This window comes from Cervus canadensis, chromosome 13 (genome assembly GCF_019320065.1).
Source record: "Cervus canadensis isolate Bull #8, Minnesota chromosome 13, ASM1932006v1, whole genome shotgun sequence".
Lineage (NCBI taxonomy): Eukaryota > Metazoa > Chordata > Mammalia > Artiodactyla > Cervidae > Cervus > Cervus canadensis.
In genome coordinates, this window is record NC_057398.1 from 59,857,640 (window position 1) to 60,001,818 (window position 144,179).

Genomic DNA, 144,179 nt, shown 5'->3' on the forward strand with positions numbered 1-144,179 from the left:
TCATGTAGTGCATGCTACAAAATTGTAACCACTGTTTTCTTCTGGTCTATTTTCTCCCACTCTTTTCCAAGAAAATATGACAAAGTAATTTATTAGACTCTAAGGTGGGAATAGCAAAGTAGCTATGCACCAGCAGAGGGAAAAGATAAAAGCTTACTGAACCATTCCCATTGCTTTAAGAGCATTAAATATTTTCATTGTTGTTTAATCCTTGCTATTTTGATAGAGAAAATACAGTATCTTGATATTTTTGAAAATATTAAAAGAAAAGATGTTCTGTTTATTCAGGTTTAACCTGTATCTGGGCAACAGGCTGAGGATGTATTTATAATAGGTCATATGATAATAATAGTAATATCAAATGCGTATACCAATGGTTATTCTAAGCACTGTATAAATTTTAATTCATTTAATCCTTAGGAAAGACAATGGTACATAGACTATTATGATTCTGATGTTACAGAAGATGAAACTGAGAAAATGAAATGTTAGGTAGCTGGCCTGTAATCACAGAACTACTAAAAGGCACAGACAGCATGCAAACCCTCTCCTAACTTCTTGTTGCTGGTGTTTAGTCGCTAAGTTGTGTTGGACTCTGCGACCCCATTGACTAAAGCCTGCCAGGCTCCTCTGTCCATGGGATTCTCCACACAAGAATACTGGAGTGAGTTGCCAGGCCCTCCTACAAGGGGTTTTCCTGACCAGGGATCAAACCTATGTCGCCTGGTTGACTGGCAGGTTCCTTACCGTTGTGCCACCTGGGAAGCTCTGTTTTTCTTTAAAAGCTCTGACTCAGCACCAATGGGCTTCTTATCACATTTGGGCACAGTTAGGACTTTATAAAGCTCAGAATATCAGTGGCAGTTCCTCTCCAGCTTAGAAAGTTGAGTTTAAAATTTCCTTTGAGGCATTTTACCAGGCAGGCATGTGTTATTTTGCAGATGAATAATTTTTGACAATAATTTGAGTTTGGAATTTTGATGCTTTGGGGGTACCTTGGAACCATAGTCAGTGTGGTATTTCGTTGATTATTTTTTGTTCTCCCTTCACAGTAGATCTGAGCCCAAACACCTTCTAAGAATAAAGTTTTATAAAGGAGATTTTTACTTACTGAAAAATGTTTTACTTACTGAAAAATGCATCTGATGTTCAGTGAACATTAGTACATAAGATGTATGAAGAAGTAGACAGTTCAGCAATATCTTAAAGCCAAGATGGCAGGTGTTTCATCGTAACAATTACTGGAGAAAATTCTTTTGCTTGTACATTCCTAAACTGGCTTGGAGACTTTCATATTTCTGGCTTTGTTTATCGCTTCTTGGAATAAAAATTATTCTGCTGTTCTTAACAGATTTGGAAAACTCATTGTGTTGAATTATTAAACACGTTTAGTAAAAACAAGGGGAATGCTGGGGAGACTGGAAGATCTCAGGAGGCTTCCTTGTAATTCTTTGGCACCCCCCCCCGCCCCCAACGTGAAAGGAAACTAAAGAAGCCTGGTAGACTGACTCAGAAGAGCTATTCACAAGGCAACATCTGTCTGGGTGATAGTAATACATTCCATATTTCACCTACTAACTTCTCGAGAAGTCCTCTCTTCCCTCCAGGGTGTCATCTCTTATGACACGTGGGTCAGTCACACTCCTCCTTTGTATTCTAGCAGCCTGTCTTTTATTACCATATGCTCCAGCAGAGCACCTCCCTCTTTACCCCACCAGGACATCTTTCCCGTCTACATGTCTGGTGCGTGGCAGTCTTTCCCATTTAATGTTGTTCAAGGAGGGATGTCTCTTTCCAGCATGCATTCAATTTGTGACATTTTTCTGTCCCTGGGGCATCTACATTTCAACTATATTTCCCCAGAACGGATTACTCTTACTGTGAATGTTTTGAACTTTTGTTTGGTAGAACAAAAGTTCCAGTGTTGTTTTGCTACTATAATGTTTGTTTTGTTACTATATGATTTATCATCGAATTTATCATTTTATTTTGATAAAGATACATGATAAGATATTTTGATAAAGATAAATGATAAGAGTTTTCATTTTATTTTGGTATGTTGTATTAGGATGCTAGATAAAAATTCCCTTTGCATATCTTGGGGGCGGGGCGTGCTGGAGGAGATTGGCAGGGGAGGTGGGTTATCTCCTTTTCACATTAGGTAGAGATTTTGTTGCAGGAAGGAGGAGCCCTTCCAGAGCCTGAGTGGGCCCTCGGAAATTTAACACTCGGAAATGAATTGTCCAAGGAGACACATGATAAAGCAAGAGTGCCAGGGGAGCCCCTTTAATGAGAAGGGGTGCCCATGTGGAGGGCAGCGGGGTCAGGGAACCCAGGAGGACGGCTCCACCACGTGGCTGGCAGTCTCTGGTTTTATGGTAATAAGGTTAGTTTCCAGGTTGTTTCAGGCCAATCATTCTGACTCTGGGTCCGTCTGGTGGCATGCTCATTGGTCAGCCAAGAAGGATTCCAGCGAGGATTCTGGGAAGCTGGTAGGATGTATGAACTGGTGTCTCCTCTCTCCTTTCCAACTTTCCTGAATTATTCCAGTTGGTGGGAGCTTGTTAGTTTTAAGTTCCTTACCAGGACCTACTGTTTAAGGTAACTCATGCAAGTGATTACTGTGGTGTCTGGCCAGGCCAGGCGGTTTCAGTCAGTGGTTCCCCTAACAATTTGATGTTCCTAAGTGGTAAAGAACCCAGCTGCTAATGCAGGAGACATAAGAGATGGGGGTTTGATCCCAGGGTTGGAAAGATCCCCTGGGGGTATTCTTGCCTAGAGAATCCCATGGACAGGGGAGCCTGGTGGGCTATAGTCTATAGAGTCACACAGAGTCATGATGAAGGGACTGCCCAGGCTAAAGGAACTTTCCGTCATTGCCTTTTGAGTTTTCACCTCGTTATCATTCTCTGGAAGCGTCCTGTTTACTGTAAGTAATCTCATGGCCAAAAAGGGAAAAAAAAATTGTGTGTGTGTGTTTGTGTGTGTCTGTGTATTTAGTGGGGATTAGAAGAAGGAGAGAAGGAGAAAGGACTTGGTTATGCCTACTATGTGATAAACATGCTAATATGTGCTTTCATAGATTAATTCTCATTTCATTGATCCTCTGATAAAAGCACAGACTCTGAAGCTAAAATGTTTGCTTAGTTTCCCAGCTTCACCATTTACTAGCTGTGTAACCTTGGGGACTTCTCTCAATCTCTCTGGGATCCAATTTCTTTTGTTTGTAAAATGTGAACATTATTATATGTGAAAAGTGTTGTTGTGGAGTTTAGTCAAGTTAAATTCAAACCAGAGTATTCAATGTTGGTTCACTTAGCTTAGTACCTGATGTTTGCTCCAGAATCTTTAGCTGTTATAACTCCTTAAATGGGTATGAAATGTGTAACTGCACCCATCTTAAAAGATGAAATAGCTCAGTGGAAGAGTGTAAAGGAATTTCTCTGTTATTGAATACCCTATAAGTGACAGTGATGGAATCAAGATCAAAGTATGTGTTTGAGTGAAGATACAGATTGGGCTAGTGTGAGAGAAACATGAAATATTACGCTAGAAAATGACAGCCATTTTAGATCATCTATAAAAGTCTAAGCCAGTAGATTTCAGGGACCCACAATTCTTCATTTTTGAGGTCTGCCCTTGTTTGCACAGTCTAAGAGGGCAAAGGTCAAGAGGGAGGGCATGCCCTGCCCTTAACAGGGTAGTTCTTAAGTCCAGGTTTGCACATTAGAATCACTGGGGGAAGTGTTTACCAAACATTGATCCTCAGTCCTCTCCTCCTTAGAGATTCTGACTCAGTTGATCTGATAGAAGGTTGTTTTTTCTTTTCTTTTTTTAAGCAGATTTTAAAAAAAAATTAATTGAAGGATACTTGCTTTACAGAATTTTGCTGTTTTCTGTCAAACCTCAACATGAATCAGCCATAGGTGTACATATATCCCCTCCCTTCTGAACCTCCCTCCATTTCCCTCCCCACCCCACCCCTCTAGGCTGATACAGAGCCCCTGCTTGAGTTTCCTGAGCCAGACAGCACATTCCCGTTGGCTGTCTGCTCTACAGACGGTAAGGTAAGTTTCCATGCTATTCTTTCCATACATCTACCCTCTCCCCTTCTCTCCCCATGTCCATAGTCTATTCTCTATGTCTGTTTCTCTATTGCTGCCCTGTAAGTAAATTCTTCACTACCATATTTCTGTATTCCAAATATGTGTGTTAGAATACGATTTTTATCTTTCTCTTTCTGACTCACTTCACTCTGTATAATAGGTTCTAGGTTCATCCACCTCATCAGAACTGACTCAAATGCATTCCTTTTTATGACTAATATTCCATTGTGTATGTGTACCACCACTTTTTTTAATCCACTCATCTGTTGATGGACATTTAGGTTGCTTTCATGTTCTAGCTATTGTAAATAGTGCTGCAATGAACAACGAGATACATGTGTCTTTTTCAACCCTGGTTTCCTCAGGGCGTATACCTAGGAGTGGGATTACTGGGTCATATGGTGGTTTTATTCCTAATTTTTTAAGGAATCTCCATACTGTCTTCCATAGTGGCTGTGTCAATTTACATTGTCACCAACAGTGCAAGAGTGTTCCCTTTTCTCCACACCCTCTCCAGCGTTTATTGTTTGTAGACTTTTTGATGATGACCATTCTGACCAGTGTGAGGTGATGTCTCATTGTGGTTTTGATTTGTGTTTCTCTAACAATGAGTGATGTTGAGCATCTTTTCATGTGTTTGTTAGCCATCTGTATGTCTTCTTTGGAGAAATGTCTGTTTAGGAATTTTTCCCACTTTTTGATAGGGTTATTTGTTTTTCTAGCACTGAGTTGTATGAGCTGCTTGTATATTTTGGAAATTAACCCTTTGTCAGTTGTTTCATTTGCTATTATTTTCTCCCATTCTGAGGTTTGTCTTTTCACCTTGCTTATAGTTTCCTTTCCTGTACAGAAGCTTTAAAGTTTAATCAGGTCCCACTTGTTTACTTTTGTTTTTATTTCTGTTACTCTAGGAGGCGGGTCATAGAGGGTCTTGCTTTGATTTATGTCATCAAGTGTTCTGCCTATGTTTTCCTCTAAGAGTTCTATAGTTTCTGGTCTTACATTTAGGTCTTTAATCCATTTTGAGTTTATCTTTGTGTATGGTGTTAGGGAGTGTTCTAATTTCATTCTTTTACATGTAGCTGTCCAGTTTTCCCAGCACCATTTATTGAAGAGGCTGTCTTCACCCCATCGTATATTCTTGCCTCCTTTGTCAAAAATAAGGTACCCATAAATGCATGGGTTTATTTCTGGGCTTTCTATCTTGTTCCATTGGTCTGTATTTCCGTTTTTGTTCCAGTATCATACTGTCTTGATGACTATAGCTTTGTGGTATAATCCAAAGTCAGGAAGGTTGAATCCTCCAGCTCCATTCTTCTTTCTCAAGACTGCTTTGGCTATTCAGAGTCTTTTGTGTTTCCATATAAACTGTGAAATTTTTTGTTCTAATTCTGTGAAAAGTGCCATTGGTAATTTGGTAGGGATCGCATTGAATCTGCAGATTGTAAACAGATGTTTTAATAGCTCCCTATTCACTGTATTAGCAAGGCAGGGATTCTTGAACATTGGACTTTAACTTGAGACCTTCACTATGATGGTCCAGGAAGGACTTTCCAGCTTTGTTCCTTGTGGTGACTCAGGCATTCAAGCTCATTCTGTCTTGTGGCTCTTTCATCCACTCTGATGGCTTGTCATCCTTTACTTCAGTCAGCACAGAGCAGGCACATCTGTTTTGTAAATGCCTCAGGCTTAAGAATCAAATGTCACCCAGTTCTCAGACCATAGCAAGAAGATCTGGGAAAACAGATCTTGATTTTGTAGCTTCCCCCAGTGAACCTGAATCACTCTAGAAGAGGGAGAGGGGTTTGAATCAATAACAATCCCCCCTTACCTTAACATCTCATTTATAGTCTAGAGAAGTACTTATTTATTAATATTTTTCTCTTAATATTATGCAGAATTTAACCCTTTATTTGTGCTTTATTTTCAGTGTTTCTGTCCTCAGAATCCATAATCCTTGTTTCTTCCCCACCCCACCCCACCCAATGTAATTAAATAATGTTTTCCTTCCAGATTCAGCTAATTGGACTTTCTTATAAAATCTTTTTAGGTTACTTGAGAAATTCTGTTCTAAATCCATCTACTCTCCCTTTGAATTACTTGATAAAAATTATCACAAGAAATTGCTACATTTCTAACATTGCCTTGTGACTATAAATCATTTAATTCCTTTGTTAGTGTTCCTTTTTCATGTCTTTTTCATGATTTAATTAGGTACTAAATGCCTAAAACTTACAGTAGCTTGTGCTTAGTTTTTTTCTTCTCTGGCACTTAGGTTTTAGCCTTTCTACAAAATAGGTGGGCAGGTTCATTTGATATACATATACAAACACATATCCATGGACACTCACACCAGTAATGAACAGCTTTAACTGGTATATTTAATATATACTACTTTAGGGAAATAATTGAAATCTAATATTGGTGTCCTACTCTCCATTTAAATTGTATTCAGCAGGAAAATTGTTTCCCTGCTACTAAATAAAAACTATGGCAGGCCTCATGGTTTTTATTTATTTTTTTACTTTGGGACTCTATGGGAGAAGGTGAGGGTGGGATATTCTGAGAGAATAGCATTGAAACAAGTATACTATCAAGGGTGAAACAGATCACCAGCCCAGGTTGGATGCATGAGACAAGTGCTCGGGGTTGGTGCACTGGGAAGACCCAGAGGGATCGGATGGGGAGGGAGGTGGGAGGGGGGATCGGGATGGGGAACACATGTAAATCCATGGCTGATTCATGTCAATGTATGGCAAAAACCACTACAATATTGTAAAGTAATTAGCCTCCAACTAATAAAAAAAAAAATTCATTTTGGCCACTCTGTGCTGCATGTGAGATCTTACTTGTCTGACCAGGCATTGAACTCATGTCTCTGCAGTGGGAGCACTGAGTCTTAATCACTAGACCACGAGGGAACCCCCTCATGAATTTTATGATCAAACTTAAGAGAAAAACTTCATGTTCTTTTTATTCACAAAACACTCAGATTTAAAAAAAAAATTCAGTTTCTTATTCAGTATATTAATCTTCTTTTATCTTCATTTGAGGATGTTGTAGCTTTCTTGTCTCCCAGGACGTGGTTATAAGAGGATGAGATGAAGGGGAGGGATGAAGGGCTAGTGTCTTTCTCTTCCTCTGGGTACCGTGCCTCTGTGTACCATCATTGCCTCTCATTTCCCATCCAGGGAAAAGAAACCTGATTTTGAGAACTCTCACACTTATAGATCACTCTCTATAGGCATTAATTATTTCCTATTTTGCTCTATTATATTTCATAGTGATTTTCCCTTTATACTCTCTTGTTACTTACTTATATTTCCATCTTCCTAATGTGCTCTCAGAACGCTCCTTTAAAAATTTTACTCCTTTTCTCAGAAAAGCATGGAGTTTCCTGAGCTTAAAAAAGTTTCTTTCCCCCTTCCCAGTAGACAGTCAAGAAGAATGATGTTTTCTTTCTTATTTTTGTACATCTGGTGCATCAGAGTTTCTTATACCTTTATCATTGGATTTCTCTCACAGTGTCTAAGATCAAAGTGTTCCCTTTTATATACCTGGTGTTTTCTTTGCTCTCTACACTATGTACCTTGCATTCTTTGAAACTTTCTTTTAACCGACAGTCTATGTTGTTTTTGAATGAGGCCAGCAGGTTTCTACTCTGCTCCTCTGTCTAGGGTCTCTTCTTTCATTGTAGGTGGCCAGCTCTTTCTACCTGGCCATCCTGTCTTTGGCTCCAAAGTAGCAGCACCCTTCGCTTTGTGAGGCTATTCCATTGTATCCCCAAAACCAGTCCTGGCATTATGGCCCCACAGGCAAATTCCTACTCTTGTCTTTCAACCTAGGATTCTCTATTTAAGTCTCTTCAAGTTCAGAAAATTCTTTTTTCTTCTTCATGTATGAAACCATCACTCTTTCTCTCATCCCAAGTTTTTAAACCTCTTGTTCAGCAGATGGATTGCTATTTCTCTTCTCTTGCTAAATAAACTTTATCATCACTTCTACCTATTATTCATCAATTTCATATTTCATGTGATGTTTATGGTTTGGGACTCTTCCTACAACTTGAGCCTGCTGTATATACTGTTGCGTGATTAAGAGTTTCAGAGCATCTTATTTCTTGTGCTGCCTTATAAAACTTCCTTTTTATTTGGCACATCAGGCAGAAAGCACTATATTCTCCCATTCAGACAGTCAGTAATCACTTTTCTATTCTTTATTATCTTAACAATATTTCACTGTTTCTCTTTCCATAACACAGAGGTATTTTATTTTACTGAGGGTAAATCTATACAGCCATCATTTTCTAAAAGTCTTCAAGATTTTGTGCATAATTTTTAGATATTTTTTGTCTATATTTAAACAGATGGATTCCTGTTTTTTTATGTTACTCTTTTTTTTTTTTTTTTTTAATTTTTGCCTTTTTTTTTTTTCCGGCCATGTCACATAACCTGTGGAATCTTAGTTCCCTGACCAGGGATTGAATCCTTGCCTCCTGCATTGGAAGCATGGAATCTTAACCACAGGACCACCAGGGGAATCCCCTCTGGTTTTGATGCAATACTCAGATATCATAGGTAATAATTGCATTTTGACTTCCCTAGTGGCTCTGGAGAAGGCAATGGCACCCCACTCCAGTACTCTCGCCTGGAAAATCCCATGGACGGAGCAGCCTGGTAGGCTGCAGTCCATGGGGTCGCGAAGAGTCGGACACGACTGAGTGACTTCACTTTCACTTTTCACTTTCATGCATTGGAGAAGGAAATGGCAACCCACTCCAGTGTTCTTGCCTGGAGAATCCCCGGGACGGGGGAGCCTGGTGGGCTGCCATCTATGGGGTCGCACAGAGTCAGACACGACTGAAGCGACTTAGCAGCGGCAGCAGCAGCGGCTCAGTGGTAAGGAATCCACCTGCAGTGCGGGAGAGGCAGGTCCGACTTCTGGCTTCGGAAGGTCCCCTGCAGGAGGAAATGGAAACCACTCCAGTATGCTTGCCTGGGAAATCCCGTGGACAGAGAAGCCTGGTGGGCTACAGTCCACGAGGTCACAAGAATCAGATAAGACTTAGCGACTAAACCTACCACCAGCAATTGCATTTTATTATTTTTGTCCCAGGCCACATTAGCTTCTATAATTTTTCTTTTAATGTCTGCTCTATTATTTTTCTTCCCTTTTTTTTTAAAGTGCATCCCCAAGTTCCCCAGGTTGTTTTTATCCAATTAGTCTGGGCTGTATAGATGCAAAAACGAAAACTGTCAGCTGACTATACATGGCATTTTACAAAATGTTGAAATTTGAAAGCTACATAAGGAATAGTCTTTGCTCTCAGAGGGGGAAAAGAATCACAAGAAAGAAGGGAAGGCATATGCTTAAACCATGAATTAAATTCCAGTGTGGTTTGCACAGAGCCAAAGGTTTATAAGTGGACAGAGGGGAAAATTGACACTGAAGATGTGAGGAAATGCTTCCCAGAGACAGGCGGCCCTGAGTAGCACTGATAATGCAAATATCAGGTGCTCAGATGAACAAGGAAGCAGGGAACTCCTGAAGGATGGAGTGGTCTGGGCCCTGAGGTCTCTGCTGGCTCACAGGGAATTCGGCGTTCCTGGAGCTTTCACCAGGATGGGTAAATGGATGCCGGTAAGCTGTGAGAGACGGGAGTGGAAAAGCACTGGGTGGAGGTCATGAAATTTCTTGCCTGTTGCTGTATGTAGGCCTATGGACTTCATTCTTTTTGTGAGAAGAAACTATTAAAGGCAGATAGACAGGGGAACGATTTTGTCAGATAGGATAAGTGGTTGCTGTGAAGGATGCTTATGAGGGCAGCAGTAGCGATGAAGAGTCAGCCAGGTGCGTTATGAAGCTCTTGTCTGGAAGAGAGGCTTGGAGGGTCAGAGCAATGGTAGTGGCTGATGGAAAGGAAAAGGCTTGTTCCTGCCGGGATGTGGACCCAAACAGAAGAGAGTGTAGGACCACGGGCAGATTTCTGGCTCCCAGAAGGAGCTACCAATCGAGGCAGGTAACCCTGGAGAAAGACTCGTTCGCTCCTGAATGTCAGCTTCTTTCTTCTTTATACTGTAAATGAAGAGTTCTATTCTATCAGAAAGCATGACCTCTTAAATTCTCTGCCTTCCCAGGTGGCGCAGTGGTAAAGAATCTGCCTGCCAGCGCAGGAGAAGCAAGAGATGTGGGTTCGATCCCTGGGTTGGGAAGATCTCCTGCAGTAGGAAATAGCAATCCACTCCAGTATTCTTGCCTGGAAAATTCCATAGATAGAGCAGCCTGGCGGGCTACAGTCCATGGGGTCGCAGAGTTGGACAGGACTGAGCACAGCGCACACCCACTCCTCAGTCCATTCATTTCTGTTTTGTAGCTCAACAAGGTATTTTCTATACAGGAAACGCAGGCTCACACTCTATAGAGGCAGCCAGGGACAATTACAGGGCAACGGTAAGTGATGCATCCTGGAATTACAGTAGCTATATTTCACAGCCATAGCTCATGAAATGAATTACACATATCCAAGGATTCACCCACAGAATCAAATTTTTGGTGACATATGGAGAGAGCATGATTTGTTATATTTGTACCCTCAAAGCTGAATCAGTGCTGTTTCATACTAAGCAAGTTGATTAACACTCTAGGTGATTGTGTCTGTGTTTCAGGCATGCCTAAGCGTGCTGTCAGGGTAAGTGCTATGCCATCCCAGCAATATTTCATAAATTCCCTGTTGAAACTCCTATATGAATGCAGTGACAGTCTTATATTTTTTTCCATTCAAAATCCTTAAATATAATCCTAAAAAAAAGTAGGATTGGTGTTACAGTGTCCTAAAAGTGCCAAACAGCTTTCATGTTTAGTTGAGATGTACCATCTGTTCACTCACAGGGCTCATATTTTTATTTTTTTCCTCACTAAATCTGATGGGTATTGTTTTTTTTCCCTACCTAGACCCTGGAAGTACTTTAGTTATCTGCCAAAGTTCTGTAGAAGTTTTAAACTGACTTCTAGTACATTCCAGAATTTTCCTTTATCTTTGATAGACTTTTTTTTTTTTAAATTATGTTTCCCATGGTTATCTTATCATTCCTTTTGTGGGCTTGAAACACTCAGCTGGAATGGGGCCCCTATTACACACCAGTCACCAATGCACAACCTATGGCAGCTTCCCTTTGCTTTATAATTAGCATTTCCATTCTTGACATATTCCTCAAGTGTATCCCGGCTTCCCTAACAGGGTTTGCATCTGTCAGTGAGCACAAAATCCCTCACGTTCCTCTAATGAGACTCAGGAATATTAACTTTTCCTTCAGTGTTCCCATGAGGACCATCCTTGCTCAAAACACTTAACCAGCTGCACCCCTTCCTCTCCTTCATTCTTCACTCCTGCCCCCTCCCACCTCTGTGGACTCCAGATTCACCTCCTCTCCCCAACCCCCACCCCATATGTTTCATCTGTTTTCAGTGTCATGCAGATACTGTGTATTTCCTTCCCAGGAAATGTGGGATCTTTATAAGCCATCCCCCTTGAGTCATCTTTCTGCTTCTGCACCCAAGCCTGTTGTATTTTCCCCACATGTCACAGGTGCATATGTCTCCTCTCTTTCCCAGCACAGACTTGACAGACCTCCACCATCTGTTCTCTTAGCAGTGCAGTTCTCTGCACCCTGGTATACCTTTCACCTCACACACTACCCGGCTTGGTTATCTTTTTTCATTGCAAGCATCCACCAGTATTTCTTGCATTGAGATTAGAGCAAGTCGCTTCTCTTGCTTTAGAAGAGCAAGAGATGTTTCTGTTTGTCCCAGGTGGGCGTCATATGACTTTATTCTAACGTGTATCTCTTGGCACTGCACATCTTTCTTGTAACCTCCACCATACCAATAAGACTGTATGTGGTATTGTGCCTTTCTTAAACTCTGGTCATTATTTGCCTTTTCACTGATATTCATTATTGCATAAAGTAAACACTTGTTCAGAGTTTGCTAAGAGCAAGGCCTAGTGCCAAGTTCTGTGCTCCTCAAAATGAAGAAGACATGGCTAATGTGCTCTTGTGTACAGTATAATCTTGGCCCTAAGCTTTTGGAGACTTGGGTGAACGATAGTTCTGTGACTATCGAAACATAGGAAACAGAACTCTGTATGTCTCTGATTCGCATAACTTATATGACTGTTCCTCATAAACTAGTTACTCTGTTTTTTTCTTGAAGTGCCTCGATTTGGTGGAGTTGGGTTAGTTCCGTCCCTTGTTCCACAATGACCTGGCCCTTCAAGTTCCTTAATTCAGTCTGCTCATCCATCCGTCTAACCGAGCAGTACGTTAGTGATGTAGACTCTCCTCCATCTTCAGCATATTTAATTGGTTTTCTCAGAGTCTTGCTTAGAATTTTTCCTTAGATAGCCAAACTTCATACATTTCATTCTCTGTGGGGTGCCTTATGCGTCTCTGCTTCCATAACATTTAAAAATATAAACTGTGCTCATTAATTTTTCTGTCTCCTATTGATGTGCGTGACAGTTCTGCCCGGGAACACTGCAGCTCCTCTCACTCGTGCAGAAAATATCTCTAAACAGTTGTCATCATTTCCTTTAGTACCGTCAGGGGACTTGTTTCTCTTCTTCAGTATTAAGTCTTTATGGAAACTTGCCTCGACGTCAGGTTTTATCCATTTGTTTGGTTTTCAGCCAGCTAAAAAAACTGTACAACTAAATTAACCTTTTCTATTCAGTACTTAATTCTCCTTTGTGGTTTTTTGTTTTTTTTTTAGGGCATGAAACCTCCATACTATTTGCAGAATAAACCAGTACACTGTTCATATTTTTAAGAAATATCCATTCCCCAAGTATTTATAGAGCACATATTTGTGTCAGGGCTTCCCTGGTGGCTCAGACAGTCAAGAATCTGTCTGCAATGCGGGAGACCTGGGTTCAGTCCCTGGATTGGGAAGATCCCCTGGAAGAGGGCACTGCAACCCACTCCAGTGTTCCTGTCTGGAAAATCTCCATCGACAAAGGAGCCTGGCAGGCTACAGTTCTTGGGGTCACAAAGAGTCAGACATAACTGAGCGACTAAGAACCTATTTGTGTCAGGCAGTCTTCTAGGCTGGATAACACAGAAGTGCACAAAAATTCCTGCCTTCATAATTCATATTATCTTAGGGGAGACAGAAAATGACTGGATGACTAAGCAAAATCCAGTTTACAGTACTGAGTGCTATAAGTGCTTATGAGGAAAAAAAACATAACGAATCATGATAAGAAATGTGTGTGTTTTAAGATTTTGCAATTTTGGTAGGTGTCTAGGGAAGGTTTCAGCTGAGAGGTGGGGGGTGGGAGGTGAGTTATGTTGGCATCCAGATGAAGATTATTTCAGGTGACAGGGACAGGAACTCAAATGCCCCAACCTGGTTGTATGGTCTGCCATGCGTGGGAAACCTGGGGAATGCCATGGAAGGGCAAGGGAAGTTAGGGGGTGAGGTTAGAGAGATGGTCAGATTCAGGTGGGGTAGGGCCTTGTAACGTGTTTGAAATTTCATAGCGTCTGTATTGGGAAGCCTTTCGCTAAGTGTGCACTTTAGTTCTCACGCCCCCAGGAACATTTCTGATGTGTTCTTTTTCTCACGGCTGCTGCTGTTAGTTGCTCAGTCCTGTCCGAATCTTTGCAACCCCGTGGACTGCAGTCTGCTGATGACTTCCTCCTAATGGGCTCTGTCTCCTTCCATCCTGCTTTTCTCCTTCCCTCCTATTCTTCTTTCTTTTTGCCATGCGATATCCCTGTTTGTTCTTTCACAATTTATCTCAACAGAGTCTCTTATCCTCACTTATTAATATCCTCACTTTTTCCTCCTGCCCACGAAGACCCCAGTATATTGTTTTTTTCTGAAAACATCATATTTCTTCCTCATTCTCAGGTCACAAGAGAACATGGGCATTTGGGAAATATTTGCAGCAGAAATGACAAGCATGGGGCTTTTCTCTTATGTATTTCAGCCCAGCGTCTGATTTCCTTATTGCAAAATTCAGACTTAAATTGAAGAAAGTAGGGAAAACCACTAGACCATTCAAATCCCTTACAGTTATACAGTGGAAGTGACAAATAGATTCAAGGGATTAGATCTGATAGAGTGTCTGAAGATCTATGGATAGAGGTTTGTAAGGTTGTACAGGAGGCCTCAATCAAAACCATCCCCAAGAAAAGAAATGCAAAAAGGCCAAATGGTTGTCTGAGGAGGCCTTACAAATAGCTGAGTAAAGAAGAGAAGTGAAAGGCAAAGGAGAAAAGGAAAGATATATCCATCTGAATGCAGAGTTCCAAAGAATAGCAAGGAGAGATAAGAAAGACTTAGTGATCCATGCAAAGAAATAGAGGAAAACAATAGAATGGGAAAGACTAGAGATCTCTTCAAGAAAATTAGAGATACCAAGGGAACATTTCAGGGAAAGATGGACACAATAAAGGACAGAAACAGTATGGACTTAACAAAGCAGAAGATATTAAGAAGAGATGACAAGAATACACAGATCTATACAACAGAAGATCTTAATGACCCTGATAACCATGATGGTGTGATCACTCACCTAGAGCCAGATATCCTGGAGTGTGAAATCGAGTGGGCCTTTGGAAGCATCACAATGGACGAAGCTAGTGGAGGTGATGGAATTCCAGTTGAGGTAATTCAAATCCTAAAAGATGATGCTGTTAAAGTGCCACACTCAGTATGTCAGCAAATTTGGAAAACTTGGCAGTTGCCATGGTACTGGAAGAGGTCAGTTTTCATTCCAATCCCAAAGAAAGGCAATGGCAAAGAATGCTCAAACTACCACACAACTGCACTCATTTCACAATGCTAGCAAAGTAATGCTCAAAATTCTCCAAGCTAGGCTACAACAGTACGTGAACTATGAACATCCAGAAGTTCAAGCTGGATTTAGAAAAGGCAGAGGAATCAGAGATCAAATTGCCAACATCCGTTGGATCATAGAAAAAGCAAGAGAATTCCAGAAAAACATCTACCTCTGCTTCATTAACTATGCTAAAACCTTTGACGGTGTGGGTCACAGCAAACTGTGGACAATTCTTCAAGAGATGGGGATACCAGACCATCTTACCTGCCTCATAAGAAATCTGTATGCAGGTCAAGAAGCAATAGTTAGAACTGTTTCAAAATTGGGACAGGTGTATGTCAAGGCTGTTTATTGTCACCCTACTTATTTAACTTAAATGCAGAGTACGTCATGTGAAATGAAGGTCTGGATGAAGCACAACTGGAATTAAAATTGCTGGGAGAAATATCAGTAACCTCAGATATGCAGCTGACACCACCCTTATGGCAGAAGAGGAACTGAAGAACCTCTTGATGAAAAGAAAAGAGGAGAGTGAAAAAGCTGGCTTAAAACTTAACATCCAAAAAATGAAGATCATGGCATACAGTCCCATCACTTCATGGCAAATAGATGAGGAAACAATGGAAACAGTGACACACTTTATTTTCTTGGGTTCCGAAATCACTGATGACAGTAACTGCAGCCAGGAAATAAAAAGATGGTTGCTCATTGGTAGAAAAGCTATGACAAACCTAGACAGCATATTAAAAGGTAGAGACATTACTTTGCCTACAGATGTCCATTTAGTCAAAGCTATGGTTTTTCCAGTAGTCATGTATGGATGCGAGAGTTGGACTATAAAGAAAGCTGGGCACTGAAAAATTGATGCTTTTCAACTGTGATGTTGGAAAAGAGTCTTGAGAATCCCTTGGACTGCAAGGAGATCTAACCAGTCAATCCTAAATGAAATCAACCCTGAATATTCATTAGAAGGACTGATGCTGAAGTGCTAATACTTTGCCCACCTAATATGAAGAACTGACTCATTGGAAAAGACCCTGACACTTGGAAAGATTGAAGGCAGGAGGAGAAGGGGACTACAAAGGGTGAGGTGGTTGGATGGCATCACCACCGCAATGGACATGAGTTTGAGCAAGCTTGGGGAGATGGTGAAGGACACAGAAGCCTGTCTGGGTGCAGTCCATGGGGTCACAGAGAGTCAGCATGACTAAGTGACTGAACAACTCTTATTTCCATTTGCTTTCCTTCTCCCTTGGCACCTTCTTTGCTTTCAAAGCACGGCAGAAACCCGACTCTTGCCTTGTGACCTCCTCCTCTGCATCTTTGTCAGCTGGCTTCTGCATACAGGGACGTATACCTTTTGGCTCACTCTTCTCAGAGAGTCAAGTCTGAGACTGTCGGAGGCACCCTGTCTTGGCTTGCTTAGCACCCTCCCTTTGTCTTTGCTTGCCTCTGGCAACCCTGTTTCTGTCTAATTTTGTGTTTGTCAGCAATTTTGGGGGGTTGGCTCTCTAGGCAGGTGTTCCCAACCTCTGGGCTGTGGACCATGTGTGTGTCGCTGAGTCCTGTCTGACTTTTTGCTGCCCCATGGACTGTAGCCTGCCAGGCTCCTCTGTCCATGGGATTTCCCAGGCAAGAATACTGGAGTGGGTTGCCATTTCCTTCTCCAGGGGTTCTTCCCCACCTGGGAATCGAACCTGGGTCTCTTGCATTGGCAGGCCGATTCTCCACCACTGAGCCACCGATACCTCCTGTCAGGTCAGTGGCAGCGTTGGATTAGAAATAAAGTGTGTGATAAATGTAATGTGCGTGAATCATCCCGAAACCATACCCCGACCCTGGTCTGTGGAAATATTGTCTTCCACGAAACCAGTCCCTGGGACGAAATAGTTTGGGGACTGCTGCACGGTGATTAGAGGGTCCTGGATTTGTGGAGCTAGCGATGATTCTGGCTGCTCCAGCATTACCGAATACATGCAGATCTAGTGCCTTCCTTGTTTTCCCGTGTACATGAAGGCAGAGTGCCTGGGCTCCTAGCTGTGCTGTTATTTCTCTCAGGTGCATTTGCTTTAGATGATGTTTCTTCCTCAGTGGAGAAGCAATAGCGATGTGATCCTTCAAGTAACCCTGGGTGCCTCGTCATGGTGCTTTTCCTATGTTCTGCTGTCCAAGTGGTATTCAGAATTCCACTTTCTCTGGGAAAACTTTTTGGATTATTCCAGCCCTTTGCAGCTTGCTCTTAGCTCCTTTATCCCTCGTGGTTGATACTGCTTATTTGATATGAACCATATTGTCTAAGTATGTGCATATTTATTTATGCATTTATATTTGCATTTATTTGCATTTCCTGTTTCTTCAGTTAGATTGATGGATCTTTAAGGACAGAATATCTCTTTCTCTCTCTCAAAATCTTTTTATTTTTTGTACCCACTATGACACTTAAAACAATGATATTTTTAGAAGTAAGAGCTCAGTAGTATATTTTTTAAATGATCCCAGAACGTGATCATTTAATCAACTTTAAAATTCTTTTATTTACTGCTCCCCTATTGATGCTCTTGTTTTTTTAGGGGGGTTATGTTTGCTTTACAGTGTCGTGTTTCTGCTGTACAATGAAGTCAATCAGCTATGTATGTGTGTGTGTATATATATATGTATATATTTCCTCCATCTTGGGCCTGTCTCCCATTCCTGTTCACCATTGGCACTCTTGATGTGTCATATTTATGCCTAGGTCAAGCATGGATTCCTATCCCCTATTATTGCAGGAAAGGCTATTCATCATTATTGACTCAGGAAATTAAACTTTTCTTTCTCCTTTCATTTTCTGTGTTTACTTTTCCTGAAATATTCCCAAGGGTGTTGTTTCTCTTCTTAACCAAATTAAACCAACTTGTTTCTTCATTGTTTTTCCTTTCCCCAAGTTACCTTTCTTATTCCATACTGTTATTTCCATCCTTCACACACAAAGACAGCTTTTGCAGCTTATGTGTCTTGATTTTCTACAAATAACAATTTATTAATAGTTATACCTTAAAAACAAGTGTACTACTTATTCAGCAGTGTTCTTTCTTTACATCAAATTTTTTAAAATTAGAGGATAATTACTTTACGATATTGTGATGACTTTTGTCATACATCAATATGAATTGGTATTGATATCTATTTCTTACGAAGAGTTTAGAGAAAACACTCATTAAAGTAGCCTGGAATACAATATGGTTGCCCAGAGTTAACTAGGGAGTGTGTATAGTCTGTTTTTTTTCATCAGTTTGGTTCTGTCTCTGAGTCTCGTGTCCAACTCTTTGCGACCCCATAGACTGCAACACACCAGACTTCCCTGTCCACCATAACTCCTGGAGCTTGCTCAGACTCATGTCCATCGAGTTAGTGATGCCATCCAACCATCTCATCCTCTGTCATCCCGTTCACCTCCTGCCTTCAATCTTTCCCAGCATCAGGATCTTTCCTAAGGAGTTAGTTCTTTGCATCAGGTGGTCAAAATATTGGAGTTTCAGCTTCAGGATCAGTCCTTCTAATGAATATTCAGGACTGATTTCCTGTAGGATTGACTGGTTGGATCTCCTTGCAGTCCAAGAGACTTTCACAAGTCTTCTCCGACAACACAGTTCAAAAGCATCAGTTCTTCAGTGCTCAGCTTTGTTTATGGTCCAGCATAATCTTTTAGGATTTGAATTAGTTCAACTGGAATTCCATCACTTCCACTAGCTTTGTCCATAGTGATGCTTCCTAAGGCCCACTTGACTTCACATTCCAGGATGTCTGGCTCTAGGTCAGTGATCACACCATCGTGATTATCTTTTGAAGATCTTTTTTGAACAGTTCTTCTGTGTATTCCTGTCACTTCTTAATATCTTCTGCTTCTGTTAGGTCCATACCATTTCTGTCCATTATTGTGCCCATCTTTGCATGAAAAGTTCCCTTGGTATCTCTAATTTTCTTGAAGAGATCTCTAGTCTTTCCCATTCTGTTGTTTTCCTCTATTTCTTTGCATGGATCACTAAGAAGTCTTTCTTATCTCTCCTTGCTATTCTTTGGAACTCTGCATTCAGATGAATATATCTTTCCTTTCCTTCTTTGCCTTTAGCTTCTCTTCTCTCAGCTATTTGTAAGGCCTTCTCAAACAACCATTTTGCCTTTTTGCATTTCTTTTTCTTGGGGATGGTTTTGATCATGGCTTCCTGTACAATGTTATGGACCTCCATCCACAGTTCTTCAGGCACTTTGTCTATCAAATCTAATCCCTTGAGTCTATTTGTCACTTCTACTGTATAATCGTAAGGGATTTGATTTAGGTCATACCTGAATGGTCTAGTGGTTTTCCCTACTTTCTTCAATTTAACTCTGAATTTGGCAATAAGGAGTTCATGATCTGAGCCATAGTCAGCTCCTGGCCTTTTTTTTTTTTTGCTGACTTCATAGAGCTGCTCCATCTTTGGCTGCAATGAGTATAATCAATCTGATTTCAGTATTGACCATCCAGTGACGTCCACGTGTAGAGCTGTCTCTAAGAGGATGTTTGTTATGACCAGTGCATTCTCTTGGCAAAACTCTGTTAGCCTCTGCCCGGCTTCATTTTGTACTCCGGGGCCTAACTTGCCTGTTATTCCAGGTGTTTCTTGACTTTCTACTTTTGTATTTCAGTCCCCTATGATGAAAAGAACATTGTTTTTTTGGTGTTGGGGCTTCCCTTGTGGCTCAGCTAGTGAAGAATCCTCCTGCAATGTGGTAGACCTGGGTTCAGTCCCTGAGTTGGAAAGATTCCCTGGAGAAGGGAAAGGGTTCCTACTCCAGTATTCTGGCCTGGAGAATTCCTTAAACTGTGCAGTCCATGGGGTCACAAAGAGTCAGACATGACTGAGCAACTTTCACTTCACGTTTTGGTGTTAATTCTAGAAGGTCTTTTAGGTCCTCATAGAACCGTTCAACCTCAGCTTCTTCAGCATTTGTGGTTGGGGCACAGACTTGGATTACTGTGATATGAATGGTTTTCCTTGGAAATGAAGAGGTCATTCTGTCATTTTTGAGATTGCACCCGAGCACTGCATTTCAGATTCTTTTGTTGACTATGAGGGCTACTCCATTTCTTCTAAGGGATTCTTGCCCACAGTGGTAGATATAATGGTCATCTGAGTTAAATTCGCCCATTCCAGTCCGTTGTAGTTCACTGATTCCTAAAATTTCAATGTTGACTCTTGCCGTCTCCTGTTTGACCACTTCCAATTTACCTTGATTCATGGACCTAACATTCCAGGCTCTTAGGCGGTATTATTCTTTACAGCATCGGACTTTACTTCTATCACCAGTCACATCCACAACTGGGTGGTGTTTTTACTTTGCCTCTGTCTCTTCATGTTTTCTGGAGTTACTTCTCCTCTCTTCTCAGTAGTATATTGGACACCTGCTGACTTAGGGAGTTCATCTTTCAGTGTCATATCTTTTTGCCTTTTCATACTGTTCATGAGGTTCTCAAGACAAGAGTACTGAAGTGGTTGCCATTCCCTTCTCCGGTGGACCATGTATTAGCTTCTAATATTTTTTCTTACAATTCTGCAGTTAGCCTTACTGGAGAAACTTTTTATTTCACATTCCTGATTTTTTTTTCATTTTTTTTTTAACTCTAGTTAAATTATCTTGAATTCAATTGAATTGAATTGCTAGACTATGATACATGTTGCTGTCTTCCAGATATAGTTTATATTAGCTTACATGTGACTCACGGTATATGGGAATGCCTGTTTACATGAGATCGTAATGTTACAGAGTTTTACTGTATTTTTATTTTTATTTTATTGTTTAATTTTCCAAATTGTAGTCATAACAAGCTATGGTGTTATTTTATATTTCCTGAAATAATTGAATTAAACTTTTAAAAGTGGTTCTAGGTTCAGTTTCCTTCTTTTCTGAGCTGCTCCTTTTCATTGATTAAGGTATTTTTTTCTTATTTACTTTTTAAAAGAGATCCCTCTGTATTAAAATTGGTCACTCTTTGTCATATAGGTTGTAAGTGGTTTTCCTAGTTTGCTATAAACTTACCTTTGTATCTCTTCATGATGATTCTTGGCATGCAAACACTTTTTAAGCCAGTTAATGGGTTTACTTTCACATATGTGCATAGGAAGATTATTTTATACCTGAAACCAGATAAACATTCACCTTATTTTATATTGAATTATTTATTATTTAAATATCTACCATATTTGACAGTGAATGTGGGTATTCAGTGTATACCTCAGGGTATACAATGTATATCTCAGGGTATTCAATGAGAATTATGGAGTGTTTTGTTTTTTCAGACTGAACGCCTCTTTGCCTGTAATCTGTTGTTCTTCACAGACTTGAAGTTTATTTTGTGTCATACATGTACAAAATACTTTTTCAGGTTTACACAGTCTCACCCTCATTTTCCATTTATTTATTTGCATTGCTTATTTAATTTAACTTTCTTCATTTAATTCTATGCTGAATTTATTTTTCCCTATCCAAGATCATGTTGCATTATGCTTTTGGCATTTGCATAGGGAAATCCTTTTTTCCTACCTCCCCCCCCTCCCCAACACCACTTCAACCTTCTCGCTTCATCCCTAAATTACAGAGGGTCATTCGCTGTCTCTTTCTGAATTTTGAAACACCTTGACTTTCTACCATGGTAATCTAATGAAGACTTTTGCATTCATTGTGACTTTTGTTATTTCAACTTAAAGCTCTTCCTTTTCTCCTTAAAAAGACCCTTCCTTTTCCCGCTCAAATGTCGTAAGATGCTTTTTCTTAAATTTATTTTGTCTCAACCACATCCCTTTTGGTCTTTGCTTTTAACACTGAAGCTTTCTTTTGGCTTCTCAATCTCGGGTTGTGTTTTGCTTTGCTGGGTTTCGGTGATTACCTCAGCCCTCTTTTCTCTGTCTATGCCGTGGGTGTCATCTTCACTATCTTTAAGACCAATGCACTGTGTCCCCTCTCAGGGTCTCTTAGGCAGGCACAGCTTCCAGCCTCATCCACGTTACACTTCCTGTGATCACTTCTCATTCCGAATGCATTATATTTTCTCGAACCTCGGCTTCATAGTAACTGAGCTTTCTCCTTTTGCACAGTACAAGTGCTTTATTTTTCTCTGCAGACCATTGATTGATTCCCTTTGTGTCTCTCCTACTTTTGTTTAAGTCTTTTAATTTATCCCAAGGTTATCTTTAATCTCTTCTCCGCATCTCGGCTACTTCACTTGATCTCAGCATCTACCTTGTCTGTGTCAATAATATTCTGTTCCTTTGTTCCAGGTAGTTCACCAGATTTAAGACATTTAGTGTTGTCTCTTCAGGTAAGTCAGCTTTTATTCTTTGACACTCTTGAGAGATGTGGCTGTTTTTCTCCTTTATACAATTGTCCTTATTTTCTATCCTACCCTTCAATAGATGATTTACTTTCGTCTTTGCTTTCTTTTTCTTTCCATTTAATTTCTCTCTGTATTGTGAACTCTTGTATTTCCCATCTCAATTCCTTTTTATTCTGCGTCTCTTGTCACCTTTCTATCTGAGAAACATTACATTGCGTCTTAATCCTTCACATGTTGTTGCAGCCAAGTTAAATCATCTTGGCTCTCAACGGATGGTTCACTTTTCCTTTTAAAAATCACAGTAGATAGTTTTTTTTCCTACTCATTTTTTAAAGTGGTGGTTCATCTGATCTTTTTGTACCTCGTGTGTTTTTAGTTTGCTTAAGTTTAGTGTCGGGCATCTGTACGCTTTTGCACTTTTCAGTGATTTAGGGGTTCTGTGTTTCTTTTAAATGTTTGAAATGTATTGGTCTTCTAATTGATTCAAAGTATATGATTTTCTTACTCTTGAAATACTAAATTGCTTTAGTGATTAAAAAGTAATCTATTCAATAAATACTTAAGCATAGTAACTTACCAGTGTAGCAGAGACTAAGAGGGATACATGAGAAGTGTTAGAGGACGCTCAGTCTGGACCAAATCAACTAGTGAAAACTTTAGGGGAAGTCAGAATTTGAGCACATCTAAAGAATTTGTAGGTTTGGGATAAGGTAAGAGGAAGAGCCAATGCCAGGTATAATCTTTCTTTTATAGTTTAGAACAATGCACAGTTTTGGAGAAAAACTAAACTAAGGTGATTAAATGACAGTCACATGCTAACAGTCGTGAGCATAATAAGTCCATTTGTTTTTTCAGTGGGAAGATTGAGGAAAAAATAAAACTGAACTGAAAAATGACCTCATTTGACCACTCAAAGCCTTGCTGTGATTTGTCCCAGCAAATGGTTAGAGAGCTATACTTTTTTCTTCTCTTTTTCTTAGATTTCTTGTTTTTTTTTTTTGATGTGGACCATTTTTAAAGTCTTTTTTTAAAAAATTTGTTATAATATTGCTTTTGTTTTATGTTTTGGTTTTTTGGCCCTGAGGTATATGGTATCTTAGCTCCTTGACCAGGATCAAATCCACACCCCGTGTGTTGGAAGGCAGTTTTAACCACTGGATCACCAGGAAAGTCCCTTTTATCACTTTTTTTCTTAATTTGTAAATTATTATTGTCATGTTTCCACTTTTAATCTGTTATGTTTAATTCATCATCCACTAATTTGCAAATCAATGAATATTGCCCAGTAAAATGTGGTGTACAAAAAAAAAATGTGGTGTGCATTAGCAGATATGAAAAGGACAGCTTTTAGGGAGTTTGTAGTCTGAACTGTGCAAGCCAATAGTTTAAATTTTAAGTTGATAAAGAATATACAGTGAAATGATGCACTATATGAAGAATTTCTCAGGCTGTATGAATTCAGAAAATACAAAAATTAGTGATGATGGAATTAGTCAAGAAAGTCATTAGGTAGGTCCCAAAATACAATTGGGCCTTGAGGGGCGGGATGGATAGGTAGAAGACAGGAAGAAAGCATTCTAAGGAAATCTTTCCAAGTATCAATATCTAAAGATAATTACATGTCTTGGCATATGAAGTCAGTGGTTTGTATGACCTGTATATCCATCCGTTTGTTCATTTATTAAACCATCAAATATTGAGCATGTATCATATGCCAGGTGTTCTTTTAGACTCTGAGATATGGTAATGAACAGGACAGACAAAATCTTTGCACAAATAGGTTGTGATGCTTGGGGCCAGCAACTCAATAAAGGAAAATCTAGTTAATAATAATGGACTTCCTTATGGCTCAGATGGTAAATAATCTGCCTGTAATGTGGGAGACCTGGGTTCAATCCCTGGGTTGGGAAGATCCTCTGGAGAAGAGAAAGGCTACCCACTCCAGTATTCTGGCCTGGAGAATTCCATGAACTGAATAGTCCATGGGGTCAGAAAGAGTCGGACACGACTGAGTGACTTTCACTTTCACTTTCATAGTTAGTAATATTGTATTGCATATTGGAAAATTACTAAGAGAGTAAATCTTAAAAGATCTCATCACAAGAGAAAAAATTTTAACTGTGTATGAAGATGGTGTTGACTAGGTTTATTGTGGTGATCATTTTGTGATATGTACACATAACAAATTAATATGTTGCATACTTGAAACTAATATAAAGTTATATGTCATACATCAATTAAATAAAAATTTCACATCCCAAAGCCAACAGTGAGTAGGCGGGTTCCCTTCTCTCCACACCCACTCTAGCGTATATTATTATTATTTGGCTGTGCAGTAGATCATGTGATATCTTAGTTCCCTGACCAGGGATGGAGCCTGCACCCTCTGCATTGGAAACATGGAGTCTTAACCACTGAACAGCCAGGGAAGTCTCCCAAAATTTATTATTTGTGGTCTTTTTAACTTTGGCCATTCTGCCTGGTATGAGGTGATACCTCATGGTAGCTTTGATTTGCATTTCTCTAACTATTAATGATGCCTGTTGGCCATCTGTAAGGACATGAGACTTGAGTCAGAGCCAAAGGACTTAATTGTGGCTGAGAAGGCCACTTGAAGTTCATACCTGTGTCTGTTCTCCTTGCCTGCCCCCCACCCCCATACTCCATGGTAGGTGGTGAAAGGTGGGCCTGGGTGTGCACCACACACAGTGAGTTTGCTTGACAGCTGTGGGTCTCTGATCTTAGGAAACCTCAGTCTTTTAATGTGGACCGTAAGCAAGATTGCCCGTTTGCTCAGGAGACATTATCTTTTCTGTGTGAGTTTAATGACTCTGTTGTTTTAATTCTTTGTGACCCTTTGGACTATGGCTCACCAGACTCCTCTGTCCATGGGATTTTTTCAGTGGGTTGCAACTGGAACTCACTGGAGTGGGTTGCCATTTCATCCTCTAGAGGATCTTCCAGACCCAGGGATGGATCCTGCGTCTCCTTCACTGCAGGCAGATTCTTTACCTGCTGAGCTATCCGGGCTGCTGGGCAGCAAATAATCTGCCCTCTGTCTGGAGAAAGTCTTTGTCTTCCAAGAAGATAACTAACATGTACAAAAACCTTTGAGAAGGGATTTCAGCACAGAAGGCTGTCCGTGCCTCTGCTCTCATGATATGCAACAATGTGAGGAATCTGGAGATTTGTCGCCCATCAAGGGGACAAATAAAAATAATTACAAACCAAAACTAATGGATATTTGACATATGTTTTGAGCTCTACACTGTACTGAGTATTAGTTCTCTCATTTACTAATCAAAACCACTCTTTTAGGTAAGTTTCCTTCTTGTCTCCGTTTTACAGATAAAAGTAGATAGTAACGAACTTGCCCAGCATCTCACAGTTAGCAAGTGGCAAAGTCATGATTTGAACTCAGATCTGACTTTTGAGGCCTACCATGACCTGACTCACAGTTTAGTAAAAAGAGTATAAAACAGGTTCATTGGCACCAGTCACGTGGCAGGGCTGGGTGACCTCACTGAGTGTCATTTCAGTGGAGCCACAGGGGCAGAGTCCAGCTTGGGCTAAGTTGTAGAATGATTGGGAAGGGTATAAATGAGAGATGGTGACCATAAACAACTGATTTCATGCATTTGATTATAAAGAGAGGGTGGGAACAAAAGAATCAAGAAAATTTTTTTTTTTAATTTGGAGAGTTTTTTTTTTTTGCCTGCTTGTGGAAAAAAAGGAAAAAAAAAAAATAGCATGGAGTGCAGGAGAGGGCGGTTAACAAGAAAAAGAAAGAAACACCAAAGAAAGAGAGTTCAGTGCACTCCTGGGGAGATAGGAAAGCCACCTCCTCTCTTACAGCAGGGAGATTTTGTCGCTGTGCTGGGGTTGAAGCCGTTCCTAGCTGATGGCTTCTCTTTGATCTGCAAGGTAGAAGGGGAGATGGTCTGCTGAGTTTAAAATGCAGGGGACTGCAGAAAGTGGCCTGACTTTTGAGAATCAAGTAGTTTTCTGTGAAGGATGGGTGAGAGACTCCCCATTGAGAGACAGAGAAGATAATGTGAGTTTCACTAGCAGCACTTGAGTGCTATTCAGCTGAGATGGACACGCTAGGCTGCTGGGTTTATCAAGGTGGAGATTTGCCAGGGGGAGCAGAGGGGAAAGAAGGGTATTGGACAAAAGCGTGGTTGATGTGATGGGCCACGACCTCTAAGCTGGAGAGGAAAAGAAGCAAAGGCCGTGGGATGCTGGTACATAAGGAGAAAGCATCGGGATAGCGGATGGACTTCAAATCCTGAGAAGATCACCTCTGTGTGGTGAAGTAATTGAGTGAGCGAGCTGGAATAAGTAGGAAGTGGGGGGTCCTGTTTTTTCACAATGGAGTTATGTTTTAGTTTGTCATCAAAACCCGTAACCTCTGCCTCTTTACATCATGTCCAGAATCTTCTGATCATACTCAGGAGAGCTTAGGAATGAAGCCCCTGAACCTTCCTCTTTCACTGAACAGATGTTGATAGTGGGCAGTGCCTACTGCAGGCATAAAATACTTTGTGAGGTTGCCAGGAAGCCAAAGGCAGTCAGGATGGAACGCCTAAATTACAGGAAGTTCTCTGTCAGAAGAAACAAGGTTTCCAGGCCAAGAAAGTGTGTGTGTGCTCAGAGTACTGAAATACTAGTGTATTTCCACTAGGGTGACTGTGGAGCATACCTGGGATGATTCCAGGGCTTGGCTAGCGCAGATGAAGTGGAAATGAGCCTGGGCGTGCGGATCCGTCTTCAGGATCTCATTTCATTTCCTATTCCAGGCTATACTCAGAAGTGAAAGTGCTGGGTCATATGGTAGTTCTATTTTTAATCTTTTGAGAAACTTAAATTTCCACACTGTACTCCCAAGTGGCTGAACCAGTTTATATCCCTGAAACAGAGCTTGGGCTTTACAGGTGGCGTTAGTGGTAAAGAATCCACCTGCCAACGCAGGAGATGCAAGAGACGCAGGCTCGATCCCTGGGTCAGGAAGATCCCCTGGAGAAGGAAATGGCAACCCACTCTAGTATTGTTGCCTGTTGTATCCCGTGGACAGAGGAGCCTGACGGGCTATTGTGCATGGGGTCGCAAAGAGTAGGACACAGCTGAGCACACATACTAGAGTGCGTGAAGGTTCCTTTTCCTCCACACCCTTGCCAGTCCTCGTTATCTCTTGTGTTTTGGAAAAGAGCCATCCTAATGGGTGTGAGGCGATAGCTCAGTGGGTGAATGTGGTCAAAGGGGACAGTCTTTCAGTTATAAAATCAATAGGATGAATAAGTTCTCGGGGTGTAATGTGCACCATAGTGGCTATAGGTAACCACACGGTTGTGGATATTTGAAAGCTGCTAAGAGTAGATCATCTTAAAAGTCCTCATCACACACACGCACACATTGTGGCTTTGTGAGGTCGTGGATGGCTTAGCCTCACTGTGGTAATACTTTGGCAGTGTATGCAGCAAATCATTATGTTGCTCACCTGAAACTTGTACAGTGTTATATTTCAGTTGTAGCTCAGTGAAGCTGAGAAAAAAGTGAAGTCCACTTGCTCTCTGGATTGGCATTAGATACAAATGGATAAATAGGTAAAGTTTTGATGGAAGTGGGGTTCCTTTTCATTTGCCTCTTACCCTCCTCTTCCCACTTCTTTCCAGTTTTGGGTAACCTTTCTCTTGATAGATACCCAGAGCACACTTACCCCAACTTTAGGGCTGTATTACTTTCCAGCTATAACTCAGCTGGGGGATATTTTTCAGGTTTTATCTGTAACATTTGATTATATGGTGAAATCTTCCTCTTAAAATTTGCTCTTTCCTTGTAATTTTTTGTTGTTGGTGTTGTTGGCTTAGTACGCTCTTCAATGATAAAGATGATGGTAAAGATAGTTGTTTAAAATGTTAGCTTCAGTGGCATATAGTTGATTTATGATGTTAGTATGAGGTGCACAGCAAAGTGATTTGATTATACATATACCCATTCTTTTTCAGATTCTTTTCTCACATAGTTCATCACAGAAAATTGAATAGAGCTCCCTCTGCTATATAGTAGGTCCTTGTTGGTTATCTATCTTATATGTAGTAGTGTGTGTATATTAATCCCAAGCTCCTGATTTATCCCTCCCCCCAACATTTTCCCTTTGGTAACCATAGAGATATCACTTTGCTGACAAAGGTCCATATAGTCAAAGCTGTGCTTTTTCCAGTAGTCATGTACAGATATGAAGTTGGACTATAAAGACGCTGAGCACCAAAAAATCGATTCTTCCAAACTGTGGTGCTGGAGAAGACTCTTGAGAGTCCTATGGACAGCAAAGAGATCAAACTAGTCAATCCTAAATGACATCAACTCTGAATATTCATTACAAGGACTGGTGCTGAAGTCGAAGCTCTGATATTTGGCCACCTGATGCAATGAACTGACTCACTGGAAAAGACCTTGATGCTGGGAGAAACTGAAGGCAGGAGGAGAAGGGGACGACAGAGGATGAGATGGTTGGATGGCATCACCAACTCAATGGACGTGAGTTTAAGCAAACTCTGGGAGATAGTGAAGGACAGGGAAGCCTGGTGTGCTGCAGTTCCTGAGATCGTAAAGAATTGGACGTGACTTTTAGCAACTAAACAACAGCCATAAATTTGATTTGGTATCTGTAAGTCTGTTTCTGTCTTGTAAATAAGTTCATTTGTATCATTTAAAAAATTAAATTCTACATATGAGTGATATCATATAGTATTTGTCTTTTGCTGTCTGACTTACTCAGTATGCTAGCCTCTGGGTCCATCAGCGTTGCTGAAAATGACCTCATTTCATTCTTTTTTAAGGCTGAGCATGCTGCAGTCCATGGAGCCGCAAAGAGTCAGACACGACTGAGCGACTGAACTGAACTGACTGAATATTCCATTGCATATATGTACTGTGTCCTCTTTATCCATTTATCTGTCAATGGACATTTAGGTTGCTTCCATGTCTTAGCTATTGTAAATAGTGCTGCAATGAACATTGGATTCATATACCTTTTTAGATTGTGGTTTTCTCTAGATATAGGCCCACGAGAGACTTGGTTGGATCACATGGTAGTTCTATTTTTAGTTTTTTAGGAAACCTCCATACCATTCCCATAGTGGTTATACCAATTTATAATCCCACTTCCAGTGTAGGGAGTTCCCTGCCCTTCATACCTTCTTCAGCATTTAGTGCTTGTAGACTTCTGGATGATGTCCGTCCTGCCTGGTGTGAGGTGACACCTCATTGTCTTGATTTGCATCTCTCTGGTAGTTAATGATGTTGAACATCTTTTCATGTGATTTTTGGTCATCCGTATGTTTTCTTTGGAGAAATGTCTGTTGAGAACTTCTGCCATTTTTTGATTGGGTTATTTGCTTTTTTGATATTGAGCTACTTGAGCTGTTTGTATATTTTGTAATAGTGTCTTCTTATAATGACACTGTTATAATGACAAATGTAGTGTCTTCTGATAATGATTAGAGTTGTAATTTCTGTCATTTGATGTTGTTTTCCATTTCAAATGGTACTTTTTTCAATCTTCCTAATGACCTTTTCTTTCTCCATTTGTCTCATAAGTACTGATGAGCTCCAAGTCTTGAACGCTGATCACCATTATAGAAGACAGTGCTGGTTGCTTACCCATATCTATTGCATTTCCCGTATGCTGGTGAAATGTTCATTTTTCCTTTTTTTTTCTTTAGCAGGAAAACCCATTTACGCTGAGTTTGTTGGTCAATAGCTTAAAAACTGCTTGTTTTAGCCTCTGTTGCCCTGGGGTGTGATCATGTGACTAGGGTGACCAACCGTGTCACATGGGGCATAGCTTTCTCTTTAAAGAGTGTGGGCATGCTCCCTTTCTCTTTCTGCCTGATGAGATTATTGGAGCTCCCACCACCATTTGGAGCTTGGGTTGACCTTGAGGAAACAGAAACGAGATGCTCGAGTCCCTGATGATGGTGTGAAGTCATCCCAGTATTACACTACGACCATTCTTCTGAAATTTTTTTCTTTTGCCCAGTCCCATGGATCAAACCCAATCCTGGGGGTTAGGCCTTCCTTCCCTTCCCACTTCCAAAGTGGAAGGGTAACATCTTCCACTCAAATGACATAAAATAGCACTTGGTCTTACATGGAGCTCCAGATCCTTGTGTATAGCTCTATTAGACAGCTCTACTTAAATACTCCATGTGCCAAAGCAAAACTCGACGTCTCTGTGTGAAAGCATGTTCCTTTACTGCATTCCTTTTCTTGTTATGTAGACTGATCTTCAAGGTGTACGAGACAAAAGTCTGCTAGTCATTTTTGCATTTCTCTCTTCTTTATGACTCATATCAAATTGATAACTGGTCTTTCTTCATTATATATCAAAAATCTGACCTTTCTACTCTACCTGAATGTGTGTTGGTTTATTTCTTTATGTCTCTCCTGGGCCATTAAATCATCTGAAACACTTCCAAAGTACTATACTGTTATTAACAGTGATGCCAGAATTACCTTTTTAGAACACAACTCAGGCCATATCTCACCCCTGTGTTAAAACCCTTGCTATTGTCTTCAGAGAATAATATCAAACTAATAGGTCTGCAATGTGTTTCAGAACTGGCCAGCTCTCTCTCTGCCATATCCTCTTGTGCCAATCCACCCCATGAATAGCAGTGTCTTCTTATAATGAACAGACACGTTGGTCTAAATATGTCAGACACTCCCTCACTTCAGGGCTGTTGAACATGTAGCTTCTTCCTCTTGGAACATCCTTCTCCCAACTGTGATTGAATGTTAGTCAAGATTTCCCAAAGCTGCTGGGTTCATGATGCTTTTAATGATTCAGTACATTTTTTATAGTGCCTGTAGGTACTGATGCATATTTATGTCCTAACAACTCAGTAGCCATTTAAAAAAAGTAATATGTTTACGTTGGAAGAAAGATAATATTTTACATTTCTTTTTAAACATTTTTGAGTATAGTTGCTTTAGAATGGTGTGTTTCTGCTCTACTGCAAAGTGAATCAGCCATCAGTTCAGTTCAGTTCAGTTTCTCAGTCATGTCCGACTCTTTGCAACCCCATGAATTGCAGCACGCCAGGCCTCCCTGTCCATCACCACCTCCCGGAGTTTACTCAAACTCATGCCCATCGAGTCGGGGATGCCATCCAGCCATCTCGTCCTCTGTCGTCCCCTTCTCCTCCTGCCCCCAATCCCTCCCAGCCTCAGGGTCTTTTCCAGTGAGTCAACTCTTCGCATGAGGTGGCCAAAGTACTGGAGTTTCAGCTTCAGCATCAGTCCTTCCAATGAACACCCAGGACTTATCTCCTTTAGGATGGACTGGTTGGATCTCCATGCAGTCCAAGGGACTCTCAAGAGTCTTCTCCAATACCACAGTTCAAAAGCATCAATTCTTCGGCACTCAGCTTTCTTCACAGTCCAACTCTCACATCCATACATGACCACTGGAGAAACCATAGCCTTGACTAGATGGACCATTGTTGGCAGAGTAATGTCTCTGCTTTTTAATATGCTGTCTAGGTTGGTCATAGCTTTCCTTCCAAGGAGTAAGCGTCTTTTAATTTCATGGCTGCAGTCACCATCTGCAGTGATTTTGGAGCCCCAAAAAATAAAGTCTGACACTGTTTCCACTGTTTCCCCGTCTATTTCCCATGAAGTGATGGGACCAGATGCCATGATCTTAGTTCTCTGAATGTTGAGCTTTAAGCCATATGTGTATATATATATGTACCCCCTTTTTTAATTTCCTGCCAATTGAGGTCACCACAGAGCATTGAGTAGAGTTCCCTGGGTTGTATAGTAGGTTCTCATTTGTTATCTATTTTATACACAGTTGTGCATTTTACATTTCTTTATTCACCACAGTTACTTATTTTTTATTTTAATTGGAGGAGAGGGTGTGATGAATTGAGAGATAGCATTTGAAATACATGCATTACCATGTGTAAAGTAGCTAGCTAGAGGGAAGTTGCTGTGATGGCCTGTATGAGTGGGATGATGCGGGGAAGAGGCTCAAGAGGGAGGGAATATGTGTCTGCTTGTGGCTGATTCATGTTTTTGTGCAGCAGGAACCAAAAGAGCATTGTGAAGCAGTTATTCCCCACGGTTACTTCTCAGGGGGATGTGCGCTTCTGCTGGGTACCTCCCTTCTCAAACCTTATAATTAGACCGGATCTGGCCACCCTCCTTTGTCTTTCCACATGGATATTTTCACACTCTTAGCTTTTCCACTGAGAAATCACAGGTCTACAAACATACATCTTCAAAAAGAATATGCAGTTCTTAAACCTGATGTTAAAACCGTGAACAACCTTGAGGTAGCGTTTCACATTCTGTCTGACACTGCTGCGTTTCCTTGGGATTTTAAAAATAGGTTTCTCTAGTGAGTTTGCTTCAGTGCCCGGAGTGCCTTGGCACATAGTTTGGAAACCGTGATGCTAAGAGCCTGGCATTGGAAACTACCGTGATAATCCATTCTTTTATTTAAAAATGTAGTGATCTGTTCAAGACATGGTAACCAGTAAGTCACTGTGAGCTAAGAGCCTGTAAGTCTAACATTCTTACCTTAGACTTCACTGTAAGTCTAAACATTTCTACATAAAATGGTATTTGAGTTGACAGGATGGACTGGATATATCGAATTAGTGAGGAAGTCTAGAATTACAACTAAACAACAGGGCACTCTCACTTATCTTGCTATTGTGATGCAAGGGGCGCTGAAGGGCATCCCCTACCTTGCCCCCCAGATGAGAAACATTCCGCAGCAGCTTGGAGTGCTGACTGCTGGTTCCTGGGACTTGCATGTGGTTCAAATGAGCTGCCTTGCTCAAGGTTATATCCTCTCCCTTGGGGCAAAACCCACATCCAGTGACTGCTGAGCACACCCATACAAGGGCTCGGGTCCCTTGCCTAAATTGGGCACATCTCTGAGGAGCCATGGCCCTCAGATGCCCCAAAGATGCCCCAGATGCCCCAAAGAATTGGTTTGGACTTCTGTTTCCCTCTGTCTAATCCTCCTTCCCCCATCCGCTCAGAGGTCTGGCTACCAGTTGTGTTCCTCAGTAAAGTCAGTGCATTCAGATCTCCATCTCAAGAGTGGAGCCGGAGATCGTAAGCTGACACACCAGTAAGGTGATCATATGCAATGCCTTCACATCAAAATATTTTTACTTGAGAGTGTACCCTTGGGCAGCAGTATTGGACTCGTGCTGTTCTGTTAATGCCATTATGCAATATTACATAGAACCTCGTAGGAAAAATAGATTGAGCATGTCTTATTTCCCTAATACACTTTCAATTTTTTTCCTTCATATTGTGAGGAGGGGGAGAGTGAGGAAGGGAAGGACTGACTTAGTATCTCATATTCTTCCCTTTCCATTAAAAATCAACATGTATTCCGAGATATGGGAACATTTTGTACTACTGAAAATGATGGTCCACACATTTAGTACCTATAATATTTTAGCATTAAAAATTATAAATGTTAAGTTCTTGTTTTCGGTGAACAAATAATCTTCAATATACTTTACTACATGCAAGCACAGGTATAAATAAGAGTTTAACATGGAAGGTTTTTCCCCCTCTTTTTATTTCCTCTCTAAAGACATGAACACTCCCCAGACTCACCTGGTAAAGAACCTGCCTGCCAATGCAGGAGACTCAAGAGACTTGGGTTCGATCCCTGGGTTGGGAAGATCCTCTGGAGAAGGAAATGGCAACCCACTCCAGTATTCTTGCCTGGAAACTCCCATGGACAGAGGAGGCAGGCAGGCTACAGTCCATGGGGTCCCAAAGAGTCGGACATGACTGAGTGTGCAAGTACACACACACACATAAAATACAGTGACTTTATTGTATTTGTGCAACTCAGGGTCCTCTTAGAAGTTGAATAAGTGTAAATTTAGTATTTTCTGTAGATGGATTTTAAAAATATTAAATAGTGGTATAGTCAGAACAAGGCCTTTCACAACGTTACAGTGGAAAAGTGTCAGTGGTACGCACTGTGGAAAGGGGCAGAGGGCTGGAACCCATGCAGCTTGAGGATGGAGTTATTCCAGCCTAGGAACATCAGGGGTTAGTGGAGCATCTTCTGGGGATACTGGCAGGATCTCATGGAATTCTGGGAAAAGATCTGGGCATGCATGACATAGCGCTAACACAGGCAGTTTGTGCTCTTCTGTGAGTCTTCCATTTCTGGATGGATGTGTTTTGTGAACAGAATGGTAATGAGATTTCTGGATCCACAAAATTTACTATTAAACTTTATCACTGTTATTTATCTTTAGAGCTATCATAGGGGAAGTTAAAGAAGTTGCTTGATTCATTCTTTCAAAGCTGAAGTCACTTTGAAGAAAAATTGACACTGAAACTATTTCAGTGTCATCTACGTTTGAGTCCATTTTAGAATGACCACCTACAAGATAGGAATTGAAGGAGCTGTTAGGAAAAAAATTAAGATCATGATTCGTGTTTGCCAAAAGATGGTGCTCATGTATCTGTTAAGACTGTTTAGGCAGCAATGAAGCTGAAAAACAACATCCTTTCCAGGAATGGGAAGGCATGGCTCCTAAGGCTGTGGCATGACAACAATATACTTGCATTTTTCCATATTGCATTTGAAATGTAAACAACTTAATTTAAGAGATAGGCTTTCTTGCAAATGTACAATTAAACAGCAGCCGCCCACAAGACAGTTAACATACCAAATTAAAGCACTTTCAAAGATACAGGATTCTGCAAACATTTTACCATCTTCCTTTCCAACAACAAAGCTGGAATGAAGGTATGAGAATGTCAAAAAAGGAAATAGTAAAACAATATATCAAAGACATATGTGCTAGTCTGATGCTCAGAATTTCATTGTTTTGCCATGTAAGATGAATACGGGCTTTCTATGTCTGCATTAAACGTGTCATTTAGCATTTCCAGTAACCATCATTATGCATCTACTGTGTATCTGGCGTGCATTCAGGATTTCACTTCATCCTCAAAAAGCTCTAAGACGTAGGTATTACTCTCATCAAATCCATCTTACAGAGAGCTGAAGCTAGTTTAAAGATGGCAAATATTGGGAGCTGGATCCATGCCAGCTTCCCAGGTGGCTCCATGGGAAAGAATCCGGCTGCAATGCAGGAGACCTGGGTTTGAGCCCTGGGTCGCCAAGATCCCCTGGAGAAGGAAATGGCAACCCACTCCAGTATTCTTTTCTGGGAAATGCCATGGACAGAGTACCCTGGCGGGCTCCAGTTCATGGGGTTGCAGAGTGTCAGACACGAGTGAGCGACTAAACAACAACAGCTAATTTCAAAACTCATACTCTTAACCGCTAGGCTCTATCAGCTCTGTAAAGATTTTACTTAAAATTTGAATCCTAGGTTAGTGTTAGTCACTCGGTTATGCCCAACTCTTTGAGACCCCAAGGACTGTAGCCCACCAGGCTCCTCTGTGCATGGAATCCTCCAGGCAGGTTTATTGGAGTGGGTTGCCATTTACTTCTCCAGGGCATCGTCCTGAGGCTGAGATCGAATTCCAGTCTCCTGCTCTGTGGGTGGATTCTTTACCATCTGAGCTACCAGGGAAGCCCGAATCCCAGGGTGATAGAATACACTGTTTATACACCCCGTGTTTACTGTTACTCTGGTGGGTAGCCAATTATTTTTCATAAACATTTGAAAGTAGTAGGTATATATATTCTAGAGTCCTACATCTTTGGACGGAATGCCACTGATGCCACCACAAGTGCTTTCATCTGAGACAAGTTTCTCTATCTGGAAAGTAACTGCAGGAGTGCTTACTTGAAGGAGTGTTTTGAGATATCGAAGTGATTCACACACGGTGCTTCCATTCAGTACTCAGTTTATGAGAGCAATTATTTTAAAAACATGCCTAGTAAAACGTGATTTCATTCTACATGCAAACTCTAAATCATCTGCGAGAAAAGAAATTCTAATGAAGAAAGTTACTAAGGCAAACATTCCATCCTTTGAGTAAAATTAGAACATGTATTTCGACCATAGGTCTGCTGCACTCTAAAACATTAGTAAAACATGTAGTTTCAGAATTATCCATTTGGGGATTAAGTTGCAAAATAATTCTTTAGTAAGAGATTCATAAAATGATACATGTTGAAGTTGTAGTTTGTTTTCATGCATTCATAATATGCTACAATTGACATGTTCTGTCAATTACATAAAGTGAGATGAAAATTAGGATGATTATTCTAAATCATCAAGTTCTAGTACTTTCAGTAGTGAAACAAGATGTGAAATGTTATTTTACCAATTTCTTTTACCCATAAAGTTCTAGATTAGTTTATTTGCTAGGGAGAAACTCTGTGATGAATCAGAACTAAATCAAAACGTTATTGAATTTAAATTATCTTGGAAATAATGAATGTACCACAGATGTATTAAGTGAGGACTGTATATACATTTGGGCTTCCCAGGTGGCTCTAGTGGTAAAGAATCTGCCTGCCAGTGCAGGAGATACAAGAGACTCAGGTTCAATCCCTGGGTGGGAAAGATCCCCTGGAGGAGGGCAGGGCAACCCACTCCACTATTCTTGCCTGGAGAATCCCATGGACAGAGGAGCCTGGCAGGCTACAGTCCACAGGGCCTCAAAGAGTCAGACTTGACTGAAGCGACTTAGCACTCACATATACAATTAAGGTGTTCAGGTTTGTTTGTATACTTTGTGTTTTGACTTAATATAAACCCACATACGTATTCCCAAATACCTCATTATGGCTATTTTATTTGTGGCTTTTTTCAACTGAAATTCTCTTCTATAATTTAAAATTCAAGAGTTCCCCAAAGTCATAACATAAATGTATGTTTGAAAAATCCTCAGTCCCTTGGTGAATTTACTTTAACACATCACCTCCTGCATTTCATTACATGGATTAGTCTCTAAAAATGGAGAACAGCTGGCCTTCGCCTGCTGCGTAACCTCCTCCCATATTCTTCTCCAGGCTAAATAACCCCCAATTCCCTTAGCCTCTCATCCTAAATCCTATTTTCTAACATTTAAATCACTCTGCTGATCAACCTGGCCCTCTTCAAATTTACTCACCTCTCCGTTATGCTAAGCAGTCATAATTCATTAACCAGTGCTCAATCAGTAATAAAGCAACTGCCACTCACCGTGGTGCCTGCTGGATAAGAAGTGGCCTGTTCAGAACAGTCACTGACACATAAAGTGGAGTTGTTTCCAACTACTGTTTGGACTCATGCATTTGTTTATATTCATACCTATCAAATTACAGGTTTACGTAGTATGCACTGTGAGCCAGGCCTGACTTACTCTGGTGTCTGCAGCATTCCTGGCTGCGCTGGTGACAGAGTGAGCAATACAGACCCGTCCACCTGGGGCTCGTATTCTCATGGGGGAGTCAAGTTCAGTTCAGTTTAGTCACTCAGCCGTGTCCAACTCTTTGCAACCGCATGGACTGCAGCACACCAAGCTTCCCTGTCCTTCACCATCTCCTGGAGCTTGCTCAAACTCATGTCCATTGAGTCAGTGATGCCATCCAACCATCTCACCCTCTGTTACCCCCTTCTCCTCCTGCCCTCATTCTTTCCCAGCATCAGGGTCTTTTCCAGTGAGTTGGCTCTTCCCATCAGGTGGTCAAAGTATTGGAGCTTCAGCTTCAGCATCAATTCTTCCAATGAATATCCTGGGTTGATTTCCTTTAGGATTAAATAAACTGTAGTTATTACGAAAAAGAAAATGAAGTATGAACACTGAGAAGAAAAAATAAAGCACTTGTGAAATAGAAGGATGTTTAGGCATAGGGCCCAATAAGTAAGAAGTGTGGTTATTTCTTTACTTTATTGCCTGGGAGCTAGAAGTCTGGAGCTCTAATAGTATAATAACAAGGATGCTGATAAAAGCTGATATTCATTGGGTGCTCATAGACAATCACCCGTTATATAGGCCATTTATATGAATTATTTCATTGATTTATTTGAGTCCAGGCTCGTACTGCTCACTGCAAAACAGGCCAACAAAATGGGAGATGAACTATTGGGGCAAAAAACAGCGACTCTATTCAGAAAGCTAGCAGACCTAGAAGATGGTGGACTTGTGCCCCAAAGAATTATCATGCTTGAATTAGAATTAAATTTAGTATAAATTAAAATTATTTTATACTAAAAGGGGAGGGAGTAAAGTCAAACAATTCCTGGTTTCAGTCATCCTCTGGAGTAGATACGTTACTTTCTTCCTCCCAGTAGTCCTTCACAGGGAGGCCTGGTCAGGATGTCTCTTGGGAGTTAAACAAAGGTTTGTTTTTTTTTTTTGTTTGTTTGTTTTTTTAGTTTAATGCTCATTACCTGGGAGCCAGGGTTCCTAGAGATGAGCCATTATGTATAATTTAGTCTTATAGGCAACATCCCTCTAGTGATTAACTTGTAATAGAATACAAAAGATTCTTCTGTACTATATCATTACAAAAACTTCACAAAGCAGATACAATTACTAGTCCCATTTCCTAGTGATAAAACTAGGGAAGAGTTTCAGTAACTTTCTGAAGTTATTCAGTCATTACATAGCAGAGCCTGGAAGCAGAATGAAGTCTTTATGAGCCTAGAGCTTAAATTTTTAACCCTCATGTGGTACTGTTGGTATAAGTATGGGAAAATAAATTCTCTGCTTTTTCTGTAGCTTTGTCCTCCTAAGATAAGACGCACTCTTTCCAGAAGGCTATTTCATGACTATCTTTTATTCTCAAGTATTCCCTTGGGGGAGAATCTCACACTATCACCCTACTCCAAATAGCTTTGTAAGATATTCCTTCCAACTTGGACAGTATTCTCTCTGAGGTTTTAAAAAAAAACTACTCATTTGTATTTATTTGACTGTTCTGGGTCTTAGTTGCAGCATGCAAACTCTTAGTTGTGGCGTGTGGGATCCAGTTCCCTGACCAGGGATTGAACCTGGGTCTCCTACATTGGGAGCGTGGAGTCTTAGCCACTGGACCACCAGGGATGTCCCCTCCTTGAGGTTATTAAACAAGATTTTCTAGTTAGGGAGTTAAATTGGCTCAATCAATGCAGTTTTTCTCTCTATCATAGAGTCAGTTGATATGGGCAATCTGACTGGATGGTCTGCAACTTAGACCAGATGCTTCAGGGACCACTGTGGTAGAGTGATTACACCAGGGTGACCCAGGATCAGTCACCCAGGGCTTAGGACCTCAAGTCTGATGAGGTCTTTTGTTTACTCAGGGCATATGAACGCCAGCAAACAGACTCCAGTGCTCTGGAGAATTTGCATCTGGGTTGTCCAGGGTCCTAGCTAGATGTCCCCCCATGGCCCCCCCACCCCCATACAAATAATGAAATTCTCCACAGGTGGGAATTTTTCTTAATTTAGGAGACTGTAGTCTTAACCATATGATCCAGTTAATTTGTTTATAACACCTACGTCTGGAACAAAGCTGGTGTGTAGAAATAAAAGAAGGCAGTTTATCCTCTTGGCCATTGATGGCTGTATTTGAACCACAGATGATGGCAGGATTTATGTCAAGGTCAGGATTTCTCACAGTCCCCTGCTTCCTGGTTCCCTGTGAAAGGTATGACGTCACTCACCTTCCTCTCTTGCTTCTCTTCTGTTTGTCGTCTTTACTGAATGTCCATTCTAGTGTTCTTGCCTGAAAAATCCCATGGACAGAGGAGCCTCGTGGGCTACGGTCCGTGGGGTTGCAAAGAGTCAGACATGACTCTGAGCAGCTGAGCGCGCACACACACACACACACAGAATGGCCACTCCCCCCACACCACTGTTTCTGCGGTCTTCACGCCCCCATCCATTCCCACCCCTTCCCACCACGGGGCCTCATCCACACTCTTTCCTGTGTTCATGGCAACACACGAGCTCCTGGGGAAGGAGGGCTGGTGCTTCTCTTTCACAGAAAGCTGGTGCTTCCTCTGCCTTTTGGTGCAGACTTTCCCCTCTGGCTCTGCTCCGAGTCCTATGCTTGTTCTCACTGGCAATGCCCTTCTTTGGGCATTTTGCCTTTATAAATTGGGCTTGGCTTGTTACAGGTCAGCGATCCTTTTCTGGCTAAGCTTATGATGATATTCTGCTTTCTGTAGGAGATAGAGTCAGGCTCATTATGTTGAAATAATGTTTGCTACTTAAAAGTTCTCTCGTAGAACCTGGAGCTCTTCAGGGGAAAGATAACTGTATAAATCCAATAAAAAATGAATACATAAGTAGTAAGAGTCTGGCCAGTGCAGAGTACAGTAAGATTTTTTTTTTTGCTACTGTGTAAGAGACACTATAAATTACAATGTTTCAAAAATGTGGCACTCTTATTAAAAGAATGAAGATTATGAGATAGTTCCCGTTTCTCCTGAGGATAAAGAGAATACATGGGCTTAAATTGTAGTAGAAGGAATTTGGGTTAGGCATAGATTGTTTCCACAGGGCTATTTTATTTAAGTAGATCTGATCAGTATGTGAGGGTCATTAAAAATACACTGATGACATTTAACCTGCAAATGATGGATGCCAATCCTTTCCTCAAGCTGATTGCCATGCTGTGGGGACATCCTTCATGTGCTGGGTGATTCTGTGTGTGTGTCAGGGGAAGACAACTCTAGCACATTGGGTTTTGTTTCTGACTCAGGAGCTGAGGTGGTATTGTGTTACAGGTGTAAGCTTGGGGATCAGAAAAATCAGTATATTCCAAAATGAGTTTAACTTTGTGAGCTCAGGCCACTTATCCTTCCAGAGGCTTGGTTTTCTCACCTTGAACTTGAAGAGGCTGTCTTCTACCTACTAGTATTGTCAAGCAAGCAATTTACAATAGGATATACGTAAAGTGCATAGCATAGGGATTGGCACATAGCAAACCTCCAATAACTGAGTTAAATCAAACTTGCAGTCTCATTATTCACACATCCCTAGATCTTAATAAGTTACTGAGAGCAAGTATTCCCTTCCCTCCTCACTCCTCTTTGACCAAAATTTATTGCCAAAAAAAACCCCACAAAAAAACAAAAAACAACCCACAAAAAACTGGCTTTCCACTTGGTATCATATTCTGTACTACACACTCCAAAAAAAAAAAAAAAAAAAAAAAAAACCTGAGGAATCCACAGTTTAGTCTGGGGCAAACATTGAAAAGAATATCTTCAGTCAATGATTCATGAAATAGTCTTCTCATTTTCAGCCTGAAGAATGACCAGCCCTGGGCATAGTAAACACATGTGCTAATATTATTGGAACTACAGCTGTAAAATCTTTTCCTGTGGCTTAAATACAGGTGAAATATCAGCAGGATTTCTTAAAATGACTTGCTATCATCTTTCATGTTTTGATATTATTTTGTGGCTTATGGGTTCATGTTCTTTTTAAAAAATACTTATTTATTTGACTGCCCTGGGTCTTAGTTGTAGCATATGGGATCTAGTTCCCTGACCAGGGATTGAACCCAGGCCGTCTGCATCAGGAGCACAGAGTCTTGGCCACTGGACCACCAGGGGACTCCCTAGGTTCCTGTTCTTTATCAGTCATCCCCAGCTGAAATTAGCACCAGTAAGAGGGAGATTTAAGATTAAGCAATTAGATTTCATCTAAAACCTTTCAAAATTAGAGAGTAAAGAAAGAGCACAAATACACAAGACAACAGACGGGCAAAGAGAGATCAGCTAACAAAAAGAATCTGTCCTTTAGAAGCTGAAAAGCAAGTGATACATACTGGTTCAGTCATCACAGAAATCTACTGTGTTGTAGTGCATGGGGCAAGCCTAGAAACAAGAAAATTTCTTCTGATGTACAAAATTCCAGGGAGACTGAATTATAGTTTTGTCTGGATATATGCCTAGGAGTGGGATTGCTGTATCATATGACATGGAGTTTAATTCTCTGGAGATGTGACATTAGAAGGTTTTTGCACTTGGGACATCTGACACACTCTAGGGTGGAGGTGGGACTTGCTATTAAAAGTAGAGATTTAATAAGTGTACTCACATAATGATTAGCCACTATCTCACTGCTTTACCATCTTCATTGCTTGGATGTGCACAGTTTATTTTGTCAACCTCACCCGATTCCCCACTCCACAGGGATTGTAAAAATCCCTCCCATGCATAAAATGACTAGCCCAAGATAATGTCAAGAACCCCTCCAAGATTAGTGATTTTCAAATTTGTGTGTTAGAATCTGTTAGGGGAGATTTAAAAAATTCCAGTGCCTGTGTCTTGCCTCAAATTAGTTGAATCAAAATATCTGGGTTGATATTTTGGCATTGAAGTATAAGTACTTAAAGCGACCAGCAGCCGGGATTGGGAACCACGCCCTGGAGTGATGCCCATCAGTCAGCAGTGGTGTCCTTACACCAGAGCTGCCGCTTTGCCCTTTAGTGTTTCCCTCGCTATCACTGAGCCTTTGGAGGAAATTTTAATATGGAACAGATGAAAACAAAAAGAAAAAAAAGAATATTAGATTCAGAGAAACAATGTGTAAAGGAGGCAGACACTCCCAAACCTGAAAGTTCCAAAAAATATATTGCACATATGAAAAAAGAACACATCACTACACAAAAGATAAAATTATAAAGCAGGAGAGAAATTTTTGAAATTAATACAACTTTATAGCAGAAAAAATAACCCCTGAAAACTTATCAAGCTGCTCATAGAAGTTTCTCCCCAATGAGGAAAAATGATTAAGAGGCTGGCTCTGCTATTTTCTATACTTTAGGCTAATTATTATAATTATTAGTATCTACTGTTTCTCCTCAGTTTCCTTATATGTACAATGAGTTAATGGTAAACACTTTTATAGTATTATTTATAGAGTTATTGCGAGAACTAAATGATTTAATAAATGTGACTTAGAACATAGTGGTGTTATTTGTAATAAGAGGAAAGATGAAATTTCCCTGGTGATCTGGTGATTAAGCCTTTGCCTTCCAGGGCAGGCAGTGTGGGTTTGACCCCTGGCTGGGGAGCTAAGACCCCACATGTCTTGTGGCCAAAAAACCAAAACATAAAGCAGAAGCAATATTGTAACAAATGCAATAAAGATTTTAAAAGAATGATCCATGTAAAAAAAAAAAATCCTTTTTTAAAGAAAGTAAAGGACTGACTGAATACTGACGTAGGAAATAAAAGCAGTGTAGCACATCACTGTGAAATTCCTCCAGAATTGAAGGAGCAAAAGAGAAGAGATTTTGAAGCTTTTTAGAAGAGAAAAACAGATATACAAAGCTTTAAGCTTCTCAGTTTTAACCCTGGGAGCTGGAAGGCAGGACAGTTATCCCCAGCTTAAAATTCTATACCCAGCTAAACTGATATAGTTGTGAAAGTGGTATAAAGACATTTGAAACATATAAGGAATCAAAACGATTATTCTGGCTATCTTAGGAGTAAACAGGAGGTTTTGCCACAACTAGATGAGAGAATAAAAAAAGCAGCAGAAGAATCCAGAAAGCCAGGGATTGAACCCAGAGCAAAGAGAAAATCGTGATTCAATGAGAGAGTGAAGATTTTTGAACACACATTTGAGTATAACTGCAGAACAACTTTTTAGAAGTAGAATTACTGGGTCAGAGGATATATGAATTTTAAATATTGACAGATTTTGTCAAATTGGCATGTCTTTCTGACTTATAACCATCTGTTAGGACAAAGGGGTATTCCACTTCACTTTTAGTTTGTATTTCTATTTCTCTTAATATGAATGAGGTTAAGTGTATTTTCATATATTTATGAACATTTGTTTCCTTTTCTGAAAAATGACCTGTTCAAATATGTTCAAGAGTTAGTATTTTTACTAAATGTCCAGCCAACATATCCTATAATATGCCAATTATTAAGCTAGCCATAGGAAAATTTAGGGAAAGGAGTCAGATGGGAGTGGCAAATAATGAAACTGCTCAATAACAAATGATACGACGTGATCATATAAGTGATACATAAAATGTGCTTTATGGAACCATATTTCAGTGTTTTCATCTCTGATACCAAATTCTAATTATTATGACTCCTAAGTTATGTTACTTTATTTGGAACAGCATTTTAGCTGTTTTATTTTCCAGGGCTGAGGTCTTTAGTTCATATATCTATTTTAAAATGTTTAAAGCTCACAGTATTTCACATGCTGTAAAATAGACTCCCAACCCCATGTCGTCAGCCTTAGTCCTTTAACCCTACCTCTCCCCCAGTGACGCTCAGCTCCAGCAACATGAATACTGGACAACACCTCCCCTGCCCTAGGTGCCAGGCTGTGACCTTCCTTGGAGCTTGCTTCCTGCTGTCCCTTTTGTTGGAGTCTCCTGTCCCCGCCTTAGTAGCCCTGTCCTCATCTTAAAGACTGGGCACAGAGGTCACCTTTTCCAGCATATTTCTATTCTCTTCCAAAGTCAGAATAAAATAAACCTTTTGTATAATAACTTCCCAGTAAAAATGTGTGCCTCCCTCTTATGATTTGCTTCTAAATACCATACAGGTTATAAAAGCACTTTTGTGGAATCAGGTCTAGGTCTGCCTTTTACCTATACTGAATTCTGTGTATTCTTGAGTAAGCAAGTGGCATCATTTAATGATGTCACTTTTCCCTGAACAAGGCTACTGTTACTAATGCCTACACTCTAGGGTGGCAGTAAGTATAAGAAGCAGTACATACCCACTGCCTGGCACACAGTAAGCACACACATTGTTCAGTTCCATGAGGAAGCTAGGAAGTCCCACTAGGATCATGAGGCTTTTCCATGCCCTCTTGGATGATCCACTGCCCTGCATGTTAAAGAGATCCATCCTCTTTTTTTTTTTCTCTTAAATTCATTTGTTTGTTTTGGTAGTGGTATAGTGATTTTGGGTCATTAAAAAGGAAAATGTCAGCATGTTGCTGAGACAAACTGAGGGTGACTCACAGGCAGCTGTTGATGGAGGTGTTCACAGCCAACAGTCACTGGGGGACCAGCTTCTTGGCTGTTCCGCTGGTTTCAGATTCCCTTCAGCTGCTAGGGGTTGAAAGGAATGGTGTTCTCAGATTCTTATGCTACCTGCCCCCCTCTTCCTTGCTGTCTCCCATCCAGACCTCTTATCTCAGTCTCCCTGAGGTTACAAACCTATCTCCTTACTCCTTGCCACCTGGAAAGGAAAGACTTTTGGATCCACCCTTAATCTCCCTCTTCTCTGTTCGGTCAGTTGAGTGAGAGGTATCCACTATGATCTTCTTTCTTTCCACCTCTCATTTTCCCTCTCTGCAGTCTAATTGGAAGATCAAACAACAAATAACAATGGTAAGAACAATGACCTTCTTTATGCTGTTTGTTTGCCATCTTGATATAATAGTCTGAATACACCCTGATATCAGCTGGATGGAAATGTTGGAGAAATGATTAGTATTTCAGAATAATGTATCTCACTATATACACTCCAACTGTCTGTGATAATTTTTTATTGCACAATTGCTTATTGGTCCATATCTGCAACAGAATATGATCTCCCTGAGGTTGGTAACTGTATCTTAGACATTTTTGCTTTTCTGGAGAAGGGGACAACAGTAGATGAGATGGTTGGATGGCATCACTATGGACGTGAGTTTGAGCAAGCTCCTGATGGACAGGGAAGCCTGGCATGCTGCAGTCCATGAGGTTGCAAAGAGTCGGACACGACTGAGCGACTGAACTGTCCTTTACCAGTCTGAGGACCTGGTGCTGTTGATTGTTGAAGATCCTGCCAAATACTATTATATAAGTGGCATTTAGAGTAAGAATTTTGATGCTGCACTAGCCTTAGCATTGTTTTATTCACTTATATATTATTTATTGCAAGAAACATTTAAGGGATGTAAGTTTGCCAGCATCAACATAACTTTTTTAAGTGAACACAATAATTTTGGTACAATTCTTTTCTTTCAATATAAAAATTCAGTTGCAACAGTTCCCAGGTTCAATATTAAGTGTTCACATTACAAATTCCAATAATATGCACACACAGTTATTGCTTTAGGGTAGTGGTTCTTCAGTGTGCTTTCAAGTCACCAGGGGATCTTGTTAAAGAACAGATTCTGATCCAGTGGGCCTGAGGTTTTGTGTCTCTCAGAAGCATTCGGGTTATGCTTATCCTTCTGGCTCATGGAGTATACTTTGAAGAGCAAGGCTCTGGATTAAAAACAAAGTGCCTTATGGAATATAAGAACAAGGCAAATGGATTATAAATTCTATTATATGATGTCAATATGCCATCAAAGCATAAAGAAAAAAACGACAATGGCAAAAAAAACCCCATAAAGTTTTCAGTAACATTTACTGAAATTTTATGCAAATAATAATCACAACATAAGCAGGACTTCTCTCTCTTAATAACTAGTAGCAAGCTTCAAGGTAACTTTATTCATTGATGATTGTTGAGATGTCTGCTGATTTTTTAAATAATTTATTCAGGTGTTATAGTAAAATTTAGATGACTAGTTTTTTGCTAATATAAGTGTTGACAAATACACATCTGATTTTCAAAGAAATTCTGCTTTATTACAAGTGGCAATTATAAAACTGTTGTAATGAAACATCAAGTCCTGAAGACTGATATCTGCTTGCATTATGAATTACTTACAGTTAAACTACCAAAAGTAAATTAATTCCTTATTGTATTAATGAGAAATAGCAATGTCTGCCATTGGCAGAGCAGAATTTAATTTTAGTTCTAGAGAAAATCTCAACATAGATTAGTTCCTATTAAAAAATTTAGTATATGCAAAATCAGGCACAAAAATATTAGTTAATCTTTGTAAAGTACTCTGCAAACAGTAAATAACCCTTATCATGCTGTGTCTTGATTTTTATGTGTACTATACAGTGGTGAAAGCTAGAATGTGTTTGCCAGACAATAAAGTGATATTGTTTTGTATTAGGAAACATCTATGGGAAAGCATCTGAGCATTTGCTCCTTGAAAGTTGAGTTAATTTCATAGGAATTAAGAAAATTTAATAAGCTTAAATGTCTCATAGAGGTTGTTCAACAGATCATGAAACAAATGTCTCCTCTGATGTAAAGAGATAATTTCCAATAATGTTTAATGAATTGAAGAAAAATGATACTATATCCTCCAGCAAGGATACTGCTAAATTTCTAGGCATACATGCTCTGTACTCACCCTCAGTATTTCCCACATCTGTTCTTTCTCTCTAATTCCTGTCTCAATAAAGCAGAAGTTTTGCCTGATTACAGATGTGTACTTGCTACTTGAGAGTATGTGTGTACACACATATGCACACACAGCACTGAAATGTTACTATTTTAAGTGCAAATTAATTGAATAAATTCAGGCCAAAAGATGTAAGGCTATAAAAGGATTATATCTATTACTAAAACTTCCAAGAGTTAACAGTTTTTCTAAGCAGTTATATTGGTGAGAATTTGGGGGCTAGTTTTTAGTGTTTATTTGTCTGTTTATAATTTATACTTTTGTTGACTACTGCATTTAGGTCCACAGTGTTTCTTTGTGGGTTTCACTTGTTGGAAGGACTTCACTCATCCAGAATAGACTTGGAGACTTGAGATTGAAGAATAATTATTCTTTTCCTTTACAAGTTTTAGAATAGCAAAGATGCAAGTTAATATCATGTCACTTACTTATCAGAAAGTCCCCTCTCACTCCAAAGTTTGTATTTATTTCGGCATCCCCCAGTGACTTTTTCTAGATTCATAAGCTGGAGTAGAAAAGCCGCAGCACATTGAAACCTGAGGATGGGCACTGTCCTGAGAACAGGTATACTGACAATAATAGAAAGATCAGACTCATGGCAAAGCAAAAGAGAAATAAGTGTAAAAGTGATTGTAAAACATGCAAGAAAGCATGATCCCACACTTCGATAGACTTCAGAGATACATCTGTAGTTCTAAATAATGGTCATGAATCAAAAAGACATGTAAAATTAACTTCAGTGTACTCTGGTTGAAAAGATAGGATGGTTGTAATTGGGAATGAAAACCTGCTTCTAATTATGTCAGGTATTAGGTTTACATTCTAATCTGGAGCAAAGCCTCCCCCAGCAAAGCCAGACCAATGCCATGGCCCTGTTCTAGTAGGACTGTGTGACGTGGGGAAACCTATAGGTATACAAGCTGCAGTCCTTAGCTGCCTCCATCCAGTGGGGCTTGTGAAAAATAATTGTGTGATAACTGCAACTGTAATTGTATACAAAATACAGTTTTATCATAGAGGAGGGAAGAATCAAGTCACTTGGGAGTCAGGAGGACTTTATAGAGATTACTAAATTGGGTCTTAAAGAAGTAATAGACACTCATCAGGGAAGAAGCGTACATGAAACAAGAGGTTTTAATAAAAGTACATGTACATGTCCTCCATTAACATCCTCTTTGCATCTCACCAGTTATGCATTGTCCTAGAAATAATTGGGGCTATTCTAACAGAAGGACATGGAGCAGGTATTATACCATAAATAGTCATTCACACATGCAGACCACTTATCCATGCATGCATCCATTTATCATTATGCATGCACTTTTAGAGAAAGATTACCAAATCCCAGGTAGATTTGGTGGGTGTTGCTTAGGTGGGTAGTTGGGAGAAAAAGCCGATAAGGTGCTTGGCTGGAGGATACTGGAACCTGTCCAAGGCAGTGGGTCCAGACCTGTAGGTGACAGGCAAAGGGCTGTGTACTCAGTACAAGGAAATTGCCAGCTGTCGTCCCATCCCACATGCTGTGGCCTGAATGTTTGGTGCTCCCCACCCTAAATTCCTGTATTGTAACCTATTGCCCGTTGGGATGATTTTAGGAAGTGGCGTCTTCAGGAGATGCTTAGGTCATGAAGGCAGAGCCCGCAGGAGTGGGATTAGAGTTTTTATGAAGGAGACCTCACAGAGATCCCTTTCCCCTTCTGCCATGTGAGGGCACAGCTAGTCGGCTCTTACCAGGACCTGATCTGGCTGGCACTCTGACCGGTGCTTCTCGCCACCAGAGCTGTGAGAGATCCATTTCCATCTGTGATGTTTCGTTTTAGCAGTTCACAGACTCAGCACACTATTGTCCCACACATTAGCAAATTAGTTCCTGTGGCACGTGGGTAATGTGCCACTAATCTTTGATAACTTTATTTTACCCTCCTGAAAGGTGGTACCCTTGGATCATTCCTCAGGTTTTTTTTTTTTCCCTCCCCATTATGTAATGAGGCTTTGCCAAATCCCAACAGGAAAAAAAACCTTTTAAGAGGTCCTGGCTATTCACCAATCCCACCAGACTAGAAAGTGGTACTTCCATCTACCTAGAAGTGAGGATGGCAGTCTATATAGGAAAACACCAAGTGTCTAATCTTTTAAAATTTATTTTTGATTGGAGGATAATTGCTTTACAATATTATGTTGGGTTCTACCATGTAACAACATGAATCAGCCATAAGTATATATACACCCCCTGTTTCTTGAACCTCCCTCCCATGCCCCCCACCCATCCCACTCTAGGGATGTCACAACCCCTCTAGGTTGTCACAGAGCAGTAAGTTGAGGTCCTTGTGTTATACAGAAACTTCCTACTAGCTATCTGTTTTACATATGGTACTGTATATGTTTCAAACAGCATCTGATTTTGAACCAGCTCAAGATTTCTTCTGGGAGAAATCAAGGTTCCATTTAACCAATAGCTTCTGTGTGTGTGCGCTTAGCTCAGTCCTATCTGACTCTTGAGACCCCATAGACCTGCCAGGCTCCTCTGTCCATGGGATTCTCCAGGCAAAAATAACTGGTGTGGGTTGCCATTTCTTTCTCCAGGGGATCTTCCTGACCCAGGCATGGAACCCAGGTTTCCTGCATTGCAGGCAGACTCTTTACCAACTGAACTACAAGGGAAAGGCGGGGGCCCTGAAAACTTACCAATGTTTTTGTTCGATTTTAAGATAGCTTCTAGTTATTTCTTAAAATCGAACAAAAATATTGGCAAGTTTTCAGGGCCCCCCCATCGTCTCCTTAAGTGGATGCTCTTCTGGGACCACAGAATAATTCTCAGTATGACCTTATTAAGAATGGATCTCTTTATATCATACCTGTTGATATATGTGCTTGGATTTTCCAAAATTGCAGATTCTTTGCAGGAGATGACATCTCCCCTGACTTTGGATCCTCAGCGCCTAGCGCAGTACTGCGCATCAAGCTTTTAAATATGGGATCATTGGAACACATGATCTGTTTTTAAAATTAATTTTTACTGGACTAAGTGGACTTACAATGTTATGTTGCTTTCATGTGTACCACAAAGTGAATCAGTTGTACATATGCACACACCTACTGCTTCTGAGACTCTTTTCACATGGAAGTCATTATAGACTATTGAGTATTGAGTATGTTTCTGAGACACTTTTCACATGGAAGTCATTATAGACTATTGAGTATTGAGTAGAGTTCCCTGGACTATACAGCAGTTTCTCTTTAATTACCTCTTTTATATATAGTAGTGTGTATATGTCAATCCTAATTTCTCAATTTATCCCTCCTCCTCCCATTTCCCCTTGGTAACCGTAATTTGTTTTCTGCATCTGTGAGTCTTTCTGTTTTATAGATAGGTTATTTGTATCATTTTTTGAACTTCACATATAAGCGATATCATATGATAATTGTCTTTCTCTGACTTCACTCAATATGACAATCTCTAGATCCATCCATGTCACGGTAAATGGCATGATTTTATTCTTTTTAATGGCTGAGTAGTATTCCATTGGGCTATGTGATCTTGAATAAATAAGGCTCACAGTGAGGGCAACATGTATGTGAAGGCAGGAATGGAGTGAACCAGCCTGGCACAGCCGTAGAGCTGAAAGTTCGGGCATTTGCAGGAAATGAGAATAAAAGTAGGACAAATAACATGGGAAATAACATCAGAGAAAAAAGTCGGGGGCCAAGGAATAAAAGGCCTTTTGTGCCACTGTAAGGGGTTCAGACTTTATTTGGCAATAAAATGTTTTTAGCCTGCACACGACAGGAATGTCTTTGCACTTTTGAAAGATAAGAGGCTGCCATGCAGATGGTGGGTAGAGTGGGATGGGGCTGAAGCTTCAGACAAGATCAGAACTTGATCTGAAGCAGTGGCAGTGGGTATGAATATGGGCAACAATGTCAGAGCTCTCAGAAAGGAAGAGTTGCCGGCACTGGTGTGGGGAATGGGTCACGGACCCCTGTGCAGAGCTAACAGCCTCAATAGACCTGGTGATTCAGTGGGAAAAATACCACAAAAGCGTATGTCTGGGATGCAGCGTATGGTTGTTTCTCTGGTGATATGGGGGACAATTGTGTGCTGTCACGGTCCCTCCGGTGGCCAAAGAGTACAGAATAAACCCCCAAATGCGGGATTCTCTGAGTGGTAGGATTTTCTTATTCTATGTGGCTAGCATTGATCATCATTCTTCTGGCACATCTCGGGGAGGAGTTAAGGAGGCTACTGGTTGGTCAGGTCCACTTATTTGGGTCCAAGTTTCCTTGTGTATCACCTTTGCACTGTTGAATGCCTGTTTAACAGAAGAAGTCCCCTACATATGAACCTTACAGCTGCGAACTTTCAAAGACGCGAGTGTGCATGTGCACGTCCAGTCGTGTCAGGCCGGGGTGGAGCTGCAGCTCGCCCTCCGCCTCCCGATGCTGACACCCCTTCAGTCCTGGCGTCTCCCCGCTCCTGTCCCCGCTTCTGTCAGTGACTCTTCCTGCCTGTTCACGCGATGCCCGCCCTTGGATGCCAGCTGTCCTACTGTCCTACTGTACTTTTCAAGGTACTGTACCGTATGATTAAAAATATGTCCTTTACTTTTTGTTTGTTTCTTATGTGTTATTTGCATGAAAAGTATTATAAATCTATTATAGTAGAGTAAGTACTACACAGCTAGTTGTGTTATATGGGTGCCTAGGCTAACTTTGTTGGACGTAGGAACAAATTGGAGTAACGAGTGAGCTCTCAGAATGGAACCTGTTGGCGAGTAGGGGTCTTACTGTGAGTGTAACGAAAGTAAATTTACACGAAGTCTTTGTGGATCAGCTGACTAAGCTCACCAGCAGTTAATTACTTGGAGGTGGTGAGGAGGACAGAAGCACTGGTAATAATTCCCAGGTCTCTTAGTTAGATGAAGTTTCATTCATTACAGTGAGACAGGGATGAGGAAAAGGAACAAGTGACTGAGGGATGGTCGCAGTGAGTTTCATTTCTGTTGTGCTGAGCTTAAAGAACTCTGGGAGAGCCAGAAGGAGTCATTTGGTTTGCATCTCTAATCAGTGGAGGGAGCCATAGTGAATATTTGACCCTGGATAGTGTTGTTTGTTTGAGGGGCCCCGTTGAGCATCGGTATTACTCCAATGCTTTCGTCCTTCTCAATATGCTTTCTATCTTGCTATCCCCCTGCCCCATTTTCCACTGGAGATTCAAATTAAGCTTGTGACACTCTAGCATTACCATGGTGAAGAGCCGTCAGATTTGCTGACAGGAGGCTTGAGGTACAGTAATGGTCACAGTTGGGAACATGGGACTTAAAGAAACAACGGAAGGGAAACTCGAGGTAATGATTGTGGTCCAGCGATGACTGTATTAGCTTTGAAGGCCGTTACCACCAGGTCGTGGCTAATGATGTGCGAGATGAACAATTTCTAACGAAGTCTGCATAAGCATCTTTTGCTCCGCATCTAAAGAGAAGCTGCAGTTCCTACCTGAAGTCTGCTGTGGTACGTGTGTTGCTGAGGAAGATGTTTTCAAGTCTTTAAGTGCTGAGATCAAGAAAGCCATGCAATTGTCTCTCTCTTTTGTTTAGACCTGGGCGCTCGTGGCTCACCCAAAGATAATGGGAAGCTAATGCTGCTGAAGAGATGATTCTCATCAAAGGCTAGTCAGAACCCTTGGTAGTAACAGAGCTGCTAAAATCACCTGAAACAGAAACTAAAGAAAAGCCCACGCAGGCTAGAACCAGCGTTTCTGATGCTCGGCTGGGACTCTGATGGGAGGTTGGCTTCCACAGTGCAGAATTGTCTCTCTCCGGGTGTTTTAACTCTTTCATGTTTATAACAAAGGTAACTCTTTCTCTCTGAACCAAATGGATGCAGTCAATTAGAGGTCTGTGATTCCATCTAAAGTGAGAGAAATCAGACCGTTTGGTTGGACACTAGGAAGAATGGAAATGGCTGATCTCATCCACCTCCCCAAAAAAGCATGAAGGGTAAGAGTTACATATTTAATGGGAAAGTTATATTTTTTTTCCTTGAAAATCTGTTCTGATGGACAGATGTCCTGGAAAAAAGATCCAGACAGAATTTAAACTGGAGCTGGGGAGCCATTTAGAGACTGTTAAGTTCTGCCCATACTTTAAAATATATGTGTTACTAGCATCCAAAATCATGTCTGACAAATAATAAATGCTCAGTAAGCCCTCAAATACCAAATTAAACTTACCATATCTTTTAATGTGCCGTTTTCCTCATTAGTCTCTCTCTTTTTTTAGAGCTAGTAAAATGCTTACATAGACGTTGTGCTTAAACATTTGTTGGACTTAACTGACATGCTGGAAACTAAGAAATAAAAATCATTTGTCTGTTTCTTCATTTGCTATTATTTTCTCCCAATCTGAGGGCTGTCTTTTCACCTTACTTATAGTTTCCTTTGTAGTGCAAAAGCTTTTAAGTTTCATTAGGTCCCATTTGTTTAGTTTTGCTTTTATTTCCAGTATTCTTGGAGGTGGGTCATAGAGGATCTTGCTGTGATTTATGTCGGAGAGTGTTTTGCCTATGTTCTCCTCTAGGAGTTTTATAGTTTCTGGTCTTACATTTAGATCTTTAATCCATTTTGAGTTTATTTTTGTGTATGGTGTTAGAAAGTGTTCTAGTTTCATTCTTTTACAGGTGGTTGACCAGTTTTCCCAGCACCACTTGTTAAAGGATTAATCTCAAAAATATACAAGCAACTCCTGCAGCTCAATTCCAGAAAAATAAATGACCCAATCAAAAAATGGGCCAAAGAACTAAACAGACATTTCTCCAAAGAAGACATACAGATGGCTAACAAACACATGAAAAGATGCTCAACATCACTCATTATTAGAGAAATGCAAATCAAAACCACAATGAGGTACCATTACACGCCAGTCAGGATGGCTGCTATCCAAAAGTCTACAAGCAATAAATGCTGGAGAGGGTGTGGAGAAAAGGGAACCCTCTTACACTGTTGGTGGGAATGCAAACTAGTACAGCCGCTATGGAAAACAGTGTGGAGATTTCTTAAAAAACTGGAAATAGAACTGCCATATGACCCAGCAATCCCACTTCTGGGCATACACACTGAGGAAACCAGATCTGAAAGAGACACGTGCACCCCAATGTTCATCGCAGCACTGTTTATAATAGCCAGGACATGGAAGCAACCTAGATGCCCATCAGCAGATCAATGGATAAGTAAGCTGTGGTACATATGCACCATGGAATATTACTCAGCCGTTAAAAAGAATTCATTTGAGTCAGTTCTAATGAGATGGATGAAACTGGAGCCCATTATACAGAGTGAAGTAAGCCAGAAAGATAAAGAACATTACAGCATACTAACACATATATATGGAATTTAGAAAGATGGTAACGATAACCCTATACGCAAAACAGAAAAAGAGACACAGAAATACAGAACAGACTTTTGAACTCTGTGGGAGAATGTGAGGGTGGGATATTTCAAAAGAACAGTATGTATACTATCTATGGTGAAACAGATTACCAGCCCAGGTGGGATGCATGAGACAAGTGCTCGGGCCTGGTGCCCTGGGAAGACCCAGAGGAATCGGGTGGAGAGGGAGGTGGGAGGGGGGATCGGGATGGGGAATATGTGTAACTCTATGGCTGATTCATGTCAATGTGTGACAAAACCCACTGAAATGTTGTGAAGTAGTTAGCCTCCAACTAATAAAAAAAATAAAAGAAAAGAAAAAGAAAAAGAAAAAAAAAATAAAATAAAAGTCCTGGGCAGACCAGGACAAGTTGGTTACCCCAGTTACTACACATCAGTTACTACTACCCCACATAAATGTTGGGAATAAAAAAATATATACTACATAGCCCCTTCTTTGGATATCTGAGAAATCTCTTCATTGGCAAATGCAGATTTCCCAATAGGAATTGATTTTTTTTTTTTATTCATGCATTTTTTTGTGTGTGTGTGTGGGTTTTGTCATACACTGATATGAATCAGCCATAGATTTACACATATTCCCCATCCCGATCCCCCCTCCCACCTCCCTCTCCACCCGATTCCTCTGGGTCTTCCCAGGGCACCAGGCCCGAGCACTTGTCTCATGCATCCCACCTGGGCTGGTAATCTGTTTCACCATAGATAGTATACATACTGTTCTTTTGAAATATCCCACCCTCACATTCTCCCACAGAGTTCAAAAGTCTGTTCTGTATTTCTGTGTCTCTTTTTCTGTTTTGCGTATAGGGTTATCGTTACCATCTTTCTAAATTCCATATATATGTGTTAGTATGCTGTAATGTTCTTTATCTTTCTGGCTTACTTCACTCTGTATAATGGGCTCCAGTTTCATCCCTCTCATTAGAACTGATTCAAATGAATTCTTTTTAATGGCTGAGTAATATTCCATGGTGTATATGTACCAGAGCTTCCTTATCCATTCATCTGCTGATTGCCCAGGACTTTTAAAATTTTAGCACAGAAGGCCTAACATCTTGAGAGCCCCCTCAGTCCTGAGCAAAATGGGGTGATTGGCCATATACATATATATATATACATACATACATATATACACATATACATCAGAATGTGTATATCATGAAGGGAAAAAATAAAAGAATTGGGTTTATGAGGTTAATAAAGGTAATCCCTCAGATTCCATATAAGTGCACTCACTGTATGTATTACATAGGAAATCAGATATGAAGCATAAGCCTCACTCCATGTGATCATTTTTACCCCCTGAGCAGACCTCTGGGGTAGTCAAAGGTTGAGTGGTAAAAGTGGGTGCCTGGGTCAGTAGAAGAATTTAATGCTCAAGACATTAAGCTAAGATAGCTTGACCCATCTCACTTACCACATCTCCTGGGGGGCTGGACATCCTTTGTGTAGGCTCCTCTAAGAAAGCAGAGAGCATTGGTGAATTCTGTGTCTGTGAGTCTCCATGCCTTCGTGTTGCTGTTCCAGAAAGAGGAATATATCCTCTTTCTGATATATTCTCTCAATGTTTGTGAATTTATTAAGTTTGGGCTTGTCTTGGTATGGAAGCTATAGTATAAAACTGTAGGAGATTTGCATGTCTGTTTCTTCATAAATCTTTCTCCCATGATTCACTCATTCCTTTATTTATTTATTCAGCAGATCGTTCTAGAGTTTCTATCTTGTGCAGGCACTGTCTTGGTATATATACCAAGGGAACAATATGGACAAATATTTCTATTCTGAACAATCTTTGTAACATGGAGAAACATGATAAGCAAAATAAATAAAATATGTAGTGAGATAATGAGACCTATGAAGATGAATAAAGCAAGGTGAATGGGTGTTGGGGATTCAAGAAGAGGTCAAGCAGGTGTTAGTGATTTTTATTTTATTTTATTGATTTTTCAATGTGGGCCATTTTTAAAGTCTTTATTGAATTTGTTACAATATTGCTTCTGTTTTGTTTTGTTTTTTTGGCATCTGAGGTCTTAGATCCCTGACCAGGAATTGAACAGGCGCCCCCTGCATTGGAAGGTAAAGTCCCAACCGCTGGACTGCCAGGGAAGTCCTGAGCAATATCGTATTAAATCGGGTCATTAGGGAAGCCTGTCCTAAGAAGACGACAGTTGAGTGAGGGTCTAAGGAAAGTGAGGGAGCCTGGCAAGAACCTAAACGACGTAAAGTGCTTTAGGCAAGGGGAGCGCCAGGGTCTCTGTTCCCGAGACAGGGCCTGGCCTTTTGAGTTCCAGGAATAACAAAAGGATCAGTGTGGCTGAAGCAGGGTGAGCAGGTGAAGATGTAGCAGAAGGTGATGGGGTTCGGGGCATAAGCAGGGTTTGAGACCCTACTGGGCCATTTAGATCATTCTGAAGACAGTGATGGACGCCTCTGGGTGATGTGGGCTTGATTTAATCCACGTTTTAACAGTATCACTGTGGTTGCTGTGTTGACAGCTGACTGAAGAGACACTAGGGCAGTGGCAGAAGTCCAGGTGAGAGGTCACTGTTACAACCCCAGCGAGAGAAACCCATTCCTGGGGAAAGAATGGAGGCAGCAGGGCTGGTAACGTTTTTTGATGGTAGGGCTGTCAGGATTTGTTAGGATCGAAGGGGAAATAAAAATAAATGGAAGAGGAAGTGATGACCGCCTGGTCCTTGGCTGGGACAACTGGAAAAAAAAGGACACTATACAGTATTCATAGGAATTCTCAGGGCATCCATGCCTCATCACAGTGATTTCCCATGACTGAATTGATTCTCTCCTGTTTCCAAACTGCAATGTTGAGCATGCAACGTGATTTTTCCTTTATTCCAAATTCTTGGTGCAGAGGGGTCACATCAATAGACTCCAAGAACTTATTAATCGTATACTTTAAGATTAATTGCTGGAAAAAATGCAAATTTTCACAGATTTCTCACTTCACAGGATAGGAAATTCTGCTTATTCTTAACTCTGGTTATATATTGTGCCCTGTGATATTAGACATATATTTCTTTTAAGTAAGCTTGGCTGACAGAATATTTTATTTTTCCAGGTTCAGCAGTCAATCATTTCACACTGGCTTCTTTTATTTTATGTTTCCAAACACATCCTCAGGATTATCTTCGTGATTTGTTGATTGTTTGAAACTTCCCTTGTAAAAGTAATGTTAGTTGAGAAAGTTGGCCAAAAACAAACAAACAAAATCCCCCAAACAAACAACTCCTCTACAATCCATGTTAGAACGTATCCAGAGCTTTGAAAATCTTCTCATTACCTATAAATTTGACAGGGTAATTACCTCTAAGGAGAGTTTAGATGTGCAGTTTTATATTCCCCTCATAATTATCCACATGAAGTAACATATTGGATAAATGCCATGACAAATGGCACACTGGAGAGGTACTTACCATCAGAAAGATAATTAAGTGAGTAATGCACTATAGCACTTTCTGTAATAGAAATAGTTTAACCCCTGATGATGGTGGTGTAGCTTATTTAGATTTGTTTTTAACACTCAAAAGACTATAACATAACAATTTTATGTAAGATTATTGACCTTGGTGAAGCTTTCTAGGAATTGAAAACCTACCCAAGAAGGCTGAATCTTTTCTGTTATAAAAAGTAAAAAAGAATCTTCATTAGGTTTCTTGTAAATGAAAGTCTTTGCATGCAATGGAAGGTAAACGTAAATATCCACTGTTCAGAAGGTGAAGTAGAATGACACATTTTTAAAGGTGTGAAAGTGTGTATTGTGGCCAGAGAGAAACCAAACCATAAACAGATTCTGCCTCTCTTAAAATAGTGGCCTAATATTTCTTTGGTGGGAATTTTAAATAGCAATAAAATAAAACATGAAAGACCCATTACCTATGAAACACAGGACACAGAGTTGTGAACCCCATTCACATATCAAGGAGACTTTCTTGTAACTTATTCTGTAAATAAGTGACGAACAGATTCAAGGGATTAGATCTGACAGATTGTCTGAAGAACTATGGGCAGAGGTTCGTAACATTGTACAGAAGGTGGTGATAAAAACCATCTCCAAGAAAAAGAAATGCAAAAAGGCAAAATGGTTGTCTGAGGAGGCCTTATAAATAGCTGAGTAAAGAAGGAAACATGCCCATCTGAACGCAGAGTTCCAAAGAATAGCAAAGAGGGATAAGAAAGTCTTCCTCAGTGAACAATGCAAAAAAAAAAAAAAAAAAAAAAAAAAGAGGAAAACAATAGAATGGGAAAGACTAGAGACATCTTCAAGAACATTAAAGATACCAAGGGAATATTTCATGCAAAGATGGGCTCAATAAAGGACAGAGACAATATGGACCTAACAGAAGCACAAGATATTAAGAAGAGGTGGCAAGAATATACAGAAGAACTCTACAAAAAAGATCTTCATGACCCAGATAATCATGATGGTGTGATCACTCACCTAGAGCCAGATATCTTGGAGTACAAAGTCAATTGGGCCTTAGGAAGCATCACTATAAACAAAGCTAGTAGAAGCGATGGAATTCCAGCTGATCTATTTCAGATCCTAAAAGATGATGCTGTGAGAGTGTTGCACTCAAAAAGCCAGTGGCCACAGGGCTGGAAAAGGTCAGTTTTCATTCCAGTACCAAAGAAATGCAGTGCCAAAGAACGTTCAAATTACCACAAAATTGCACTCTTCTCACACGCTAGCAAAGTAGTGCTCAAAATTTTTGAAACTAGGCTTCAAGAGTACATGAACTGAGAACTTCCAGATGTTCAAGCTGAATTTAGAAAAGGCAGAGGAACCAGAGATCAAAATGCCAACATCCGTTGGATCATCAAAAAAGCAAGAGAGTTCCAGAAAAACATCTACCTCTGCTTCATTGACTGTGCTAAAGCCTTTGACTGTGTGAATCCCAACAAACTATGGGAAATTCTTAGAGATGAGAATACCAAACCAACTTACCTGCCTTCTGAGAAATCTGTAGGTAAGTCAAGAAGCAATGGTTAGAACCAGACAAGGAAGAACAGACTGTTTCCAAATTGGGAAAGGAGCAATCAAAGGCTGTATATTGTCACTCTTCTTATTTAACTTATATGCAGAATACATCATGTGAAATGCCAGACTGAATGAAGCACAAGCTGGAATCAAGATCGCCGGGAGAAATATCAGATATGCCTTTGACACCACCCTCATGGCAGAAAGCAAAGAGGAACTAAAGAGCCTCTTGATGAAAGTGAAAGAGGAGAGTGAGAAGCTGGCTTAAAACTCAACATTCAAAAACGAAGATTATGGTATCTGGTCCCATCACTTCATGGAAAATAGATCGGGAAACAATGGAAACAGTAACAGACTTTATTTTCTTGGGCTCCGAAATCACTGCAGATGGTGACTGCAGCCATGAAATTAAAAGACACATGCTTCCTGGAAGAAAAGCTATGACCAACCTAGACATCATATTAAAAATATTACTTTGCTGACAAAGGTCCGTCTAGTCAAAGCTATGGTTTTCCAGTAGTCATGTATGGATGTGAGTGTTGGACATTAAAGAAGGCTGAGCACTGAAGAATTGATGCTTTTGAACTGTGGAGTTGTAGAAGACTCTTCAGAGAGGCCCTTGGACAGCAAACCTGTCAATCCCAAAAGAAATCAATCCTGAATATTCATCGGAAGGAGTGATGCTGAAGCTCCAATACTTTGGCCACCTAATGGGAAGAGCCGACTCATCGGAAAAGCCCCAGTTACTGAGGAAGATTGAAGGCAGGAGGAGAAGAGGACGACAGAGGATGAGATGGTTGGCTGGCATCACTGACTCAATGAACGTGAGTTTGAACAAGCTCTGAGAGATGGTGAAGGACAGGGAAGCCTGGCATGGTGCAGTCCATGGGGTCACAAAGAGGTGGACACAGCTGAGCGACTGAACAACCATTGTGTAAATATACATAATTAATTTTTCCTGTTTCATGTGTTTGACTCCTACAAGTATCTGAAAATGAACAGTTCATCTATTTTAGGGTGTTTTCAGCAGACAATTCAGAAACTCAGTGATATTATTCATGACATGGTTCAGTTGTGGCCCTGGAATTAGATGGCACTTTATTTGCTTGTTTGTTGGTTTGCTTTGATTTCAATGTGTTGCAAATTGAATTCACTTATGGGCCCTAGGTCTATAAAGAAGGCACTCAGTCTGTATAGTCATTAATAATCTGTATCTGTTGATGCCAACACAGCAGTCTGAAAAATGTAATCAGTTGCTACTTCACTACTTGTTTGACTTGATATGACTTGTTTTAGCATCAAATAGGCATCTTAAATGCCAAGGTTCTGACACTCACTATTAAAATACGTGTTCTCTCTAGTCTCTAGAACTTGTCTTCTTAACATTTTACGTGTCTTGGATCTTTATGGCAATCTGATAGAGAAAGGCTATATGAACTCCTTCTCAGAATAATGTTTTAAAATATGTAGGAAAAGATACATAAAACTACAACAGACACAACACGTTGAAATTCAGCCCTACCCACAGACTCTTTGGGAAAGCCTCATTTTGAAATTATCTATTTTTGTAGCCTGTTCAGGCTTCTGTAGCAGAATGCCATAGACTGAGTTTCTTATAAGCAATAAAAATTTATTTCTCATAGTTCTAGAGCCTGGAAAGTCCATGACAAAGATGCCAGTAGATTTGTCTGGTGAGAGAGAACCTCCTTCCTTGTTCATAGATGCAGTTTTCAGATGGCAACTTCATGCGGTGAAAGGTTCAAGGGAACTCTCAGCTGCCTTTTCTCTAGGAGGAACTGTAGCTGAAATTTGGCCCCTTTACCCTGGTACTGATTTGAATCTCAGGAGACAGAGTTTTGGGTGAAGTAGAAAAGAATAATTTTATTGCTTTGCCAGGCAAAAGGGGCCACCACAGACTAATGCTTTTGAAACTGTTGTTCTGACCTTGAGGGAGTAGTGAGGAGTTTTGTAGTAATGGCTCAAAGAGGAGGGTGTGATCAGCTTGTGGACATTTTTCTGATTGATTGGTGGTGAGATAAGTGGGAGTCAGCATCCTCAGTCTTCTGGTTCCAACTGGTCTGGGGTGTACCTGCTTTTAAGCAGCAACAGTTAAATTCTTCCTTCTGGTGGAGGTTTCAGTATCTGCAAAACAGCTCAAAGATATTTTTACATATATCCCTTGAGGGGGTACCAAGACCCTGAACCAAGGCTGCACTATTGTTTCCTAAACTGCTCCTCTGTCTCCATATTCCCTCTCTTGCCTAATTGGCAACTGTTTGAACCTGACCTTTGGAACTCAGGGAAGGTCAAGGAGGCTATTTCGTGCAAACAAGAAATGGGGGACCTAGAAAGGCTTTTGTGCCCAGGAACCCCACAGGATCCTGCTAGGTTTCAGCACTAATTCATACATGAGGGCTCTATCCTTATGACCTAACCACCTCCCAAAGACCCCACCTCCTCATATCACATTGGGGGTTAAGAGTCTCATCATATCAAATTTGGGAGGATAGTTTCAGTCCATAACATCTGCTTTAGCACAGTATACAGAAGACATTAGAGTCTGCCATTAACTTTGAGGGTAGGAGGTCAGTAGAGAAAAAGCATTTCTTTTTATCTCCAGTTTATCTTTCTTGCTGAGAATAACCAATCCTGGTAAAAGTTTTGTGTAAATTTAAGAGGGAGAATTTAGTGTTTCAGCATATACTTAGGGATGGGAAATGATGGAGAATATCAACAGCATGTAATTTTTCTTTGTGGAATGATCAGTTTGACTCTTGAAGGTAAAAGGTATGGTTTCCTGAATCCTTGTTATTTTGTATCCACCCCCTGGAAAAGATATTCTCATGGTTTAATGTTATATGAATTGGCCTTAAATGGTACTAAAACTGGGAAAAAGTAGTGGATGTTTCATCTTTTACTCCACCTATACTCAGCACTTAGTTTATTCTGTAGATTGCATCAAGTTAATGGGACAGATGCTGAAAGGAGAATTTTCCCCCAGACTACTCAGTTTTTAAGTCAGTGTAATCATCAATGCCTGAAGGAGCATTGATTCTGGAATTTTGCAAGGTTTGGACAGATGTAAATGATACCTACCTACCTGGGAGTACTAATATCAGATTATTTAACATTGTGCATTTAAGGAACCAAAATGGAAATACGTTTTGGAAAACAGTGTGCCTAGGTGGCTCCAAGCTTGTTATCCTCCTGTTCTGAAATGAGTCCCTGAATTTACCTTTCGGTTCTTAATCTGGTTCCATCCTTGGATTTTAGTTTCTTAAATTTCCCTACCACCTTTTCACCCTTAAATGATGGTTCACCTTCTATATACAAACCCTTCATGCTAACATCGTTCTTTAATACTCTGCTTATCTCCTGTTAAACTGGATATCCCTAGGTATTATCCTAAACTGTCCCTGATCATAATTTCTAGTGAATAACAGACTACAAAAAAATTCTTGTGTACTTTTTTGTGTACTACAGCCTATTAATAGGACTTCAAAACAGAAGTTGTGACTCTGGTTATGTGATATGAAACTCACTACAGAGAAGAATACAAGCAAATTTTATTAGTTACAAGTTTTACTCTTGGAATACAACCATTAGGAAAATCCCTAAAAACAAACAAAAAAAACCCCACAAGCACGACTAACTAACAGGTCTCATTGACTTGTGATTTGTTAAAAACATTTTACAGGGGAAAAATAAGTTTGGTTGTATGTCCTGAAGGCTAGATACCTCATTCAGACCTTTGTTGGCTTCTGTCTAGTTCATCTTGGCATATCACAATGCAAATGGGCAAAATAATGACGACAGATGGGCAGGAGGAGAATCATGCCAAGATTCTAGGCTGCATTCTACATTTGAAGAGCTAATAAGGAATTTTTGCTCAAAAATGTGCATTTGGTGATGTTGGGTAGTAGTCTGTATGTTTGAGTTGACCTAAACCAGTGGGTTCAAAAAGAACATAAAATTGCAAAATCCATATATGCATATGTAATAAATACAAATTTGTCAGACAAATAATAGCTTCTGGATAATCTCAGCTAATTGAAGGGGAGACATTAAGTAATGCACAACTACAAACATTTATTAACTTCTCTGCAAGTTGTCTTGAAATGAGTCTAGAGTTTGGATTTATGGTTTGTCAAGTAGATCAAAGAGAAGTAGATGCAAAGCTGAATCGTACTGTGAGAAACAATGAAGCAGACCCGATTTTATTATTTGTTTTCCTCTGGGATATCTGTCAGAAGTCAAAAAAATTTTTGTAACACACATATTCATGGATCATGGCTGGCAGTCTTCATATCATTCATATAAGATATGCAATTGTGGAAAGTTGTATTTCTCATTTTTTAAGTGAACTTGCTGTTCCAGTGTAATTAGTTTAACAGACAAGATCTCAATAGTCAGAAAATAGAACATAAATGAAGATAGCTGAAAAATATCACTCTGGTTAAAAAAAAAATCAGAAGCATAAATTAACTTGTAAAAAAAAAATGTATGCCACAACCATGAATAAGTTAGCTGTACGTAAAATGATTATTGTTTTGCTGAAGATTGAGGATTGTAACATTTGCTGTTCTCTTAACCATAAATGAATTTTTCTGCCTGTCTGATTTTGTAATCAGAGTCTGCCAGAATGCTATTTACATGTACCATCATTTGCAAAAGCAGAAATACATTCAGGGCATCAAAGTTGATAATATATAAAGTCAAGACGCTTGCTTTCCTGAAACTTCATTCTTTAAGTGAAATACTGACTAAAATGAATTGTGCTACTTGAAAGTTAGGTTGGTTCATGCACAATTGGGCAACTTTCAATTACAGAATTCTTGAAGCTTCCCTTGAATAGGCTAGTTATTAACATTGGCCTCACACTGAGATAAAGCTACGTTTTTAATCTTAAAGTACTCATGGTGTATAAAGCACCACCGCTGCTAGAGATTTTCTAGTTTCTACGGCTCAGGCTCACTTTGTTGCCACCATGAGAAGTCTAGCCTTTGTGAATGCTCGGCTTATTGCATTAGGAGAATATTGAAGAAATACTGGCTATTTCCATGGGCAGTGGATACTTAATTTAGTTCCCATCATTATCATACCCATGCCTCCAAAATGCAAACTTATTTTATTAGGATAAAATGTGCTATATTTTTTTGTTCAAAAAAACTCATTTCTTTCTAGGAGAAGGAGAAAAAGTCTAAGTGATCATAATGGAGATTTAGGGCAGCAATTGAGATAGAAGAACTAGTTTTGAACTGCTTCTCTGACTTAAAAATTGATCATCTATCAGTTGAATGATAAGAATTCATTAAGGTTACTGAGAGTTACAATGTAATGTAAAATTACTGTTGCTCAAATGGGTAACATCTATTCTTTGTTTTCATTTGGTCAAAAATAAAGGGAAGTAGATAATTTGCCTGTCATGCAGAACAAAGTTCTACCCAAATTAAAGAAGATAAAAGTGCCTTTAGGTTTTGCTGCTTTCTTGGTTCCAATCACAAGAAAATTTTGTTTTAAAGCTTTAGAAATGAAGGTATTTTTAAACCCAGAGGACTTGAAAAGTAGTCATTATATGCCTGGGTCTCCTATGTGAACATCACGCTGAATATTAGAGGGATAACAGGATCCAGTGTTCTTTTTGCTTAGAATGTGATTCAGAGAAAAGGTGAAATAAGAAAATACTTCAGATGGAAATGCACATACATACATACTTTAAGAAGCCACAATGCCATAAAATTAGCCTAGGCCTTTTATATTGAGGAAGGATTGAAAAAAATTTTTTTTTGAAATCAAGTACAGTTTGGAAACCAAAGATCACTGAACATGGATGAGTCCAGAGGACTAAGGGTAGGAAAGTAGGAACTTCCCATTTGCAATCCCATGCTCTAGAGGGGAGTATGTGCTCATTCTAGACTGTGGATCCTAGTTCTTTTCTATTCAATTTTATAATCTTTCCAATTTCTGTGTGTAGATTTCTTGACAGTACAAAGAAATATGGAAGCCTTCAGATGACTGATAGATCCAGCTGAGCCACCAGGAAAGCCTATAGATCACTAATCCATTGAAAATATTAAATACATTGGAAAGATTATCATCATAAAGAAACAAAGGACAGTAAGTGACTATTTTATCCCAAGGAGATATATTGTGATATTCTTTTGAAGAAAGGAAACTTATTAGGCTGTGTTTGTTTCTTGAAAGTCTCCCTTTAAACCACATGTTTAGTGTGATTGTGATGCTCATAAAGCTTCTGATTTTTATTTATTTTCTTCAGGTAGCTTCACACTAGGAAACAAAATAGCAAAGGAAAAATGGCTACTTTCCTGAGTGTAGTATTTTTCATTAAAACTTGAGAAAGTTGTCTTTTTTTTCTTTTTGCCTTAAGTCTTTGTGGAATTTGAGAAACATAAACTGAGTCGCCTAGGCTGCAGCAACCCACCAAAGTCACATTTAACATCAGTAGCATTGCTTCGTTTGGACATAAGGGTATGCTTTAGAATACACTTGATAGATGCTAAGTTTGTAAAAATATCAGCATGTGGAGCACTCTTACCACAGTATAAAAGAAGGATAACTTTAACACAGTTTTACAACCTTTGACCTAACGTATGATAATAGGATCATCTTATGGGAAAGACTAATCAATCTAACATTCTTTTCTCAGATGATAGCCAAAGCTAGTGAAATTTTTATTTCACTATAAGTGGTATCATATGCTCTTTGTCTTTCTCTTTGACTTTCTTCCCTTAGTAGGATAATCTCTAGTTGCATTCATGTTGCTGTAAATGATATTATTTCATCCTTTTTTTGGGGGGGAGGAAACGATTTTAAAGTACAGATTTTCTCAAATGGGATAAGTTCCCTCATCTTGGTGTTATTTTCTGATGTAACATTTTATTTCTCTGTAAGGATGAGAGAGTGGAAGAATCTTTTCACCGATGTTCCAGTACCAAAAGTTGGAATCATGATGATGTTTAACGTTATGGTTGATTTTATAAAGACGAATGTCAAATCAGGTCACTTGAATAGATAATTCTGATTAACTGACATATTCTTACTGCTTTCCACAGTATTTTCTTAATATACTCATTATTTTTCCCTTGTGTGAGGAGATATCCCATGGAAAGCAGTGGGATGTTTTCCTGCTGCTAACCTGCATAGTGCTATGTAATTAACTCAAAGGCAGACATTTTATAAATATGCTTAATTGAGCCCTTTGTTCTTGAACTGTTTCTTTTACATGCTGTTGCACTTGCTGGAGTGTGCAGTTTCCAAAACATGAACTTGGGATTGATTACGCAAAAGTTGAACAGCTTGCTTCCTTTTGCTAAGGCTTTAAGAAACTGTTCCATTTGATTTTTAGAGGACATAGTCAGGAAATTTAAAATGTCTCTGGATGCTGGATTTTTTTCTGTGAAAATGTGTGGTTTGTATGAGAAGACATGCCCTGTCTCATCAGTCAGCATTATTTTAGACAGAGTATTTGTTTCTCCCTGGGCGACACATATACCAATTATCCAGAGGAGTTCAATTCTCTTCTAGCTGCTTCCAGGTCTTATTTATAGGCTTGATTATCTGACAGACCATTCCTAAATACATAGCTTGTAGTCTTGAAATGTCATTCTCCCCTCTCCAAGACAAACAATTTTGATAAACACTCCATCTAAAGCTTCAGAAGTAATCCAAAGCAACATAAATGGCCTTGATTTTTTTAAAAAAAATTATATTTTTTGGTAAAAATACTTTTGAAACATAAACACTCATATAAGAATAGTGGTAAATGAAACTCATTTATCGCCCTAAAATTGTACATTGTGTTTATCTTTGAAAATGCTCACATCCTGTAGTGATAACTTATTGGTGCTTGGAATAGATCTTTCATCTTAGATTGTCAAATTGCAATTGTCAGTCTGAATGGTGAGGTGGGTTAAGTATGATATTCACTTCTTAAGTGTTTATATTAAAGGAACTAAAAAATCTCAAGACAAACTATTGAAAAGATAAGCAGGTATGGTAAAAATGAGTGCCTATTGGCCTCACAGCAAATTGAGATACTTTTACTTCCCTGATCTGGTTTCACACATTTGGCATAACTGATTTTAGATTTGAGGTTCAGGTTTTAATTTGTGACCATATACATGTAGGAGCATAGTTCTGAGGACTGTGCTAGCTTCTCCTAATACCAACAGTTATATAAAGACCTACATAGAGTGGGGTAAACTGGTCGTTCTGGTCACTCTGCCATTATCAGGATGAGGTTGGTAATTTGGCTCAACATAGAATCAGAATATCCTTAGAACATTTCTACTCTTATTTGTATAGGTATGATTTTGATATTTAAATGAGTTTGGAATATTATAGCTGGTCATTTCAGTAGGTTAATAGTAAGGAACAACTGCTTTCCCAGTGGCTCAATGGTAAAGAATCTGCCTGCAATGCAGGAGACATGGGAGATGTGGGTTCTGTCCCTGGGTCAGGAAGATCCCCTGGACGAGGAAATGGCAACCCACTCCAATATTCTTGCCAGGAAAATCCCATGGGCAGAAGAGCCCGGCAGATTCCAGTCCTTGGGATCACAAAGAGCTGGACACAACTGAGGGACTGACCATGCATACAACGAAGAACTGCTTTTCTTTTAAAATTTTTTTGCTGATTTTTGTATAGTGTTTAAGTCTCAGCCATGCACCATTTGAAACACTTTGCAAAAATTAGCTTTGGCTCTCACAAAGAACAAAGTAAATGGATGCTATTATTTTTCCATTTTACAGATGAGGAAACCGAGACACAGACTGTATAAGTAATTTGCCCCAAATTACACCTCTATTAACTGCTGAGACCATGATTCAATATAGACGGTTTGACTCCCAAGTTTTACTAAAGATGGTTTTGATAATGAAACTGTAATAAACCACCATGCCTTCTATCATGCTAAGTGAAAGTAGCCAGTTACAGAAGGACAAATACTACATGATTCCTTTAAATGAAGTATCTTTAATAGTTAACCCATAGACTCAGAGAGTGGAACATTGGTTACCAGGGGCCGGAGAGGAAGAAATGAGCTGCTGTTCAAAGGGTATGTGGTTTCAGTTACACGAGGTGGCTAATTTCTAGAGATCTGTTGTGCAAGCATTGTACCTGTTGTACAACACTGTATTTTACACTTAAAATTTTGTTAAGAGGGTGGATTGCAAGTGGTCTTACAGTAATAATAATAGTAATAGTAAATAATGATGATGAAAGAATCTAATAAAGACCATCGTTATCTTCAAAATGTGCTCTCAGTTTGTTCTTAGGGTCATGCATATGGGTAGAAAAGACTTACATTAAATGTATTATTTGACTGTTACCGTTCTAAAAGTGATCCATTTGAATAAGCCTGCATATTTTAGTTTTATTTATTTAGAAATTATTCTATACTTTCTTCTAAGTTTTTGGAACCCTCAAAAGACCATTTTGGGTTAAAAAATGAATAAAATCACATAGATTAGATGTTATAATTTATCTGAAAAGAGATGTCTGGTTTAGCTCTAGGTATTAAATAGTGAAAGAGAAGAAAGGAATGATTTAGTCAGAAGGATCAAGGGTAAAGGTGGGAAACTAGCATATCTTTTATTATTATTATTATTATTATTATTATTTGGCCATTCAGCTTGTAGGATCCCAGTTTCCCAACCAGGGATTGAAGTCAGGCCTTCACCAGTGAAACTGCAGAGTCCCAACCATGGGTCCTCCAGGGAATTCCCTAGCATATCTTGTTACCTTCTATATGTCAAGTTCTTTGTGTGTACATTCTGATTTAATCTTCAGTAAAATCCTTTCATGAAAGGATATCATTCCCAGTTTACAGAACATCAAGATGAGCCTCAAGGAGATTAAATGTATCTTCCAAATTTACAGGGCCAGGAAGTGATGAAGCGTGATGTGAATCCACTCAACAAAGCCCATAACTGCTCCATCCGAGGGCTCCTCCAGTATAAAGCCAACATACGTGTAACTTCATTACTAGAGGTAAACTTTTCAAAAACTAAATTTACCATGGGATTTGTCCCATGAATCTTCATGTAAGTTGTGATGGATATAAAAGTGGAAAATGCCTTTGGCTGATCTTTTGTAAAACCTATTATGTGGCAATTGAAATAGATGATTCTTCTATCTAACCTCTATAAATGCAGTGACATTAAATTATTAAGTCAAACTACGTCTGCCAGAGGGTTGAGTGTAGAAGAAACAAGCCTGAGGGAACCATAAGGAATAAAATTCATATGAAATGACCAAAGACACATGGAGGATAAAGTACAATTGGTCTGACTGGTGAAGGATGGGTAGCTAAAGAAAAGCATTCAAAGCATAAGAGAAGAAATAAATGAATCTGAAGGGCCTAGAAAATGCCAGTACAATGTAGAAATGTCAGTGGCTGTTATCACTTTTAGACCTACTTTCTGTATCAGTTACTTATCACATCATGATCTCTAATTTTTACAACTTCCCTGAATGATAGATACAGTAATCACCTTTGTAGAGAAGAGTAAACAGACTCAGGAATATTAGTGAATGAATCCAGGAAGGAAGTAAAGAATTACTGGAACACAGAAGTGCATAGCAACTGTTTTGAGATCATATTGTGGATTAAGAGCTGACTAGAGAAGATCATTCTAATAACCTCCGTTTATACTTTGGACACAATATTCGAAGCATGGTAGATAAATTCTTATTTAAAGCAGTTCCTTTGAGGGAGTTGTTATCCCTACTGATGTACATATTAAACAACCAAACAAAAAAACCCTGAATCTTAGAATCTCTTGAAATTGTATACAGTTTTCGTGCAGATTACTTGTATGCACCTTTTCTGGGGAGAGTTTAGGTAGCTGGCATCAACTTTTCAAAGGAGTTCATGAGGTATCAAGAAGGTAAAAAAGAATTCTGTATTCCTAATTTTTTTAAAAAAATGCTAAGAACCACTTTGTTGGTTCAAGGAGGGCATTGGTGCACAGATGCATGGTAGTCTGGCAGGGGTGAAGACCACAGAGGGAAGATTCTGTGTGACATGGCTACCTGGTAGGGTCTGGAGTCTGTCTACACAGAGGAACGTTGAACAAATAAGTAAATTCCTGTAGATACGGGAAGGCAGTCTTCTCACCACTGGAGAAGGGGAGTACAAATATGAAAGAGTGAAAGGTTGGATGAACACTATGGTGTTGGAATGAAATTCATGGCATGATTGTAAACTCATGTTGTCAATATGTAGAGATAGGTATAGAAATAAATATAGATACGTGTGTGTATAAATACATACATTTTTAGTCTTTCTCACCCTAGTAGCATTGAGCATACCTCTGGCAAAGACTAAGAAATTTATCTAAAGTTCTGGCTAGTGTAGAACAAAACCAGGATTTGAAAACCCAGACAGTGGGACTCCATGTACTGCTCTCCTTAATTCCAATGCTATAGAAGATGAAGAAGTTGTACATTGTAGGTGGAATGTCAGAAATAATGTGTCCCCACCTATAAAAAAGAAAGAGGAACAGGAACCAGAGATCAAATTGCCAACATTTGCTGGATTAAAGAGAAAGTGAGGGAATTTCAGAAATACATCTATCTCTGTTTTCATTGACTATGCTAAAAGCCTTTGACTGTGTGAATCATGACAAACTGTGGAAAGCTCTTAGAGAGATGGGAATACCAGATCCTCTTACCTGTCCCCTGAGAAACCTGTATGTGGGTCAAGAAGCAATAGTTAGAACCCTGTATGGAACAACTGATTGGTTCAAGATCGAGAAAGGAGTATGACAGGGCTGTCTGCTGTCACCCTGTTTGTTTAACCTACATGCTGAACACATCATGAGAAATGCTGAGCTGGATGAATTACAAGCTGGAATCAAGGTAGGCAGGAGAAACGTCAACAACCTCAGGATGGCAGAGACCAAAGAGGAACTAAAGGGCCTCTTGATGAGGGTGAAGGAGGAGAGTGAAAGAGCTGGCTTAATAATAAATATTAGACTAAGATCATGGCATCTGACCCTATTACTGCATGCAAATAAAAGGGGAAAAGGTGGATGTAGTGACAGATTTCCTCTTCTTGGGCTCCAAAATCACTACAGATGGTAATTGCAGCCATGAAATCAGAAGACGATTGCTTCACGGCAGGAAAGTGATGGCAAACCTAGACTGTGTGTTGAAACGCAAAGACATTACCCTGCTGACAAAGGTCCATATAGTCAAGGTTATGGTCTTCTCAGTGGTCATGTATGGTTGGGCAAGCTGGACTGTAAAGAAGGCAGAACACCAAAGAATTGATGCCTTCAAAGTGTGATGCTGGAGAAGACTACTGAAAGTCCTTTGGACATCAAGGAGATCAAACCAGTCAATCTTAAGGGAGATCAACCCTGAATATTCACTGGAAGGACTGATGCTTAAGCTCAAGTATTTTGGTCATCTGATGCAAACAGAAGACTTCTTGGAAAAGCCCCTGATGCTGGGAAAGATTGAGGGCAGAAGGAGAAGAGGGCATCAGAGGATGAGGTGGCTGGACGGCATCACTGATGCCATGAACATGAACTTGGGCAAACTCCGGGAGATGGTGAGGGACAGGGAGGCCTGGCCTGCTGCAGTCCATGGGGTCATAAAGAATCAGACATAACTGGGTGACCGAAAAACAACAACAACCTGAAAAAAATCTTTTTTTCTGAAGCTTTCAGCAGAATCATTTCATTGTTATGCTAGATCTTTGAGTCTTTGTAAGTGGTAGGTTTTGATCATAATGCAGCTATTTTGCTAGGTTAGTCCCTATTGCCATCACCATTTGAAAGCATAAAAATGCACAATATTGTATAATTTAGTGGCTACAGATAAGTATTTACATATATGAATCTAATGGCAAAAGTTATGTCATTGTTAAATTTATAGAAAACAAAACAAAATCCAGACAGTCTGTCAACTACCTTACAAACATTTTTTCAATTGTCCAACAGTAGTCTGAATTTAGGGAGTTACCATCACCATTTTATTGATACCTCAAAATGGTTAAATAACTTGTTCAAACAATTTCTCTCAGAAGGTGCTATATTTTGCACCTAATTATTGTGGACTCATATACATTCATCTGTGATATGTGCTACTGTGACTCAAATGTCCTGAGTATCTTTGAAGAAGAGATTAAACTGAAAAAATATCACTTTCTCAAAAACAAAGCCTTTTGTAGAAAGTGACGGCATGACCCTCTCTGTAGTCTGTTTCACCCTGGACAGAGGGAATTTTGTGATATTATAGAAAACAGTTTTAAGGAATATAAGGTTAGCTCAACATGAAAGCACACATCAACTTTTATTATCAGACATTTTTTTAGACATTGTATCATACTGTCCCAAAAAAGGGGTATTTTATCATGCAGAGCAAGGCCTGGCGCTAATGTACCCCACACATCAGTCACTGACATAGGGACCGGTCAATTGGCAGAAACGTTAGTGAACTTAAAACAAGGTTTAGAAAGGCTTTCAGGAGATCTAGCAGCACTGAACTCACTGAGGAAGGTGTACAAGTGTAAGCCCTAAACGACTCCACTGACATCCCTGTAGAGATGTGAACCAACTCCAGTTAGAAATACAAAGTAGAACCAGTGGCAAACAGCACAGATGAAAAGCAAATGGTACCAGAAAGCAAACGGAGTCAAATTTGAAATCAAAACTGTATCATCCAATTGCCAGTGAAAGGAAAAAGAGTGTCTGAAGTTTGATCTAAAAGCGTAGCCCTGAATAGACGTAAGTGGGGCAACCGGATAAGACTGTAGGTGTTTCATAACGCATTTACTTTATTTTAATGATTATCTCCATTTTACTGAAGCCTTGATAAGGATGGGAAGGTGGAACAGTTGAAAGCCTTTTGTTGTTGTTCAGTCCTTAAGCCGTTGTCTGACTCTTTGTGACCTCATAGACTGCAGCACACCAGGCTCCTCTGTCTTTCACTGTCTCCCAGAGTTTGTTCAAATTCATGTCCACTGAGTTGGTGATGCTATATCTAGCCATCTTATCCTTTGCTGCTCTTTTCTCCTTTTGCCTTCAATCTTTCCCAGCATCAGGGTCTTCCAGTAAGTTAGCTCTTTGCATCAGGTGGCCAGAGTATTGGAGCTTCAGCATCAGTTCTTCCAATGAATATTCAAGGTTGATTTCCTTTAGGATTGACTGGTTTGATCTCCATGCTGTCCAAGGGACTCTCAAGAGTCTTCTCTAGCTCCACAGTATGAAAGCATCAATTCTTCGACATTCAACCTTCTTTATGGTCCAACTCTCACATCCATAAGTGACTACTGGAAAAACCATAGCTTTCACTAGATGGACCTTTGTCAGCAAAGTGGTATCTCTGCTTTTTAAGATGCTATGTTTGTCATGGCTTTTCTTCCAAGGAGCAGGGGTCTTTAATTTCATGGCTACTATCACCGTCTGTAGTAATTTTGGAGCCGAAGAAAAAATTTCCACGTTATTGGCTGAGTGGAACTGTTTTGAAAGTCTATCTGTTGATATCAAATGAGAGAAATTTATGAATCTACATGATTGAAACAGGGCTGTGCCAGAAAGGCTCTGCGCTGAAAAGCGTAATAGTTCAGAATTGACTAGTATTTAGGAAAATACCATGAAAATACCTCACAATATTCATAGCTAGGGATGATTGTAGACAAAGATGTGTACTCTTAAAAATCGCCTTTCTATCCTCCATACTGCTCAAGGGTTTTCCCACAAGTTTTTCCAGGCACAGGACTCTGATGCTCTCCGAGCTTCTCATTATGACTCCTGATCGTGGACCATACTTTGCTGTAAACTATTTCTTCCTGCTTCCTCTGCTTCCCCTGGAAAAAGCTTGGGCTTCAGAATCAATCAGATCTGATTATACACCCTTGCTATGCTGCTGACTTATTGTTACAATTTGAGAATGTAACATATACACTCTGGGCTTTGTTTTTTTCTCTGAGAGAGAAAATAGTAGTTCCTGTCTTTGAAGTTTACTTTGAGACTTGATTAGGTAAATCAAAAGCTTAGCACAATATATGGAACATATCTGGGTGTCAGTTCATATTAGACAATGACAATAAAATCTGCCTACAGTTCTGCTGCTCTTACGTTACCTGAACAGTTAATGTTTCATTTCCATGGATATTTGCACTTAAAAAAATCAATGAAATCATTGGTATAGAAAATATTTTCCAAAACATTTAGGAGAAATGTTTTAGTGTTTTGGACAAAACTCACATTAATCTATGTAGGCTCTGACTACTTTTTAGTATAGATAAATTATAAGCATCTTGTGTATATATAGTGGTAAACCTGGTTCTAACTAGAGTCTTTCTTTTCTCAGAAATAAGTATAACAGACTCTGAAAGTATTTTAAAAGTAAGTGTGTAGATACACCAAACTCATGTACATGGAAACTTTAGTTAATAAACTCTCTGCATATATTCACATCCTTGAAAACATAAACCTGTAAGGAAAAGTTATGTAATATGCTCTCCACCAAAATGTTAAAAGATGCCTTTACTCTGCACTCAGTCAGGTTGATATAAATTTCAATAGCAGAACTAAAATATAGCAGGGTAAAATTTCTAAGAGCTGTAAGTATGTTGGGTCAATGGTATATGGAGATTTATCTAGAAAGGAAACTACAGAGGGTGATCAAGAATCTATTTGTGGTGGGATGAGGGGTGGGAGGGAGGTTCAGAGGAGGGGATATATGTACACTTATAGCTCATTCATGTTTTACAGCAGAAACTGACATAATATTATAAAGCAATTGTGTGTATGTGTGTGTGTGCGCACGCATACTCAGTTTGGTGCAAATCTTTACAACCCCATGGACTGTAGCCCGCCAGGCTCCTCTGTTCATGGGATTTCCCAGGCAAGAATACTGGAGTGGGTTGCCATTTCCTCTTCGAGGGGGTCTTCCCAACCCAGGGATGGAACCTCTGTCACCTACATCGGCAGGAGGATTCTTTACCACTGGGATTCTTTACCTGGGAAGCCCCTGTAAGGCAATTATCCTCCAATTAAAAATTAAAAGGGGCTTCCCTGCTGGCTCAGATGGGAAAGAATCTGCCTGAATTGCTGGGGACCCGGGTTCAATCTCTGGGTTGGGAAGATGCCCTGGAGAAGGGCATGGCAACCCACTCCAGTATTCTTGTTTGGTGAATCCCATGGACAGAGAGCCTGGCAGGCTATGGTCCATGGGGTTGCAAAGAGTCGGACGTGACTGAGCAACCAACACTTTAAAAAGAATCTAGTTATAAATAATACATAGTGAATGGATATATATTACTAAACAGGAAAGAATGAATGATAATATTCACATTGCCATTATTTCTTTTTTTTCCCCCCTCTCTCCATCTTTTCCTTCCCTTTCAAATTTCTTTTTAAAAATATTTTCTTTATTTGGACATACTGGGTCTTAGTTGTGGCATGTGGGATATTTTAGTTATGGCATGTGAACGCTTAATTGTGGCATGTCAAATCTACTTCCCTGACCTGGGGTTGAGCCCAGGCCCTCTACTTTGCCAGTGTGGAGTCTTAGTCACTGGACCACCAGAGAAGCCCCCTCTTTATTTCTTTTCTGTTGTTGTTGTTGATGTTATTTAGTTTTGACATGTATGATACTGTATACATGTAGTTCACAGGCTAATGTTGTTCAGTCACTCAGTCATGTCTGATTCTTTGCAACCCATGGACTGCAGCACGCCAGGCTTCTCTGACCTCCACCATCTCCTGGAGCTTGCCCAAACTCATGTCCATTGAGTTGGTGATGCCATCCAACCATCTCGTCCTCTGTTGTTACAGGTTAACAGTAGAAAACTGGTAATACACTCAACATCTTTCCTACTTGAGATAAGAGACTGATCATTGCAATATCTCAGGAGCATTCATGTGCCCTTGTCCAGAATTTTACTTTCTCCCCCTTTCCTTGGTTGTTTTTCTGCTAGTGTACATAAAATTAAATAATATTTAGTTCTGAAAAATATGTGGCAAAGACAGATGTAGTTGCAAAGGGGAAAAACAGCAGCACCACTGTGAGAAGGATCCAGGAGGTGAGAAGCTGCATGGAGCATTTGCATCATAATCTGACTTTAGTTTCTTTGAGAGTTTAATACAATGCTTAACTCAGTCAGTGGGGAAGTCAGTGGGGGAAGACTTGAAATGGTCCTAAGAAACATAAGTCTCAGAAAAACTGGGCCATCTGACAGGCCTAGAATATGGGCCAGGCACCAAAGTCAGGAAGTGATATGGAGTCCTTTGCTTCTGAGCTCCCATGGTCTCCCGTTTGTTCTTACATACAGTTCAAAGTTGACCACTTGCTTTGAGAGAGAAATGTGTATTATTAACTGATCCAGGCAGCAGGACATAAAGAAAAGAGAGGAAGAACCTCAACAGTAGTTCAAGTTAAGTGCAGGTGTGAATCTGAGTGACGTTCACCGAGGCATTTTGTTTTGAGGTTATAAAGATGGTATATACAATGGCACTGGGGATCTTGGCTGTAATAATCCTCATCCCATCTGTTTCTTAAATCACAGTGTTCCAATCTGAACCCATCACCCTATACATCATTGATGTACATCTGTCACCTTTGGGCTCTCCCTTTATTTTTGTGGGAATTCCATGGGCAAATCCTTTTTATTGCCTCTCTTCTTCCTGTAGCCCATGTCTTCCTCTTCTTGGTTTCTGTTCTATTTCTGGTAGAATGCATCCTCAGTGGTGTTTTAAGAAAAGGTACATGGGAGTTAGATTTTTCAACACTGCATGTTTGAATGCATTATTTGACTGTTCAATATTTGTCGGGTTTAGAATTTTCTTTATAACTTGAAACTTCATCATCTTCTTGATGCTCATACTACAGTTAGATTCATTCTGATTCTTGATCTTTTATATAAGAGTGTTTTTTTTTCCCCCCCTCTCTCTCCATAACTTGTAAAACCTTTTTTACCCACAGCATTTAGAAAACTCACAGTATATAGGTCTCTTTCCATCCACTGTGCTAGGCATTCAGTCTTGCAACTAATGGTTGTCACTTCTGCGGAAATTTCCCAAATTACTTCTCTATTTTCTAGAACTCCTTGTACTTTTTTTTACTTGTTCTCTTTCCTTCTTCTAACTCGTTGATGTTTTGCTTTCCTTTCTGGGAGATTTGCTCAATTTTGTCTTCCTAATCTCTGGTTAGAATTTTAAACCCAACTGTGATGTTTTTAAATTGCAAAGCTTTTTTCTTTTTTCTCTGAATGTTTTGTTCTTTATTCCTGTACTAATCCTGCACCAGGGATAAATGATCATCTCTCTTCTTACCAGTAGTGTTAATAATAATGTTTTTTGTTTTTGAAGACAAGTCCTTTTTCCTCCAAGATGAATTATATTTTTTGTTTGCTTGTTTAGAATTGTCTATAATTTCCACATTACCTGCTTTCTTAAGATGCTTAATTATACTTTTTGGCTTCTCATTTAGGAGTGGAAACTCTGACTGGATGTCAGATTTGAATGTGAATGTGTTTCAGTATGATCTTCTTTTTTTTTGTATTGTTATTTTTTTAAAAAATTTTTTTTTTTTTTTGACATGGACCACTGTTAAAGTCTGTACTGAATTTGTTACAATATGGATTCTGTTTTACGTTTTGGTTTTTTGTCTGCAAGGCCTATGGGTATCTTAGTTCCCAGACCAGGGATCAAACCCTGCATTGGAAGGCAAAGTCTTAACCATTGGACCACCAGGGAGGCATCATCTGAGCTGAGTATTTTAAACAAGAGCTAATGTGAAAAAAATTCCTTTTTCTCTCTTGAGAAAGCCAGGTTCTCTTGACTTCCATCTTGCTGCAGAAGTCTGGAAACCTTTCTTGCTACCTTAAAGCAAACCTCAAGCTGACCAAAGGGTTGTTTTGGGGGCAAGATTTGCCCTCATTCTTTTTTCAAGAAAGTCTTAGGAAAGGAGGACCTTAAAAAAATAAAGTACAACAGTTACATATTTGCAAATCATTTTTCTTCTTACAGTGGATAGATTAGAAAATGACCCTGAGTGATGTAGTATCTTAAGTACCATAAAATGTCATTTGAGAGGAGTGATTATGTTTTAAAAAGAGGTTAGGGAGAAAGTGGATCAATATAATCCCCTTCTGTGTGGTTAAGAGGTGACCTTGGAGAAAAAACACATTTCTGGGTGCTGAGAACAAAGGCTGTAGTGGGGCTTCAGGTAGTGGGGGAAAGAGAAAACAGGCTGCTTGGAACATGCAAGATGTTCAACAGTGGAAGAGAAGATAAACTCACTTGAAGATTATCAGGTGCCATGGGACTTCCCTGGTTGTCCAGTGGCTGAGACTTCACTTTCCAATGCAGGGGCTGTGGGTTCAATCCCCGGTCACGCAGCTAAGATCCTTCATGCCGTGTGGTAAAAAACAAAACAAAAACAGAAAACAACAAAAAAATTGAAATATAAAGCAGAAACAGTGTTGTAACAAATTCAATAAAGACTTAAAAAAAATAGTTCATGTCAAAAAAAAAAAAAAAGGTGTCAAACACGGGCTCTGTAAATCCAGTGCACTTCTAGCAAAGAAATTTGAAAAGGAGAAACAGAATTACTGAGAAAAATAAAATCTGGTTGCAAATGGTCAGCAGCTGAAAACCTAATTGTTCCACATCAGTGGCTCTCCAATTATCTCTCTCTCAAGTTTTATCCTTTAAACACTGGTGTGTTTATAAAGGTCAGGTTGATACAACTGATCATGTCGGGACCGGTGAGTGTGGGGAATGGTCAGGAATGTCTATTGGCTTTCCACTGCAATGTTAGTTTGCCCAAATTTTCCATGCTGTGTAATAAAATACCTATTTAGAAGACTAATGAGAACATTTATAGTTTGTGCTTGACATTATTATGCTAAAATCACCAAACTAAGTTTACGGTTATAACCATAATATTGTACAATGTTTATGGTGTAAACATTTGGGGGCTTTTAAATATAAAAATACTTAATATCACCAAACTGTCCCCATGTGTAAGTAGTTATCAAATTTGAAAGATCTGAACATGCCAACAGCTATAAAATAAATATATACTCTTGATAGAACATTACAATTTGTATAGTATGTTTGCCTTTCTAACATCATTTGCCCTTGGATCTCAGTTGTGTTTTACATATTTGATATACCCGAAAGCTCAGTATTGTGTTAACAACAGCTGCCTGGATGTGAAATGATAATAGTAGCAATTATGGTGAGGACAGTTTTAATGAAAGGTTGTTGCCTGAAGTTAGTAAACCCTCCTCAAAGATTCGCTAACAGTCAGAATTAACTATGCTATTATTAAAGCAAAAAAAAAAAAAAAAAAAGCAAAATAAGAAGCAAAAGAAAACACAATCCCCTCCCAAAGCAACAAAAAATTATTTAGCTGGGTGTTCAGTGGATAAGACTATATAATTGTATCAAGACAATTATGAGGAGAACACACTGGTCATAGCAAACACCCTCTTCCAACAACACAAGAGGAGACTCTACACATGGACATCACCAGATGGTCAACACTGAAATCAAATTAATTATATTCTTTGCAGCCAAAGATGGAGGAGCTCTATACAGTCAGCAAAAACAAGACCAGGAGCTGACTGTGGCTCAGATCATGTACTGCTTATTGCCAAATTCAGGCTTAAATTGAAGAAAGTAGGGAAAACCAGTAGACCATTCAGGTATGACCTAAATCAAATCCCTTATGATTATACAGTGGAAGTGACAAATAGATTCAAGGGATTAGGTCTGATAGACAGAGTGCCTGAAGAACTATGGACGGAAGTTCATGACAATGTACAGGAGACAGTGATCAAGAGCGTCCCCAAGGAAAAGGCCAAATATTGCCTGAGGAAGCCTTACAAATAGCTGAGAAAAGAAGAGAAGCTAAAGGCAAAGGAGGAAAGGAAAGATATACTGATTTGAATGCAGAGTTCCAAAGAATAGCAAGGAGAGATAAGAAAACCTCAGTGATCAATGCAAAGAAATAGAGGAAAACAATAGAAGATCAAAACAGTCAAACCTAAAGGAAATCAGTCCTGAATATTCATTGGAAGGACTGATCCTGAAGGTGAAACTCCAATACTTTGGCCAACTGATGAGAAGAACTGACTCACTGGAAAAGACTCTGATGCTGGGAAAGATTGAACGCAGGAGGAAAAGGGGATGACAGAGGATGAGATGGTTGGATGGCATCACTGACTTGATGGACATCAGTTTGAGCAAGCTCCACAAGTTGGTGATGGACAGGGAGGCCTGGCCTGCTACAGTCCATGTGGTCACAGAGAGTCAGCCACAACTGAGCGACTGAACTGAATTGAATTATGAAGACATTGATTTTTTTCCTTCTTGATTGAAAAAGCAGAAGTTTTTTTTTTTTTTTTTTTAAGGATCTGAATTTTATGCCTCAATTTTCCCTTATTTTGGGGGGAATCTTGTAATACCAAATACCATTCAGTTTCCCTACCCATAGGGATATAAACAAGTTTGGAAGCAAATGTGGATGATATTTCATCCCACAGGATTTGAATCAGTGAGTTTTCATTGTCATTTATCTCTAGGTATTTTTTTTAATTTCCTTTCTGATTTCTTCAATGATCCATTGATTGTTTAGTAATGTATTGTTTAGCTTCTATGTGTTTGTGTTTTTTACAGTTTTTTTTCCTATAATTGGTTTCTAATCTGATAGTTTTGTGTTTAGAAAAGATACTTGATATGATTTCAGTTTTCTTAAACTTACTGAGGCTTGATTTGTGACCCAACATGTGGCCAGTCTTGAGAATGTTCCATGTGCCCTTGAAAAAAAAGTATATTCTGCTGCTTTCAGATGGAATGCTCTGTAAGTATTAGTTAAGTCCATTTAGTCTAATGTGTTATTTAAGGACTGTGTTTTTTAAAATTAATTTTCTGTTTGGATAGTCTGCCCATTGGTTTACCCATTGGGGTATTAAAGTTTCTCACTTTTATTGTGTTACTGTGAATTTCCCCTTTAATGGCTGTTAATGTTTGCCTTATATATTGAGTGCTCCTATGGTGGGTACATGTATATTTACAACTGTTATATATTCTTCTGGAATTGGCCCCTTGCTCCTTATGTAGTGACCTTTCTTGTCTCTTGTAACAGTCTTTATTTTTAAAGTCTATTTTGTCAGACCTGAGTATTGCTCCTCTGGCTTTCTCTTTATTCCATTTGCATAGAATACTGTTTTCCATCCCGTCACTGTCAGTCTGTATGTGTCCCTAGGTCTGAAGTAGGTCTCTTGCAGACAGCGTATATACAGACCTTGTTTTTGTGATGCAGTGTTTGCAGTGTCTTCATAAACCTTATGCATTTTCTGGTAAAGATCCCAAGACCAGTACAGAGAATGAAAATCAGGGAAAGGTGTGGGCTGCTACTGCTGCTCTGAGACTGAGAGCATAACATTTCTCATAAAGTTCCATTCTGGCACAACCCTGTTCTTCCTTGAGTCGTGAAATCTTCATCCTAGGACCCCACAGCAAGCTGGTGGCAGGGCTGGGATTTCAGAACTGTTGCCATTGTCATTTTAAGTTTTGCTCATTTATGTTCTATACCTGTGCTGTCCAGTATGGGAGCCACTAGACACATGTGGTTAATTTCTATTTAAATTAATGGAAATTAAATAAAATTAAAAGTTCAGTCCCTCACTTTCATTAGTTACATTTCAGGAACTCAGTAACCATATATGTTTGATGACCACACATTGGACAATACAGGTATAAACCATAGCATCTCAGAAATTTCTTTTGGATAGTGTTGTTCCAAATGCTAAAATGATGTACACATTTCTGATTGGTGCAGTATCCTTATTTGTAGAAACCTATTAAAATGAAATTTCAGTATTACACCTAGCCTCTCTAGTATACTAAAGGTCAATGTAAATTCAGAAAAAAAAATTAGAAAAATAAACACTAAAAAGGACTGGGAAAAGTAACATTGCCTGTATAAAAGTTAAAGTTACACTGAAATGATTCTTTGGGGGACTTGAACTCTCAGGTGTAGGAAGCCACAAAGGAAAAAGCAAATTAATTTTTCTGGCTTTGTGTAATTTTCTTTCATTAAAAAATCCCTTTCCAAAGGTCCTTAAGCTAAGGTACAAATGTTGAGACATCAACATCAGACAGCTTTGAGCTAATCAAAATTAAAATTCATTTCATAAAAAATAACCTAAGTATTATCACATTTGGATTCTGTATTTGCTTGAGGTGATGGCAAGAAATAAAAGGTAAAATCATGTACAGCAGATGAGTGGGAAAGAAAGCCTTTGTTGATTTTTTATTAGCTGTTTAGCTTCAGGGACTCAGGGGTAATAAAAACAGTAAATAGTACCTTGGTGGCCTGAATAAGTTAGTGATTCTTCCAAAGGTACAAACTCTCAATGAGTGATTAGTTTAAGCCTAGCAAGACCGAAGCTCACCAAAGGTAATTTATAGTAATTATCCCTGTTCTTCCCTATAGGCCTTTCCAGATGATTTGTAATAAAGTCCAACTAAATACTGTTTAAACACATACTATCTGGAATAAGTCTTTTATAGTATAATATACTAAAACATAAACATGTTACTTTCCTTTAACTATTATGTAATAGAGTTTTAAAATAACGCATGTAGTGTCTGGGAGAGTGTTCTGTGTAATTTTTAGTGGATTAAGAAGTGGAAATTTTACAAGTGTATTTTTCAATAATAGACTTATAGGAGGAGGGCAAGTGAGATGAGTACAAGTTGGGTTCAAAGAAAGTGGGATATATGTCAGAGAGGAAGTGACAATATTATTCTGAACAATATGGACATAAAAAGTATTTACAGCCTAAAAATTGAGAGTTACGTTTTATTTGGTGGGGATTTTTAGGACTGAAAGCCCAGGAGACAGCATCTCAAGAAACTGTGAGAGAACTGCTCAGAGGAGGCGAGGATGGGAGCCAGGTTATATAGAAGTTTTGCAACAAAGGGCAGGTAATCTGAATGTCAAAAGATTATTGTAAATTAAAGAAACCCAGCTATCCCAAGCACTTTTCTGTGTATGGGAGGAAGTTAAGAATCTGGGCTTACTGAAATCAGTCTTTTGATATGCACATCACCTATCTGGGACCTGTACCCTTTGTTTCACATCTTGAATTTCCTCAGGGCTTAGAGCGAGTGGCTGCAGTCTGAGGGCTGCTAGATGGCAGGTATTCTTTCCTTTCTGAGTTTCTTTAGGACTCACCAGCCCATCATCCATGTAGCTGCAATTGCTGATGACCACAACATCCATTATTTACTGATATGGCTGGAAATATTTCATTTCTCAACATGTTTGGGCACCCCTCATTCAATGATCCCAAAAGCCAGTTACTATCACCTTATGTTTCCTAAGGGAGACATAGATGTCTTTTGGGAGATGATTACAACAGAAGAGTAAGTGAAAGTCAAAAGAAAGCTATTTGGCTAAAATGCTGATTGGACATGTGTGGCACCAGAAACCGATCACTAGTGCTAACGTCATTTAAGCGAGAGGCTGTACAAGGATCTGTAGAGATGGAACCCTTTGTCCTCAGTCCAGTTGTTATCCTCTCCAATACCAGGCTCCCAGGAGAGCAGGAATCAGCAGCCTCAGCACAGATGTCCGCCCATGTCATCAATGTCTGCATTCTAGGCAAGTGTCAGCAGCCCCTTGCTGTGTAGAATCTGAGGGGGCCTAGGAGGCAGTGCTGTGGAAATTCGGAGAACAAACAGCAAACCTTACAGTAGCTAGGGGTCTAGATTACAGGATACTTCCTGAGAACCCTGAGAAGCATTTGTGGTGAATTCTGAGGTTTTTACATGGAAAACTTCAAACAAATAGAGAAAATTATGATGAACCCAAGGTATCCATCAACCACTGTCACTTCAGTTCAGTTCAGTCACTCAGTTGTGTCCCCATGGAGGCAGTGCGCCAAGCTTCCCTGTCCATCACCAACTCCCAGAGCTTGCTCAAACTTATGTCCATTGAATCGATGATGCCATCCAACCATCTCATCCTCTGTCATTCACTTCTCTTGCCTTCAATCTTTGCCAGCGTCAGCGTCTTTTCAAATGAGTCAGTTCTTTGCTTGAGGTGACCAAAGTATTGGAGCTTCAGCTTCAGCATCAGTCCTTCCAATGAATATTCAGCACTGATTTCCTATAGGATGGACTGGTTTGATCTCCTTGTAATCTAAGGGACACTCAAGTGTCTTCTTCAACACCATGGTTCAAAAGCATCAGTTCTTCAGTGCTCAGCTTTCTTTATAATCCAACTCTCATATCCATACCTGACTACTAGAAAAACCATAGCTTTGACTAGATGGACCTTTGTTGGCAAAGTAATGTCTCTGCTTTTTAATATGCTGTCTAGATTGGTTGTAGTTTTTCTTCCAAGGAGTACGCATCTTTTAATTTCATGGCTGAAATCACTAGCTGCAGTGATTTTGGAGTCCCCCAAAATAAAATCTCTCATTGTTTCCATTGTTTCCCCATCTATTTACCATGAAGTGATGGGACCACATGCTATGATCTTAGTTTTCTGAATGTTGAGTTTTAAGCCAGCTTTTTCACTCTCCTCTTTCACTTTCATCAAGAGGCTGTTTAGTTCCTCTTCACTTTCTGCCATAAGGGTGGTGTCACTGCATATCTGAGGTTATTAATATTGGTAACCTTGATTCCAGCTTGTGATTCATCCAGCTGGCATTTCACATGATGTACTCTGCATATAACTTAAATAAGCAGGGTGATAATATACAGCCTTGACATACTCCTGTCCCAGTTTGGAACCAATCTGTTGTTCCATGTCCAGTTCTAACTGTTGCTTCTTCACCTGCATAAAGATTTCTCAGGAGACAGGTCAGGTAGTCTGGTATTCCCATGTATTGAAGAATTTTCAGCATTTTGTTGTGATCCACACAGTCAAAGGCTTTAGCGTAGTCAATGAAGCAGAAGTAGATGTTTTTCTGGAGTTCTTTTGCTTTTTCTATGATCCAACAGATATTGGCAATTTGATCTCTGGTTCCTCTGCCTTTTTTAAAGCCAGCTTGAACATCTGGAAGTTCATGGTTCACATACTGTTAAAGCCTGGCTTGGAGAATTTTGAGCATTACTTTTCTAAGTGTGCTAGATGAGTGCAATTTTGTGGTAGTTTGTACATTCTTTGGCACTGCCCTTCTTTGGGATTGGAATGAAAACTGACCTTTTCCAGTCCTGTGGCCACTGCCGAGTTTTCCAAATTTGCTGGCATATTGAGTGCAGCACTTTATCAGAATCATCTTTTAACCCATTGTTAACAGTTATCAATTCATGGACAAATTTGATTCAGTGTTGCTTCATCTGCTCTCGTCCACTTTCTGGATTGTTTCGAAGTCAATTTTAGGACATTTCAAGGAAGTATGTTTTTCTCTACAGTGTATTGGCACAGATAGATAGTATCTTTGACTGCTATCATGGCCATATTTATTCTTTAAGGACACTGGGAGTTACACAGGAAAACAGTAATGTATGTTAAGTGGATTCATTGAGGAAAGGACAGGGAACTTTGGGAACAGACAATCCAGGAGATTGAGGAAAAATCTTAAGGATGTGACATCTAGACCAGTAGTCTCCAACCTTTTTGGCACCAGGGACAGGTTTTACAGAAGACAAGTTTTCTGTGGACTAGGGTAGGGGGATGGTTTCAGGATGATTCCAGTGCAGTATGCTTATTTTGCACTTTATTTCTGTTATTCCATCAGCTCCACCTCAGATTATCAGGCATTAGATCCTGGAGGTTGGGGATTCCTGATCTAGACTGAATCATGGTGGCCTAATAGGTGTCAGTCAACAGAAGACAGGAAGAAAGGGAATTCCAGATGGATGAAATATCAAATAATTATTTACTTAATGAGTTAAGCATATTTATAGAAGTTTTGTGTAGTTTCTTACGTACTAGTGTTAAATAGGTGGGAGGCCCTAATCTCTCAAGTATCAATAGAGTGAATGTCTGTAAGGTACACATGAATCTGGATTTAACAGAAGATGATCCATTCAGGACACTGCATATATTCAGAAATCTTGGAGAGTAAGGTGTACCGAGGTGGTGGCGATTGTAGTCATGGCTCAAAGAGTGATTCTGTAGCAGCAGCAGCTGAAAGAGAATGGAGACTCATGATAACAATGAGGGTGTCCACAATAGGAATTATCTAGAATGTAGTGTTCCCACACCAGGTAATATTGGATTGGTCAAAAAGTTCATTATGGTTTTTCTAAAAGATGTTATAGAAAAACCCAAATGAACTTTTTACTAACTCAGTATTTAAAAATCTACCTTCCAATATGAGTGTGATCTTTGAAAGATTTTAGTGGATACTTTTTATTATCATAAGTGATGTTTATTGAGTTGACGGACATGAGTTTGAGCAAACTCTAGGAGTTGTGACGGACAGGGAAGCCTGGCATGCTGCAGTCCATGGGGTCGCAGACAGTCAGACACGACTGAGCAACTGAACTGAACTGATGTTTCATTGAAAGTAACATATGATCGTTTCTTTAGAGGAAATAAGCTCATTTCTATAATCTTGCAAGATTAGGTCAGAGAAGAATTTTCAGGAGTCCCAACTTATTAATAAGTTCTGAATGTTTTAATGTTTTCTGCAAAGAATAAGAAAGTAATATAAAAGTTTTTTATATATCAGTTAGGTCAGTGTAAGAAGACATTAACCACTCTAGAGTTTTCAAACAGGAAAGAATTTAATAAAGGGAAGTGGTACTTATCCAAATTTACTGGAAGGTTTGGTGATAAAGAAATAGATGGGAGGAGGATGGGGACAAGTAAGTTTTCAGGTCAGACCCAAGGTGCAGCCAGAGCTGGTTCATTACATTTGTGATATTATGTCAAATGAAACTGATGAGCAGGAGAGATCAAACTTCCTAGGAGCTTCAGTAAGGCATCTGTGCAAGAGGTTGGGATATCATCTCAGTGCAAATGAAGGGCCATGCCACAATTGTGACATGTCTAAAGGGCCCAATGGTCTATGACAATTTGAAATGCCCTTCAAAAATGAGAGATAATTTGATGTCCTTTGAATCAGCCACCACAAAAAGTGAGGTATAATACTTCCTGGGCCTCTTTGGATTTTTTTTTTAAAATTTATTATTTTAAAATCTTTTAATGAATTATAGTTGATTTGTATACAGTGTTGTGCTAATTTCTTCTGTACAGCAAAGTAATTCAGTTATACATATATTAAATTCTTTATATCCATTCTTTTTAATATACTTTTCCATTATGGTTTATCACAGGATATTAAATATAGTTCCCTGTGCTATTCAGTTGGACCTGCTTGTTTATTCATTATTATTCATTTGATAGCTTACATCTCCTAAACCCAACTTCCTATGTCATCCCTCCCCCATATCTCATTTGTTATTTGACTCTAGCCTATTTTCTGGGTATCACAAAGACTGGTAGTTCTTACATATTAGAGCAAGAAAATGGGTCTGCATGAATAGAGACTATAATTCAAGCTGACACTTGGGTGCATGAGTCAGAAGTCCCAAGTACCAGTGGTCCATGCTGTATGCAACTTCAGTACTGTTAATGCCATTAATAGTAACTAGGCATTTTCAGGAAGGGCATCACCTCTTCTAGTAACAGATTTTGTTCACAGAGAACCAGCTTGACTTGCTACTACAACAAAGTGATTATTCACCCCCAATTGCCCACTGTGAACTGAGTATTATCTTGTCTATGCAGCCTAAAATTGGATGTGCACGGCAGCATTCACGTGCAAAATGGAAATGGTCTATAAAAGCTGGGACTAAGCAGGAGAGGAATGAGGAAACAGCCCCGGTGGGTAGCTTAGGTTTCTATCATACCTGCATTATGTTGTGGATTCTTCCTTCACACATAGACTTAACCATATAAAGAGTTGTTGTTTGTTTTAGTCACGAAGTCATGTCTGACTCTTTTGTGGTCCCCATGGACTGTAGCCCACCAGGCTCCTCTGTCTGTGAGATTTCCCAGGCAGGAATACTGGACTGGGTTACCATTTCCTTCTCTAGGGCATCTTCCTGACCCAGGGATCGAACTCGTGTCTCCTGCATTGGCCGTTGGGTTCTTCACCAATGAGGCACCAGGGAACTCCTATATAAAGAGTTACCTATGACGAATTAACAGAAGAAGGAAAAAACTCAGATATGATTTATGGTTGCATCTGCATGATATGCTGAAATTAAATAAAAGTGGATGGCCACTCCATTACAACCCCACTCAGGAGAAGCTCTGGACAACAGTGATGAAGCAGGCAGAGCTTCCTGTGGCTCATCCAGTATCATACAGAATAGTCTTCTTGTCCTAAAATACCTGCTGTTCTTCACCTATTCAGCCATCCTCCTCTCCACCCCATCTCCTGGAAACCACTGATTTTTTTTTTTTTTTATTTCTATAGATTTCCTTTGTCCCAGAATGTAATATCATTGGAATCATAAAGTATATAGTGGGCTTCTTTTACTTAGTGCTATGTATTTAAGATTCATCCCTGATTTTTCGTGGCTTAATAACTCATTTTGTTTTTAAAAATTGTGATAAAATGTACATAACAGAAAACTTACCGTTTTAACCATTTTCAAGTGTGTGTTGGTGGCATTCGGTACCTTTGTACTGTTGTGCAGCCATCATCACCATCCATCTTCAGAAGTCTTCATCTTAGAAAACTGAAACTCTGTATCTATCAAACAGACATTCCACACTATACCCTCCCCCTCAGTGCCTGGTGAGCATCATCCTACTATCTCTCTCTATGAATTTTGTAATCTCACTACCTCATATAAGTGGAATCATGTATTGTTTTTATACTTTTGTGACCACCTTAAGTTACTTAGTGCAATGACCTTTAGGTTTTTTTTTCTTTTCCCCTTTTTGACTCACATTGGCAATTTATTCAGAAGAAAGTATTAGCAACTCCTTTTATTATCAACTTTTTTATCCATGTTGTAGTATATGTCAAATTTCCTTCCTTTTTAAGGTTGAACAGTAGTCCATTGTATGTATAAGTGCATGCTAAGTCTCTTCAGTCATGTCCAACTCTTTGTGACCCTCTGGACTGTAGGCAGCCAGGCTTCACTGTTCAAGGGGATTCTTCAGGAAAGAATACTAGAGTGGGCTGCTATGCCCTCCTCCAGGGGATCTTCCTGACCCAGGGATCAAACCCACATCTCTTATGTCTCTTGCATTGGAGGAGGGGTTCTTTAACACTTGCGCCACATGGGAAGCCCCTATTGCATGTATATACCATGTTTTATTCATTTATTATTTTTATTTTGGCTGTGCTGGGTCTTTTTTGAGGAATGCGGGCTTTCTCTAGTTTTGACCTCAGACTCAGTTGCCCCATGACATGTGGGATCTTAGTTCCCTGACCAGGGATCAACCCCCACATTGGAAGGCAGGTTCTTAACCTCTGGACTACCAGAGAAGTCTCTACACTATGTTTTATTTATGCATCCGTCAACAGACGCTTTGATAGCTTCCACCTTTTGGCTATCAGGAGAAACGCTGTTATGAACATGGGTAGACAGATACATACTTGAGTTCTTGCTTTAGATTCTTTTGGGTATATGCTCCAAGATAGAAATATCTGGATCATATGGTAATTCTACTTTTATTTCTTTTAGAGGTACTGCAATGCTGTTTTCTTGGAGGCTGCACTGTTTAACATTTCTACCAACAATGCACAGGATTCCAATTTCTCCATATCTTTGCCAAAACTTATTTTCTGATTTTGTTGTTTTGCTTTTGTTAATAGTAGCCATTCTAATGGGTACAAGGTGGTATCTCATTGTGGTTTTCATTAGCATTTTTCTAATGGTTAGTGATATTGGTAATCTTTTCATCTGCTTATTGGCCATTTGTTTCTTTCTTGGGGAAATATCTATTCAAGTCTTCTTGTCCATTTTAAAATTGTTTTAAGTGTAAAACACATTTAAGATTCATCCATTTTTTAATGTTGTTTTGAGTTGTCCAGATTGTTTATGTATTCTGAATAGAAACATCTTATCAGATATATTTTTATTGTTCTTGTTGACTTGCAGGGTTTTATATATATATATATATATTCAGGATAGTAACCTCTTATCAGATATATGATTGAAATTTTAAAAAATTCCAAGGGTTACCATTTTATTGTTAACTGTGTCATTTGACACATAGAAAATTTAATTCAACATTGTCCAATTTGTCTTTTTTGGGGGGTTACCTGTGCTTTTGGTGTTATGCCCAAGAAGCCATTGTCAAATCCAGTGTCATGATTTCCTATATGCTTTCTTCTAAGACTTTGATCATTTTAGATCATATATGATTCATCTTAAGTTAGTTTTCACAAATAGTATAAATTAAGAGTCCACTTTAATTTTTTTGCAAGTGAATATTCTGTTTTCCAATACAATTTCTTAAAAAGATTGGCATCTCCCTATTAAATGGTCTTATCATTGTTAATAATTGGCTGACCATATATGCAAAGTTTTATTTCTGGGCTCTCTGTTCTATTCCATTGGTCTAAATATATGTTTTTATGCTATCAAACCATTCTAGTTACTCTAGCTGTGTAGTAAAATTTGAAATCATGAAGTGTAAAGCCTTTTTCCATTTTTTTCAATACTACTTTGTTTATTCAGGGTCCCTTGAAATTCCATATAAATGTTAGATCCAGTTTTTCTATTTCTACGAAAAAAGTCATGGATTGTGGTAGGGATTACATTGAATATGTATGTCACTTTAAGTAATATTGGTGCCTGAATCACACTAAGTTTTCTGATCCATGAATGCTTTTCATTTAGTGATGTCTTTAGTTTCTTTCAGCAACATTTTGCCGTTTTCAGTATACAAGTTTTTAGTATCATTCATTAAGTTTATTCCTGAACATTTTACTCTTTAATCTAAGTATAGTTTTTCTCCTAATTTCCTGTTTGGTTGTTCACTTTCAGGGTACAGAATCAAAACTGATTTTGTGCTGGTTTTGTATCCTGAGACGTCGCTGAATTTATTTATTAGTCCTAACAGTTTGTGTGGAATCTTTAGGATTTTCTACATATAAAAATCCTTTGCAAATAGAAATAATTTTATTTCTTCCTTTCCCATCTGAATACCTTTTATTTAGTTTTCTTGTCTAATTGTTCTTGCTAGGACTTCTTGCACTATGTTGAATAGAAGTGGTAAAAATGGGCATGCTTGTATTGTTTCTGGTCTTAAAAAAAGCTTTTGATTTTTCACCGGTGAGTGTGATGTTAGCTGTGGGCTTTTTGTATATAGATTTTATTTTGTTGAGGTAGTTTCCTTTTATTTCTGCTTTGCTGAGTGTTATTGCCATGAAAACATGTTTAATTTTCTCAAATGCTTTTTCTGCATCACTTGAGATGATCATATGGATTTTTTTCCCTTAGCATTCCATTTACATTCTGTTAATCTGATATATTATATTGACTGACTTTCATGTGTCTAGCATCCTTGAATTCAAGATATAAATTCCACTTGGGCATGGTGTATAATCTTTTTAAAGTGCTGTTGAATTTCTTTTGTTAGTATTTTGTTGAAAATTTTTGCATCAATATTTTATCAGAAATGTTTTATACTTTTCTTTTTTTGTAGATTCTTTGTCTGGCTTTGGTATTGAAGTAATGCTGGCCTCATAGAATGGGTTGCAAGTATTTCCTCTTCAATTTTTTATAAAGCTTTGAGGAGGAGTGATATTAACTCTTTAAATGCCTGTCAGAATTCACCAGTGAAGTCATCTGGTTCTGAGCTTTTGTTTCTTGGGAACTTTTTGACTTCTGATTCAATTATCTCACAATTTATATGTTTGCTTAGATTTCCTATTTTTTTAATGAAATAATCTTAGTATGTTGAATGTTTCTAGGAATTTGTCCTGAAGTTTTCACCTAGGTTATCCTATTTGTGTATGCAGTTTCTCTTATTACTCTATTATGATCCTTCTTGTTTCTTTATAATCAGTAATGATGGGCTTCCATGATGGCTTAGTGATAAAGAATCCACCCGCTAATGTAGGAGACTTGGGTTTGACCCTGGATCTGGAAGATCCCCTGGAGAAGGAAATGGCAACTGACTCCAGTATTCTTGCCTGGGAAATCCCATGGACAGAGGAGCCTGGTGGGCTACAGTCCATGGGGTTGCAGAATTGGACACAACTTAGTGACTAAACAACAAGAATAAATTGAAATCCACTACTTTTATTGTAGAGTTGTCTATTTGTTCCTCTAGTTCTGTAATGTTTGCTTCGTATATTTAGGAATTCTGATGCTTGGCACCTATATGTCTAAAATTGTTATGTTTTCTTGGTGAGTTGACCCTTTTATTATTATATACTGTCCTTCTTTGACCCTTCTAACACTTTCGACTTAAAGACTTTCTGGTCTAATCATAGAATGGCCACTCTTGTTTTCTGTGGGTTACTATTTGCATAGAGCAACCTTTTTTTTGTCCTTTTGTTTGCAATTTATCTGTGTTGTTAGATCTAAACAGGTCAAGAAGTAACAGTTAGAACTGGACATGGAACAACAGACTGGTTCCAGATCGAGAAAGGAGCACATCAAGGCTGTATATTGTCACCCTGCTTATTTAACTTATATGCAGAGCACATCACGAGAAACGCCAGGCTAGATGAAGCACAAGCTGGAATCAAGATTGCTGGGAGAAATATCAATAACCTCAGATATGCAGATGACACCACCTTTATGGCAGAAAGGGAAGAGGAACAAAAGAGCTTCTTATGAATGTGCAAGAGGAGAGTGAAAAGTTGGCTTAAAACTCAACATTCAGAAAACTAAGATCATGGCATCCGATCCCATCACTTCATGGCAAATAGATGGGGAAACAATGGAAACAGTGACAGACTTTATTTCTGGAGCTCCAAAATCATTGTAGGCGGTGACTGCAGCCATGAAATTAAAAGATGCTTACTCCTTGGAAGAAAAGCTATGACCAACCTAGACAGCATATTAAACAACAGAGACATTACTTTACCAACATGGGTCCGTCAAGTTAAAGCTATGGTTTTTCTAGTAGTCATGTATGGATGTGAGAGTTGGACTAGAAAGAAAGCTGAGCACCGAAGAATTGCTGCTTTTGAACTGTGGTGTTGGAGAAGACTCTTGAGAGTTCCTTGGACTGCAAGGAGATCAAACCAGTCCATCCTAAAGGAAATCAGTCCTGAATATTCATTGGAAGGACTGATGTTGAAGCTGAAACTCTAATACTTTGGCCACTTGCTGGGAAGAACCTACTCATTTGAAAAGACCCTGGCCCTTCCCCGGCTCCTCGGCACTGTTTTCTGGAAGCTTCGTGAAGGCGGTGGGTGCTTAAGGTTGGTCACTGGTCAGGCGTAATCCACGTCCATCCGCCCTTCCCAAGCTTACGCAGACCCATCCACGGTTGCCATACCCAAGAATGTAGCCCCCTGGACCTGGCCGCCCGCCGGGGCTGTCGGGGCTGCTGGCGGCCGCGGGAAGAGCGCGTATCAGGACCGCGATAAGCCGGCCCAGATCCGCTACAGCAACATCTCCGCAGCCAAAGCTACTAGCTGATGCTATTAGAACAAGCCTTGGACCAAAAGGAATGGATAAAATGATTCAAGATGGAAAAGGTGATGTGACCATTATAAATGATTTCACCATTCTGAAACAAATGCAGGTGTTACATCCAGCAGCCAGAATGCTGGTGGAGCTGTCCAAGGCTCAGGATATAGAAGCAGGAGATGGCACCACATCAGTGGTCATTATTGCTGGCTCTCTCTTGGATTCCTGTACCAAGCTTCTTCAGAAAGGGATTCATCCCAGCATCATTTCTGAGTCATTCCAGAAGGCTTTGGAAAAGGGCATTGAAATCTTGACTGACATGTCTTGACCTGTGGAACTGAGTGACAGAGAAACTGTTAAATAGTGCGGCCACTTCATTGAACTCAAAGGTTGTGTCTCAGTATTCAAGTCTCCTTTCTCCAATGAGTGTAGATGCAGTGATGAAAGTGATTGACCCAGCCACATATACTAGTGTACATCTTAGAGATATTAAAATAGTTAAGAAGCCTGGTGGGACAATTGATGACTGTGAGTTGGTGGAAGGTCTGGTTCTTACTCAAAAGGTAGCAAATTCTGGCATAACCAGAGTTGAAAAGGCTAAGATTGGGCTTATTCAGTTCTGCTTATCTGCTCCCAAAACAGATATCGACAATCAAATAGTGGTTTCTGACTATGTTCAGATGGATCCAGTGCTAAGAGAAGAGAGAGCTTATATTCTAAATTTAGTGAAGCAAATGAAAAAAACAGGATGTAATGTTCTTCTCATACAGAAGTCTATTCTAAGAGATGCTCTTAGTGATCTTGCATTACATTTCCTGAACAAAATGAAGATTATGGTGGTAAAGGATGTTGAAAGAGAAGACAATGAATTCATTTGTAAGACGATTGGAACCAAACCAGTTGCTCATGTTGACCAGTTCACTGCCAACATGCTGGGATCTGTCGAATTAGCTGAGGAGGTCAGCTTAAATGGTTCTGGCAAACTGATCAAGATTACAGGCTGTGCAAGCCCTGGAAAAACAGTTACAATTGTTGTTCGTGGTTCTAACAAATTGCTGATTGAAGGAGCTGAGGGTTCCGTCCATGACGCTCTCTGCGTTATTCGCTGTTTAGTGAAGAAGAGAGCACTCATTGCAGGAGGTGGTGCTCCAGAAATAGAGTTGGCCCTCCGGGTAACTGAATACTCACGAACATTGTGTGGTATGGAATCCTACTGCATTCGTGCTTTTGCAGATGCTATGGAAGTCATTCCATCTACAGTAGCTGAAAACGCTGGCCTGAATCCCATTTCTACTGTAACAGAACTAAGAAACCAGCATGCCCAAGGAGAAAAATTGACGTCCAAAAGGGTGGTATTTCCAACATATTAGAGGAACTGGTTGTCCAGCCCCTGCTGGTTTCAGTCACTGCTCTGACTCTAGCAACTGAAACTGTCCGGAGCATTCTGAAAATTGATGATGTGGTAAACACTCGGTAATCTGGTTAACACTGGCTGACTGGCACGATCATGGCCACTAATGGTGCAGCTGGAATGGAAGAGCACCTTGGCATTCCTTGTTGTTTTGAAGATTGTTTCTTTTATTAATTTCGGGGTCTGGTCTTCCAGTTGGCATTTGCTTGAAATTGTATAGACACAGTTTAATGAAAATATTAAATATATGGTTTCAAAAAGCAGATTAATTTATTGCTCTCCATTCTGCATTATTCCCACTCTCTCCTAGCATTCTGTTATTTCTGATTCACTTGGGAAATCTGTGTGAGGAGGGAAAAAAGGAGTTAACATTTGTCTGTTAAATTCTTAAGGACTTAATGCTGGGTACTTTTAAGTTTTGTGTTAGGTTGTGGTTTTTGTTGTTTTTCTCCTTTTTGGCTGTGTGGCATATGGGATCTTACTTCTCCAACCAGGGATCAAACCCACACCCCCTGCATGGGCAGCACAGAATCTTAAACACTGGACTACCAGGGAAGTCTCCAGTTTTGTGTTTTTTAATAGAAATATTGAGAAGGAATAATGGCCCAATATGCTCATCACCCTGATAAACCCCCATTTTCAGTAATATATATGCTGTCTGAAAAGTTAACAGTAAAAAAAAAAAGAAAGAAAAGTTAACAGTATAGAAAGAGTGAAAAATGAATGTCTTTCTCATTTTTACCCCTTTTTCCAAGAACAACCACTGTTGAGTTAATTGGAATTCCTCCTAAAAATAAAAATATACATATATGTAACAAAAAAAAATGAAAAGACCCTGATGCTGGGAAAGATTGAAGGCAGAAGGAGAAGGGGTGACAGAGGAAGAGATGGTTGGATGGCATCATTGACATGCTGGACATGAGTTTGAATAAACTCGGGAGTTGGTGATGGACAGGGAAGTCTGGTTTGCTGTAGTCCATGGGATCGCAAAGAGTCGGACACGACTGAGTGACTGAACTGAATTGAGATCTAAAATGTGTGTCTTATAGACAACATTAATTAGATCCTGGGGAGCTGAATCCATTTACATTTAAAGTAATAACTGTTAGGGAAGAACCTACTATTGCCAATTTAGTATTTGTTTTATGTCTTTTTAAAAACACATCTCTTATTTTCTCCCTAACTGCTTTCTTTTGTGTTTATTTGATTGTTGGTTTAGCACATGTTGATTTCCTTCTCATTTACTTTTTTGTATATTCTATAAATATTTTCTTTCTGGTTATCATAGAGATTAAATATAGCACTCTAAATTAATAACAAACTGTTTAAACTTGATAACAGCTTAGCTTCAATCACATACAAAAGCTATTCCTTTTCAGTCCCCTTCCCAGTGTATGTTATTTGTGTTACAAATTGTATCTTTACATATTGTATAATCCATTAGCATAAATTTTTAATGACTTTTTTGGCTTTTGTCCTTTAAATCCTATTAAAGAATCAAGAATGGAGTTATGCATCAAAATCATAATAATGCTGCCTTTTATATTTGTTTTTGTATTTACCTTCACTAGAGTATGTTATGTTTTTGTATTTACCTTAACTAGAGAATGTTATATTTCATATGGCCTTCAGGTAGTATACTGTCTCTTTGTTTCAACATGAAATATTCCCTTCATCCTTTTTATAGGAATGTGGAGTGGTAATAAATTCATTCAGCTTTTGTTTACCTGGTGATGTCTTAGCTTTTACCTTATAGCTTTCCTGTGAAAGCGATAGCTCTTACTTCACACTGGTGGCTTTAGTTCCAACTTTATGTCAGCAGGTCCTAGTTATTGCTCAAGTTTTGTGGGTATTGCTTTTAGCTTGGTTAGCAGTTCCTGGTCATAACTTGGGCCAGACTTGGAGTGAGCAAACTTTTGTGTGTGTGTGTGAGTCATGGAGATGTATATGTCTTTGATTCAGTTTTTAAAAATACTTATAGAAAGTGTATGGTTTAGTGTGGGAGATTTTGGTGTTTTCTGTGTCTTACCTTGATCCCCTCAGTATTTTCTACTCTTCTGCTACGTGGTAATAAAAATATGTCATTATTTTAAAAAAAGCCCGTTGGAGCACACATTGCTATGATAATTAGCAGCTACAAAACCCAGAGTCTATTATGTCTTTTCAAATTTCATTTGTGTTCTGTTCTTCTTAGGATCTTGGTTTTTTCTGATGTTTGCTTTTCATTTTCTGCCTTACTGGGATCTACTCTATAATCATTTTTATATCTTTGACCTTTTACATTTAATTTTGAGTGAATTCTCAGGTCTAGCCATTTTGTCTTTTATGATATTTATTTTTTACACTTTAATTATGACTTAACACTATAATATTTTTCATTGTTCTCTTCAACTTTACCCTGAACTCTGCTTGCTCATTTTTAATTTCCTTCTTTTGTTTTAGAGGTACTGTATCTCTAGTTTGAGCTCTTTCTGACATCATAGAAGTGCTGTCTTTTATTTTTTATGACTAAGCTTAATCATGTTTTATAGTCTCCTTAAGTAATTCCTATTGTAATATTTGTTATTGAAGTTACTTTAAATTTATTTCTTTAATTTAAAAAATTTCTTATGCTTTTTTCCCCTGATTATTTCTTATATTTGAGTGGGGTTAGCTATTTGCTCAACACAGTGTGTTTGTGTGTTTATTAGGGAAGGGATGTATAATACCCACAGTTCATTTTAAAGGTTGTTTGGTGGCAACAAATCTCCATGGAGTCAGAAGTCAGATCTTTTATATAGATTTTTTTTTTTCACTTGGAATAAGTCTTATCTTGGTTTTGGTGCTCATGGAGTCTCCACAGCTAACATCAAGGCTTGAAAATTCTGTTTTGTAAACTCACAGTTGTCTTCAGTTCTTCAGCCTTCTTCCAAATGGTCTGCTTCTGCCAGATATTTCATATCAGTAAATTTTTTCCTTCAGCTTTTCTTTCTCTATCATTTTATTGTATTGAATTTAATTCTTCTTCAAGAAAATCTTTCATTGATCATCTTCATATTTTTAGTTTTTTCCTCTAGTAAAAATAGATAGGGCTTTTAAGAATTTGGGCTTCCATGGTGACTCAGATGGTAAAGAATATATGCCTGCAATTCAGGAGACCTGGGTTCAATCCCTGGGTTGGGAAGATCCCCTGGAGAAGGAAATGGCAACCCCCTCCAATATTCTTGCCTGGAGAATTCCATGGATGGAGGAGCATGGCAGGCTACAGTTCATGGGGTCACAAAGAGTCGGACATGACTGAACAACTAACAGTTTAAAGAATATAATGATTGTAAGCACTTTCTTTTCATGTTTTGGCACTTAGAATGTATAATCAGCTCTTAAAACCCAGATTTCCAAGTATTTATTGGAGTTATTGTATGAGATCTTTTTCTTCTTTTGTTTCACTGAAGATTAAATTTATTCTGTTTTTCAACTTTTAAATTTATTCAAGTATGTTTTAATAAAAGAGGGCAAAGTAAAAGTGTCTTAGATTATGTTTTATATTAAGAGCCATGATTCAAGTGTTTAAAAAAATGTTCTCTTCAATTTTCATATCACAACCTCTTCTGATAAACAGGTAAGAGGTTCATTACTTTACAAGTTAAAAAAGGCACTGTTCACTTGCTAAAGCTCAGATCATTAAAATAGAACATGGAATGAAAATCTTAGACCCTATATTTTCATGTTTTTGTGCTAATTTTCATTGAATATATTAGTAAAAATCAAGTGCATGGACTAGATACGATAAAATGCTCAAAAATGTTTGGGGACATTTTTACTACAGGTTTGGCCTCGTCTATTTGTCAGTGCCAAAAAACAACCACATAGTCAAGGCTATGGTCTTTCCAGCAATAATGTATGGATGTGAGAGCTGGAAAATAAAGAAGGCAGAGCACCAAGAAATTGCTGCTTTTGAACGGTGGTGCTGGAGAACACTCTTGAGAGTCCCTTGGAAAGCCAGGAGATCAAACCAGTCGATCTTAAAGGAAATCAACCCTGAATACTCTTTAGAAGAACTGATGCTGAAGCTGAAGCTCCAATACTTTGGCCACCTGATACGAACAGCTGACTCATTGGAAAAGACCCTAATGCTGGGAAAAATTGAAGGCAAGAGGAGAAGGGGATGACAGAGGATGAGACGACTGGATGGCATCACTGATTTAATGGGCTTGAACTTGGGCAAACTCTGGGAGTTTGTGAGGGACAGGGATGCCTGGTGTGCTGCAGTCCGTGGGGTCATGAAGAGTCAGATATGACTTGGTGACTGAACAATAACAACAGTGCTTCTGACAAGAAAACTTCATTATCAGAAGTTAAGAGCCACTGGTTTCTCATCACCTTGACAGAGTTGATTAACAAGAGTCTTTCCAGGAGTTCCTTAGAGCCTAACGCTTCGGTTTCCTTCTTAAACCAGTTTGATCATAGTACTGCCTGTGAATGTCATTTTGGCTTTCCATAATTTCCTCCAAATGTATTGCAGACTTTCATAAAATCCAATTCCAGACTGTTAAATTTAGCAGTGGACAGAGGGTCTTTATTCAGGAGGATGGTTGGATTACGCTTAACTGTTAACTCCTGTGTTTCCTCTTTCAGAGAAAGAGATCTCTCACTAGTTCACTTGGTTACCCACGGCGTGATTGATTCCTATTCTAGAATACCCACATATTGTTTTACTAAGGCTAGAAAATAATGAAAAAAACAATAGCACAGAGAGTAATAGAGAGGGAAATGATCTGGTTTAAAATTAAGATACGGTTTCTGTTCCCTTCCTGGTTTCCTGATTCCCTGCAAATGGCAGAGGATGTGTTCATCCATTTTTCCCAGAAGCATAACTAAGAGGACCCCAAAAATCAGATAAAAAGGGGAGATACTAGAAGAAGTTAGAGATTTCCTTTCCCACTTAAGGAAAAGTCATGTAGATAGTTCTACATTCCTCTTTTGGATCCCTATTTTCTTATTACAGATGTTAAGAATGTACTTCCTTTATGAACAACAAAAGAATGATACTTACACTGTTGACTCAAACAGTTAACCATACCAGAGTATATTGCAATGAACACAACATGCAATCAAGGGGTAGGTGGTAAAGTGAAAATACTTTTTCAACACTCTGAGATTTTAGGGGTAGGTGGTAAAGTGAAAATTTAGGGTAGGTGGTAAAGTGAAAATTTAGGTGAAAGCCCCATCCCCACCATCCCCACTAAGCACTGACATTTATTGAACACTCCTCTGTGTAAGATGCATTATTTCATTTGATCTGCAGAACAATGATGTATGAGGTGGCTGTTAGTATTACCTCTATTTGGCAGGGAGAAAACTGAAGGCTAAAGAGGATATATAAGTTGCTTCAGGTTACACAGCTTGTTCATAGTGAAGTCAAAACCATACCAATCTATTGGGCTTGACTAACTTTTTGCTGTCTGTCCCCAGTTTACATTTTTAACTGGAGAATGTGTGCATGCTAAGTTGCCTTGATCTTGTCTGACTCTTTGTGACCCTCTGGACAGTAGCCTGCCAGGCTCTTCTGCCCATGGGATTTTCCAGGCAAGAATACTGGAGTGGGTTGCCATGCCCTCCTCCAGGGGATCTTCCCAATGCAGGGATTAGAGTATAATTGCTTTAAGATGTTATGTTAGCTTCTGCTGTATAGCAGTGTGAATCAGCCATAAGTACACATTTTCCCCCTCCCTCTTGGGCCTCCTTTCCACTCACCTTTATGCCACCCATGTAGGACATCACAGAGCACCAGGCTGAATTCCATGTGCTAGAGAGCAGCTTCCCACTAGCTATCTATTTCACACGTGGTAGTGTATATAAATCAGTCCTTACTTTTGAGAACTCGATGTGCCTCTTCTGTATTTTTTCAATGTTGCTGCCAAGACTGTGCAGAACATCGATAAGCAGCTATAGAATAGTATTATAGATGACCAGGAAAATACTCCTTTTCCATGAGTGAGGATGTCGAAGACTGCATTATATAGGAGATTCTAGTCAGTTTAGTGTGTGAGCACCACTAGCTTTTCACTGGTGTGGAACTTTGAGAGAAGTTAGAATGGTCCTCTTAAGTGGTTAGGTGGCAGAAAACTTGAATTGGTTAGACATGACTTAATAAATTAATATACCACTCCAGATAACCAAATTCCTTGTCTTGTAGTAATATAGCCTACGTTAAGACAAATTTTAATTATATTAAGCAATAATTATCAGGATGATAGATATTTGGGTTCACTTTCACTTTTCACTTTACCTCATTGGAGAAAGAAATGGCACCCCACTCCAGTACTCTTGCCTGGAAAATCCCATGGACAGAGGAGCCTGGTGGGCTGTAGTCCATGGGGTCGCTAAGAGTCAGACATGACTGAAGTGACGTAGCAGCAGCAGTACAAAATCTAGGTCAGTAATGGGAGCTTACATTTAGCTGTTCTCTTTCATTTTATTAGTATTTAGTGGTGAATTCTTCATGCATGCCTTTTTTTGCTGTAACAGGTTATTTTAAGAGGGGTAATAAAAGCTAAACAATATTGATTAGATGGTAAAATTAAGATGCTTACAAAAAAGGGACTATGTAGGCTGTGTTCACCAATAATATTTATATTTTTAACTGATTAGATAAGTAAACCCAGAAACTCAGATTTGTATTTTTGCATTGGTTATTTTTCATCACTAGGAAAAATTGAAGTGTTTTAAAGAGGACATGCTAGTTTTTAACAAAGCTTTTCTGAAAAACATCTTTGAAATCATCACCAGTCTTTGCAGGTTTGGGTTCAGATAGAGTCAGCTATGATCAAAATAAATTGATACTCCATAAAAAGGAGAAGCAGAATAATTTATATTCAGCAGAAGCTCAAATACTAATTCAGAGAGAAGATTTCAAGATGAAATATATCCTGGAGTTAAAAAAAAAATCTAATTACCCTGACTACTGCATTCCTTAGCAAACCAAATTTTACTTTTGTATCTGTGCTATGAAGGCAGTGCCTAGTCGGGTTTAATGGAGTTCTTTTTTCATTACAATCTGTAGATTTTGCTTATTCCTGAGAATAAAAATAAAATTTTCAGAAAAGCTGATGCAGAGTGATAATTTTTCATGAGTATATCTGTCTCTAAAACCAGATTCTTAACTCATGTTTTATTCAGTGATTACATTTACTTGCAGCTTTATTAGGGAAAAAAAAGTTAAACTCATGTAATATGAAGAGCAAGAAATAAAAATATATTTTGTCTATTCTTATTATATTTTTCCTATATGTTAGTGATACACATTTTAAGTTCTCATCTTCATGGAGTTTCATGGTTCTCATGTGTGCACATTTCACTAATCTGTCTCTTTGTAATGTATCTTAGATGCTTTTGCGTTATGAAAACACCTGAACAAATTATATATGTCACCACTGCAGCTTTCAACTATCATAATCTTTAATTTTCTTGTCAAGGAATTCTTGTCTTCCTTTTGTGCAAATATTTAATTGTTCAGGTTAATCCGATTTATGTGGTCAGGAAGAAGGAAAATACAGTGCATTCTGAATTTGACCTTCTTTATTAAATATTCTGCTACAACACTCATGGTTGCTGAATTGTACAAGCTATTGAAATAAATATGAGTACCAGCAAAAACCTTGATTACAAATAACAAGCCATGCTTTATTAATCTTCCAAATAGCTACACAAGCATTCCTTTCCCCCCACAACTTCTTAGAAGAAGAATAGTATAATGGGTAGATCAGTGGAGTTAACAACAAAGAAAAGAACAGCATCATTCGATTTTTAAAGTTACAGTCCATTCTTTTTATTTTAATCTTCTTAGCCTCAAAGCAACTTAATACTCTTTCTGCACTTTTAGGCTATTGCATTTCTTGTGTTTAAAAGTTGAATACTGAAAGATTTCCACCTGTAGGACAAGCAGTTTTATATTTAAATATATATCTGTAAGGTGTTTTCATTAATTTTATTATATTTCAAGAGAAATTTCAGAGCCTAATAAATAATAGTGACAACAAAGGAATGATTCTGTAGACAGAAACCAAAGTATACATGTTAAGATTTAAATGCAAGCAAATGCTTAAAATGCAAACAGCAAGTTTATTATATCAGGATCATATAAGACACCATGGCTAGAGAGGATGCAAGGCTAAATTGGCGTCTAATTTGAGTCAGCAAAGTTTTCAGTCTTGAGCTTAATTAGTAGAAGGGCATAGTGAATTAAAGAACCCTCTGCCAAATGAGAAACAGAGGAGGGCAAGAAGCAATAACAGCAAAAAAGATACAGACTTAGAGGAGTCAAATTAAGATTGATATTAATTAAAAGTGGATGAAAGAGGAGAAGTAGAAGTTTTACAGTGATCTGATAAAATGCATGTATCTATCAGATGTTAATAATGTAAATATAGGTATTTGCTTTGCATTTTGAACAACTGCCATTTAGGGTAACCAAAAGAGATACACTTACATTTTTTAAAAATATGTAATTAAACATTAATATCAGCTTTCATTACACACCCCTTGTGTTTCTTGTGTTAGATATTGTTACTGTTATGTATCATCCCTTGGTCATTGTTATATGTATCCCTAATAAAACAACCCTTTTATTGAGTCTGTATAGCCAATTAACATTTTGTATATCTTTTAGTGGATATGAATATGATGATAAAGCAACACCAGTTGTTTGAGGCTTAGATTCTAGTCCTGCCTGCTGCTGCTGCTGCTGCTAAGTCGCATCAGTCGTGTCCGACTCTGTGCGACCCCAGAGATGGCAGCCCAGCAGGCTCCGCCGTCCCTGGGATTCTATTGTTTACAATATAGTAAATGCTGGGTATCTGTCTCTTTTATAAAATGAACATCGTAATACAGCTCCGCCTATGTGGGAGAGTTAAATACACAGTCTGTTAGTGGCCATCTGAGTCTTCCTTCATGAAACTGTCCTCAGCTCATATTCTCACCTCCCACAGAGAATATGGGAGGACACCCGAATTCTTTACTAGCCTGTGATCTAGTATCTTGGTCCCTTAAATTGTAAATTCTGAAATGCAGCTCTTAAAACCATTCAGTTTCTGTGAAATTGGAATGTGTTTTGTCACCTGTGGGGGCCTCGCGGGCTCCTATGCACTGCTGGCTGGGCGGCAGTCAGGGCCTGGCTGTCACCCTGTGTGAGAGTTTGTTTTTCCTGATTACACACGACACACCCTCAGCGTTTCATCCCACAAACCATTTTAGATCCACTCGAGGAGGGACTGTGTGTCTCGCATTGACACCTTCTGGTATGATTATGAAAGTGACAGCATGAAAACTTGGGAAGCTTGGAGGACAGTCCCACCGCCAACTTATTTAATGATGTTGTGTGAAAAACACAGGCATAAATGGCTCCAACTTGCAAAATTATTCAAAAGAGTTAGACTTGCAACATAATGTTAGAAATATTCTAACATTTTGCTCCTGTTTTCCTGTTTATATATGCACAAGAGTGATATCTAATATGTATTTTAAAAGTCTACTATAGCTTTTACAGTGAGGGAAAAAGGACAAATTTCAAGTTATAGCATTGTGTCATGGTTTAATTGGCAAGCATTTAAAATTTTGTAGTGGTCACTGAACAGCTGGTAATTGCTAGGGCTTTATGTGATACATGTCTTTTTTTGATGTGGACCATTTTTAAATTCTTCGTTGAATTTGTTACAATATTATTTCTGTTTTATGTTTTGGATTTTTGGTCACAAGGTATGTGTGATCTTAGCTCCCTAACTAGGGATGGAACATATACCCGCTGCATTGGAAGGCAGTCTGAACCACTGGATCACCATGGAAGTCACCATGTCTTAACTGGGTTTACTAAACCAGATCTCATGCTTCAGAGGTTCCTTTCCTACTCTGTCCACTAAAGAACACAGTTTTCCCCTAGACTCTATTTCTGTCGGGCCTTCCTCTATGTAGATTAAGCAAATTAGACACTGATAGCTTCATAGATGTTCATGGTGGTGCGCCAATGATCCCCATAATGTATTTGCATTTTGTCAATGGTTTTTGGAGCCCAAAAGCCCAAGATTATTCTTATGATTAACTCATACTTATACCAACAATTTGATTGTCAGTGACAGTAGTTCTTAGGTTCTTCCCATGTGCACTTATCAGGGATCAATGAGCGATGATTTTTTAACTATTATTTGAAAATTAAAATATATCTTTCCATTTATATAAAAATACATGTATATTTCAGAAAAATGTGGAAAATATAGAAGCAATGGCAGAATATTCATAATCTTACAGAGAAGTCATCTAGAGTTTACACTTTCTTATGTATCTTTCAGGTCATTTTGTTTCTATAAATTGTGATCATATGTGTGTATAATAGTGTTTCTTCCTCCTTTCATCTAACACTTAATAGTTTATCTTGCTATGAAACTGCATGCACCTTACCTAAATATCTGTCTGTTAGTCAATCAAACACACAGATTTCATGTCCCTATAGTTACAAATCGGTATTATTTTAAATTTATATTCTTTAGTAAATAATCTTGAACAGGAACCTTTTTTTTTTTTCCACCTTGCATGATTTCAGGTCATTTCTTTAGGATAAAATACATGAACTCTCAGAATTCATTGTCAAAGAGGATAATTTTCTTCAAGGCTTTATGTTTTTGTCACCAGATCCCTTTCTGAGAGCTTTAAAATAATGTACCACCCCAACAGAGATGATTAAGTAGACATGGGCATATTTTTCATCAAAGAGGAAAAAAAATCAATTGTCTAACATTTTCTCTTCAAAATTCTTTGATTTTTCTGTCAATATTAACGAGTCCTGATATAATCAGGGAATAACCAGGCAAGCATGTGGACAAACAAAACAAAGTTAACAAGGAAATGAAACAAAGGAGGACACACAGGACATATTGGAAAATAGAATCTGGGCAACATAAAATTAAGAGAACTTCTGAGACGATCATGCCTGGATTATGCTCTTGAGCATTTTTGGCAAAGAACTTTGCAATCCTTAAATGTGAAGGGAGTTGAACATTTTGAAAATTAATGAGAGCTTTCCTGGATAGTATCTGTGGATTGTATTTATATTTCTGCTCAAATTGTAAAGCGTGGTGCTAGTGTAAGTATCCCTTTTTGGACTGAGCTAGCACTCTCTACTGTCAGAACCTTTTACTTATAAAAGAGTCTGTCGCTCCCTAGATGTGCAATTTTAAAGTTCAGTTTGAGAACCTCATCTTCCTGAGGACATTCTGAATTTCAGTATGTTTGACAAAGGTTTGCCACTAATCATTTATAACGTTGGGGGTGTTTTATCATCTCTTTGTATGGCCCTGTTACCTGAAGCCTTTTTGTATTCTGAATATTTTGTGCTCCACATGGCTGCGACTATGGAATATTACTACTTTAGATGGAAGATTTTTGAGATTTTGAGATTGAGGCATAAACATGTACACTGTAACTCTATCTCTGAGCTATTAAATGTCCCCCATAATTCAGAGTTCAGCATTTTCATGCTTTATCACCTAAATTCCCATCCGATGTCAGTTCTATTTGCCAAAATCCTAATTTAGCTTGTGATGCTTAAGGAAATTGCATTGATCTCCTCAGAAGAGGTTATGGGAATTCCCTGGTGATCCAGGGGCTGGGACTCTGTGTCCCTACTTGGGGAACTAAAATACTGCAGGCTGCACAGCATGGCCAAAAAAAAAAAAAAAAAGGAGAGATTATCATCATTTCATATGTATATTCCATAAATCTGTGTATTGCTTCCCCAAATATTTCCATGATCTGAGTCATATCTTTGATGTCTTGACATGCTCATAGAAAATTTCATATATACACCTTTAATCCATATCAAAGTTTTTATTGCAAGTTAAAAATTTTAAATTTTGGAACAGCAGTATTTTTAAAGACATTTTCATGTGTGGCTGTGTGGATCTTTGTTGCGGTGCACACGTTCTTTGTTACTGCACGTGGGCTTTGTCTACTTGTGGCGAGTGGGAGCTACTCTAGTTGTGGGGTTCAGGCTTCCTGGTGGCTTCTCTTGTTGCAGAGCGCTGACTCTAGGGTGCACGGGCTTCAGTTATTGTGACTCATGGGCTAGTTGCCTCACAGCATGTGGTAACTTCCCAGACCAGGGATCGAACCCATGTCTCCCGTGTTGACAGGCATATTCTTAACCACTGGACCACCAGGGAAGTCCTACTCTTTTTAATCTCGTTTTCCACCATTTCCCTTCTGCCTACAAAGCATGGCAACGTCTTCCCTTGATTCTGAAACACTGAGTAACTCTACCCCTTTGCAATAATTTATAGATAGTATACATTTATAAGAAAAGGGCTTCCCTGGTGGCTCAGCTGGTAAAGAATCTGCCTGCTATGCGGGAGACCTGGGTTCAGTCCCTGGGTTGGGACGATCCCCTGGAGAAGGGAAAGGATACCCACCAGTATTCTGGCCTGGAGATTTCCATGGACTGTATAGTCTATGAGATCGCAAAGAGTCAGACACGGCTGAGAGACTTTCACTTTATAAGAACACAAACAAATGTGTATTAATGATATGTGACTTCTCAACACTGATATTACATATCACGTGTTATCTGACTTGTGTATTCACTGTTCTCAAACTGCTCTTTCCAGTTTCACTTCTCTATTTGAAGGAAGGATTTTTCTGTCTTCATTTAAATGAGTAACTAATAAGCACCAACTCATTCTTATCACTTTTTTCTTCCTTGATCTCAGTGACACTGCACTTAGTAATTATAATTATACCTAATCTCCTTTAAGATTTTTCCAGTAGTCATGTATGGATGTGGACTTCTTCAGAGTTGGACTCTGAAGAAAGCTGAGCGCCGAAAAATTGATGCTTTTGAACTGTGGTGTTGGAGGAGACTCTTGAGAGTCCCTTGGACTGCAAGGAGATCCAACCAGTCCATCCTAAAGGAGCTCAGTCCTGGGTGTTCATTGGAAGGACTGATGCTGAAGCTGAAACTCCAATACTTTGGCCACCTCATGCAAAGAGTTGACTCATTGGAAAAGACCCTGATGCTGGGAGGGATTGGGGGCAGGAGGAGAAGAGGACGACAGAGGATGAGATGGTTGGATGGCATCACCGACTCGATGGGTATGAGTTTGAGTAAACTCCAGGAATTGGTGATGGACAGGGAGGCCTGGCATGCTGCGATTCATAGGGTTGCAAAGAGTCAGACATGACTGAGAGACTGAACTGAACTGAACTGAATCTCCTTTAAGGCCACACATAATGTCTTCAAACTGTGAATCACCCTCCCTCCTCCCTATAAAATCTAAGGCAAAAAGCACTGATCTTTGGATCCGAAATTCTCTCCCTATTGCAAAAGCCTGAATGAAATCAATTCCCTTACTTGTTTCCTGTCTTTGACAGTGTCTCAAAATAACCTCTTCCAGTTCATCTTCTACTTTGCGTGGTCAGTTCTGATTTTGTGCTCTCCATCTACCTGACTCTTAAGAGTTGTTCTGTATGGTTCCTGATTTTAAATTACAACATTGCCTGAGTAATCAAATCCTTTCAAAATTCTCAACTTCCACCATGGTACCTCTCTTTGAAATTCCAATTACATGCTTCTAATGGCCCACTGAATATTCCTAGATAAAGATGAATCTTTTCTTCAAATTCAGCATGTACCAAACCAAGCCTGTTTCCCCCATCCCACTTCATCCTGATCTTCCTTTTATATTTTCATTATTGATAGCTGGAATTATTTATTGTCTATGCAAGTTTCCCAAAGCAGGAAACTGAATATATCTCTCTTTCCTTACATCTAATATCGAATCAATCACTAAGTCTTTCTTTTAATTTCCCTACATTGAGGATTTCATTTAGACCTTCATCATCTGTCATTTAAAAGTCTGCATAAATTCATACCCAATTCTTCAGCCTTTGATCATAACCTCCCTACAAATTATTCTCAACAATGTTACTAAAATTGTCTTCAAGAATGCAAAGCAGATCATGTCTTCTAGTTTTAAAAAGGAAATATCAAATTCCTTAACTTGGCACTAAAGATCCCTTGGGATTTGGACCCAGAGTATCTCTCCAAACTCTGATCCTTTAAACTCAACCCGTGTTCCAGAAATAAATGTCAAAATGCCAGACTACGTGTTACACCCCCTCAGTCACTCAAGTCCATGTTCGCACACTGGCTGGGTTCCTCATCCCCTTCTTATTGGCATGATTTCTTTAAAACTTTATCCACATATCTCTTCACAGAAAGTTTTCATGTATATCTCTTTCTTTTTCTTGAGTTATGTCTTCCTCTCAGATTCTCTTCTAGCATTCCTATCACACCACATCACAATTACTCATTTGTTTCACCCACACAAGCTGGCTATAGATCCACTGTCTTCTTTTCTATATTCCTGTAAATGAGTACATTGCATTGCAGTTTCCACATTTGGCTCCTGGAGGGCTGTCTGTTCGGGCCTCTTCCCTTCCACTTGTGAAACTGCAAGAATGCTGGAGTTGAAGTTACTTAGCACACGACCAGGTCATGTGGATTTATGATCCTCTTCATGGGGAGGCCTAAGGTTGCAGACATGGGCTATGGTAGCAAGAAATTGTTCATCCCATCATATTTTAGTCATTGTCTATGTTGCTTTTTGACATTCTCTGATCCCTAAACAAATGTTCCAGGCAAACTTACCTTCCAAATATATCATTTCACCTTTCTTAGCCTGGTTATCCCTTTCACTCCTCTAGACCATCTCGACTATTATTTTGTTTGCCCCATGTTTCCAAGCACTCTTCCTTTGCGAAGCTGGTTGCTGAAGAGGATATCAGCAAAATCTTAGAAGTAAAAATCTTGCCCTGAGTCTTTCCTCCTGAGATCTGAAGTTACACAGGGCTGTCAGAGGGGACCAGGATGGGCCCACAGAGCATTCCTTGGCAGTAAAGCAAGGAAGTCACTGAAATAGGAAATTACCTGTTATCTGTGCTTAGTCGTTCCGTACTGTCCGGCTCTTTGCGACCCCATGGACTGTAGCCCGCCAGGCTCCTCTGTCCATGAGGATTCTCCAGGCAAGAATACTGGAGTGGGTTGCCATGCCCTCCTCCAGGGGACCTTCCCAACCCAGGGATCAAACCCAGGTCTCCCACATTGCAGGTGGATTCTTTACCATCTGAGTCACCAGGTAAACCCACCTGTTACCTAGAAAAGGGATTATCTTGGCTGGAAGCCAGAGCTCAGAACATAGGTGTAAGAGTTCATAGATGTAGGGCTTTTTCTGGATGAGAAAACAGTCAAGACTGAAAGGAAAGAAGAGAGAGAAAGGGAGAAAGATGTGTGTGTGTGTGTGTATGTGTGTGTGTATGTATGTGTGTGTATCTGTATGCATGTGTGTATGTGTATGCATGCATACGTGTGTATATGTGTATATGTGTGTGTGCATGTATGTGCATTATGTGTGTGTATGTGTGTGTGTGTGTGTGTGTGCGTGCATGCTTAGTCTCTTCAGCTGTGTCTGACTCTTTGCAGCCCTATGGACTATAGCCCACCTGGCCCTGGGATTCTTCAGGCAAGAACACTGGAGCGGGTTGCCATGCCCTCCTCCAGGGGATGTATATATATGATGAGAGAGAGAAACCCACCTTTAGGAAACAGGGAACAGTGTCAGTGCTGGGCTTTGGGAAACGATACCTGAGCACTGGTGTTGTGACCATGAGACTCAGTAATTGAGTTTTCTGCAGCCTGTGTAGGGTCTTAAAATGGCAAGAGTCATCTCAGAGAGACAGGACTTCAGCATAAGCTTCAGTTTCAAGAACTTAGGACAGGAAGTAGTAAGAAGAGAGGACTAACCAAACTTGAATTTTTTATTTAATTGACATTTAGAAACAAGCAGGTTTCATTTGTGTCTGGCAAGAATCTGGGGGTGATTTAAGGTGGACCCACATCTTCCACTTATGGGCAGTGGATGATTGCTTGAGAGGCTAAATGAACTAAAGCTAGGTATGACCCAAGGGGACCATAGCAAATAAACAGGGGGATGTCAAAACTGCCTGTGGCTGAAATATAGTATGAGAAAAACCTCATTTTCCAGTTTAAGTAGAAAGAAGAAAAGGCAATTAAGGGGATTCCTTGACGGTCTGTGCTTTCACTGCCAGTGACCTGAGTTCAGCGCCTGGTGAGGAAACTAAGACCCTGTGAGCTGGGCGATGTGGCAGAAAAACAGGGCAATTGATAGAACCATTTCAGTAGGTCCTCTAGCCAGTGAAAGAAGTTGCTTATCCAGTAAGTTGTACAAGTTTAGGGAATTGGAAAGGTAGTTAATACAGCGTGAAGGCATGTATAAGACATATGTCACATTGCAAGGAGATGGGTTTTTTTTTTAAAAACGTATTTAATTGAAGTATAGTTGATTTACAGTGTTGTGTTAATTGTTTCTGTATAGCAAAGTGACTCAGTTATACATATATATATACACATTATTTTTCATATTCCTTTCTATTACGGTTTATCACTAGATATTAAATGTAACTCCCTGAGCTATGCAGTAGTTGTTTATACACCCTATAGGTAGTAGTTTGCATCTACTAATCCCAAACTCCCAGTCCTTAAGGAAAATTTATTTTGAAGGAAAGAAGCCTGTAGAAATATTTCTGTGGAGTAATACATAGTGAAGCCCTGGTTATGCCAACACAACTGACCTTTACCATCAGAATGCTAGGCTTGAGTATTTCTACAAGCATTATTTTTTTGAAAATGTGAACTTGGAAGAGTCTGCATCTATTAACCATGCCATTGCAAAAGCAATTTCTCTTGAGCATGTAAAGCAGAAATCCTAGAGGTGAAATATTCTAGGTCAGGGCAAGTGATCAACACAGGACTGCTCTGGACTAGAAGAAATTGCCTTGGAAAAGACGTGTATTCAAGGAGGAGCTGGAGACAGAGTTGAAAACAGTCAAGCTTTGTGTTTCTGAAAATGTAGCAGGCATTTTGATTACTTTTGGCTCTTCTGGTCCCATTTTATTAACAATTAAGACTAAAATCCTCTTTCACATGAGCTTATAGTCAAGCAAAAATGCATTTTATTGTGGCATAATAATCCTTCCTTCCTTGTTTCATAACATTTTTGTGCTGGAAGGGGGGAAAGTATCATGCTTCATAAAACATCAGGTTACGATTATGCATACCATAGATTTTTTTTCTACATCTATGTGAGAAAAGTGTGTGTTTTGTGGTCCTTATGAATTTGGGGATTAAAGAATTTCTCAAGGTATATTTTTCATGATATCCAATGATTTTTTTTTTTTTTTTAAGAAAGGAAAGTCTAATTACTGATAAAGTAGCTTTACCTAAACTAAAAAGGAATGGTCCAATTCAGAGTACCAAAACTTTCGTAAAAGGTTGCATTTCTGAATGATGATGCATGGGATCCAATGGCCACATCCGAGTGTCTTAGGAGATTCTGTTTTGCTCTAACATTGACTTTTTCTGAGCAGACCAATAGCTTTATGAGTCTCTGTGCTATGTAGGAAGTTGGAGCCATATCTATATACATGAAGCAGTGCTTCTTCTGATTTGAACCTAGATAAATTAATCCACAGATACCAGAGAAACACTTTCATGTGAAGCGATTTGAGGGACCGCCAACTTCTTGAAGAGATGACTCTAGAACTAAGAACATGATGTAGTCAGGGTAGACATCTGTGTGGAATCACAGCTGAAATACACTCAGGCACTTTAATTAGACACATTACATAAAAAGAGCTCATTTCAGTGTTACATAAAGTTACACTTAATAAATATGAATTGTAGATATTCACCAAAGCCAAATGGTCAGAGGCTGTCAGAAAAAAAAAAAAAAAAAAAGAGAAAAGAAAGAAGAAAGAAAAGAGAGAGGTTCATCTTACTGATATGGGTCCACTAACCTAGAACTGGATCAAAGAAATTATGTGATTATTGTCTTCAAGGTCATTTAAGAATTAATGTATATTCACTTAGGTTTTTCCATTACTGGAAAATTATCTGGTATTCATTACGACATAGTGTCCTGAATATATTAAATACATTTTTTGCTACTAAGTCATTTGGCCACTAAATAATTTGCCTAAAAGTGCAAAGATAAGCACCACCCCTGTACCTCTCAAATTATCTGTTTTTTTCCCCACTGAAGAGAACAAGGCCTTAAAAATTAATAAATAAAAATGAATACCCAGACAATTAAAATGACATTCTTGGATGTCTTAGCGATGCCATATTGCAATATAAGTTCCTAAACACTTACTCTCAAATAACCTGTTGATCTTGTCATGAACTGTATTAGTTTTAAGTCTTCCACTAACCTGCAGACCAGACTTTTAAGAAGCAGTGTTTTAGAGAATTTTTGGGTCTGGGGAATAGGATGCTTTTTTGTGGAGTTCTTGTATGATTATAGGTTGAAAGCTAGAGGAAAACTTCTCACATCTTATAGCACATAATTATTCAGATTTTATATTAAGGAATGAATTTTTGATCACTGTGGCATATCTAAAGAATATTTATCTGACATATTTAGGAGTAGAATGCTATTTAGGTAACTGTTATGTGTCAAAGAAATTAAATACCCTCTTTTATAGCTTAATTTTATGAACTAATTTGTATGATAGTATATTGTGGCTAATAGGTTGGAAAAACTAAATTATAATTAAAAACAGAAGGAAAAAAATCTGAGGAAGAAAGGATGATCTTGTTATCACGATCCTAGTTGGCAAGGATAATAATAGTTTCTCATCCCATCAGCATGAATAGAGAGTGTCCATAATTATAACACACTAGGGTTCTCATCCTTTCTAAAAGCTTGTCCTGGTTTTATATTACCTCAAATTTGCTGAATTTTTTACACAAATAATTCTCCCTACATAAATTTATGTTTTAAGCTTATCATCAATTTAAACCGCTTTAAAACATTATTGATATTCAGAATGGTATCTAGTGCACAAGATAACAAAATATTTTTTTGAGGCTCAGAAAATTAACCATTTGTTTCTTTCTATAAATTTATCATCTCAAACAATTATTGAGTCAAAGATAGTTAATCTTGCTTTCTTTTGAACTTATTCATTCCTACCCTACATAAAATTTATTAAGGATCTGTGCTCTTAAAAACTGGTAGATTTAGGATAACTAATTTGTATATAGGTATATATTAATTCAAAATAGTCAATATTTAAAAGTTCTATCTAAAGAAGACTATAATACTGTATTTAACTAAATGATAATTTACTTATAAAAATATGCACATGGCCCTACCTTTGGGCAAGTTCAAGTTGTAGGACAACCAAATTTAAGAGAAATGCTGCAAACCTTGAGTACATATTTTCTAGATAGTAATGCATTCCAAAAATATATAGAAATTTGATTCTGGAATGAAATATATTTCACTGAATTGTTATCATTCCTCTCAGTGCCAGTATAGTTATAAAATATGTGTTAAATATACACATGTGGCTATGTGTGTATATATAGTGATTTCATTATACTAAATAAATCTCTTATCCTTGTATGTTTACCGTACTTCTGGTAGAACCTGTATAAAGCTTTAGTGGACTAATTCATGTAAAAATTCTGCTTTGTTCTAAAATCACTTACACTGATCATTTTATTTAAAAAAATTTTGTTGGAGTACAGCTGATTTTCAACGTTGTGTTAATTTCAGTGTACAAAGTGAATCAGTACACCCGATTCACTCTTTTCTAGACTCTTTTCCCATACAGGCCGTTATAGAGTACTAAGTATAGTTGCTTGTATCATACAGTCCTTATTAGTTATCTATTTTAGATACAGGAGTGTGTATGTCAGTCCCAATCTCCCAGTTTATCACTTCTTGCTTACCTCCTGATAATCATTGGTTTGTTTTATAGATCTGTAGAAAATTTCTGCATTCTATTTCTGTTTTATAGATAAGTTCATTCATTCCCCCTTTTTAGATTCCACATATAAGCACTACCTTATGATATTTGTCTTTCTCTCTCTGACTTAACTTCACCCAGTATGAGAATCTCTAGGTCCATTCATGTTGCTGCAAGTGGAATCATTTCATTGTTTTTTATGGCTGAATAATATTTCATTGTAAATATGTGCGTGTGTGCGTGCCTCAGTTGTGTCCAACTCTTTGCTTCCCTATGGACCATAGCCCGCCAGGCTCCTCTGTCCATGGAGTTTTCCAGAGAATAATATTGAAGTGGGTTGCTATGCGCTTCTTTAGGGGATCTTCCCAACATCTTTATCCATTCTTTTGTTGATGGACATTTATGTTGCTTCCATGTCTTGGCTATTGGAAGTAGTGCTGCAGTGAATTTGGGGTGCATGTATATTTCCAAATTATGGTTTTGTCTGGGTATAATGCCCAGATATGGGATTGTTGGATCATTTGTTAGGTATATTTTTGCTTTTTTAAGAAACCGCATATTGTTGTCTGTTGCCAACAAAGGTCCGTCTAGTCAAAGCTATGGTTTTTCCAGTAGTCATGTATGGATGTGAGAATGGGACTATAAAGAAAGCTGAGTGCCAAAGAATTGATGCTTTTGAACTGTAGTGTTAGAAAAGAGTCTTGAGAGTCCCTTTGATTGCAAGGACATCCAACCAGTCCATCCTAAAGGAAATCAGTCCTGAATATTCATTGGAAGGACTTGATACTGAAGCTGAAACTCCAATACTTTGGCCACCCAATGCGAAGAGCTGACTCATTTGAAAAGACCCTGATGCTGGGAAAGATTGAAGGCAGGAGGAGAAGGGGACGACAGAGGATGAGATGGTTGGATGGCATCACTGACTCAATGAACATGAGTGTGAGCAAGCTCTGGGAGTTGGTGATGGACAGGGAGGCCTGGCGTGCTGCAGTCCTTGGAGTCACAAAGAGTCAGACACGACTGAGCTACTGAACTGAACTGAGCTGAACTGATACTGTTCTCCATAACGGTTGTGTCAGTTTACATTCCAACCAATAGTGTAGGAGGTTTACCTTTTCTCCACACCCTCTCCAGCATTTATTGTTTGTAGACATTTTGATGATGGCCATTCTGACCAATGTGACATGATACCTCATTGTGGTTTTGATTTTCATTTCTCTAATTATTAGTGATTTTGAACATATAGTCATGTGTTTCTTGGCTATCTGTATGTCTTCTTTGGGGGAATACATATTTAGATCTTCCACCCATTGTTTGATTGGGTTGTTTGTGTTTTTGATAAGGAGCTTCACGAACTGCTTCAATATTTTGGACATAATTACCTTGTTTGCTTCATTTGCAAATATTTTCTCCCATTCTGTGGGTTTTCTTTTTGTTTTCTTTACAATTTCCTTTGCTGTGCAAAAGCTTTTAAGTTTAATTGGGTCCCATTTTTTTTTTTTTTTTTAATTTTCATTACCCTAGGAGATGGGTCAAAAAAAATCATGTTGTGATTTATGTTGGAGATTTTTCTGCCTATGTTTTCTTCTAAGAGTTTTATAGTATTTGGCCTAATATTTAGGTCTTTAATCTGTTTTGAATTTATTTTTTGTGTGTGGTGTTAAAGAATGTTCTAATTTTATTCTTTTACATGTAGCTATCTAATTTTCCCAGGACCATGTATTGAGACTGTCTTTTCTCTATTGTCTATCCTTGACTCTTTTGTTAAGGTTAGGTGACCACAGGTGCGTGGGTTTGTTTCTGGACTTTCTATCCTGTTGCATTGATATATCTTTATAGTTTTGTGCCATTACCATGCAGTTTTGATTACTGTAGCTTTGTAATATAGTCTGAACCAGGGAGCCTGATTCCTCCAGCCCTTTTTCTTTCTCAGGACTGCTCTAGCTATTCTTGGCCATCTGTGTTTTTGTACCAGTTGTAAAAAAGGTCTAATTCTGTGAGAAATGCCACTGGTAATTTGATAGGGATTTCTTTGAATGTGTAAACTGCTTTGAATAGTATAACCATTTTCAGAAAAGTATGAAACATGTCATGAATTTGCATGTTATCCTTGCACAGGGGCTATAGTAATCTTCTCTGTACCATTTCAGTTTTAGTACATTTGCTGCTAAAGGGAGTACTTGATCTTCATTTAAATTGTATACATTTTCTCCCAGAATTTAAGGCACTGAATATTTTACTTACCATATTCAAGTCTATTGATGCAATTAAAAGGTGAAATAAAAGAAATTCTGATGATAAATTTAAACTGTTTTCATTATTTAAATTTTTTTCCTTGCAGAGAAAACAGCATCTTACCTTTTACAAAAAAGTTTCTTTAAATATAGTGTTACTTCCTGGTTAATCCTGATTGCCCTGTAGCTTCAAGCATTCCCAATGAAACTTTTCTCACTGAAGTCATTACCGATTCCAGTTCTTAATTTATTTTAATAGCTCATGTTTAAATTCTATTTCAATCTCCCTTGAAAATTCCCTCTTTTTTTGCTTCAATGACATTGCTTTTATTTAAAGTTTTCTTTCAACTGCTTCTACTTTGCAACATTTGAAGATATTCATTGATTGGACCTTCAAGTGATGGTGTTCCATCCACAACCTCTGTTCTTAGAATGCTTTTCTTCTTACACACTTCTCAGATATCTCATCTGCTTTCATGAGTTGAAATTTTCTTTAGTAATGAGAGACTAGTCTTTTCTGTAATAATCTAGCTTCCGGTATCTCTGTGTCTTAACTCAATAAAGGTTAAACAAACTGGTTGGCTGGGATCCAGCACTCATTATGGTCAATCAAACGAACTGATAAATTACACAATCTCTAAGAACAACTTTTCAGACATGACATACATCAATGCTTATCACATTTTCTTATCATGGCCTTGCTTTACAACAATGAGAGAGTGAAGTAAATGCTACCTGAAAAGACTGGAATTTCTGTGAATAGTTCTAATCATATCATGGCCTCTGACCTCAATCTCCAGCTCAGATCTTTAGACTTGTGTATTTCTCTGTCTTTTGGAAACCTGTATTTATACTTTTTTAAATGAATCTGAAACATATATCTAATAGAACTCTTATTTTTTTATTCACATTAGAATACCCTCCTTTTATTTCCTGTCTCAGTGAATGGCAGTGATACTTATCTAGTTGGTTTAGCTGGAAACCTAGCAAACCATGCTAGATATTGCCTAATCTACCTAAAATTAACTTTCACAAAGTCTTTTACTTTGACATACTTTATACATAAAATACAACTTAAAAGTCATTACCACAGTAAACAAGGCCTTTCATTACTTTGCTTTTGTTATCTTAGAAAAATTAAGATACACCACTATATAATTCACAATTTCTGCTGTTGTCAAACTGAGCTATGTTTTCTCTCTCATTTCTGAAAATTTGTCATGTTATGTTTTTGCCTTTGGCATGAAGATCTAGAACTGTCTCAGCACTATCTTGAACTAACTAATTCCTGTTGGCCTTTCCAGGCTCAATATATGCTTTTCTCTGCGTTAAATCTTCCCTGACCTCAAATCCCACTGAATCTAGTGCCTCCACTGCACACTCAGCTCGCCTCCTCTCTAAAAGTTTACTCACTTATGTAGTAATTTGTTAATCATAGATATTTACTGAATACCTACCATAGAAATGGTCCTTTTTTCCCCAGAGGAAAATAGGCAGAATGACTTAGGGCTAGAGAAGAGAACACTCAATAAATCAGTTAAATAGGTAATATAATTATATGCCAGGGTACAAACTTGAAGGAAATAAAGAGTTTTGTGATCAAGAGTAGCTATCGATTTTCCAGCAGCCATGTACAAATGTGAGAACTGAACCATAAAGAAGGCTGAGCACTGAGAAATTGATGCTTTCAAATTGTGGTGCTGGAGAAGACTCTTGAGAGTCCCTTGGACAGCAAGAAGATCAAGCCAGTTAATCCTAAAGGAAATCAACCCTGAATATTCATTGGAAGGACTGTTGCTGAAGCTTAATCTCCAGTACTTTGGCCACCTGATGCAAAGAGCTGACTCATTGGGAAAGGCCTTAGTGCTGGGAAAGGCTGAAAGGAGAAGAGGGCTGCAGAGAATGAGATGGTTAGATAGCATCACCAACTCAATGGACATGTATTTGAGCAAATTCTGGGAGACAGTAGAGGACAGAGGAGCCTGGCGTGCTACAGTGTATGGGGTTGCAAAGAGTTGGATGCTACTTAGCGACTGAACAACAACAACAAAATGATCAATAAGCAACTTCTCTGAGGAGCCAATAGTTGAACTACCCATAACAGAACTAGCTTTATAAAAAGTGATACAGCCCAAGGTTATAAGGCATGAGACGTCTTGTTATGTTCAAGGAACAAAATGGAGACCAGTGTGCCTCCATGAGTGAGTAACAAAGCAAATGGCCTGAGATTACCCTGATCAGCATAGCAATATTCTGTTGGGCCTTGTTGGTCAAAGTGGCCTTTACTTGAGAGCAGTGTAAGCCCTTTGAAGGCATGAAATTGCAAGAAGGGTTGGTGAAGGGAGGGGAGGAACAGAATGAAATATTCTGATTTAGTAATTTTGAAAAATTTACTACGACTTTTTTATGGCAAGGTGAGAGATCCCTAGGAAATTGATTGTGGTGATCTTGGGGAATAAGAGATCATATTTTTAGCACATATCATTGTATGTCAGAATGGAGCATGTCATAATGTTCTAAAACTTTCTGTTATTCTGTTAAATCTGTGCTGTGAACTTCATGTGGGCAGAATGTTAGTGTCCCAAAGATATAGTACAGCGACTGTGGATAAAAATCTCTTAATAAATATCTGTTAAATGAGTTAGTATATTAAAGATGAGGGAAAGACCAAGAAGGAGTGAAAAAAAATATTGATATGTCTGTGTTTTTATAATATATTGTTTTTCATATAAAATTATATATTAATTATAAATGAAAGATAATTTGGAAGAACTGTTAATTTACTTTTCAGAGACAGAGAAAGACAACCTTAAAATTTGCCTATGAAGTGGTCCTTGGATAGCTTTGGAATCTTTTTGTTCTGGGAGGGATTGTGAATAAGACAGAGTAGAAGGGCTTGCATACATAAAAAGCTTACAGTAGACTTACTTTCCCCAAGTAAATAGTCACTTTTTGTACATAGAGCAAACTCATGGGTTTGTAAGCAACTTTTTAAAGAAAAAATTAAACTATAAACTATAGTTGATTTACAATATTATGTTTGTTTCAGGTATACAGCATAGTGATTTAGTGTTTTTATAAATCATACTCCATTTAAAGTTGCTATAAAATATTGGCTATATTTCCCCATGCTGTATAACAGATCTTTGCATTTTATTTTTAAGTAAGTAGTTTGTACCTTTTAGTTCCTACACCTATCTTGCCCATCCCCCATTCTTCTCCTCTTGGTACTGACTAGTTCTCTGTATTTGTGAGAGAACTTTTTTGTTTTGTTACATTCATTCATTTTATTTTGATCAGATTCCACATAAGTGATAACATACGGTATTTGTCTTTTTCTATTTGACTTATTCCACTAAGCATAATACCTTCCGGGTTCATCTATGTTGTTCTAATGGCAAATTTTCAAAGCAACTTTTTTTTCTGTTTTTTTTTTTATTCTTTGTTTCTTGTCTTCTTTTTCCTTTTAAAGTCTGTCCACTACTAGGCATTTCTCTCAAAATGACTTAGTTGGTCATTTATATGAGCTTAGAGCTGGGTGGTTTGTTTGAGATAAGATCAGAAGATTGGAATCAAAGAAAAGTTACTCTTTAAAGATGAGTGTGGACTGAAAATGAAGAGGTTCAGTGGAAGAAATCAGTTTAATTAGGAAAGCGCATCAGAATGTTTGGTGAGTGGATACACTGAATGGAGAAAATCCCAAACCTACATGTAAGAAATCTGACTGTTTGTTCCTTGAAGGTGTTGAGCGTATCTGGATTATTGCATCTCTGACAGTTTGTGGTTTATTCACAAGCAGTAAAAAATATTTGTTGAATTAGATTTGGAGATGAGAAAAGTCTATGAGGGTGCTTGGCCTGATTTGATGTCAGTTTTAACAAAATGACAGTAATCTCAGAAGTAAAAAGAAGTTGTAGTTATAGTCTGTTTGAAAGGAAAAGTAATACAGAGACAGGGTAAAGCTTAGAGTTTTTGCACTGCTGCTAAAAATTAGAAAAGTGAAGTAGGAAATGATAAGATGAAAAATTTAATGGAGTAGACATTAAAGGAAATAAAAGATAAAGGCATTTTCAAGCCCGTGAACATAAACTATGGACAGTTAAGGGTGAATATCAGTATGTGAAAAGAGAATAAACAGTTAATTGTTGAAAAGAGTTAGAATCATTTTTAGAATATGTTTCCCCTCTAAATTTGATATACAGTGTTACTTAAATATTCTACATGCTTAATAAAAAGAAAAATACATGGGTTTTTGACATTTTATATAGTTATGAGCATTTTGGAGATACAAGCATGACCTTTTTGTTGCACTTTTCTTTATAGATTGTGATTTTTTTTAAAACAAATTGATGGTTTGTGGCTACCCTGTAGTCATCAAGTCTGTCAGCACCATTTTCCAACAGTATTTGTTCAATTCCTTTGTCTATGTCAAATTTGGTAATTCTTACAATATTTCAAAGTTTTTAATTATTGTATTTCTTATGGTGATTTGCAGTCAGTGATCTTTTCTGTAACTATTGTCTTTGCTTTGGGGTGCCACGAACCATGTTCACATGAGTCTGCAAACTTAGTTGATGAATATTGTGTGTTGTGACTGCTAATGGACCAGCCATTCCCCTCATCTCTCTTTCTCTCCTTGAACCTCTGTATTTCCTGAGATACAAAATTAGGCAAATTAATAACCCTACAATGGCCTCTAAATGTCCAAGTTATGGAAGAGTCTTATGTCTCTAACTTAAAAAAGCTAGAACTGATTAAGCTTACTGAGGAGGGCATGTAGTAAAGGGAGATGAGCCTTTTGTGGCAAACAGTTACCCGTGTTATTAATGCAGAGGAAAAGTGCTACTTCAGTGAACACACGAATGATAAGAAAGAGAACGACCTTATTGCTGATACGGAGGAAGTTTGAGTGGTCTGGACAGAAGATCAAACCAGCCACCACATTCTCTGCTGCTGCTGCTAAGTTGCTTCTTTCATGTCCCACTCTTTGTGGCCCCATGGACTGTAACCTCCCAGGCTCCTCTGTCCATGGGATTCTCCAGGCAAGAATACTGGAGTGGGTTGCCATGCCCTCCTCCAGGGGATCTTCCTGACCCAGGGATGGAACCTATGTCTCTTTTGTCTCCTGCATTGGCAGGTGGGTTCTTTACCACTACTGCTACCTGGGAAGCCCCACGTTCTCGTAGGCAAAGCCTAATCCAGAGCAAGGCCCTCACTCTCTTCAGTTCTATAGGCTGAGAGAGGAGAGGAAGCAGCAGAAGAAAAATGGGAAGCTAACTGACTTTGGTTCATGAGTTTTAAGGAAAGAACTCGACTCCATAACAAATGCAAGGTAAAGCAGCAAGTGCTGGTGTAGAAGCTACAGCAAGTCACTCAGAAGATCTAGCTCAGATCATTAATGGAGGTGGCTACACTAAACAACGGTTTTTCATTATATTGGAAGAAGCTTCATCCAGGGCTTTAATAAGCTAAAAAGAAGTTGGTGCCTGGCTTGAAAATTTCAAAGGATGGACTGACTTTCTTGTTAGGCACTAATGCAGCTGGTGACTTGAAGTTGAAATCAGTGCTCATTTACCATTCCCCCAAATCAGGGTCCTTATGAATTACACTGAATCCACTCTGCTCTATCAATGGAGCAACAAAGCATGGATCACAGCACATCTGTTTGCAACACGGTTTTTCTGAATATTTTAAGCACACAGTTGAAACCTATTGCTCAGAAGAGATTCCTTTCAGAAACGGCTGCTCAGTGACAATGTACCTGGTTACACAATGGACAAGAGTCATGTTTGTTTTTATGCCTACTAAATGCAGTACCCAATCTGCAGCTCATGAATCAAAGGATCATTTCAACTTTCAGGCCTTACCACTTGAGAAATACATTTTGTAAAGCTACATCTTCCAAATATGGCAATTCCTCTGAATCTGGGCAAAGTAAACAAAACCCTGCAAAGGTAGGACATAGGAAAAGGTAAAAACATCAACTTTAATAGGAGATTAGAAGAAGTTTATTCCAACATTGATGGACGACTTGAAGGGCTTCAGGACGTTAGTGGAGGAAGTAATTTCATCTGTGGTAGGAAGAGTGAGAGCAGAGTCTGAAGAAGATGTGATTAAATCACTGCAATCTCATGATCCAACCTTAACAGATGAGTAATTGCTTCTTGTGGATGAGCCAAGAAAGTGATTTCTTCAGATGGAAGCTACTCCTCATGAAGATTCTGGGAAGACTGTTGAAAACAACAACAAAGGATTTAGAACATTAAGTCAACTTAGCTGATAAAACAATGGCAGGGTTTGAGTGGACTGACTCTAATTTTGAGGGAGGGCTACTGTGGGTAATACATGCTATCCAACAGCACTGCATGCTACAGAGAAGTCGTTTGTGAAAGGGAGTCAATGGATGTGGCAGACTTCATTGTTGTCTTATTTTAAGAAACTGTTATAGCCATGGCAGCCTTCAGCCATCTGATCACTCAGCAGCCATCAGAATTGAGCCAAGAGCCTCCACCAGCAAAAAAGATTATGGCTTGCTGAAGAAGGCTTAGATGGTTAACAGTTTTTAGCAATGAGATGTTTTTTAATGAAGGTATTTAAATTGGTATTTTTAAGACCATGGTGTTGCATGACTAATAAATGATAGTACAGTATAAATAGAACTTTTATATGTACTAAGCAACCAGGAAATTCTTGCCACTCACTTTATTGCAGTGGTCTGTAACCCAAACAACAATATCTTCAAGGTCTGTCTGAGGTTAAAAAAAATCCAGGAGCCAAATGATACAGTTCCTCATTCAGTGATTTTCAAAGGAGTTATTTGACTTCATGTCTATTGAAGTTTTATAAAATGAAACAGTTATTTTTAACTAGTGTTACTAGTATTCACTATTGATTTTCCAGGGAGCAAGTGTCTATTGCAAAAAAATCAGCAGAAGTATTTGAACTAAGCATTTAGCAAGCAAGATGATGATTTTTTTTTTTTCCCTCAGAAGGCAACTGAAAGATAAAGGGTCCAATTCATTATAGAGAGCTTGCACGAAGAATTCAAATCACATACCTTTTCAGTGAAAGAATGATCTTATCCATTGTGGGCTTTATTTCTTAATTAAAGGAAAACAATATAATTCAAGTAATTATCATCATTTCTTAACATTTGTTTAAAGGACAAGTCACTTAAGAATCTAATTTATTGGGAGAGACCCCTTGGTGGTGTTTGTGTAAATGTGCAAGAAGAATAAAGGTCCTTAGAATAATAGCTCCCTCTCCCTCTCACATTCATTCCCTGGCTTTTTCTCTGTGAAATAAATACTTCAGTAATTTGACTAGTACATTAAAATTTCTGATTATTTCCTTAGGGACTGAACCGAAGTTTATCTTATATTACATATGAATGAATGTTAATTTTGAAATAGTATTTTAAATGTTCTTACGTATATAAATATGTACTTATTTGGTGAGTGTGAAAGTGTAAGCACATCACTTTTGTTCTCCTCATCCACAGGCAACTGTTCTTGACATTCACATAATTTTCTTTCTAAGTATCCACCTATATATTTACACATAAATGTGAATGCTCTTGATTAAACAATGTTGTATCTGCTTTTTCATTAGGTAGTTTCTCATATAGACAATTGTTATTTAACAATCTTTGAAAACATAGTTTTAAGGCTTCAATACAGTTTGATCATGAACTACGTAACTCTGCCTCCACTGTGGAACATTTCATTTCTATATTTTCATTGTATAAATAGTTCTAATCAGATAGCTTTATGTATGTACTCCTTGATCTTCTCTATTAGACAAGACTCATTCTTTTATTTGTAAATGCCATAGAAAAGCCCAGACTAGTTTCACTGGAAACCCAAAGCAAGAATCATGTGTTAGAAGGACAGTGTGACAGTTTGTTGGGTCACAGACTCCAAACAGTTGTCGAAAATGGCAGGGCTGGCATGAGGACTCCAGAATGTTTAGAGCTCTTGACTCAAAAAAATACATTAATCCTCTGAGTTTCTTATTCTTCATAAAGTTGTATATTAACTTTTCATTCTCTGATCTCTTGGAGTCATTGAATACAGATGTTGCATCTGCTGCCCCCTTACTATCTTTAATCACTGTAAGAAGCTCACACAACCTTGTCTCTGACTCCAGACACAAAAATTCAGGGAGGGTGCTCTTTGAGTCTGCTTGGGCCTGATGCTCATGACTGAACCACCCACATCTGGAGGGCAGCTTGGAGGGCAGCAGGGTGCTCTGAATAAGCCAGCTTGAGCCAGGTGTCTACCTGTGAATTGAATTGTATTACAGCATCATTGCTTTTGCTTAAGCTAAGTCTGTATTGGAGACATAGATCATTTGGAAGGACCCTGTGATGGGCGAGTTACACCACGAGAGGAATCCCCACCGTTTTGCTATTAGAAACCAGATCCTTCTATTAGGGCAAGACATGGCTGTGAAACCATGGACGTTATGATTTTTAAATTTGTTGGGTCCAAATTAATTGCCTGGGGAAAGAAGAATGTGGGTGAGATCTTTTCACTGTTGAAATTAGACTTTCTGATAAGCTCAGACGTGAAATTTAAAACTTAAAATATTACCAGAGAAGTCGAGAACATAGTGTCTGAAGTGCAGCTGAAAACAGCTGCAATAAACTGTTGAAATGGTGGTAGTCTGAGTGGTAAAGAAGGAGCCCCTCATCCAATCTCGTCCTGGAAAGTGCAACATATACAGAAGGACATCTGTTTCTCTACATTTCCTGGGATGTGGCCTTTAACTTGAATGAAACCAAATGTTTTCTAAGCCAGGGACTTTTCCCTGCTAACTAGATTTTAGTAACATAGTACATCAACTTTTCTTCACTGTGTCCAACCAACCAAAACCTATATATAACAACATATTTGGGTTAAGCAGATATATCTATACTGCCTATGAAGTTAGGGATACATTCTTTTTTTTTTTTAATTAAAAGATCTTTTTGACCATACTGCATGGCATGTGAGATCTTTGTTCCCTTACTAGGAATTGAACCTGCTCCCCCTGCATGGAAGTGCAGAATCTTAACTACTGGACGACAAGGGAAGTCCCAGGGACACACACTTTATACCTAACCTTGCCCGCCCATCTTCAGATGTACCCTATGCACTCTGAAACTAGTACATCTTAATAAACACTCACTTGTTTTTTTGTCTTTTCAAAGAAACTTCATACTACAGTATTGTAAGGGTGCTAAGTTGCTTCAGTAACGTCCGCCTTTTTGCAACCCTATGGATCATAGCCTACCAGGCTCCTCTGTCCATGGGATTCTCCAGACAAGGATACTGGAGTGGGTTGCCATTTCCTTCTCCAGGGGATCTTCCTGACCCAGGGATCGAACCTTGGTCTCCTGTAATGCATGCAGATTCTTCACCATCTGAGCCACCAGAGAAGCCCACTTATAGGCATCCTACATACAAATCTCACCAACTTTTAAAAAGTTCTTAATTATTTATTTTTTTCTTATTTTATTTATGGTAAAAACACTGCATCCATAATTATTTGGAAGAGTCCTCTTGGAGAAACTCTGGTTAACTGTGTGTGTCAACTTGATTGGGGCACAGAATGTCCAGATATTTGGTCAACTAATATTCTGGATATTTCAATGAGAGGGTTTGAATTTAACATTGAAAATCAACAGACTGAGTAAAGCAGATTGCTCTCCCTAAGTGAGCCTTGTCCAGTCAGTTGAAAACATGAGTAGATCAAAAGGTTGACCATCCACCTGACTAAGAGGAAGTTCCTCCTGCCTGATTGACTTCACATTGTGACGTGGGATTTTTTTCTGCTTTTGGATATACTGCCAAATTGAAATTTCGACTCTTACTGGATATTAAACTTGCCAGCCTTTGGAATGGAGCTACATCATAAGCTTTCTTGGTTCTCAGGTTTCGACTGGTACTACCCATTGGCTCTCTTTGGGTTCTGTCTCTCTATGTCTGGAAAACATAAGACAAATTTACTGAGAATGGTTTTAGAGGAACAGAATTTTGAGGTGAATTTTATGCCTTGGTGCTGGTGTCTCTGGAATTGGCTCTATCGTCTGGGGAACTTTTGCAGAAACGAATACCTGTGGCCAGTGATTTTTCATGTAAGTGAATATTGAAACACTCCCACTCTGGCCAATAACATTTGGGTATCAAAAGATATAGTAATACATCTCTGGTTAATAATGTGTTAATATGCTTAGAATTAAAGTTGCAAATGACTCTGGTTCTAGTAGTAAATGTAGCTCTGATGTGATTTGGTCATAGAGATATGGAAAATACCTTCATTAACATTTTCTTAATTGGCCTCTTAGAAGAAGCATGAATCTGGATGTCTGTGTTTAGGATACTTTTGAACATTTTTCTCAGTAAATTTAATGAGACTGGCCAGTTTCTCCTAATGTGGCTAGAAAAGTGTTGAAAGAAAAGGATGAGCTCAGGGGTTTGAATCCCCAGTTCAAGTGCTGCATAAATGACCTAAAGCTTCTCTGGGTACCCTAGAGGAGACCCTTATTTCTTGTAAACCTTAAAGCTGAGATTTCTAAAAAAAAAATAAATAAAATCTAATAAAAACTTTGCATTCTATCAGTGGCTAAATGCAGTTGGAACTCCCGCCTCCCAGGGAGTTCCCAGGAATTGCAGACTGAGGGCGTGAATGGGACAGAGTGGGATCCTGAAAGTTGAAATGGGGACATGTAGGAAGACCCTGATGAAACCGAGACATCAAGCCCCTGAATTCTGATGAATCTTCTTTGCCAGTGGAAGAGATCTCTTCACCCCCATCTGGAGGGATAAACTAGTCTGCATTGCCTAAGTATACTGTATTGGTCTCTCATGAGGCAGTTGCCATGCAAGAAATGGGACCCACACCCATCACCCACACCCATCACCCACCTCTGCTTCTACACCTGTAACTAGATTCCAGTCCCAGTAGGTCTGTACTGGTGAGGTTTATGGAGTGTGAACCATAGGAGATGTGCTACACTCTAAGAGAACTACTCGAGTTTTCTAATTTATACAGACAGAAGGCTAGGGACCTATGCGGGGGTAGATATCAAAAGTGTGGGGTAAAGGAGGGAGGAGAGTAGAGTTGAGTCAGGTTGAATTTACTGATACAGACTCACTGAGCAAGGATTCTGTGTTTCGTGGGGCAGATCAGAGTGTTACTGAGGACTGTGACAGTTTCTTTGGTTGATTGACTAAAGCAGGTATTGCAAGGTGAACCATAGTGGACAAGCCGAAAGTGCCCAGCCAACCTTGGTTTAGTGAAGAGGAAGGGATGTAAATACTTAGGGAAACAGGAATGTTAGAGGATGTTTGTCATTTAAGACCTATTTACCCATACAGAGAGTGTCCAAAAGATAGAACTTTTACCATGATGATGAGAAATAAATTTGTGATGGGAGCCCAGCATCTGGGAAGAGCTCCATGATTGTTCTCTGTAACCAGATCTCACAGTGGGAGCTGCAGTCTCTGATTTGGGAAACCTCAGTGACACTGGAATAATTAGATCCTGGCTAACAGGGGCCAGCTGGTGGCCAAAGGCCACGACAGGCAAGGTGGGTGTGGCTATGGTCATGACCTACAGTAACAAGGCAGCAGTCAGAATAGCCTGACTCCTGCAGACCTATGGCCTGGTGACTTCCTCATGGTACTCCATGAAGTGAAACAGATACGAAGCCTATTACCTCCTCACTTGATTGGTAGAACCAGAAATATTTTAGGCCAAGTGAACAAAAGTCTAATGGAAGTAAAAAAAAAAAAAAAAAAAGAAAAAGCAGAGTCTTGGCCCCTCAATCAGTCTCAGACTTGAGCCAGTTTACAGACCTCAAACCCCTTAAATGAAGAAGGGGAAGGAAAAGGTCCTTAAAGAAGGACCCCTAGAATGCAAACTAGTACAGCCGCTATGGAGAAGAGTGTGGAGATTCCTTAAAAAACTGGAAATAGAACTGCCATCAGTTCAGTCAGTCGCTCAGTCGTGTTCGACTCTTTGCGACCCCAAGAATCGCAGCACGCCAGGCCTCCCTGTCCATCACCAACTCCCAGAGTTTACTCAAACTCATGCCCATCGAGTCAGTGATGCCATCCAGCCATCTCATCCTCTGTCGTCCCCTTCTCCTCCTGCCCCCAATCCCTCCCAGCATCAGGGTCTTTTCCAATGAGTCAACTCTTCGCATGAGGTGGCCAAAGTATTGGAGTTTCAGCTTCAGCATCAGTCCTTCCAATGAACACCCAGGACTGATCTCCTTTAGGATGGACTGGTTGGATCTCCTTGCAGTCCAAGAGACTCTCAAGAGTCTTCTCCAACACCACAGTTCAAAAGCATCAATTTTTCAGTGCTCAGCTTTCTTCACAGTCCAACTCTCACATCCATACATGACCACTGGAAAAACCATAGCCTTGACCAGATGGACCTTTGTTGACAAAGTAATGTCTGCTTTTTAATATGCTGTCTAGGTTGGTCATGACTTTCCTTCCGAGGAGTAAGCGTCTTTTAACTTCATGGCTGCAGTCACCATCTGCAGTGATTTTGGAGCCCCCAAAATAAAGTCTGACACTGTTTTCACTACAGCAATCCCACTGCTGGGCATACACACTGAGGAAACCAGAATTGAAACAGACACGTGCACCCCAATGTTCATCACAGCACTGTTTACAATAGCCAGGACATGGAAGCAACCTAGACATCCATCAGCAGACGATGGATAAGAGAGCTGTGGTACATATACACAATGGAATATTACTCAGCTATTAAAAAGAATGACTTTGAATCAGTTCTAATGAGGTAGATGAAACTGGAGCCAATTATACAGAGGGAAGTAAGTCAGAAAGAAAAACACCAATACAGTATATTAATGCATATATATGGAATTTAGAAAGATGGTAGCAATGACCCTATATGTGAGACAGCAAAAGAGACACAGATGTAAAGAACAGACTTTTGGACTCTGTGGGAGAAGGCGAGGGTGGGATGATTTGAGAGAATAGCATTATCATATGTGAAACAGGTTTAATGCATCAGAAAGGGTGCTCAGGGATGCACCCTGGTGCACTGGGATGACCCAGAGGGATGGGATGGGGAGGGAGGTGGGAGGGGGGTTCAGGATGGGGAACATGTGTACTACATCCATGGCTGATTCATGTGAATGTACGGCAAAAACCACCACAATATTGTAAACTAATTAGCCTCCAATTAAAATAAATAAATTACAAAATAGGACCCCTGTACATTGCCACACGTGTACACTGTTCATCTTTCTTTCAGTCTTCCCCTGAAGGATCCATGACCTTTACCAGGTTGCATTGTGGTAAAAGAAATATTAATAATTGAATATCTGGGGAACTATTGGACACTAATTCCAAAAGACCCAAAATATCACTGTGGCCCCTCAGCCACAGAAGGGACGTATGAAGGTCAGGTGATCAACAGAGTTTTCGATAGGGTCCCTCTCACAGTGGGCCCAGAACATCCCTGAGCTCAGTCTGGAACCATTTCATCAGTTCTGGAATGCCTAGTTGGAATAGACATCCTTGGCAACTGGCAGAATCCCCATATGGATGCCCTGACCAGTGGACTGAGGGCTGTTATGGTGGAAAAAGCCAAAAGCTTCCACCACCACCACTGCCTCTACCTAAGAAAACAGTAACCAAAAGTAATACTGGATTCCTGGAAGGACTGCAGTTAGGTCCCCCATTATGGATTTGGAAAATGCAGAGGTGGTGGCATCTAACTCATCCCAATTTAAATCATCCATTTGGCTTGTGACTCAGCATTCAAAAAACTAAGATCATGGCATCTGTTCCAATCACTTCATGGCAAATAGATGGGCAAAAAAGTAGAAGAAGTGACAGATTTTACTTTCTTGGGGTCCAAAATCACTGTGAATGGTGACTGGAGCCAAGAAGTATAAAGACACTTGCACCTTGGAAGAAAAGCTATAACAAACCTAGATAGCATATTAAAAAGCAGAGGCACCACTTTACCAACAAAGATCTATATAGTCAAAGCTGTGTTTTTTCCAGTAGTCATGTGTGGATGTGAGTGCTGGGCCTTAACGAGAGCTGAGCACTGCAGAAGTGATGCTTTCAAATTGTGCTGAAAAAGACTCTTAAAAGTCCCTTGGAGATTAAACTAGTCAATCCTAAAGGAATTCTAAAGGAGACCAAACTAGTCAATCCTAAAGGAAATTAACCCTGGATATTCATTGGAAGGATATTCACTGATGCTGAAGCTGAAGCTCCAATATTTGGCCATGTGATGTAAAGAGCCAACTCATTGGAAAAGACCTTGATGCTAGGAAAGATTGAAAGTAGGAGGAGAAGGGGATGACAGAGGATGAGATGGTTGGATGGCATCATCGACTCAACAGACATGAATTTGAGCAAAATCCAGGAGATAGTGAAAGACAGAGAAGCCCTGCATGCTGCAGTCCATGGGGTCTCAAAGAGTAGGGCATGACTTAGCGACGAAACAACAACAACAACAAAGAAGAATGAAAGTGGATTATTATAGGCTTAACCATGTTGTGAATTCAGTTGCCGGTGCTGTGCCAGATGTGGTTTCATTGTTTGAACAAATTAAGACATCCCCTTGTACCTGGTATGCAGGTATCATCTGGCAAAAGCTTTCTTTTCTTTCTCTCTGTTAATAAAGGCCCCCAGAGCTGGTTACTTTCAGCTGGCAAAATCCGAAAAACATCTGCTTTGTCTTACCTTAAGGATATGTCAACTGTCTAGTCCTATGTCATAATTTAGTTCATGGGGATCTTGCGTCCATAAGATATTACACTGGTCCGTTACACTGATGATTTTATGTGTATTGAACTTAGTTAAGTAGGAGGTAGCAACTACTCTAGGCTTATGAGTAAGACATTTGTATATAAGAGGATGGGAAAGAAATGTGACAATGTAGGAGTTTTCTACCTTTCTTCAGTTCAGTCATTCAGTCATGTCTGACTCTGCGACCCCAAGGAGTGTAGCATGCTAGGCCTCCCTATCCATCACCAACTCCCAGAGCTTGCCCAAACTCATGTCCAGTCTCATCCTCTATCATCCCCTTCTCCTCCCACCGTCAGTCTTTCCCAGCATCAGGGTCTTCTCAAATGAGTCAGTTCTTCCCACCAGGTGGCCAAAGCATTAGAGTTTCAGCTTCAACATCAGTCCTTCCAATGAATATTCAGGACCGATTTCCTTTAGGATTGACTGGTTTGATCTCCTTGCAGTCCAAGGGACTCTCAAGAGTCTTCTCCAATACCACACTTCAAAAGCATCAGTTCTTCTGCACTCAGGTTTCTTTAAGGTCCAACTCTCACATCCATACATGACTACTGGAAAAACCATAGCTTTGACTGGATGGACCTTTATTGGTAAAGTAATGTCTTTCCTTTTTAATGCTGTCTAGGTTGGTCATGGCTTTTTTTCCAAGGAGCAAGCATCTTTTAATTTCATGGCTGCAGTCACTATCTGCAATGATTTTGGAGCCCAAGAAAATAAAGTCTGTCACTGTTTCCATTGTTTCCCATCTATTTGCCATGAAGTGATGGGACCGATTGCCATGATCTTAGTTTTTTGCATGTTGAGTTTTAAGCCAACTTTTTCACTCTCCTCGTTACTTTCAAGAGGCTCTTCATTTCCTCTTCTCTTTCTGCCATATGAGTGGTGTCATCTGCATATCTGAGGTTATTGATATGTCTTCTGGCAGTCTTGATTCCAGCTTATGCTTCATCCAGCTTGGCATTTTGCATAATGTGCTCTGCATATAAGTTAAATCAGCAGGGTGACAATGTACAGCCTGGACATACTCCTTTCCTAATTTTGAACCAGTCCATTTTTCCATGTGTGGTTCTAATTGTTACATCTTGACTTGCGTACAGATTTCTCAAGAGGCAGGTACGATGGTCTGGTATTCCCATATGTTGAAGAATTTTCCACATTTTGTTGTGATTCACATAGTCAAAGGCTTTGGCGTAGTCAATAAAGCAGAAGTAGATGTTTTTTTCTGGAACTTTCTTGCTTTTTCTATGATCCAGCAGATGTTGGCAATTTGATCTCTGGTTCCTCTGTCTTTTCTAAATCCAGCTTGAACATCTGGAATTTCACAGTTCATGTTATGTTGAAGCTTGGCTTGGAGAATTTTGAGCATTACTTTGCTAGTGTGTGAGATGAGTGCAATTGTGTGGTGGTTTGAACATTCTTTGGCATTGCCTTTCTTTGGGATTGAAATGAAAACTTTCTGGGGGTCCAGTAATGGGGACATGTTTAGATATCCCTTCAAAGATGAGGAATAATTAGTTGCTACTGGCCCTTCTTTTTGGTTGGAAAAGGCTCAATGCCTAGTGACACTCTAAGCCACCTATTCCTCATTTAGGTATGTTACTCTGACCTATTCACTGAGTAACCCAGAAAGTTGCTAGTTTTAAGTGAGGCCTAGCACAAGAGAGGACTCAGCCATAGGTCCAGCTTGCTGTGCAAATGGCTTTGACATTTTATCTAGAGGATCCTATGATGCTTGAAGTGTCAGAGGCAGCTAGGGATGCCGTTTGGAGCTATGGTAGCCTTCATAAGTGAATCATGGTGCGGGCCTTTGTGATTTTTGGGGAAAACCTTACTACCCTCTGTGGGCAATGTCTCTCCTTTTGGGAAACAGTTTCTGGCCTGTGACTGAGCATGAATAATGGCTGAGCCCTTAACCTTGGGCCACCAAGTTAGCATGTGACTTGAACAGCTACCCAACATGAGTAGGGTGTCATCTGGTCCACCAGGCCTTAAAGTTCGGTATACATGTCAACATTTCATCATCAAATGGAAGTGGGATGTACGCAGTTGGTCCCGAGTATGCTCTGCATGTACATGTGACAGGTAAGTCGCATGAAGTGGTCCAAATGCCCATGGACCCCTCTCCTTTTATACTGCCTTCTCTTTCCCAACCTACACCTGTGGTTATGAGGACTTCCCTGTGATCAGCTGACAGAGGACGAGGAGACTGAAGCCTGGTTTATAGAGAGTTCTGCATGATTGGCACGTACTACTTGAAAGACAGCTGTAGCACCCCGATACATCTCCGAGACATCTCTGAATGAACAGTAGAGGGAAACCCTCCCAGTGGGCAGAGATTGGAGCACTGCAGCTGGCTGTTCACTTCACTTGGAAGGATAAGTAGCCAGATGTGTGACCATACACTCATTCATGGCCAACGGTTAGGATGAGTGGTTAGGGACTTGGAAGGAATATGATGGGAAATACAGATTGGGTAGTCACAAAACATAGCTATAAGTACCAGTTATGACTGTGAGCAATTACAGAAATGAGGACTGTAATTGTTATGAGTTTCCTCTTTACTTCATTATGAATATGTTTGTGTGTGTATATATATGTTATATATAATACATATACTATATCACACATAGTATAATGTATATACAAACACAGGTGTTTTTGTTTTCTTCTCTCTTTTATCCCTATTTATGTAACATGGGATTATTAATTTTATGTCGTAGTATTAACATTATTTACATTATGGTATTAACATATATATACATTATAGTTTTTAAGTTACAGAATATTAAGGAGAATAGTAAACATGACTCAAAAATTTACCTCCTCTTCTAGAGAAAGGGCTAGTATTTGTCTGTTTGTGCATAGGGTAGTTGTGTCATAGAAAATGGAATTATGATTTTGTAACTGTCTTCATTTGGAGGTTAAGTGTGATTTGAGAAGATGCACTTGGATGCCAGGTTGACAAGGGGTAGACTGCTGACTGTTGTTTTCTGTCAGCCTAACTGGGCAAAGCAGCTTCCCTCATAGCTCAGTTGGTAAAGAATCCACCTGCAATGCAGGAGACCCCGGTTCGATTCCTGGGTCAGGAAGATCCACTGGAGAAAGGATAGGCTACCCACTCCAGTATTCTTGGGCTTCCCTTGTGGCTCAGCTGGGAAAGAATCTGCCTGCAATCCAGGAGACCTGGGTTTGAGCCCTGGGTTTGGAAGATCCCCTGGAGAAGGGAAAGGCTACCCACTTCAGTATTCTGGCCTAGAGAATTCCATGGGCTGTATAGTCCATGGGGTTGCAAAGAGTTGGATACAACTGAGTGACTTTCACATACATATGCATAACTGGGCCATGGGATGACCACATACATGGTCAAACAGTATTCTGGGTGATTTTGGATGAGTTTAACATTTAGATCCATAGACTGAGCAACTCAGATTGGCCTCCGTGATGTGAATAGGCCTCATCTAATCATCTGAAAGTCTGATTGAAATGCTGACCCTCCCTGAATAAGAAGGAATTCTTCCAGCATGACTGTCTTTGAGCTGCAATACTGATCTTTTTTCCTCTTTTGAACTTCAGCTGAGACATTGGGTCTTCCTGGATCTCAAGTTTACTGGCCTTCATGCTGGAATTATACCAGCAGCCCTCTCGTGGGTCATCAGCTTGCTGACTGCAGGTCTGGGGACTTACCAGTCTCCATAATTGCATGAGCCAATTGCTTATAATAAATCTCTCTCTGTGTATGTCTGTTTCTGTCTGTCTCTGCACATACAAACACATATTCTATTGGTTCTGTTTGTCTGGAGAACTCTGACTAATATAGGCTCTTTAAAAATATGTTTATATCTTCATTACAAAATGGAGTGTCTAAATAACTTCTTTAGTAGTTGATATCTTATAGACATTTCCAAAGTATACTGATGACACCTCGGATGATTACAGTGTAGCTCAATCATCCCCAGCCCATACATTCCCTACTAGGTACAGGGTCAGGTTTCCCCCTTGCATTTTGCCCTTAATATATAGTACATGCACAAATGTAAGACTGTATTAGATTATTAGTCAACTTATTCGTAATTATTGCCTGCATGCTAAGTCACTTCAGTTGTGGCCAACTCTGTTGGGGCCCTATGAACTATAGCCCACAAGGCTCCTCTTTGCATGAGATTTCCCAGGCAAGAATACTAGAGTGGGTTGTTATGTCCTTCTCCAGGGGAACTTCCCAACCCAGGGATTGAACACTTGTCTTTTTTGTCTCCTGCATTGGCAGGCACGTTCTAAAACAGGGATCAGTTTATTTATCTTTGTTGGAATATTCAATTCACATCTTAATGCCTGACAATTGGTAGCAAATATAAGTTGACTTATTAAGAGGAATGTAAAATATATACCTCGGTAAGGTCCTTAAAATCTGAGTCCCTTAAGATCTTGCTTTTTCACCCATTTTAACTAGTATTTCAAGATCAGAGGAGATTGGGCACGTTCAGGGTATATAGGTTCAGGGTATATGGTTCAGGGTAGACTTAACTAGTATTTCAAAGGGTACAGACATCTTAGTGTCTTAGATATTTTGTCGCATAAATAATGTTTCCTGACTAGTGACACTTTATGGTTTTGTAAAAATCAAGACTGCCAAAATGAGAGCAAAGTGAGGTTACTCACTCGACATCAGCCATTATCATTAGCATTTGTCACTGAATCAAAGACAGGTATTGGAGTGGGAAAACTTTGTAGAGATTAAAAGTGAAGGCTTCAGGGGGCCTCTCATTGGAGGCTGTTGACAAGAGGAAGCTGGAGGCAGGCTAACTGAAAGCGGGGACACATGTTGTGTGTTGGATTTGGGGAACATATCTAGCTTTCTGTGGTTGGTTCTGAGACAAGCAGAAGCTGGCACCCACTGACCAAGTCCTGAGCTTTATGAACAGACTGCTGCAGACCTGTGGTTGGTCTTTTTGGACTGAGAGTGGCAGGAAGTTTTGGATCAGAGTTCTGTTGTCTTACATCATCTGTGCATTTGCATATTCAGTCTCTCAGCACGAATTATACTATAGTTAAATAAGTTAAAAAGTATAAAGTTGCACATTTACATTAAAAAGGAAGGAATTTGGCACATTCATAGTGATGATTAACTGTCAAATGTACCTCACTGATGATTGAGAATATGAATGCACAGGTCAAATATCTGGATTGTGGTGGAGACCCACTCATAGGCCATTTCTGAAAATACGAACTATGGGTTTGAGTAATAAACTAAGGGCACACACAACCCCCTTCTTCTGTAGAGAGATGCATTATCTCTTGTAGTGCAGGTTGTAAAAATATACCTTCTTCTGATCTAACTTTAATTATGGCTGCATCAGCAAATTCCACGCTGCCTCTCCAATTTAGAAGATTTTTCTGGCTGCGTTTAGCCAGTTTATTCCAGCCGTTGGTCTACTAATTCCCATTAGCCCCGTGGAAGAGAAAATTGCACTTAAGTAGAAGAGCGATGTGTTCAAATGATAAATGTTCACATACTGAATCCTTCCATTCAGGAATATGAAAACACGAGGAACGGAAATGTTGGTTACCCATTTTTTCCTTTGAATTATCATTTTCATCAATCATTTTCAAAACATAAATGGACATTTTGTTCTTACTCCACTCTATCTCCCATATATTATCTAAGAAGAATATGCATGTCATGACTCTAAGAAAATGATGTATACCTTAATGTGAAGTAGAGCTTTTTTTAAAAAAAAGTAATAAAGAGAAAGAAAAGATTTTCCCCTGAGCAATAAGGTTTTTCCTTTGCTAAAATGGAAATGTTGGATTCTTTAGTCTTTTACAAGCACTGAGTAATACAATCATATACAGAATGTGTATGTTACAAATGAAATAATTTTTGTCTTTCATTTTTGTTCTTGCATGGAATAGAAGATTAATATTTATATCTTCAGCTTCTCTGGCAAGTCTTTGAGAATTTCAGCTCTGTAGACCTTTAAGTTGCAAACAATATAGCTCCCGCCTCACAAATTGAAATGCCCTCAGTAATACTTGACAGAGTATTCAAGTTGCCAGGTGCCAAAGGGGCCTACACAGGGGACTAGGAACATTTTAAGGGTTCTTCTGAGGTTCAGAGGGTAAGTATGGTCTGTTTCTGAGAGTTCAAGTTGTTTGTGTCTTTACATGGCTCACTTAAGGATCTCTGATCAACTGTCTCAGGAAAATGACCATGGAAGTCTTTTCAGTGAAGGATGTGACCTGATAATATTACCTGTTTCACCGCTAACGCTCTATGTATTTCACGTGCAAAATTAACTACTATTAGTTCAAGCAAGTCAAACATCTCTGTCTCTCAAATTTAATTTTCACTGTAACAATCTTGTTTCCTTGTCTGATTCAAAGGTCTCTGATCTAGGGAAACAATCATTAAAATAAATAAGAAAAATATTTGGCTTTCTTTTACACTGTTGATTGAGACTGTTCCTCTTTGCGGAAATAGTCACTAAATAAGCTGCCCTCTGACCCTTTTCACTCAACTCATATCTTAGGCTTTATTTAGTTTTAAAATATTTATTTATTTAGCTGTCCTGGGTCTTAGTTGTGGCGTGTGGAATCTCTTTGTTGTTGCACGTGTCCTCTTAGTTGTGGCATGTGGAATCTAGTTCCCTGACTAGGGATTGAACCCAAGCCTCCTGTACTGGGAGCGTGCAGTCCTAGCCACTGGACCACCAGGGAAGTCCCTGTCTTATGCTTTGTTGCTCAGATGTTAGAGGTATTTGATTTTGCATATTTCATTTTATCCTTTGACATGCAACCTTAAGTTCAATGTGAAGAAAATAATGAATTAACTTTATATTTAAAAACTCATGAAAGCCAATAATTTTCATCAGTTTTAGCAATCTATTTCTTTAAACTGCTGATGTTTGTAAAAAGAAAAAATATAATGATTTATAAAATATTGATGCTAAAATAACTAGTATATAGATTTCAAAATATAAGTGAAGTAATTCTTTTTGGTATCAACATTACCAACAGGCAAAACCAGAGCGTAGCTGCCTACATTGTAGCCAAATGCACCATAAGCCATTTTATCATTTGTTTGTATTCTTTCACTTCTATATTTTTTTCCTCTCATCAACTGATAATAAAAAGTGGTGAATTACCTTAAAGAAAAAGACGATTTTGAAGTTTCAGCTTTTTAAGTCAATTTATAATAACTGAAAACAATGCTGGTCTTTGTCAAAACAAAGGAATATACTTGTCCAAGTTTTCATTTAATCTTCCCTGAGATTCTCATTCACTTCAGGTCACCACCAGTTATTTTATCATCTGTGTACCATGGGCTCTGCTATGACTGAACTGTGTCCAGCCCTAACCCCCCTTACTAGAGATAAAACTTTTAAGAAGATAACTAAGGATAAATGAAATTGAATGAGATCATGAATGTGGAGTCCTGATCTCATAGAACACGTGTCCTTATGAAAGAGGAAGAAAGGTCAGACTTACCCCCACCCTTTGCTCACTCCATTTCTCTCTCTCTCTCTCACTCACACATGAGCGCTCTCTCAATAGGCAGCCATGTGTAAGCCAGGAAGAGAGTGCTGGAACCTTCATCTTACACTTTCCAGGATCTAGAACTGTGAGAAAATAAATTTCTATTGCTGTTGCCTCTCAGTTGATGGTATTTTTGTTAAGGCAGCTTGAGCGAAGGAAAGCAGATCTTTTTAATTTCTGTCAACAAGGACATCTTTTGTAGCTTAGTGTCCTGTTTTTTTTCCTTTCTTTCATTTTGAGGGTACATTTGTTCATTTGCTGGTTTCTTTTATTCATTCTTCCCTTTTTTTAAAAAATAGGTTTTCTTTTTGGTAGCAGTTTTAGATTCAGGGAAAAATCAAGCAGAGGATGCAGAGATTTCCTATGTTCTGCTTCCCTACTCATGCATAGACTCCCCTGTTATCACATCCTCTACCAGAGTGGTCCACTGGTTGTAGATGATGAACCTTAATTGACATATCATTATCATCCAAAGGTCATAGTTTACATTAGCATTCACTATTGGTGGTGAGCTTTCTACAGATTTGGACAAATGAATGATGTCATATATCCTCTGTGATGACATCATACGATATAGTTTCACTCCCTTAAAAATTCTCTGTTACTGACTCACAGACTTAGAGAACAAACTTTCGGTCATCAGGTGGGAAGGATGGGAGGAAAGGATAGTTAGGGAGTTTGAGGTTGACATGTACACGGTGTTATATTTAAAATGGATAACCAACAAGGACCTACTGTATAGCACAGGGAACTTGGCTCAATGTTATGTGGTAGCCTGGATGGGAAGGTAGTTTGGGAGAGAATGGATACCTATGTATGTATGCTTCCCAGGTCTAGGAAAATTTCACGATGAAAGAGATAACTAAGTAAGGTAAACTAAAAGGAAAATCGCAAATGTCCTATCAAACCAAAATTATACTTGTTAAATTATATATATTAATATATAATATCCTTATATATTATTAGAAACAAACAAAACCTTGAGTTTCTCTTATGAAAATTCTCTGTACTCCACCTATTCACACACCCTCCCTCTCAAGCCCTGGCAGTCACTAACTTTATTGTCTCCATAATTTTCTTTTTTCCAGAATGTCATAGTTGGAATTATACTGCATGTTGCCTTTTCAGATTTGCTTCTTTCATTTAGTAAGATAATTTAAGTTTCCTCCTGTCTTTTCATGGTTTTATAGCTGATTTATTTTTGTGGATTTTTTTTCAGGTTTTCTACATAGTTAGTCATGTTGTCTGTAAACAAAGACAGTTTTATATCTTTCTTCCAAATATACCTTTATTTTCTATCTTGTCTTCTTGCATTTTCTAACACTTCCGGTATGATGATGAAACTAATAGTGAGATGGAATATCCTGCCTTGTTCCTTATGTTTTTGGGAAAGTTTAGAGCTTTTCACCACTCAGTATGAAGTAAGCTATGGGCGGTTTTTTTTTTTTTTTCTTTTGCAGATATCTTTTATGAAGTTGAGGAGGTTCCCCTCTATTCTTAGTTTATTAGGAATTTTTATCATGATCAGCAGTTGGGTTTTGTCAAATGCTTTTCCTCCTCTGTTAATCTAATCATGTAATTTTTCTTCCACTTATTATATGGTTGATTTTAATTTTTAAATGTTGAAACTAACTTTGCATGCATGTGTGGGATAAAACCCACTTGGTTGTGGTGTATAATTGTTTTTGTACATTGTTGGGACTCAATTTGCTGATACGTTGTTGACTTCTTCTGTGTTCATGAGCGATATTCATCTGTTGTTTCTTGTAATGTCTTTGGGTTTAGTATTAGAATAATGCTAACCTGAAAGAATAAGTTAGGGGTTGTTCCCTCTGTTTCTATCCTCTGAGAGAGATTATGGGATAGTGGCATATTTTCTTCCATAAGCATTTTGTAGAATTCACCAGCAAGTCCATCTGGGCCTAGGGCTTTCAGTTTTGGAAGTGTATTAATTGCTGGTTCAATTTCTTTGACATAGACATCTTCAGATTGTCTCTTCTTGTGTGAGTTTTGACTGATTTGTATCTTAAGGAATTGGTCCATTTCATACGGATTATCAGTTGTGGGCATAGAGTTGTATGTGGTTTGGTGGTTTAGTCATTAAGTCATGTCCAACTCTTGTGACCCCGTCGACTGTAGCCCTCCAGGCTCCTCTGTCCGTGGGATTCTCCAGGCAAGAATACTGGAGTGGGTTGCCATTTCCTTCTCCAAGAATTATTCATAGGATTCTCTTATTCTTTCAATGTTTGTGGGATCTGTAGTGATATACCTTTTTCATATCTATAGTTTATTTCAGTAATTTATATCCTCTATTTTTTCTCCTTAGTTTCCCTGTCTAAAGGCTTATTAATTTTATTGATTTTTTTTTTAAAACAGCTTTTGGCCTCATTGATTTTCTTACTTTTTTTTTCCTTTATTTATTTATTTATTTTTTCCAGTGGGTTTTGTCATACATTGATATGAATCAGCCATAGATTTACACGTATTCCCCATCCCGATCCCCCCTCCCACCTCCCTCTCCACCCGATTCCTCTATATTGATTTTCTGTGTTGAATTTCATGTTTCTGCTCCAATTCTCGTTACTTACTTTCTTCTTTTCACTTCACATTTAATATGCTCTCCTTTCTCTTTTTTTATTAAAGTGTAAGGTTAGATTATTGATTTTAGAACCACCTTTTCTGATATGTGCATTCAGTGCTATAACTTGCATTCTAAACACTGCTTTCACTGTCTCCACAAATTTTAGTAAGTTGTGTTTACCTTTTTGTTTAGTTCAAAATACTTTATTTCTCCTGAGATTTCTTCTTTGTCTCATGTGTTATTTAGAAATATGTTGTGTAAAATCCAAATTATTGGAGATTCCCAGATATTTGTATCTGGGAATAGAAATTGTTCCAAGAAGAACTTGTTCACTTGTTTCAAGAAAAAATTAACATGTATGTTGTACAGTAAACCAAAGAGCTAATTAATTTGATGAGGTAATCAGACTTTCTCTGCTAGGATGACTAAAAAGTATGTAGGAATTTGAGTTTTATGAGATACAACTGCTAGTTCATGGGAACTGAAAGTGAAAGTGTTACTCACTCATTGTGTCCAACTGTTTGTGACCCCATGGACTGTAGCCCACCAGGCTCCTCTGTCCATGGAATTCTTTAGGCATGAATACTGGCGTGGGTAGCCATTTCCTTCTCCAGGGGATCTTTCCCACCCCTGGTAGGGATTGAACCCAGGTCTCCCTCATTGCAGGCAGACTCTTTACGGACTGAGCCACCAGGGAAGACTCAATGGGAGCTAGTTGAGCCTAAAAAATGTATGATGTTTCACTTAAAAGTTGAAGTCACTGGGGAGTAGGAGGAAAGAGAAGAACGTTATTTTTAGTGGGAAAGAAAGGAAACAATCAGAATGTAATATGAACTGAGAATGAAATCTATACCTTTCTTCTTTGCTAAGATTATTGCAGCTATGCTAAATCCACACTCCTCCTCCCACTCTTGTCTTCCTTGAGAATGGCTGCATTAGGACTTTTGGCATTGCAATTTCAGAGGCGTCTCAATTCCCTTGCTGCTTGTTATAAACACCATTATCTGAACTAGTCATTTCTTTCTGTCTCTTTCTTTTCTTTCTCTTTCTCTTTTTTGCAACAAAAGTAGCCTTATCAGATCTGTTGCTTTTATAATACCCTCTTTTTGAAGAGCAAAACTTACGCAAATATTTTGCTAGTGGTGTTCTAACATTCTAAAGTTTTTGTATTAGATACCCCGTTAAAATTTTCCAATTACTCTGTTACATTTGTCTATACATATTTCCCTATATCATACCTGTATGCTAAATCATGTGGCAAAGACTATTGGA

General features: G+C 39.0%; 1 non-coding gene and 1 pseudogene across 2 annotated transcripts; one reads left to right on the forward strand and one right to left on the reverse strand.

Annotated features, from left to right (window-relative positions):
• Positions 1 to 51,406: 51,406 nt before the first annotated feature.
• On the forward strand, positions 51,407 to 96,176 carry LOC122451761 (annotated as a pseudogene). Its single transcript, XR_006272508.1, has 3 exons — positions 51,407 to 51,529; positions 51,839 to 52,061; positions 94,339 to 96,176. The product of XR_006272508.1 is annotated as a T-complex protein 1 subunit delta-like (transcript).
• A 21,664-nt stretch (positions 96,177 to 117,840) lies between these two features.
• On the reverse strand, positions 117,841 to 117,947 carry LOC122452622. Its single transcript, XR_006272785.1, has one exon. It is a non-coding gene; the product is annotated as a U6 spliceosomal RNA (small nuclear RNA).
• Between the last annotated feature and the right edge of the window lie 26,232 nt (positions 117,948 to 144,179).